At 40.0% G+C, this 139295-nt stretch overlaps 3 protein-coding genes across 13 annotated transcripts in view; all 3 read left to right on the top strand.

The window, feature by feature from the left end:
* Positions 1–20373: 20373 nt before the first annotated feature.
* On the top strand, positions 20374–69098 carry LOC140363199 (zona pellucida sperm-binding protein 3-like). Its single transcript, XM_072449620.1, has 10 exons — positions 20374–20474; positions 20686–20788; positions 21449–21567; positions 21630–21748; positions 21950–22053; positions 22449–22626; positions 23270–23387; positions 23521–23612; positions 23747–23838; positions 68959–69098. The coding sequence occupies exons 2-10, from the start codon at positions 20689–20691 to the stop codon at positions 69096–69098; spliced, it is 1062 nt and encodes a 353-aa protein (XP_072305721.1). The 5' UTR covers positions 20374–20474; positions 20686–20688.
* On the top strand, positions 50028–131730 carry mbnl2 (muscleblind-like splicing regulator 2). Of its 11 annotated transcripts, none has more exons than XM_072442729.1 (10): positions 50028–50103; positions 68959–69652; positions 105639–105803; positions 106647–106847; positions 111341–111589; positions 117332–117385; positions 118171–118321; positions 121117–121152; positions 123320–123372; positions 127378–131730. In XM_072442729.1, the coding sequence occupies exons 2-10, from the start codon at positions 69479–69481 to the stop codon at positions 127390–127392; spliced, it is 1098 nt and encodes a 365-aa protein (XP_072298830.1). In that variant the 5' UTR covers positions 50028–50103; positions 68959–69478; the 3' UTR covers positions 127393–131730. The 11 variants fall into 11 exon arrangements, with proteins under 11 accessions (XP_072298830.1, XP_072298502.1, XP_072298985.1 ...); XM_072442401.1 differs by having other exon boundaries at positions 123275–123372; XM_072442884.1 differs by lacking the exon at positions 121117–121152.
* Positions 131731–136491: 4761 nt separating this feature from the next.
* The window catches only part of LOC140359033 (ras-related protein Rap-2a-like), a 22674-nt gene continuing 19870 nt past the window's right edge, over positions 136492–139295 (top strand). The window contains exon 1 of the mRNA XM_072443940.1: positions 136492–136809. Within this exon, the coding sequence (XP_072300041.1) occupies positions 136496–136809 (314 nt within the window). The 5' untranslated portion in view covers positions 136492–136495. The remainder of the gene's footprint in view (positions 136810–139295) is intronic.

Genomic DNA, 139295 nt, shown 5'->3' with positions numbered 1-139295 from the left:
TCACAGGTAAAAACTTGCTGCTGTTGTGGTTGCCAGATAGTTCATCATTACCCTGTTTGTAAATATAGGCCTGAGATGAATTAAGCATGAATTGTTTTCAGCATTAATATCCCACTCTTTTTAAGGGGTTTTTTTGGCACGTGGACTTCATTAGACAGGATAGTGTTGTGTGAAATGGGGATGAGACTCGGAAAGTACAATACGTTACAGGTCGTTCCATTCAACCACCGAGCTGCACTTTCTGAGCTTTTAGCCATTTTCTAACATTGTGTTCCCTCATCAAAAACATACCCGGAGTTGTATTTAGCTTCACTCACGCTTGTTTAATTAATCCTGCTTAGAAAGTCCTCTCTGCGACTGTCAAAAAACACAATTTGAATCACTCAACTGATGTTTTCTCAATCTGTGACATGGGTCCAAGAATCTTCTTTGTTGTTTTTAAGTCCATAAATCATCGCCAGACTCGTTCTGTGCATTTCTGTCGTCAAATCACAATCATTGCGACTGCACGCTTTGATCAGTGTAAGTGAGCTGCATCTGACCTCAGAACTTTTACAGGACCAGAGCAGGAAACACCAACGGAGTTTGGATCTAGTAATCCAATCTTCTTTAACAAGCACTGCTGCTTTGGAATTTGGAATAAACATTTCCAAAAATAACTACCCGTACTTTCACTTGGAATCTGGACTAAAAGGAACTCTCAATAGTAATTTTCTCTCCTAAGATGAAAGCTAAAATACAACTAAAAGACAATGCTGTTTTATTAAACAATGATCTGATTTAAGACTTTGCCCACATGATGAATTGACTGTGTAGAATTGAAATACAGTCACTATTGTTTGCATTGATTTGTAAATGTCTTGTGGGTGTTTTAATCTGTGTAATTTGGTAATATGGTGAGCGGCACACATTTCATTGGAAAGTTACCAACTGCTGCAGCTGACTGGCAGTCAGTCAGACCCCCGGCAGTTCCATTCAGGTTCTCCAGTCCTAAAGACCCATGACCCCGGTCATGGGTCTAAGCTAACTTTACACACTCCCCCATAAACCCGTTCCCATCAGCGTGGCTGTTGATGCGATTTGTACTGTAACAAACTCAAGCAAAGGACTTTTACAAATTTCATACCGGCCTCATCTGTGGGTCAGTGCAACTGCTTTCCTGTCACCAGAGGAAAGCCTCAGAGCCAAAGAAAATTCAGATGAAGTGACCCTCATCCGACGCTGAGCAGCCTGACTCCAGAGATGACCTTAGTAGTAGTAGTAATGATGCTGGATACTCGGGACCCCATGACTGACCCAGTGCTTCTGGTTGTAGCACACACATGTTTAACAGTTTGGCTGATAAGATCGTCTTAGTATCAACTTTAACTCCAACTCATAACTATACAGTTCATTTTAAATAGTGTAATTCCCTCTGCAGCCAATAGATGGAGATGAAGTTCAGTTTCTTGGGAATTTCCCAGGGCTGTGCCAAAGTGATATTGTTTTTTTTGTTCTAAACCATGACATGTTAAAGGTACTGAAGAGCCCGTTTAAAGCAACAATACAAATGATGCATAATATTTGTCCTTTAAAACTGGAACATAAAACTCTCGGATTGGGATCAATAGATGGATACCGTGAGAATTTAATTTTGGAAGCATAAAAACAGCTATTACACTAGCAATGACTGCACACAAATAAAAATGAGGGTTTGATAAAAAAAATAAAAACACTCTTTTGCAGTTAAACTTGAAAATGGACATAACCAAACATAGATATAAAAGGGACAAACATGCCAAACAACCAGCTACACTATTTTAGTTTTTCTTCTTCCTTCTGTGTTGTTTTTTGTTTTTAAAATAATTTTCAAAAAGGGTAACCATCTTGAACTTCCTCCCCGGACATCTAATGACAATAAATTACCCAAACATGGACTATTAAGCTATGCAAATGATGTTATTGTAAATTCAAACTAGCCTGGCGTCACCACTTAACCCCCCTAACCCATTCAAAGACATTTCCTATACAGTCGAGATGTCTACGGTGGGGGAAAGAAACCAAAATTGCCCCTTACGTCAATCAAAAACCCAATTATCTTCTCCATCAGGAAAGAAGAGCGCGACAAAGGAAGTCTAGAGTACAATACTAGAGTCTAGACCAGAACAATTAGCGTGTAATTAGTTTGTCAGACGCTTCCGGATTGATCCACGCTTTTATTTGCATGAAAAATCAGGTCAGAAGGAACACATAGCTCAGAGGAGATGGGGAATAATGATTACTGTTTTCAAAAGATGTGTTAGAGATGCTGCTTTTACTGCGCAGTCTTCTTTTGGCGCTTTCACTGCGTTGCGATAACTTCACTTGGCCATCTGCTCGTCTCAATAGAGATGTCATTGCGTTGCCCGGGCCACAGTTTGGCAATAAAGTTACCGTTGTTTGCATTACAGGTGTTGCCAAATAATGAACAGGCTGCGGCGTCGCTCGTGGCTGAGTGGATAGCACACATGCCTTCTGTGCGGGGCAGGCCACAGTATCAGGGCTTTGAATCTGGCTCTCATGTCGTTCCCCAGTCTCATCTTCATTTTACACTCTACGTTCCTGTCAAGCCTCAGGGCCAAAAAGAAAAAGGAAAACATGTTGTGAGCAGAGTGGCCTCTCCTCAGATCTGGCCTGTAACCTGGCCCGGTGGACTGTGCAGCTGTTTGTCGCCATGGAGATAGTGAAGTTACTGTGGAACAATAACATCTCCAAGCAAGTAGGACTCCACCGGAAAAGATACATGCACCTGTGTTTGATCATTTGTAATATTTTTTGTGTTATAACCAGTATTCAGTAGTTTTTGGTGACTTGTATTCTATTTTGTCATGGGCAAGATACTTCACCCTTGTAGTGAATGAGGAGCCAATGGCACAGAATGTCAGCCACGCTCTTGTCACTGAGCCTCAGGCAGCTGTGGTTCTGGATGTTCACAGCCGAGTGTGGATGTTAAGATTATTCAGTTAATTGATGATTGTGATTATTCATGTCACAACATAATCATGATAAATAAAGAATGATAATTTGCCTGCGATCAAGTTGATTAGTCAACTTGTCAAACGATTATTTCAATTGAACATTGAGACTTTTTAAATGCATTTTTAACCAATTAAAGATTGAAATGGGACTGAAATCTTCCAGAAAGAGAATATTTATAAATTTAGTGGATTATTGAGGAAATTGTTGCGGAAATTGCATATTATATTTTGACATTTTGATGTAAGAATGCGGCTCTTTATTATTAAAAGGTACTTTTGTATGTGTTTAACAGTCTCAGTCCAAATAACAACCACAGTGATGAAAATACCACTACAATTATAGTTATAAATAGACTAGTCGCAATCAGCCCTAATAAATTGGACAATATTCAAAAGCAATAATTTCTGTTCATTTTATGCTCCAAAAAATAATCTACTGTAAATATAATGTGCTTTTTATTTGTCACATTAACTATTTAATCATTGGGAAAGTTTAACTTCATAAAGCTGTCACAGAGTCGACCGACCCGGTAGTGCAGCTCCCCAGGGGGTGTGAAGCCTTTCTGTGTGGAGTTGCACGTTCTCCCCATGTCTGTGTAGGTTTGACCTACCACTAAAAACATGTACCATAGTTTGCTGGTGTATTAATGAGAATGTGTTGTGAGAATAAAATGTGGGACAATCCAGTGTGTTTACAGCATTAACCTGCACTGTCCCGACAAAAGGAATGAAGAAACAAATCTATTGGACCATGTGAATGACAGTGATAGAAGCGTTTCACAGTTGTTTGGTCATGGGGTCAAGAATCGAGAATAATTTCACCCAAAAAATATTTTTCTTTAACGTAACTAGAATTTGATATTGTGAGGTAATTTAAATGGTCTTTTAGAGGTCATAAATTGTTATTTTATTATTATTGAATAATTATTATTGAAAGTATGGATATGTCACCTTTTAAATATGATTTAGTCTTTGTTTTGTTCTGAATTTGAATTAAAATATATATATATATATATATATATATATATATATATATATATATTCATATGTATTGAACTTTACTGTCAAAATAACATTGTACATTCAAAATGTACAGCCCTTTTTTATTGTTCTTTTTTTATTTCTGTCAGTTCCTTAAAAAACAAAACCTTATTGTTAAATCTTCAGCCGCTAAAGCGCAGTTCTCCCCCAGCCTCCTCCTGTACCTCCTCTCTCCAAAAATAAGTGGGGCGCCAATCAAAGAACCAAGACTAAAAAAAAAGAGGAGAAAAAAAATGGTCCCCCATCTCTATGGCAACTGCTCACCCAAAAAATCAAACGGTTGGAGCTACTACTTGCAATGTCATTTTCAACCTACCTCTCCTCCCCCTCCCTCTGACTGAGTGGCAAAGTAAGAAAATATATATAAAAAAACTACCAAATTACCTGTACTTTCTCCCTTTTGTATCGTTGCAATCATGTCTTTTCAGAAATCTTTTCAAAAACCAGCATGATGCCTCTCCCAGACAAGTCCAAGCCACTTCCAACTCCACCATTTTTATTTTCCCCCCGTGTTTTTTCTTTTAAGGTGCAGAGGAAAGGACAAAATCAAGTCAAGGACTGAATGAGGGCTTCTGTAACTTCAATCTCAAAGGAATCCTGAAGGGATTTTTGTTTTTAAGGTTTTTCAAAAATAGGACTGATGTTTTTGACTAAATTTAAGAAGAAAAAATGGTTTCAAACGCATTGATAAACCATGAAAGGAGATAACTATATGTATTCCTGCTTCTTAAGGTTGTATTTGTTATTATATTATTACATTACATTATATCATATTATATTATATTATATTATGATTGTTATTTTTAAACTGCATTGCAAAGTAATGGACTCAGTGTGATACCTTATTATATCTTGTGTATGGAATGACCATTTAGTTTTCATTGGGGTTTAATCTTGGTCTAGTCCTGATCTAGTTCTTAGTTAATCCGGCTCTTGAGGGGTTCACCCAGTCTGCAGTCCTCAATATCAGAGACGGATTAGACCCGGCTGGTTTAGTTCATGGTTAGACCTGGTTTAATCCTAGGTGAGATCTGTTTTAATACAGGAATTATCCTGGTTTAGTCTTGATTTTAGGGGCTCTCGGCCTCTCGGCTGGCCTGGGAACGCCTCGGGATCCCCTCGGAGGAGATGGAGGAAGTGTCTGGGGAGGAGGAAGTCTGGGAGTCCCTGCTTAGACTGCTGCCCCCGCGACCCGGCCCCGGATAAAGCGGTAGAAGATGGATGGATGGATAGTCTTGATTTAGTCCTAAATTTGTCACAATCTAATTCTAATTTAGTCCCTCAGTCCTTTAGTTTAGACTTGGGTAAGATCTTGTTAAGTCTTGGTCTGGTCCGGGTTAGTCCAGCTCTTGAGGTGGCAGTAAGTCAGTGGTCAGAGCACTCGTCCACCATCAGAGGTCGCTCGGCCGTTGTGTTTATAGGCAACCATTCATGTGCAATTACTGTCGTACTCACATGCAATAATGTCACATTCATGTGCATATAACTGATGAAAATACAGTGTTTATTTTACCATTATTAGGCCCGAGCGCCACAAGCTGGCGAGAGGCCTATTAGTCTCGTAAGGCCGTGCGAAGCACGGCTGCGAAAGTGCGCACGTAGTGCGCACGAAATCGAGCGCAAAGCGCTCGCCCACTTCCAAACACTCACTAACGCACTCCTCCACTCATGCACGCCCCGTGCATACAAATTAGTTGTAGGAAAATGGAACATTACCGTTGTAAACGGGCGAAGCCCGTGCAAAAGTTCGCACTAAACGAGCACTTTGCACTCATTTGCTCTAAGTAGCTCACGAATACGTTCCCCATCTCTTGCATGTTCCATGCATATAAGCATGTAATGCAAAAATTGAACATTATTACTGTATAGAGGGCCAAAAACACAAAGTGGGCGGAGCCCACTCAAAATTAACGAAAGTACCCGTCAGTGACCAGGGACCCACACCATGAGGTAGGAAAGCGCGAGCGCTTTCCGAAAATGTATAGTTTATGATATTTGAAAAATGGGAAACATTGTTTTCGCATCGGAATATTTAGGCCCGAGCCCCAGCAGGGCGGAGGGCCTATTGCTCCCGCAACGCTGCCGAAGGCAGCGTTGCAACTGTCTTACCAAACATGCGGGCACAGCCCGCATGTTTGGTGCCCCGTCGCCCCTGGCAAGTACAGTGAACTAGCCCATGCCAAAGGCATGGATCATGCATACTTACTCCTGCTATGACAGTATGCCATTCACAAATTGTTGACAACAGCAGCGCGAAGCGCTGCATTCCTCCAAAAACCCTCCTGGCATCGTCCCGTACGCGAGAATCCATGCCGCAGGCATGGGCCATGCTTGTTTCTGCTCAAATCAATGGAAGTCTATGGGGAGTGGGCGGGGCATCCCGACGAAATAGGGAGTGACGAGCGCGTAAGCGCTCGTAATGATGATTCCACCCCATGGCGGCATGGGGAAGGCTTAGAGCTTTCAAACGATGTATAATTTGTTGTTATAGAAAAAACGGCTATATTGTTTTTGCTAAAAATATTATTATTTTTATTATTTTTCTTGTTCTTCTTCAGCGCTTTGATCTCTAATTTGACCCCCTGAACATGCTCAAAAACTCACCAAACTTTGCCCAAAATTCAGAATCGGCGAAAAATTTTGTTTTTTCTGGGCCATTTTTTTTTGCGTTAAAAAAGGCGCGACAGCGCCACCGACAAAAGTCAAAATACATTGCGCCTATGGAAGACGCCCCGAGGTCAACTTTGTCGTAGAGCTACGAAATTCGGGACACGCATTCCTCTTGTGAGGACAAAAAAAAAAAAATATTATTGTGGCCACGCCCCCAGACTTACCCTATGGCCACCATCTTCCTTTGAAAATGAAAACACGCTGTGTTAGCCATTTTGTTCACGTCAAACTTTGACGAACTCCTCCTAGGGCGTTTTTCCCACCAACTTCAAAATCGGCGGACGTCCTCTGGACAAGTGGGGCATCTAAAGTTATCAAATTTTTTGAGATACCTTTTACGGTCTGTGTGCGGCGCAGCCGCAAAGTTGGACAACTTATTTTGGGATATTGCAGATCTAAAAATTGTTCCCATTTGATCAAAACAAGTCCGATTAGGACCAAATTTGAATCAGTTGTTCAACTTTCTAGTTTGGACCAGTTTATGATGACAAAATTGAAATGGGCGCGATAGCGCCCCCTACAGAGTGACCTTTAAATTAACATTGAAGGTCAAAAATTAGTTTTACCAAAATGTTCTAAACTTTACCCAAAATTCTATTTTGCCGTCCCGATCACAAAAGCCAATCAGACAAATGCCTTATTTTTTACGGCGTAGTCGTAGCGATGACATAAACCTCCCATGTTATCCCTATGGGAAAACCGCTAAATCTCTCGAATATCCACATTTTTCTGTTTCACACTTTAACGAACTCCTCCTAGTGCGTTTTGCCCACCGACCTCAAAATCGGTGTACGTCCTCTAGACAAGTGGGGCATCTAAAGTTATCAAAATTTTAAGGATAGCTTTTACGGTCTCTGTGCGACGGAGCCGCAAACGTTTCCCAGAATTCTGACTATTTGGCCTTCAGAGTGGCCTATTAACAATAGAGTTTTTCCAAATGACATGATATTTTGAACAAAATTCTAATTTGCCATCCTGATCATAAAAGTATGAGAGCCAAAGTCATATTTTGAACGGCGTAACCGTAGCGATGACAGAAACATCCCATGTTATCCTTATGGGAAAATCTTAGAATCGCTCAAATCACCACATTTTTACGCTTCACACTTTAACGAACTCCTCCTACGGCGATTGTCCGATCAAGTTCATATTTGGAGAAAATCATCTACAAAAGCGGGGCATCAAAACTTATCCATATTTTGATTCTAAGTGCTACGGTCTCTGTGTGGCGGACCCGCAAATATATGTCAGAAATGGGAAAACAGCGAAATCTCTGAAATGTTCACATTTACGCTTCACACTTTAACAAACTCCTCTAAGGGCAATAGCTCGATCAAGCTCATATTTGGGGAAAATCATCTACACAAGCAGAGCATCAAAAGTTATCCATATTTTTATTCCAAGTGTCACGGTCTCTGTGCGGCGGACCCGCACATTTGACCGACATTTGTGTTCATTTGCACTGGATTGGCCATGTCAATTGTGTCGCCGTCTGTCAAGTTCTTTTTTAATTCAACACAATAAGGGCGCCATCTTTATCAAGTCGAAAGCGCAGAGTCGGAAGGCCGGCGGCCCGCGAGGGCCGTTGGATGCCGCTTGCGGCTTTAATCTTCTTCTTCTTCTTCTTCTTCTCGGGACCAACCCCCCTATTTTTCACCCAGTGAACATTGACGAAAAGTCACAAAAATTTGCACACCTCTAAAAATCGTGCCTCTCTACATTCTGGCTATTTCCCTTTTCTAAAATAAAAAAAATTGGCGCGTCAGCGCCCCCAAATGTACCAAAAATGCATTGAGAGATAGGAAATGACCCCAAAAAAATCTGATCGTAGAATCATGAAATTTGGCGCAGAGGTAGATGGTGACAAGAGAAGTAAAAAATATTATTACGGCAACGCCGTCCGCCCAACCAAATGTCGGCCATATTGCTTCAAAAACGTCGTACTTTTACGAACTCCTTCCAGGGCGTTGGCCCTAAAAAGCTGAAATTTGGTGAAAATGCTACTGAGGAGTGGGACATCAAAAGTTATCCAAATTACATTGATACCTCTCACGGTCTCTGTGCGGCGAAGCCACAAACTTTTGCAAGAATTTCAGAAATCTCCCAAATTTAACATTTCTGCCGTTTGCGCAGATAAAGTCCGAATTGCGTCAAATTAGAATCAGTTTTTAAACTCTTTGCCCTAAACCTACTTGAAGTGAAATTAATTAATTTGGCGCCACAGCGCCCCCTACAGATTTTATATGGAGGTTAAATGTTTAGTTTTGCGAAATTATATGAAATTTGAAACAAAACTCAATTTTGGCATCCCCATCAAAAAAGTCAATGAGACCCATGTCATAATTGTTATGGCTTTGCCGTAGCGATGACCAAAACCTCCCTTGTTATTCCAATGGGGAAATCGCCAGAACATGTTTACACTTTAGACTTTCATGAACTCCTCTTAGGGTGTTAGCCCTATTAACCTGAAATTTGGTGAGGCTCATCTTCAGGGGTGGACAAAAGTTATCCACATTTTTATTCAAAGAGTCACGGTGTCTGTGCGGCACATTTTGCCAAGAAGTCAAAATAAAATTGCTTTTTGAATGGTAAAACAAAGGGGAGAAGATGTGACACAGATCAGAAGATGTCACAGATTCAGCAGTAGGCGTAATTAAAGGACAATTGGGGCGCGTTAGCGCCCTCTCCTCTTGCGGCGTGCCGGCGGCGTGGCGAGGGCCGATCATTGCCGCTTGCGGCTATATTTATTATTGTTTCCTGTAGTGGTTGGTATCAGAGATGGTTAGGAACTGGTTTAGGTTTATTAATAGGTTAGACTCGGTTTATCCTGGTCCTTGTTTAAACCTAGTTTGATACCTGGTAAAGTCCCGGTTTTAGTCCTGGTTTAGTCCTGGTTTAGTCCATCTCTTTGTCCACAGTGGTCAGTAGCTATGAAATACTGTACCACAATCACCATAATTCACACTGAGAGACCAATTTAGTCGATTTGAAAAAGATCTTTGTGGGTTCAAGTCCTCCTCGATGATAGTAATTTTGATGTACTTTGCAGATGTCATGTTGTGAGCAGTTGTACCCATCTCACTTTCCTGTCAGATTTTCAGTTGAACAGTTTTAAAGTTAATAATAAGCAAGAAATAACCGTGCATTGATCTACGTTTCTCTGTGTGAAATCATAGTGCTCTGCAATTTGCTCTCAATACTCCAGATTGAAAAGATAACATGCAAAGAGGAGGCAAGGAGGAAATATCTCCAGTTGCATGAGGACAAAACGTGGTCAGTATAGTTGGAGGATTTCTACCTTTGGTGCATGTTTTTGGTTGATGGGGGAAACCAGAGGACCCAGAGGAAACCTGCACAGACATGGGGAGAAACATGAAGTCGAACCACATACCTCGTAGTAAATAACATGTATTCAATGAGTTTTGTTTCATGTCATATGCACCGTTTTGAGGACTTTTTACAATTCAAAAGATTGTGCATTCTTTGGACACCTAAAATGCCCTTACATTATTCATTAACTCAGTACAGTCTGTAAACTTGTTCACATTCAGACTGAGTTCACACCGCTCTGAGACGGGCTCTTCAGTGCGTCTGTGTTGTGCAGTGCTGTGATTATCTGCTCACGACGAGTGCACGACTGCTGATGCTGATGTATGTCGTGTATTCAAAGGGATTTCAGGCGTTCAGAAGTTTGATTTGTAGTGAGTCTTAAAGTCCGAGGGCTGACGGCCTAAAAGTGCAAGCGGCAGTAAACACAGCTCTGAGCTGAAGTGTGCCTCGTCCTCTCCTTGTGTGAGATTTAAGCGCACAATGCCAGTTTGGATTAAAATAATCGTAACATTTTACAAAATTGCGCAGTGTACACCCAGCTTTAGGACACACCAACAATATGCACAAGGTGACGGCGGCAATGGAATTAAACCAACAACTTTCAAATGATAAAACAGCAATATCGCACTTCAGCCAAAGTTTCCCATTGTGTACCCATAGATAATACATCCATGTGTGTACCTCATTGTGTAGAAATGATCTTTACATGGGAAAAATCATGACTGCTTTCTGACATGTTGGTGTTGAGGTTCCATCACCTGCGTGTCTAGATATTGCTTTGCCTTGAATGTTCCACAGAGTCATTAAACATATCTGTTCAGCATTTATTTGATTACTTTTATACTTTTGTTGAAATTCCCTTGAAACACATGCATTCTAACTGCAGCGCCAAGTATTGCTTTAAAAGGGAATTAAACACAAAAACCCTTGTTTGGAAGATTATGCAGCAAATTTCTGTACTTCATTATTATTATAGCTTTCTTACAGTTTATTCGTTTTATTGACCATTATATTTCTGCAAATCTTAAAGAATAAATAATGAAATAAACTAGTCTATACCTTTTTTACCAAGGCAAACCTTGGGTCCTTTAAATGCATGGGGGGATTAAGTAATTAAATCAATTTTCTTAAAGCTAAGTTAGCCTACACCTTTACCTGTTGGCCTATGTAATGATATTCCTATTAGTTTACACAGCCCAGTGGTGGGTTAAATAGACCTTAAATGATTCCGCAGGTCCCAAAGTCCCCGCTGCTTCTCTTGGTACAAAACGCTGGCCGCTCTCCCTAAAATCTAATAAATCCAGCCAATTTACTGCAAGGGTAATCCATCTGCAGGAGGCGATGTTTGTGGCCGAGAAAAGTCCTCTTCTTTTTTTAATTTGAATGTGCTGTTCGGAAGTGTCAAGTGGTCTAAGCAGAGGCACATATGCCAGACTCTCAGTGTCGTGAGTCCAATCTTATGAAGACTACAGGTGAAAAAGGGCAAAAACAGAACTACTTCATTTTATTTTAATACTTTATTGATTATATTAACATGCAACTAGGTCAGGATCATGGCTAAATAATTTGAAATGCAATCCTTTTCTTTCCTTGACTCAGGCCTGGTTCAGTAATGGTTTGTAGTTCAATCCTGATTCAACCTCAGTCACATCTTGTCTGTGGTTCTTCTTCTCACTGCTTTTTATTGCTGTAGTTTTTTCTTGCAGAGAAGGAGGGTCTAAAAACTGAGGATGCTCTGGGACATTTCTCCATTCGCTTATGAATGTTGGTTGATCTGCTTGTCTTTTATTGACCAATGACTGTTTTAGTGTTTTATTTTGTAACATTCTGTTGGAATTGTAAATGAACAGTTTTGTGAAGCCCTGCGAGGCAACTGCTGTGATCCTGAGCCATGCAAAAAGAAATTGACTTGAAATCATGTTCATGTTTACCGTTTACCCACCAACATCTAAAGGTAAGGTAAGGTCACTTTTTTATTTGTACCCGAGGGTAGATTTGGTTGCAGGTAAAAGAGAGTGGGCTGCTTACACACACATAGACAACATTAATGACATTGACAGAAAACGGACAGTGACATAACAGAGACATAGAGACATGGATAACAAGTATACAAACTATATTATTATGTTATTAGTGTCAGAATACAGCGGATAAAATACAGAGTAAAAGCCATCATAGATACAAAACACTAGTCCAGGATGAATAAATAAATAGATTGAGAAGGCTACAGCCTTCTCAATCTATTTAGTATTTTAATAGCTGAGGGAACAAAACTGCCCCTGTAACTCTTAAAACTGCCCCTGTATCTCTTAAAACTGCCCCTGTATCTCTCAAAACTGCCCCTGTAACTCTTAAAACTGCCCCTGTATCTCTCAAAACTGCCCCTGTAACTCTCAAAACTGCCCCTGTAACTCTTAAAACTGCCCCTGTATCTCTCAAAACTGACCCTGTAACTCTTAAAACTGCCCCTGTATCTCTTAAAACTGCCCCTGTATCTCTTAAAACTGCCCCTGTAACTCTTAAAACTGCCCCTGTATCTCTTAAAACTGCCCCTGTATCTCTTAAAACTGCCCCTTTATCTCTCAAAACTGCCCCTGTAACTCTTAAAACTGCCCCTGTATCTCTTAGTTTTGCATAGAGGCATTATGTACCTGCGGCCTGATTGGAGAAGCTGAAATTCACCATTTAGTGGATGGGATCCGTCTTCTAAGATGGACCCAACTCGCCTCTGTAGCTGCCTAGTGAGGAGGGATTCTGGGTTCAGCTGTGGCTCTCCCATCAGCCCAATAGCCCAGCTCACAATTTGGTTGAGGGAGTTCTTATCTTTTTTAGGGGTAGGTCGCTGAACCGAGACACCAGGCTGAAGGAGATGACCCATTCAAGTTGTCGATTCAATTGCCATTTGGACAAAAACATACTGTTGTTGGGCAAGATATTTCATTTGGCCTGTATGAATGTGGTGTGTGTATAAGTGATTGATGGGGCCACATTTGTAAAGCATGTTCAAACAGAAGGTATTATAGCAGCTACTGTCGGGTTCTGTAACATCGTGTGACGCACTTAAAACTAACAAACAACGATGCTGGATCCTTAATGCTTTAAGTTATAATTTAATGGTGACATTCGGTCACAGCGAGAATAAACAAACTGTCTCCTTTAGGTATTATAATCAATACACATTTCTAATTCATCTTCTAGGTTACTTGGGATATTCACTGTTTTTGAAAGAAGATGGAATATTAACATCCATGATACACATATGTTGAAGCTTTTGATCGTTTTTTGTTGACAGAGTTTCATGTGGATAAACCCAGTAATTACAGATCTTGACCATAAACCAGAACAACAAATCTCTTATCTGACCGCTCCGACAGCAAATTCTACCTATAACAATTCCAGAATGGTTCAATGTCACATGAACACAACCAACATAATAAGAGTTGGGATAAGAAGGTATTCTAAAGTTTAGTTTAGTTTGTATTCCTTGTTTCTGTCTGTCTGCTGAGTGTCTCTTCTTTCGGATCGGATTCTGGTCTGTGTCCAATTACCTCCCACATGTTTGAGATCAGGATTACTCTGGTGGACGAGGCTGGACACCTGTCACTGAAATGAATGGACAGATGACACCGAGGGGAATTTATATAACAAAACATTGCATCATATTTTTCCTCCTCATCCAACCAATATCTGTTCTAGTTATTGTAAAACATTATTAGTGGCGCTACCGCTACTCATCCCACTTCCAATCTGTGCCATCAGCCCGTCCAACCGCCATCAATCACACGCTCACACACCACGTCACACAAAGCAAGGCGAGCGTCCAACGATGTAACGACAGCATGGCAAAAACTGAGCTGCCAACCTTGAAAAGGAAATGCTACTTTGATATTTTAAGCACATATGTAACTGTTCCGTGTGGGTCCAGATACCTGCGTGTCTCAGGAGAAGTCATTGAAGCTCCACAGTAAGACACTTATCCCAACATGGGTCAGATCTGTGGAGAGGCAAGCCTGCTCTCTGTGAATGAATGTTTTTTAACAACAGTGAAAACACCTGTACTGTATGGATCGACTGGAGGTTTAATGCATTCCAGACACGTTTTCTCAAGTTAATGACCCAAACACGTCCTGGATCAGGTCTGTTCCACTGCTTCTGACAAACAAACTAACAATGACTTTTGTAACATTTGAAATACATTGCATTTTGTTGTTTCTACTTGATGTTTACTCTATCCCATTTTTGTTCAGCGACCTACTTTACTTCAGTACAACTTGTCACGCACATACAAAACTGCACTGATCTGAATCTTGTCTCGGCTCGTGTTCTTTACAACGCTCCTCCTTCAAAACAACAAAACCAAATGTCCTCCGGGAGCCTGTCTTTTTTATATTGTTTTCTGTTGGTGAAACATCTGTTGGTGTCCAGCCTCATCTCTGACAGGAAGCGACGGAGGAAGTGATGTCGTCAAAACAAGTAGCCAAGAGGGATTGTGGGTAATGAGGATCTCAGGAGGGACGATGTTGCAGTTTGAAGTGAAAGACTTGTCTCGTGATAAAAATGACTCAGGTAAATATAAATGGAGTTGGAGATGTTAATCGATAACTGAGGTTCAGGAGCGGGATCACGCCTCAACCTCTACTCCACTAGTAAACACGCCCCACTCTCTAACCACACCTCTAATTACCCAGAAGCCCTATTTATAAGGCCTATTCAGAGCATATCTTGTCGTCTCAGCTCTCCCACCCTCCCACCCTCCCACCCCATGTCTCTATCATCTTCACCTTAACACATCACCATCTACGGAGGGGGGGGGCGGTTCTGAATCGGCGGGGCTGATTACCCGAGACAGAGCCCCAATCCTGAGTCTCTACCCAGCCAACTCTCGTGCTCGATCGTCGCTGCATCGTCGCTACATCGTCGATCTCCATCGTCGATCTCCATCGTCGAGCTCCATCGTCGAGCTCCATCGTCGAGCTCCATCGTCGATCTCCATCGTCGAGCTCCATCGATCTCCATCGTCGAGCTCCATCGATCTCCATCGTCGAGCTCCATCGTCGAGCTCCATCGTCGAGCTCCATCGTCGAGCTCCATCGTCGATCTCCATCGTCGAGCTCCATCGATCTCCATCGTCGAGCTCCATCGTCAATCTCCATCGTCGATCTCCATCGTCGATCTCCATCGTCGAGCTCCATCGATCTCCATCGTCGAGCTCCATCGTCGAGCTCCATCGTCGAGCTCCATCGTCGAGCTCCATCGTCGATCTCCATCGTCGAGCTCCATCGATCTCCATCGTCGAGCTCCATCGATCTCCATCGTCGAGCTCCATCGTCGAGCTCCATCGTCGAGCTCCATCGTCGAGCTCCATCGTCGATCTCCATCGTCGAGCTCCATCGATCTCCATCGTCGAGCTCCATCGTCAATCTCCATCGTCGATCTCCATCGTCGATCTCCATCGTCGAGCTCCATCGATCTCCATCGTCGAGCTCCATCGTCAATCTCCATCGTCGATCTCCATCGTTGATCTCCATCGTAGAGCTCCATCGTCGATCTCCATTGTCGATCTCCATCGTCGCGCTCCGTCGTCGATCTCCGTCGTCGAGCTCCATCGTCGAGCTCCATCGTCGAGCTCCATCATCGAGCTCCATCGTCGAGCTCCATCGTCGAGCTCCATCGTCGAGCTCCATCGTCGAGCTCCATCGTCGAGCTCCATCGTCGAGCTCCATCGTCGTTATTATCAATAAATATTCTTTCATACTCCGTTGTGGCGTGGTCCCTGCTAGTGAAAGTAAGGAGATTTCATTGGCCCCATCATCTTCTTTTTCTTGCTCACCTCAATTCTTCAATTCTTCACATGTCAGTAGAATGACATATTACATGGCGTCCTAACGAGCTTAGCCAAATGTTACACCACTGAAGATTTTAAGATGCTAAATATGAAACCTAGAGTTCATTTAAAAGTATTCTGGCTCCATTGTGTGACAAATGTATTCACCAGTAATGTTTTTATATATATTTTGCTCATCTCTATTTCAATAATCCTAATTTCTGAGCTCTAGTCACGATTCTTCAGGCCAACACAATATATAAAAGTAAGTAAGTATTTTTGACAATTATTACAAGTATAAAAGTAAGTAAGTAAGTATTTTTGACAATTATTACAAGTCTGGATGCCACGGTTCTCTTATTGTGAGGCTTGTTATGTTTTATTTGATGGTGTAAAATGATATCAAACCAGTATGTGACATTCGTTTCTGCCACAGTCTCATCCCCTAACCTTAACAATTGTCCTAATTTTAATTATTACCCTGTTCCTAAACGTTATCACTTTGAATGACCAGTCTCAGCAGACGGTCACTCCGGACCGAACTTCAGTTGAGCCAATAAAGTGTACTGTATACGTATTACTGTATATGTATTACTGTATATGTATTACTGTATATGTATTACTATAAGCTTTGTGCTTTCAACATCTGGTCCCACAGTGTCACCTACTGACAACTTTTTGAAATATTTAAATGTTCAAACAGTCTTATTTTTGTGTGTGTAAAGCTTTAAAAAGAAAGAAGGAAAGAAAGGCTATTAACTTAGCAATAACAGCAGTAGATGTGCTATTAAAGCTGGAGTTCCTGATTTTGCGCTGTTTTTTTTGTTTATTTCTTATTTCCTGGTTGACAAGACATAAGATTCTTTATTATTAGTTACAGACAGCGTGTTTGTCTCTCCTCCGAGCGTCAAAAACCTTCCATTCTGAATTACCCGTGCACTGCGCTGCATCCACTCAACCACCAGCACCCTTTATTGTTTTCCATATTTTTCTGTTGTCGCCGAGATAAAATGTTTCCAGAAATCGACTCTTCTCTGGCTCTTTCCTCGCCGTCTCTCCCAGTGTAACCTTATTGTCCCGGTGTGTAGCCGCAGCTCTATCTATCACGTCGTATTATGTCGTTTACGATGTAATTGCAGCTCTTTCCAATATGGCCGCCTCCTCCTTTCATCCCAGAGACGTTTTATATGAGAGAGAAACCCACCTCTGCAACTTGGCCAATCAAATTAGAGCAGGCGGGCCATACATCACTGACAGATTGTTTATTAAACAAAGGATAAGGTTCCAGTGGGACCAATGTGGAACAGGGAGGAATGAGAAATTAAGGCTTTTTTATTTAATATTGTTCAACACGTTTAACATTTGAAAAAGTGTTTTGTGTAACATTTATCTTGTATTTTCATCACTCCAAATATCTTTAAAAACATGTGTTCTTGCGGTGAACAGTGTGTTCTCTCTTAGAGCTGACCTCTAACTCAGCCTGGTGGAGTCGCCATGGTCTCCATGGAGAATTATGTACATACAAGAAGTATCTTAAAAAGTATGTTATGCTTTCAGCAGTTATAAAACATGAGATGCCAAAGTACTTAAGACCAATAACAATACAATCAGCATATAATTTCATATTTTGATTAAAGTAAAAGCATGTGACATCCATGCATTTTTTGTGAATTTATTTCTAAAAAGACAGATAAACCAAAAAGACAGATAAACCAAAAAGACAGAACTGGCCTTTCAACCTCAGGCAAAATATCTGTCTAAAGTTGAGTCCCTTCTTAACAATAGCCTGTAAATACCATGGGACAGCCATGGTCTGATAACAGAAGGTCTCTGGAGAGGAAGTGTGGACGTGGTTCAGATCCCAGTCTGGTGGTGTCATCCTGAGGTCAGGGTCTCATTGTTGGACTCTACTCGACTCTGTGGCACCTGTCAATCAAACACCAACCAAACCTTTTGAAACAGACAAAGCCCCATTGACTATAAATATCATCAGTGAAAAGAGAGAGAGAGAGTATGAGGGGACAAAGTTAACTATGAGTGTTTGTGTATATTTATAGTATTAATATATTAATCTTGTTTGCGAGTACTAAATACTAACATGCTCTGTTACAGTTTGCCTCCACACAGATTTGTAACTTGGCTTGGTGGGATTATTGGCTTCTAGCCATGGAGATTGGCAAGTTTAATGCTAACAATGTAATAAAATAAGGGTGGACACACAAAATAATTGATATTATAGCTAACTAAATATAGCACATAAACAGCGAGGTCCTCTTTTTGACAGAAATGTGGCTGATTGATTAGTACAGAAACGTACTTGTTCAAAAAAGAACGTATTACGTTAAAATTAGAAAATGTTCAGAGTAACAAACAGTCAGTGGTTTTCAAATTTCTGCCAAAATTGTCAAATAATAAAAAAATCAAAAATAAAGAAAGTCGTTAAACCGTGAAACTTCTGGTTCTAATTTGAAAATGTTCTCGTTATAAGATGAAAATGATCTAATTTGAATGTAAGTCTGACAGTGACAGTTCTATGTCTCTGTAGATTGGTCTTGGTTTTGGTTTAAGTATTTATTTTGATAGATCTTGACTAATACTTCAAGGCATAAACATATTGTTTTAATATAGCTAATATATGGAATTATTGCATCAAAAAGTATATTCAAATATCACAATGATATTGCTAAAGCAGAGCTAGCCTGATGTAGAAGTCATAGAACATGATTCTCACAGTGGTGCCTGGCGTGTGTGTGGAGATTTATTTCATTCAATTTCAATTCAATTTCACAATGCACATTTGACTTGTCCCCTTTCTATATGCAAAATATTATTTGGCATCTTCATTTTTTGAAGTACATTTATCACATAATTTCGTTCCATGCTGCTAGTGTTTGCATTTTCTTCCTATGTCTGGGTAAAACACGCACTATATACTAATAATAGTCTATTAGTCCTCCTGACCAGGCTCAGATCTGGTCCACTGCTCTTGACAGGTTAAACCCACACACACTGAAGGACGTGGCAAATGTAGAGGACACATTCCATATTTCTTCCTCCATGAATGAATATTGTCACAAATGTGATGTAATCAAAATAGTCCAAATGACAAAAGAATGAAGCTTACACCCAAAGCAGCTGCAGTGTATTTGAATATCTCTAAATCTGGCCTTTAATAGCCTCTCTAGACTGACATTAGGACTCCCCCTGGGGCCACATTAGACCGATTAGTCCGGGTTAGATCCTGGTCAGATCCTGGTCTTCGGAGGTCTGAGACTATAGCTCTGAGACAAAATACATTTAGGGCCTTTTGTTTTGTCAGTGATGAGATAAAAGCCACAGCCACAGACAATAGCGGCGCAGCGTTCAGGGTCCGCAGGGAAATGATGAAAGATAGTGTACTCTGCTAGTCATTTAAAGGGGCACTACATCGCTTTTCCTACGGGGGGCTCGGACTATTTCAATTGCGGTGAATACGAGCGCACCTCTCCACAGATCTGACCTGTAACTCGAACACTAGAACAGTTGCATGGTGCACTTTTCATTTCCACACGTGTTTCATTCATACTCATTACGAGCTCGTCTCATTCTCTGAGTCTCAGAAAACACTCAACAACAGGTGGAAATCCATAAATCGTGACCAGACGTGTTTCTGAGCATTTCCTGCCTTTACATTGCGTTCATTCCTCTCACAACTGCATGTCAGGCCTGTATTTCCCCATTGTAATTCCCTCTGCTGCCAGTAGATTCTACGCTATACCAAATACTGACGAGGTGATCACCAGACTGATGGAAAGTAATGTGTGCTTTTTAATATGTTCATTGTTATAAGTTCTAAAACATGAGAGGCCAAAACAAAGAGCATGTTTAAAGGCCAATCACAATACAAATAATGCAATAATAATGCAATATATTTCATTTAACTCAATGTATAAATGACACAAACCCAAGGAAATGGCTTTATATCGTTGCTTGACTCAATCATTTGACTGACTATATTTGCAAAATCTGAACTCCTAAACTAATCCAAGCATCCCATGAAGTTCAGAGCTTGTTTAGTTTGGTCTAAACTACTAAATTATCAGCACAGAATAAGGAAAAACAAGGATACGTTGCTGAAAGAGCTGTAGACTTTGTGAATCGCTAATTGGGACTGTTCAAATATCTGTTTTGCCCGAGCAGAAATCTTCCAAAATGGCCGCCACAAGCTGGACTCCAATTTGTCATTAAGAAGAAGGTCGAGTTCCTCTTTTCAAACTTCTGCTCTCAAAGTGAAGGACGCGTTGCTGAGTGAGACGATGCTGTCCATAAATGCAGTTTATTATGTAGGGATTGTGCTACTCTTGTCTAAGCAACGGTTTTCTGTTTTGGCGCAAAATTTTACCGATGATATTTTGGAGGAAGAAAATGAGGAAGAGACGACCCTCAAACCGCCTCTGGAACTGCAAATCGAAACCTTGGAGGATTCGCTCAATCAGTCCAAGACGTTCGAAGATGTTGTCCGGCCAAAAAGTTTCACGTTGTTGGACGAGGACGGCGCAGGCAAAGAGGATTCAGACCTGGAAGTGGACGTGTTTGAGTTTCCACAGTTGCAAGTGCACAAAGCCATTCACAAGGTATACAAAGTACTTTCAGGGTATTTGCTGTGGTGATTATTGTGTGAAAGGTATGGATTTTATGGATTCATGTCTTCTCAAATTACAACATTATCCAAAAAAGTTAAATTTAAGATGCAAGAAAATGAATCTTGAAATGCTATGTTATTTTTTGAAGAAGTTATTGATGAATTAAATGGTAAATACTCTCAAAATGTGTTTTGGGTTTCAGGTGATGGTCAAATCTGAGCAGAGCGTGCATGTTCCTGCTGATAGTGTGCAGGTGAAATGTGGAGAGGATGAGATCACAATCGACGTCAAGCAAGACTTTTTTGGTCGGTATAAATGTCTCAAAAGTAAAAAATGTGAGACCTACAAACACGTTTAATTACATCGTGTTGCCTTCTCGTGCAACTAATCAACGTTAATGCTAGCAGCTAATGTTTGTAGCCTGTCAACAGCGGCTTTTTTTTACATATAATGAACTATAGAAGAGCATGTGACTGTCATTGAGTCTTGGGGGTTGGATTTATTTGACATTTTATTAACGCCGCTCTAGAACGTGTGGTGGGGGGGACGCCATGCTTTGTTTTATTGCTGTCAAAATACCTTTCTAAAAACATGCATTCTTACATTACAGTTTAATTCCATGGAGACAATATAATAAAGTAATAGCGGCAGATCCTCCACCAAAAGTTAGTGTAATTTTAAATGAGAAGTAAAGTCAGGCAGGTTTGACTTGCGCATGGAGACGGGTCAAACATGATGAGACAGATGTCTGAAGATGGTTCCACAGAGACATGTATTTAAGCACAGTCCACCCCCACTGTCTCCCTTAAGTCGTCCCCCACAGTTTTGGACACGGTGAATGGTACAGAATGCACAGTTTAAGCTAAAACTGGTAACAAACTGAAAAGCTCTGAAGCGATTGCAAATGTATTTAATCATACAACATAAAATATGAAAGCTAAACATTTTATTTGTTGTTTCTGTAGGAAATGGTCAGCTGATCCATGCTTCTGACCTCCGGTTAGGAGACTGTCCTGCAGTGGCTGCGATTGACACCACTTTACGCTTCAGATCTGCTTTGCAAAGCTGTGGCAGCTCCATGATGGTATCTACTCTGCTTTTTCCAATAGTTTATAGCGTTCATCTGTAAAAATCTGTCTTTGTTAGCTGTCTGAAGAGGCCCTTGTATACAGCTTTCCACTACTGCACGAGCCATCTCCCATTGGAAATACATTCATTTTGAAGACCAGTCCGGCTGAGGTCAGAGTTGAGTGCCACTATCCGAGGTAAACTAATGTCATGTATGTTTAATGTTCATATAAACGACACAAGTCTAGTTTTATTTCAAAGTTAATTGGGTTGTAAAACATTTTCATGTAAACTATGGCTTTGAACCCCTTTAACAAAATGGCAGTAACAGAAGAAGAATAAGATGTGAGTTAATCATTACAATAGTTTAACGGCTTAATTTCTATTCACATTTCCAGGAGGCAGAACGTTAGCAGTAAAGACATCAGCCCCACCTGGTTTCCTGTTGATTCACACTTGTTATCAGAGCAACAGTTCAAATTCTCAATGCAACTCATGACTGGTAAAAATACTGTTTTTTTTTTTATCTTTTTACATTTTTGTTTTTGCTAAGTTAATGCATCACTCCATCAGCGGGAGTCTCTTTACCATACATTGTCTTTAAATGAAAATGTAAACGTCTTCTGTGATTACACATGGCCCCACTTTTATTAAGATTTATGCGTTTACTTGTATAATTTGTTATTATTTGCTTCCAGACCTATCCAAAAGTTGCAATTATAATAGTTTCCCCCCCCAACCACAGCCCTCCAAACTATTAAGTCATCATTCAAAGAGTATTATCCTGAACATAATATAATATCTACCTTTTCATGTAATTGTCGTGTCTAGTTCGAAACCACAGGCAACGTTTAAATCAAATTGTCTTCTCAAATTAACTTTAAAATGTTATTTCAGAGGACTGGAGCTCGCCAAGGCCCTCTAGTGTCTACTCTGTGAACGATGTCCTGCACGTGGAAGTCTCAGTGTTACAGGGACATCATATTCCATTAAGAGTATTTGTGGACAACTGTGTGGCGACTACAGACCAAAGTCCAGATCCTGGGCAAAGATATGAATTTGTGAACAACCACGGGTGAGAAATTAATCTGGGTTCGAAACTTGTTTAGCAAAAGTATAAAGTCCTATTTTAACAGGGATTGGTTTTGGTTTAGAACTTCTTTGGTCTTGGTTTTCCTCATCTTGGAAGTTTCCTACCAGAGCCAATCAGAGCAGCCAGAAAGTGCTAGCCTTAATGGCCAAGTGACGATTCTTAAACTTTAGAAATGGCACAAACAAAACCAACACCTACTTTGTGTAAATGTTTTCACTCACCTGTGTCCTTTACAAGCGGGTTTAATGCACATTTCTCTTCTTTTTTCCATTTTTGTACTAAATAAGAGTGCATGAAAGGCAGCTTGTCCTGTGTTGGTGTGTATTTGTTTTCATCACACCTTCACGTGACACTTGCCCTCTCCTCCCCTTGTCACGAATCTTTGCCAAAACAGTCCAGTTTTGCTGTGGCAGTACAAACAACTAATGAAACATGTTCTCATATCTGATCTTTCTGCTGGTCTTAAAGCCGGCTGCACACTAGAGAACTATAATGGTCTGTAATTTTAAGTGTGAGGGTTTAACCTTGGTTAAAAGTACATGTTTGCTCCTGATTCAGGCCTTTTTTTGGACTTTCTTCAGAACGTTGTCCTAGTTCAAATATGAATCTCTTCTGTTATTTGCAGGTGTTTTATGGACTCTTTGCTGACGGGAGCAAAGTCTTACTTTCTACAGAGAATACAAGAGGACAAACTGCACTTTATACTTCAGACATTTAGGTTCAGACGGCAGCTTGGTCACTCGGTAAGTACTACTACAGTTGTAAAAAAAGAGGAGTCTCTCACACTGTACATTTTTAATTTTCAAACGGATGCATTTGAAATAAAACTGCAGGAGTACAAGGCTTTATTGAACTAAAACCGCTTTTTGCTTTCAGATGTACCTCATCTGTAAACTCAAAGCCACGCCCCTCTCCGTCCCTATTGACCATGAGCACAAGGCGTGTTCCTACTTAAATGAAGCCAGCAGGTACTTTTATACAAATATACGCTACTAAATATTGAAAGTCTATGTAAATTCATAATGTCTTTCTTTTGGATTTTAAATGGTTTTATATTATGTCACCTTGTTTTAGCCGTCACTAATTGTGATTTTTATTTCAGGTGGGTGACTTCAGAGGGGGACAATAAAGTGTGTGCGTGTTGTGAAAACAGTTGTGAAGGAAAGAGAAAGAAAAAAAGTCTTAAACAGGCTGGTAAGAAATCTATACTAATATTCTATTTATTTTGTAACACCCACAATCACAACAGCAGTTGCTTCGTAGGGTGACAGTGGAAAAACACATTAAACATTAAAATATCCCAATATTAGACCCTTCTTCTTGGAGATCCTGCTCCCACGGACACACTTCAATGTGCAGATAGACTCAGTCGGGAGGAGACAGGGTGGTTCATCTAACAAGACAGTTCATCCAGGCGAATTAAGATCCGTTTATCGAGAGTAGAGCGTGTTCCTCCGGGCAGTTGAGGAGAATCTGGATCCACAGGTCAGAATCAGCAGTGTCTAAAACAGTAGCACTCCCTCAAGGCACTGGAATAAGAAGAACAGCAATGAACAGACACTGGGGAAATTAAATATTGTTGATGGTAAAGTAGTCAGAAGCAGAGGATGGTGCTCAAGCTGTCGTACTTCCCCCAGCATAGTTGCTCCTAGGGCAGCGTAGCTGAAACTGTAGGTTTGTATTTCTGTTCAACTGGTCTGACCATAAACTGTTTCAAAGAGGAACGTTTTAAGTCTGTTCTTATATAAAGAGACTGTGTCGGCCTCTTTAACATGGACAGGAGCTGATTCCATTACACAGGAGCTCTACCTCCTGCTGTGCTTTTAGAGACTGTTGGAACCACCAGAAGTCCAACATTTTGAGAGCGAAGAGCTCTGTTTGGATGATATGGTACTGTAGAATGGGGCCATGTCATTTATGGTTTAGTAAATCAATGAGATCAAATGTCAGAAAATGCGTGGCATTGTGGAATATCTTTAATGGTGCTTGGTAACGTTTCTGCTGAAGGCTCCGCCACCTCGTTTCCATATAGATTTTATCTGCGCTCTTCTTTTCTAAAGGACTCATTGTATTACGCCCGGTGCACACTGACTCCTTTCCGGGTGCCGTCCGGGACCCACGCGCGTCCTGCCAGACTTAAAAAGTGCTAAAAAGCAATGTGCACTGTTGCATTCACCGCAAAGCACTGCAGCTGTGGGGCCGCGGAAAGAATCTGCAAGAAGTCCATCTTTGCCGGGGACCGCGCCTGGACAGGAGTCTGTGTACACCGGGTGTTAGGCCTGAGCTGGGGGGAGAGCCCATGAGCCATCAAAGATCAATTATTAGTTTACTAATAATATTTAGATTATTTTGTATTCCCACATCAAGATTTGGTGTTCGTACTGGCATCAGAAAGAATGATCATGGGGTAATTAACGTTCGAGTGCCCGGAGATCACAAATCTGGGAAATTTAAAAATGTTAAGTTAAATTAAGTGCATCTGACTAATTAAATTACACAGGTTGGCCTGTGTTTTTGGACTACTTTTTAAAGTTGCCTGGATGATTTTTGAATGAATATATTTTTAATGTACATTTTGATTTACCCCACAATATTGATTTTAGCTGTACAATGGGAGGAAACCGTCCTGGTTCCAATTATTTTTAAGTCTTTGGAAGATGACATTTTGTACCTTACTACACCTTACGTCACCAAAGCTCGTAAGAACATTGTCCACTTTTAATATTTCACAATGTTTACAATAAATGCAAGCATGTATAAAATGTTTTCCTTATTTCTAGCCCCCTCTGCATCTGTTGGCCGTGCAGTGTGACGGAGGAGTTGTACTTAGTATTCTGGTATTGCTATTGGTAGCAATTTGTCTCCAAAATGCACAAATCCCAACTGTACCATGTATGTGTGTAAAATACTAAATTAAAGATGTATATTTTTGAAGTATTTGTTTTTGCCTGGTCAAATCTGTTGCAGTACTATGTAGATACTATTGACAACTGCGGTTAAAAGAGGTTAAGTTGTATTGACCAACACAGTGGACCTGCTTCTCGCACTGGCAAAGGGTTTATACAAAACCAGTAGCACTTCTGTGCCTTTTACAACTAAAACATCCTCTGGTTGTAGGTAGGACATTTTCTATATTTTTCCCCCCTTACTTTTTGGACTGAAAACAAATGTTATAAATGCAATGTGCCTTTTTAACGTGCAATCATTTTGGGCGTTTAAGTCTATGGGAAATGTACTTTGAAGTGAGCAGCACTGTTGGAGCTCCATTACCTACAATGTCACTTCTAAAATAGCTCAATTCTGCTGCAGTGCCGTTACTTTTGCTACTAAAACTACTACTTTCCATCACTATTATATTACCACTACTACTATCTAGTAGGACACTAAAAATGCTCATTGTCTCATTTATTGCTGCTACTGCTTCTATAAGCGCTGCAATAGGGCTGTAACTACTTGTCATCTATACTTTTTTGTTTCGTTAACTAGCAGTGCATTCTTTTCACATTTCTTTCTCTTAAAGTAGAATATAGTACACCATTGTGTCTGTTCTTACTTTTACGTACAAATGTGCCAGCAGAGTGTGCAATGACTGTAGCTGCTGGTTCACTGAGGAGCAAAGCAGTATAAATAAGGCTAAACATTATGTCTTGAATAGTTAGCATGTGTAGAGAATTTTTCATTCATTTTTTTTCTACCGCTTGTTCCCGTTGGGAGCCAATCCATGAATCTTGAGTATTGAAATTATTAGTCTGGTGAATGGACTTTTAAAAACAGGAGCACTTGATCTACTGAATTACTTGCTGATGTCACAATGTGGAACAGAGGGCAGACTAGTCTACTCAAACGTGTGTGAATTAAACAAACCCAACTCCAGATAAGTGTTGAGTAAAAAAACAAGAACATTGCATTTCTATGAGAAATTGTAAAAGATTTCTGCTACTGACCAATACTGTAAGACCCATAGGCTACATCCTGTTGGCATCAATAGGTTTTCATTGGCCTCTCGTGTGTTTGCCTATTGGATCATCAGCATTTCCTGTCGACATACATTGTACGGTATTCTCAGACAAACCATTGGGTCTCCCCTTCACAAATGACCACAATAAAAGGCTGGTCCATTTTAACGAGCTGTTTAATTAGATGTATCCGTCTTCTTGGCTGCAGAGAGGAGCTAAGATGAGGGTTACTTAGAGGAAATGGACCTACATAAAAACAGTAACGGTTAATAATGTGTGTTATTACTTTATTGCAAGGTTTGCATTTATGACACGAATGGTTCCTTATTTTATTTGAACATATCCTTGTTTTGTTAATTTTTTTGGCAAAACAAAACAGATATTTTTTAAGTGGCCTTTAAAGATGCACTAACTTTGCTTTGCCTGGAATATTTCACTGTAAAGCGTTCAAAACTATGGAACAAGCAATGACACCGCCAGCACCAGCCACGCAGGCGTGAGTGGTCGTCCGTCACCAAAACAGCCCTGGATTTGTATGGATTTTCATTGGAGGCTAACGCTAACGCTCCCATTGAAAGCTAATGTATGTGCAACAGTAGCATTTCTGTTTTTCTGTTTATCAACACTAAAAGGGCCTATTATTTATGTCCATAACAAATGTACATTTTGTAAAATGCAAAATTGTGTCTATACTTATTTATAAACGTATATAAATGTTGTAGAATATTCTGATTCTACCAAACACATGAGCCTTGTGTCTTAATTTGTAATTAACTTCAATGCACTGATAAGAGTCACTAATGAGGAAATTAGTCTTTTTATTCATTTTTATTTTATTTTATCCTTTCTCTATCTTGCTCCAATCTATTTACTGCTCCTTCCCCTTCATCCTCGCTCCTTTCACTCTCTAGCTTTCTTTTCTCTCACTTTCTCTTCCTTTCCAACTCTTCACACTACTCTTTTCTTTCTCTCTTTCTGTCTCTCTCCCTCTCTACCTGTCCTCCATCGCTCCTTTGCCCCTTCCTCCTGTCTCTTTACCCTGTCTCTTGTTACTCTAATCTCCAAACAATTCAGCATTTCTCATCAGGACTCTCGTTAAACCCTGATTACTGCAGTAAAAGATCAAGGTGTCTGGAAAGGGTCGGAGTAGGATTTTCTCGCATACGTGTATAATATATGAAAAGGGCAAATAAGGCGAGACACTGCAGGTAATAGGAAAACAATCTTGAATCAATTATCATTTTGAAGCTGCTTCTGTAGTGTACTTGCATACATGTAAGAGAAAAGTGTGGGTAGATTAAATGAAATATAAAACATCTTTAGGAGCAGATTAGAATTGTTTTTTATATTTTTTCTTATATTGAGGTAGCAAACTGACCCAAAAAAAAAATAATTGAAAAAGGTTTTGCCTGTAGTCTCTCGCTTTAAGTAGTTTGTGTCAAAGCCATTATGGAAAATTATAAACATACAATACAAAACAGGTGATGGATTTTTTTCAATAAAATCAGGACTTAATCATTCTGTAAATGGTGCAGTTGTAAACGGTCGCCAGCTACATTTATCTGTTGACATTTACTATAAAAGTTTCCATTTCACCCACAAAACTCAAAAATACCAGCAAGACACTGTGAAAAATGACTAAACAGAACAAAGACGAGGGTGGTAACGCTTCGGGCACTAAACAGTCGACGCTGACGGACTGTAAGCTCGGAGGAAAGTTGACTCTTTCCCAAGCTAATGATGCTAATGCTAACGCACCCCCACGGGTGGACGTAGGACAGGACATATCTGACCTTCATGTTACGGGAACTGCAGCATGACATGGCGTCATTGAGAGCGGGCCATCTGCTGCCGGTCCCCAGAGGCAAACGTAACCTATGTTTTACATGTATTATTATTTTTGTTTTATATTCTGTTGCTGTGTCCCTATATTATATTTGCATTTTACCATGAAAATATGGAGCCCATTAAGCTAATAAACGGCAAACATAAGTAATAAAATACTTTGGATGTTATAGAAGGGTTTGTACACTTCTTGCACTGTTGTTACTGGCTCTGCCCCCCTCAACCGGTCCCTGAAGAAAACATATTGTGGTTGTACCGGTCCTTGCGAGGAAAAAGGTTGCGGATCGCCGTCCTAGAAAGCACTACATCTGAAACATGAGGAAACAAAAAGGACGGAGCTGTCTGTAAAGTTTTGTGGGTAACCGTAGGTTGTCTTTTGGGTGTGTTCATCATTTGAGTATGTATCCTTTCAAATGGAGCAAAAATAGTCTCCATCCATTCTCTTTAAACACGCCTCCCCAGCACTACCAAGTACTACAAGTTGTCTTGATGATTTTGACGCTTTCTAAATAATGCACAGACCTTGATGGTTTGGTCCTTATTCATGTGGACAATATTTGTGACAGAAACACTAACGAGCTTGATGCTGTCCTTCAAACCTTCAGTCTTACTCAGCATGTGAGAGGCTCCACCCACAGCAGAATGGCCCCACCCACAGCAGAATGGCCCCACCCACAGCAGAGTGGCCCCACCCACAGCAGAGGGCACACTCTAAATCTCATAATTACAAAGGGGGTAAACATTTCAAACATCAATGTGGTCGATGCTGCTCTGTCTGATAATTTCTGTGTCTTCTTTGACCTGCCTGCTTTTCCCAAACCACCGGCTAGTCCTGCAGTTGTTCAGAGGCTGGTCCTGCAGTTGTTCAGAGGAGACATATAAATGATGGCACAGGCGCACTGTTTATGGAAATGATAAACTGAAAATGTCTCATGTTCTAATGTAAATGATTTGTTGAACTGTTACATCTAGTGTTTCAAATGTTCTGGACACTATTGCCCCTATGAAGGGTAAAAATAAGCAGAAGGCGCCGTGGAGAAATGATGATTGGGTCAGGGCACAGAAAAGGGAGTGCCACTTGACCAAGCAGAAATGGCGCAAGCCAAAGCCCCTGGTTCAAAAATAGATTTTCAAATAAAAGTTGTACTTCCTCATTTTATATAGAACTAGGGAAGGATATTTTTCTGAAATAATTTGAAGCTGGAGTAACAACTCACGTGTCCTGTTTGCCACAGTAACAGATTAACAAACCCTCCAGCTCAGCTGCTGTTAGAACTCATTTCCACATCCAAGTGTAATTAATTATTCTTTAATGACAAAGTTCAGGGCATTAAACATGCAAATAATAACCCTAAAACCTAAGACTCACTTTGCACCTGTAACTGACAAAACTGTCCATGAGATCATCACCAGTCTGAGTTCATCTACATGCTGCCTCCATGTGTGACCCTCCAGATTTCTAAAGTCTGTGCTGAACAGTTTGCACCACTCACTCACATAGTTAACATGTCACTTCAATCTGAAACATTCCCAATGTCTTTGAAAACTGCGGTCATAAAGCCTCTCCTAAAGAAGAGCAGGGGTCAGGGGTCAGGGGGAGTGGTCATAAAGCCTAAAGAAGAGCAGTCTTGATGCTGCAGTGCTGAGTCATGACCGGCCCATCTCTGATCTGACATAAGGTTGTTTACAACAGTCACAGGTTTCCTCTTAATAAACAACTCATTTGATGTTTTTCAGTCAGGTTTTAGACCTCATCAAAGCACTGAGACTGCTGTTGTCAAGGTGACAAATGACGTCCGCCTGAACACTGACACGGGCAAAGCCTCAGTCTTAATTCTGTTAGATCTGAGTGCTGCTTTTGACACTGTCGATCACGGGATCCTCTCACAGAGACTAGAGGACTGGGTGGGCATCACTGGCACTGCCCTAAATGAGTTAAGGTTCTATCTGGAAGGTCAAGTATTTTGTTGAAATTGGTAACTGTGTCTCAGACCACATGCCCCTGACCTGTGGGGTTCCCCAAGGGTCAATCCTGGGACCCCTTCTGTTCAACCTCTACATGCTGCCGTTAGGTCAGCTGATACGCATTCAACAGATCAGTGTGTGGATGCAAAACAACTTTTTCCAGCTAAATTCCCGTCTTATGCCCACAGAAACAAAGAGAATGTGTTAACAGTCACCTCCAGGTTTTTTTGGCTCTATTTTGGGTCGCAGGCCGAACATAACGTAAAAAAAAACAACTAAAAGAACGATTAGAAATTAATAGCTTTATATAGCCTAGTAATAGTTCTATGTGGAGACTGTTGCATTAATGTGCAGCAGGTGAAAGACCAGTCCATATTCATGCACCAGCAGCAGGAACAGGAACATGGACTTGTGATATGATTTCTGATAAGAAATGTTGATATCACTGACTTGTTGCTGTTGTAGTGTAAGCTTATCTTAGTGATAAACTCTTCATGTAATGAATCAAATTAATGCATTGTGTTTGTAATCACAGTCACATTAGTGTGGTGGACATAGTCCATAGTCCAGAGCTTACAGCAGTTTCACTCTGTCATGTTCATACTTTATTAAACCTGTAGCTCCTGATCTGTCCAGGATTACACTGTATGGATGTTTTCCTCACAGAACTGATCCAACTTGATTTGTAGGTTTTATTTAGAGTATAAAACCTACAATTGAAATTTAACCGCCACATCAAATCAATAACACTTTTTACCATTTAAAATCTTTGCCAAAATCAAAAGTATAGTGTCTAAAGCAGACTTGGAGAGACTTGTCCATGCATTTGTCTCCAAACGAGCTGTAAAACAGCTGCAGTACATCCAGAACGCTGCTGCTCGGGTCCTGACTAGAACCAGGAAGTACCATCACATTAGTCCTGTTCTCAGGTCTCTGCACTGCCCCCTGTGGCTCAGAGAAGAGACTTTAAAGCAGCTCTGCTGGTGTACAAGTCTCTCCATGGCCTAGCACCAAAGTATATCTACATATAGTTTGTTGTGATATCAATTTTCCTGTCGATATTGTTGCAATACATCATGAAGAACCAATACAGTTATGTTACCTTTTTATATTGATTTCAAAGTAACGCTGTATGTCTCTTCCCCCTCTTTGTGTCCTGTCTATACAAATGTCACACTCACCTTTATTCCATTTGGATATAGACACCTGTCAATCAGATCCAGGAAGTTACTGAGCCTGTGCAGTGACCTTTGAACCGTTATTTGCTTACTCCTCTCGACGGGAGGGCCCATAGGAATATAACAGGAGGGAAACTTTGGCCCCTGACTCTGAGGGCCCCCATATCCTCAAACAAATGTCGTGGCTTGTGATGTCTCCATTGTTGTCTATTATGTCCCATTGTATAGTTTGTAATGCAATGACAGACAGCCCATTGTTTCACTATGACTGTTATTTTACTTTGGTTGCTGATTTATATATATGACATAATTAAATATGTTCTAATGTCTAACATGGTAGTGTGACATCAACAGGAAGACAGGCCTAGCACCAAGTACATCTCGGACATGTTAGAGGCATCTGAACCATCTCGGACTCTGAGGACTTCAGGGACCGGCCTCCTGCTGGTGCCAGAGTCAGGACCAAACATAGACCGGCCTCCTGCTGGTGCCAGAGTCAGGACTAAACATGGACCGGCCTCCTGCTGGTGCCAGAGTCAGGACCAAACATGGACCGGCCTCCTGCTGGTGCCAGAGTCAGGACTAAACATGGACCGGCCTCCTGCTGGTGCCAGAGTCAGGACTAAACATGGACCGGCCTCCTGCTGGTGCCAGAGTCAGGACTAAACATAGACCGGCCTCCTGCTGGTGCCAGAGTCAGGACTAAACATGGACCGGCCTCCTGCTGGTGCCAGAGTCAGGACCAAACATGGACCGGCCTCCTGCTGGTGCCAGAGTCAGGACTAAACATGGACCGGCCTCCTGCTGGTGCCAGAGTCAGGACTAAACATGGGGAATCTGCATTTCAGTTTTATGCAGCTAAAATCTGGAACATTCTTCCTGAAGATGTGAGACAGGTTCTACTCTGACAATGTTCAAAAATAAAAAGTTTGTTTAGCTGTGCATATGAACTGAGCTGTGCATTACTTAAACTATTGGACGGCTAGCCTGAAAATAGCACTTTTAAATGTCTTTAAATTAAAAAAAGAAAAAATATTTGCAATTCTAAACTCCTACTAAAAGTAAACTAAACTAAACCTATTTAGACACAATTACAATTAAACATGTAAATAATTCCACATGACACAATAGCCCATTGTGCCTAGCGCAGCCGCGTTAGAACGCACGCTGGTCAGATTGTCAGTTGTAAGTGTTTGGTATGTTAACATAACATAATTAACAGTTATTCAGATAACTATAGCATAAAGAACATGCTAAAAAGTCTAAAAAAGCATCACCCCAAATCATTAAATCTATAGAATTATTCTTCCTTGGTGTCACTTCAAAGCAACTCTGCAAACTCCAGAGGAAGAGGAAGTGCCGATTCTTCTACTGCGTCGCTTACAGACTAGAGCGCCCTCTTGTGTGAAATGCGGTTGCCAGTGTGAAAATAACTAATAATATCACATTTAAGTCGCTCCAGAGTATATGTCACACCCCGGCCAAAACTATGAAAAAAGGTGCGACTTATAGTCTGGAAAATACGGTAGTTTAGCAAAAGCTAAAACTAGAGCGGGGGCAGACGAGAATGGGTCCATCGTTAAAGATACAAAAGCACCACACATAAGGTGGAGGCGTCAACGAGAGAGTCGTGGTAAAAGATACATACGCTCAGCACAGACATGTGCAGAGGCAGATAGCGCGCTGACGTCTAGGAACAGTCAAACATGGGAAAGAATCAATCTAAAAAGTGATGTGCTCATCCTGGAGACACGTGTCACGCAATATGGGAGTGTCTGGAGTGTCTGCCAGTGTGGTCCAATAGATTTGTTTTTCCATCTGGCGGATCACTAACTATGGACAAAATGTGTGATTCATGTCATCAAAATTGTTAAATTGAATGAATAGAAGGTTTTGTGATTTCTGTCATGTCTTTGTAATTTGAATGCATTTTTTTCCTGTTGTGTGAAACACTTTGAATTGCCTTGTGTACGAATTGTGCTCTACAAATAAACTTGCCGAACATCCCATATCCTCCTTTAAGCTGCTCTATGTCACTTTTGTGGTAGAAGTTATCCCGTGTGCTTCAGTGTAAATTCTTTGTCTGATTGAAATATTTCATCCTAGTTTTTGTCATGGACAATTTTGAAGACTAAATATAAAAACAAAATAAAAATATATTACATATATTTAAAACTTTCATGAATGGATAAATAAATAACAGGAACGTTCCACTTCTTTTTTCTTCTTTTAAAAAAAGGCCTTATTTGGCAGGTCAGTTGTTGTGGTAAATTGGTGTGAAATGGTCAAGACTGGGGCAACACTTATGACAACAATCTTGTCTAAAACTAATGTGTTTGTCACACATAGTAATCATTCATGTATATATATATATTTTTGCAATAAAACTGCTGTAATTAAAAAATGCAAGATGCCCTAATTCCATGCAAAGCAATAGCATCTCCATCAGGACAATCAGACGTCACACAAGGACAATGACATAATGAACATTTAGGGATTCCATTTTCATTACAAATACTTTGAAGTCTACCACCATCTTTTTAGACTCACCATTTTATTTCTTCAAACCCTTGTCATCCTCAGCTGTGCCAACACAGCCCAACCTTGAACCTGTCCAATCCCCTAAAAACCCAAACAAAACTACAGATAAATAAATAAAATAAATGTTGTGAGAGAAGCCCAGATGTCCCATGCTGCACCTCTCTTTGAACGCACCGGGAGCAGAGCCACAACAAAAGACCGCCTGAAATCCGGCAGAACCCTGGGGAGACACTCCACAATGGGTCCAGTATCACCCTGGATTTGAGTTTCATTTGAAGATGTGCTCTTTAAGGGTCTGGTCGTCTCCGGGTGCAAGAGATGGGCCAAAAGGATAAGGAAAATAAGTCCTAAATTATAATAAATGTTCACAGCACTGAAGAGAAAGGATTTCAGTAACATGAAAGTATAGTGGTAAACCCTCTCCTCTGCATCCTCTGCATCCTCTGCATCCTCTGCGTCCTCTGCATCCTCTGCATCTTCTGTATCCTCTGCGTCCTCTGCACCCTCTGCATCGTCTGCTCCTCTGCATCCTCTGCATCCTCTGCATCCTCTGCATCCTCTGCGTCCTCTGCATCCTCTGCATCTTCTGTATCCTCTGCGTCCTCTGCATCCTCTGCATCCTCTGTGTCCTCTGCATCCTCTGCGTCCTCTGCATCCTCTGCGTCCTCTGCGTCCTCTGCATCCTCTGCGTCTTCTGCGTCCTCTGCGTCCTCTGCATCCTCTGCATCTTCTGTATCCTCTGCGTCCTCTGCATCCTCTGCATCCTCTGCATTGTCTGCTCCTCCGCATCCTCTGCGTCCTCTGCATCCTCTGCATCCTCTGTGTCCTCCGCATCCTCTGCATCCTCTGCATCCTCTGTGTCCTCTGCATCCTCTGCATCGTCTGCTCCTCTGCATCCTCTGCATCCTCTGTGTCCTCTGCATCCTCTGCGTCCTCTGCATCCTCTGCGTCCTCTGCGTCCTCTGCATCCTCTGCGTCTTCTGCGTCCTCTGCGTCCTCTGCATCCTCTGCATCTTCTGTATCCTCTGCGTCCTCTGCATCCTCTGCATCCTCTGCATCGTCTGCTCCTCCGCATCCTCTGCGTCCTCTGCATCCTCTGCATCCTCTGTGTCCTCCGCATCCTCTGCATCCTCTGCATCCTCTGTGTCCTCTGCATCCTCTGCATCGTCTGCTCCTCTGCATCCTCTGTGTCCTCTGCGTCCTCTGCATCCTCTGCATCCTCTGCATCCTCTGCATCCTCTGATGCTTTGCTCCGGTTTGTTAAATCATGGTTTAGTCTCTTACAGCCTGGTTTGGGTTTAGTCCTAGTTAAGTTTCTAGTTACGTCCTTTACGTCCTGGGTTTAGTCTTTAAAACAAAAATCCTATTCGTTTCCTGATTTAGTCTTCCTTTAGTTCTGATTCTGAGTCTGGTTTTGTCCTCGTTTCGTTTTCCGCCCTGGTTTCATTTGTTTAGTAAATGTGGTTTATTCTGGGTTTAGAACCTGATTTAGATGTGGTTTAGACCCTCTTTAGTTTAGTTTTTAGTCCGTGATACATTGCCTGGTTAAGTACTTGTTGAGTCGTTTGTAACTCATTCCTTGTTTAGTCTTGCTTTAGTCCTGGTTTGGACCCTCTGCTCTGCATCCGCTCCTCCAACTAGTATAAGGAAAACTCAATCTTATTGTTTCTGCTTCAAAATCCTGTCCTTCATATAATTCCCTGTAGAGTCATGTTCCTCTTTAGTTTGTGATCCGTCTTTTGAACTGCACGCCCTCCATATTGTAGACTCTTCCTGCTTATCATCCCTGCAGAACCATGAAGAACCATGTATCCTTCAACAGATAATAAGAATTTTTGTACATTAAACATAAGCAAAGTGTTTTGAAGGATGTATCGGTCATAAATGCATCCACAGTTTCATCAGTTTTACTTGTTTCAGCTCAACATACGTGAAACTCCATTGACAAAGTTGAAATAGATTTTGATTTTTTTCTTCTTGACAAACTACAAGATTTTAATATAGAGATACATACATATATAGAGACATAATTTACAACCAATGAAAAAAAAGTGTACAATATATTGCATTGCTAATGCGTCAATATTAAACAAATAAAATTTAAATATGGATGTGTTTTACTGAACTTTCCTAAAACAACTTTATCACAAGGCACGAGCCAAAGCAGTTCTTGTGTTTTGCCGCCACCTTGTGTTTCTCAAATGAATAATGGTGAAAATATGATCTCACAATCCATGACTGATAATAATAGAACTACTTCTGATATGCAAATGTCAATCTATTAATACAAATGATTTTTATGAATCAAGATAAGATCAGTTTATTGTCATTTGACATTGGTATTTAGATGGAAAAAAAAGTTGTTTTCTCACCTTCTCAAAATTGCACTAATAAATATGTCATATTTCAAGTCTTATTTAAAATCTAAACTCCTCTTATTACTTTTCCAGTAACACACTCTGTTCTTTGTTTGCTGCTCTACACCATCTGTCCACTAGATGAGGCCGTTTACCCTCTCCTCTGCATCCTTTGCATCCTCTGCATCCTCTGTATCCTCTGCATTCTCTGCTCCTCTGCGTCCTCTGCATCCTCTGCATCCTCTGCATCCTCTGCGTCCTATGTATCCTCTGCATTCTCTGCTCCTCTGCGTCCTCTGTATCCTCTGCATCCTCTGCATCCTCTGCGTCCTCTGCATCCTCTGCATCCTCTGCATCCTCTGCATCCTCTGTATCCTCTGCATCCTCTGCATCCTCTGCGTCCTCTGTATCCTCTGCATCCTCTGCATCCTCTGATGCTTTGCTCCGGTTTGTTAAATCATGGTTTAGTCTCTTACAGCCTGGTTTGGGTTTAGTCCTGGTTAAGTTTCTAGTTACGTCCTGGGTTTAGTCTTTAAAACAAAAATCCTATTCGTTTCCTGATTTAGTCTTCCTTTGGTTCTGATTCAAGTCTGGTTTTGTCCTCGTTTCATTTTCCGCCCTGGTTTCATTTGTTTTCTCACCTTCTCAAAATTGCACTATAAATATGCCATCAAGTCTTATTTAAAAATCTAAACTCCTCTCATTACTTTTCCAGTAACACACTCTGTTCTTTGTTTGCTGCTCTACACCATCTGTCCACTAGATGAGGCTGTTTACCTACTTCTTGAGAGAAGAGCCTTCCAGGGCTTAAGGTCGACCACAGAATGGCACCCTGGTTTTAAAATCAAGTTAATCCAAAATTCTGCAGCATATGTCTCTCATTTTGCGTCTTTGCACTGGCTTTCAGTTTGTTTTAGGGTTGATCTTAAGATTACATTGTTATTTTTAAAGCTTTGATTGGCCTGTCCAGTGTCAGCTCCACATAATTATTTGAACATTTGTGTTTCTTGCACAGATTCTTCATACATGATTTAGTTTTTCAAATTGTTTGTCTCTGATCTTTGAGAATTCTAGATTTTGTGCATTAGTTCATGGTTTGTTCTTCAAGCATAATCATAAATCAGATACTCTTACAATAAGTCGTACTTAAATAGTATTAACTAGTCATTTCTTGGACCACAACTTTATACTTGTACTTGATTTATACGATTAGATTGTTATTTTCAACAACACTAATCTAAATTGCTCATTCATTGTAGTATCCAAAGGTAAACGTCACATTGTACAATATGACTGCTAAATATTCACATTTGTATCTCCTCTTAAACCATCCTCCCACTCAGCTCCATAATTAAATGCACTGCAGTAATCTCCATGGATACAGCTATAGAAAACTTCTATACAAGACTCTGGCGCTGCTTTCAAGGACACTTTGAGCTGCAATGCAATTACAATATGAGAAAAATATATGTTCATGTTCAAGTGGTTTGGAAAAAAGGTTTAAAGTTCTTATGGATTTTTCCATTTTTTTTGTTATCCATCAATCCATCTTCTGCCGCTTTATCCGGGGCTGGGTCGCGGGGGCAGTCAGTCTGTTATAGTATATATAATCTGGGAGGAAGTATTACATACTACTCCTACTACTACCAAGATACCACCACTAACACAACTATCTATAGCCACAGCCTGTAACTTTACTTGAATAAAATATTCCCTCTAATAGCATTTCTTCCACAGTTACTATAACTACTATATATCTGTTTCCCCATCAATATTTCGAATACACATTTTACAAATAAGGCAAGGCAAGTTTATTTGTAGAGCACATTTCATACACAAGGCAATGCTTCACAGCAGGAAAAATGCATTCAAATCACAAAGAAATTACAGAAATACAATCAAATTAACTAAATTAAATATTATCAATCCAACTGATTTTCTAAACTAATAAAATCACAAACAAAAGAGAAGAGTGCAAAGAAAAAATCCTTTCAGTCATATGCGCAGCTAAACAAAACAGTTTTTAGCTTAGATTTGAACATTGTCAGAGTAGAAGACTGTCTCACATCTTCAGGAAGACTGTTCCAGATTTTAGCTGCATAAAACTGAAACATAGATTCCCCATGTTTTGTCCTGACTCTGGGCACCAGCAGGAGGCCGGTCCCTGAGGTCCTCAGAGTCCGAGATGGTTCATATGGCACTAACATATCCAAGATGTACTTTGGTGCTAGGCCATGGAGAGACTTGTACACAAGCAGAGCTGCTTTAAAGTCTATTCTCTGAGCCACAGGAGCCAGTGCAGAGACCTGAGAACAGGACTAATGTGATCAAACTTCCTGGTTCTAGTCAGGACCCGAGCAGCAGCGTTCTGGATGTACTGCAGCTGTTTTACAACTCGTTTGGAGAGGCCAGTGAGCAGGCCGTTACAGTAGTCTAATCTACTGGAGACAAACGCATGGATAAAATAAAATGTTCAACTGGGCCAATTGCAGTCCTACAAATACAGAGGTCACTCCTGCTCTATTTGCTTTTATATATCCCACCAAAATACAGTGCAGCGAGCAAAGTTAGCCATAATTAGCCATCCTTGTGATTCCTAATGCATTATTGAATACCCTGATGCTAATGCTAAAGCTAATGGGCTTAGTGTATGTCAATGCTAAAAGCTACAGATTTATCCATTATGCTCGTCCCTGTTTGAACTCATGAATAATGCACAACACTTTACTGTATATTTAGAAGCTCTTTGTGGGAATGGATCAATTGTTTTTTGGACCACAACATTTCAGGGAAAAGGTCCATGGATATAGATTTATATTGTGGGTTTAGGGGCAGTTTGGAGGAGCAAACAGGGGCAAGGAGTTTGAGGTATGGTTGCTTGTTGCATGTGCTCCCTGTGCCTGGTCCACTGCTCCTGACAGGTTTAACCCACTGAACAGAGCTGAGGTTTTGAATTAGTTTATTATCAGAATCAGAAAAAGTTTGTTGCCATTACCAGTGAACAAAATTCATGGTGATTTGGTGCAACATACAACAATGAACAATAAAGAAGCAAAATATGTCCAATAAGGCATGCATCAGAGAAAAACAATTTAAATTTACAAATAAGTTAAAACTGGAATTAGCATGTACAAAATGTTACAGTTACATTTATAGGAGTAGTTCAGAAAGTGAACAGTGTAATGAGTGTAATGTAAATATTAGTTAAGTGACAGTGTTTAAGAAATGTTCATGAGTCCAACGGCCGAGTGAAAGAAACTGTTCTTAAGATAAGATAAGATAAGATATTCCTTTATTGTCCCACATGGGGAAATTTCATTGATGCAACGCAGGTAGATACAGAGGTAGATACAGAAGAAAAGAACAGATCACTTGTGATGGGAAGTTCTGGTCTGGATGGACCGTAGCCTCTTGTCTGAGGGGAGTGGCCTCCTGTCTGAGGGGAGTGGCCTCCTGCCTGAGGGGAGTGGCCTCCTGTCTGAGGGGAGTGGCCTCCTGTCTGAGGGGAGTGGCCTCCTGTCTGAGGGGAGTGGCCGCCTGCCTGAGGGGAGTGGCCTCCTGTCTGAGGGGAGTGGCCTCCTGTCTGAGGGGAGTGGCCTCCTGTCTGAGGGGAGTGGCCTCCTGTCTGAGGGGAGAGATAAATAACTATTAAAAGATAAGATAATCCTCAATAAAATAGGCTTAAATCTACACTGTACAAGTAGAGCAATGTACGGCAATGTCCACTGTTATGTACGATAAGTGGCAGTGTTTTTACAGTGTAACATGGACAGAATAAATAGCAGGTGAAGGGACTTCAAGTGCATTTGACAGGTTACACATAATGTGTAACCTGTCAAATGTTATCATATCATTGAAATATAGTGAACATGACTAAATACATTTAACATTTTACAAAAAAATAACAAATATTTTGACCAGTTTGACAATTATATTTTATTTATTGACCTTTATTTAACCAGGAAAGTCCCACTTAGATTAGGATTATCTTTGTGAAGTTTATCATTTTTCTTCCTGGTCGATATGAGTTACAACTGTTTCCTCGCCACAATACTGTAAACAAGGGCCAAAGTCCCTATAAACTACACCGTAGTTATGGTTTGACAAATAACAATACATGATAACATTTTGTTGAATAATTGTCTGAACTGTAAAAATGTGTCAGATGTTGTGTCAGTGATTAAATTGTCTTTTGATGGAACAATGACATACTGTAGATCCCTCTGGAATTACTTTTAGAACTCAGCTCTACTTCCTGATTATCAATCTTAATTTTTCTTCACAAACTGCAATTTGACTGATGTAAAACTATGATAGATATTTGCTAATATTCATTATAGTTATATATATAATTAGAAAAATGTATATATTACAATAAGGGGCTCTGGCTATGTTGATTATATCACAGGTAAAGTGACTTGAAGTAGTAGTAGTAGTAGTAGTAGTAGTAGTAGTAGTAGTAGTAGTAGTAGTAGTAGTAGTAGTAGTAGTAGTAGTAGTAGTAGTAGTAGTAGTAGTACTAGTAGTAGTTGCTGCAGTATAGTAGTAGTTGCAGTAGTAACAATATTCACTGTGCAATGGATTTCAAAGTAAGAAATAGGCAAAGATGTTTTATGATTTAGTGGATTAATTGATTGATTGCTATGTCAGTTGACCATATGTTTTATTAGTGACTAATTCATTTATTTGGATTATTTGGATTTATGCAGAAGGAGAAGGTATAACGTTGTTTTAGGAGTGAATGGACAGTTTAATCTGCTTTTTCACTTATGAAGACGATGTTACAAATAGAATCCTAGTTTTCATCCTAGTCATTTTGAGAGCTTGGCTTTTCAATGTCTTTGGTTATAATGTCCCATGCCTGATTGTATTTATTCATTTGAAAAGAGACATTGCATATTAATCAACAGCAAACAATATAAATGTTAGTTAGTTACTAGAATTAGTTAAAAGGCATTCTAAAAGTGAATAAAATTGCGTATTATAAGATAAAGTGCCATTAAATCTGCATTTCTGCGATAGTCCCCTGCCTCACAGTCAGAAGGTTGTAGGTTAAACTCCAGCGTTACTCCTGTTTCCTTGTGATAATCATGAAAAAAAGAAGCAAAAAACTGCCAAAACATTTAATTATAAAAGCTTTTAAGGGAAATACCCACTACAGCCTAATGGAGGTGAGTAAGCCGTTCCACTGATGGAATGTGCATCACCTGATTACATATGCTATTATAATATGATGGATATATTTGTGATTACAGTGACTGCAGAGATCAGAGCTGGAGCATCCGCACTCCAAAAATGTGCATTATAACGATATTCTTCAAACTTAAAATGCATGATCACAGAAAAGTAAAAGTTCAGGTACACGTTAGTTCCTGTGTTTGTCCTCTGCATTTGACCCAATGGAGCAGTGGACTCCACAGTCCTGCGCCCGAGGACCCACCTCCAGATCCTGTGATAGGTCAGGACTGTGGCTGGAGGATGTTTTGGGTGATGGAGGAAACCAGAGTGCTCAGAGGAAACCTACCCCGACACCAAGAGAAACATGTGACCTCCACACAGAAAAGTCTGTCCCGCCAGAGTTGAACCTGGAACCTTCTCGCTGTGAGGCACGAGCGCTAGCCACTAAGTATATTCCACAAAAGTATCATTAATTATGTTCACTATGGGCTGTACACATGTACACTTACTTCTGTTTCTCTACTACTACTACTAAGATAATCCTTTATTGTCCACACATGGGGAAATTTCATTGTTGCAACGCAGGTAGATACAGAGGTAGATACAGAGGAAAAGAACAGATCACTTATAGAAAGTTTGAAAAACACTCTCAGTAGAAGAACTCCTATAAACAAAGACTCCTATAGACAAAACCTCCCATTTCCCAACAAGGGATGGAGGGGAAAAATAATAAAGATAAAATAAATAAATAAATAAATAAATACCATTGCATGTGATCACGACAGTAATTGCACATGAATATGTGTCACTACTACTACTACTACTACTACTACTACTACTACTACTACTACTACATACTACTACTACTACTACTGCTACTACTACTACTACTGCTACTACTACTACTACTACTACTACTACTACTACTACTACTACTGCTACTACTACTACTACTACTACTACTACTACTACTACTACTACTACTACTACTACTCCTCGCCCTATACAGGTTTTTCTGTCGTTATTATGTTGCCTGTACTACTTGCATGGTCATTTTGCCACAACTCGGGCCTATTTGACCCCCTGAACATTGATGAATGTCCCTCATGGGGTCATAGGTCACACATGGGGTCATAGGTCACACATGGGGACATAGGTCACACATGGGGACATAGGTCACACATGGGGACATAGGTCACACATGGGGACATAGGTCACACGCAGACATAGACGTGATCGGCTCGGCCCGAACTCCAATAAAATGGAGGTTGTGAGAACGCCCGTCGCAACAGTGGCAACTAGTTCAAAAAAGAAAAAACGTGAAACGCTTCATTTTTGGCCTAGGCACATGAGACTTGGGACAGTGATAGAATGACCTCTGACCTCTGACCTTTGAGGAGTAAAACGCACCTGGCAGCATCGCTCTATGATAAACAGGAAGTCAGCCATGTTGAATCAAAGTGGCGCCATCACGTTTGACTTTTTTTTCTTCTACATTTTACTTGTCCTAGGTTTTTTGTCCGATCGAGCTCAAAATAACACTTTTTGCATCTAAAGACATTAAAATGTAATATTCAAAAGAATGTTGATATTCTTTACGGTCTCTGCGTAACACGCCCTCAAAAAAGGCTTAATTTCCTGTTTTTTCAAGGACAAGTCACGCCTATTGAAATTGATCTGCGGAGCTCATATTTCACTCACTAATGCGTTTTTATGTCTGATTGGAAATAAATACCATGTAACAAATTGACTCTATAGCGCCCCCTACCCATTGTGTGAAAAACTCAACATTGTCTCATTTGTTTGAAACTCATGGATTATATTCTCCTCGAGACGCCATGAAAAAAGTGCATTGCAGATATTGTGTATTTTCACAATTGGCCAGCAGGGGCGCAATGAATGCTTTCACTTCCTCTTCTTCTTTTATTTTGATGAAACATTTCCTTTCCTGCCGTGGTCTTAGCATTAGCATTAGCATCAGCATTAGTGGCGGGTCTCTGTTGCTAGGTGACGGAGGTACAGGGAGGAGGGGTTTAAAGAATAAAGTCTAAAGAATAAAGTCTAAAGAATAAAGTCCAAAGAATAAAAGTCTTAAAGAATAAAAGTCTAAAGAATAAAGTCTAAAGAATAAAGTCTAAAGAATAAAAGTCTAAAGAATAAAGTCTAAAGAATAAAGTCTAAAGAATAAAAGTCTAAAGAATAAAGTCTAAAGAATAAAGTCTAAAGAATAAAGTCTAAAGAATAAAGTGGAATAAAAGTCTAAAGAATAAAGTCTAAAGAATAAAGTCTAAAGAATAAAGTGGAATAAAAGTCTAAAGAATAAAGTCTAAAGAATAAAGTCTAAAGAATAAAAGTCTAAAGAATAAAGTCTAAAGAATAAAGTCTAAAGAATAAAGTCTAAAGAATAAAAGTGGAATAAAAGTCTAAAGAATAAAGTCTAAAGAATAAAAGTCTAAAGAATAAAAGTCTAAAGAATAAAGTCTAAAGAATAAAGTCTAAAAGAATAAAAGTCTAAAGAATAAAAGTCTAAAGAATAAAAGTCTAAAGAATAAAACTCTAAAGAATAAAAGTCTAAAGAATAAAAGTCTAAAGAATAAAACTCTAAAGAATAAAAGTCTAAAGAATAAAAGTCTAAGAGAATGCAGTGTCGGGGCAATTGCAATCAAAACACGGTCGCGCGGGAAGGTGGTCGCGCGGGAAGGTGGTCGCGCGGGAAGGTGGTCGCGCGGGAAGGTGGTCGCGCGGGAAGGCGCACGGGTGGCGAGAGCCATCATCGCCACTGCCGCGGCTTTATTCATGATTTTATTATTGCCACTTTTATTATTACTTTTTCCTACCAAATAAAAGCATCTTACGAAAAGTATTGCACATTTTATAATCAAAATTAAAAATGTATTACAATTTGTACTTTGAAAAGCTCATGAATTTGTCTCTTTTTCCACATGAGGAACAGGCAGGAAGACAAGAATACGCAGCCATCATCAATCATATTTTTAAATTCCCTCTGCAGGCTGAATAAGATCCAAAGGGAAAGCCATTTTAATATGCATTTTTTCTGCTGACTGCGCTGTAGTCTTATGCCACCATAAATCATCTCATCCTGCTTATTCAACTCTGTTAATGTATAAAAAGATAATCAATATTAAACCATCACAGAGCCCAATGCAAAACAAGTAAAAGCTTTCATTACTTGTAATAATTGTTTAGCAGTTGGATATTGTACGTGACACTGGGAAGTATGGAAGGGTCTTGTGTAATTCTTGCAAGTGCAGCATTTTGTTTTAGAAAATGGATGCAGGTTATTATATGTTATTTTTATTTATTTTTCATATATTTATAGCCTTGATTATATCAATGTACAATTACATAGTTTGAAATGCTGTAAAATACTTCTTGTTGTTTAATATTTACTTCCATGTTCACGTACTTTGCCGTGTGCCTGACTATATTTGATTTTCCAGCGTTGTATTCCTGACCCATGTGATCATATCATGTGATCATATCATGTGGTCATATCATGTGATCATATCATGTGATCATATCATGTGATCATATCATGTGATCATATCATGTGGTCATATCATGTGATCATATCATGTGATCATATCATGTGATCATATCATGTGATCATATCATGTGGTCATATCATGTGATCATATCATGTGATCATATCATGTGATCATATCATGTGATCATATCATGTGGTCATATCATGTGATCATATCATGTGATCATATCATGTGATCATATCATGTGATCATATCATGTGGTCATATCATGTGGTCATATCATGTGATCATATCATGTGATCATATCATGTGATCATATCATGTGGTCATATCATGTGGTCATATCATGTGATCATATCATGTGGTCATATCATGTGATCATATCATGTGGTCATATCATGTGATCATATCATGTGATCATATCATGTGATCATATCATGTGGTCATATCATGTGGTCATATCATGTGATCATATCATGTGATCATATCATGTGATCATATCATGTGGTCATATCATGTGATCATATCATGTGGTCATATCATGTGGTCATATCATGTGATCATATCATGTGGTCATATCATGTGATCATATCATGTGATCATATCATGTGGTCATATCATGTGATCATATCATGTGGTCATATCATGTGATCATATCATGTGATCATATCATGTGATCATATCAGGTGGTCATATCAGGTGGTCATATCATGTGATCATATCATGTGATCATATCATGTGATCATATCATGTGATCATATCATGTGATCATATCAGGTGGTCATATCATGTGGTCATATCAGGTGGTCATATCAGGTGGTCATATCATGTGATCATATCATGTGATCATATCATGTGATCATATCAGGTGGTCATATCATGTGGTCATATCAGGTGGTCATATCAGGTGGTCATATCATGTGATCATATCATGTGATCATATCATGTGATCATATCATGTGATCATATCAGGTGGTCATATCATGTGATCATATCAGGTGGTCATATCAGGTGGTCATATCATGTGATCAGAAAAGGTTTATTTCCAGTCAATGAACAGAATTCACAAACATAGAAACTTGTTTTGGTGCAACATAAAACATTGAACAATGATAATACAACCTGTACAAGTCAAAAAGTAAAACAATTAAAATCTGCTATAGGATAAAAATTAAAATAGGCTAAAAGACAAAAAAATGAAAATTAAAAATAGGCTTACTATAGACACAAATTTACAGTTGAATTCATGCCCTTTAATAAGATCACCCTACGAAGAAGACCTCCGCCCTTCGACAATAATTCACAGGGTTTTTATGACAGTTTAATGTTTCCACATGTCCTTGAGGAGGACCTGATGTTTACTACCAGAACACATTGATGCAGTTGCTCCAGTCTTACTTGCATTAATATTGTAAAGATTAGGATGTGTTCATACTTCACCACATCAAATCTGGAACTAAACTAGGACTAAACCAAGACAATATAAGGATAAAACAATGACTAGAAAAGGACCAAAATAACTCTTTTTTCAGACTAATGAATTGATGACAATGTTTCAGCATGAATAGAGGAAGGAACACTCCACCTGCACGGCTCTTATGCAAATGACAGACGGATGGCTCAGAAGTACGGACAATTCTGAACGAGTCAAAGTGGTGATGTTGGACTTTCATCAGATCTGCTGTAGAACTCATGCAAAATTATCTCTCCCACAGAACTCAGAGTTTTCTACAATGGTTATTCATCTGACAGTAAATGTTTAGAACGCAAACTTCCACAAAGAAGCTGTTTCGGACCTCTTTATTGATGAGTTACCTTTCATTATTAAATACATGCAATGGTATTTATGTATTTATTTATTTTCATCTTTATTATTTTCCCCTCCATCCCTTGTTGGGAAATGGGAGGTTTTGTCTATTGGAGTTTTGTTTATAGGAGATCTTCTACTGAGAGTGTTTTTCAAACTTCCTATAAGTGATCTGTTCTTTTCCTCTGTATCTACCTCTGTATCTTCCTGCGTTGCATCAATGAAATTTCCCCATGTGGGACAATAAAGGATTATCTTATCTTATCTTATCTTATTATAAAAAAAAAGCATCAATGTCAATTTAATGCGGATGACTCGACTGTTTATTATGCTGCAGATTCATGCAATAAAATTACCTCTGTTTCGTCTAGAGAGCTTCAGCGGCTTTACGAGTGGGTTCAAGGAAACAAACTAGTTCTTAATATAAAAAATACTAAAGGTTTGATAATAGGCTCAGAACAAATGTAGGCATGAGGATCTGAACTAAAACTAAACACTGCTGGGGAGAGTGAACAATAGTCAAAGCTAAACTGTTGTGTCTGGTCATGGATAGTAGTCTGTCTTGGAGCGATCACATAAACACAAGTCTTTCACATTATGTCACTTGTCATATTGTTTCGAAGTGTTGTCTTCTGCGTCTCAAAAAGATCGAGTAAAAATACAAACTGCTCAAAGTAAAGCGGCAAGACTTGTTCTTGGTGCCTCGATTAGAACAAGCGGAGAACTGGTATATTCAACTCTGTCGTGGCTTAATTTAGACAAAACATTACATTGGGTACTTTGTTATGCAATAAAAATGCTTGCTTTGATATTGAATCTACTGTGATTCTGTTCATAAGCATAACATTAGGACTGCAGCCAATGGTCTTGATCTTATTCCACCACATCCCAAATCCAACTTTATGAAAAGAACAGTCTTGTACAGAGCAGAATCCATTTGGAGCCGCATTCCCATTCAAAGTTGTCAACTTGAAAATAAGCAATCATTCAAAATCGACCAAAAGAATCATGTGTTACATTTTTTAACACTTGCTATGAATAATGAGTGATTTAAATGAGCAATTTACACTATTATGGACTAAAATTTAACATTAAAGAACTGTTTAATTGTTACTGTAACAAAATATTATGAAATGGCAGGTTTGATGACCATGTTATTGTATTTGAAACTAAATCTTGTAATGGACCCAGGAAGACTAGCTGATTGCACTGCCTTTAGCTAATGGGGTCCTTTAAATCAACAGATAAACACATATTTTTGGATGTGAATGGGCCCAATCTAAAACCAAATTGAGTGACTGAATTGTTTCTCTTCTTTTCATTTCCTAGTGCAATAATAAAGTAAAGATTTTCCAGTTATCTAATCCAGATGTATGGTAATTATTCAAAAAAACATGCATTTTTGACCTAATTTCACCAATCTATAAAGTTTTCAATTCAAAATAGATAAAATACAGTGTCATCCTAATTTTAAAAAATGGACATCATCTCGTGACCCCCAGCTCATGCCCACCCTAACCCCCACTTTGGGACCCTAACCCCCACTTTGGGACCCTAACCGCCACTTTGGGAACCCTGTAATGTTGATAAATACCATTTCAAATTCAAAAGTCCAGTGTCTGTCTTGTTCAACTGCTTCCCCATGATCCTTTGCTGCACAGAGCTCTCTTTATTGGCTCTATGTCCATTGTATTTGCACATGGCGTGGGCAGCAGTCAGTCACTCTTAAACAAGGCCAAACTGTCCCTCGTTCAGAAACATTCTGGACATTTGTGACTGGATGGATGATTGGAAATGCTAATGCTAACAACAGGGCTCTGTGCGTCACCAGCTGCTAAACCGAAACAGATGAATCCAATTAGGAGGTAAATATTAGGCATCTGCCCAAAAATAATGTGTAGCACAAGCGAGGATGTTAACAAAAAGCCAGCTATGTCTTTACAAATAACTACTGAACAACAAGGGTTCTTCTCGATGAGGATTCTCCAGTATCTCTGCTGTAGCACTGCACTTTTCTGTCTGATGTTTTCTCAGGGATCGCCTGTAGCTACTGCCCTGATGACCACGGGCACCTTTCGCCTTCACCCTTTCCGCGCAGGACCCGAGCTTCGAAAACAGGGAAGAGACCACAGAAGGGAATGTTTATTTTGCTTTATATATACAATTAAAATAGGCTAATAACATTTTTTTTCAGTTCATACATATTACCGTGAGGCCATACTAACATTTCGGCTTGTTTTGACACCGTAACCTAATAAAGGCAACACTTTTGTAATAACAATGTACTGGGCTTATTGACTTTCACCCTTATTATTATGACTTACATGAAACTAAGCCAATGAACCATCAGTCGCCTCACCCACCTACACCACATGCTTTGCTTTTTTTATACTTTCTTTTGCCTGAAATAGCCTGCCTACATGTAACACACTAAAACGTGACCTCTCTCTGATTATTTACGTGATTAATAAACCAATATCAACCGTGTCATCTTTTGATTTCATCTCATTTTGACAGAAAGATGGACAGACGCGGACAGACCGCTCCGTAAATCATCTTCCACATTTACTGCTGTTTCCACGGCAACACCTCCCCCTCCCTTTAGCCTTGGTCCTAACGGATCGTACCACCTCGAACACGGGGGGGACAACCGCAACGCACCGGCGACTAAACCTTCCATTTCAAGCAAAAACTCAAAGCTACGCACAGCCAACCGTAATTAAAATCGTGTATTATATCGAAATACACGCGTTGAAAGGGTAAAAATATGATAATCGCACAAATTTGGTGTTAATATTGTTATAAAAAACCCCTGTCATTAATCTTCAGTCAACAATCCCTCGAACTGTCAAAATCGCTTGTTGCTTCCACCTAGCCTTAAAAGTAGTTAGCGACCATTAGCTCGAGGCGGTAATAGCTCACTTTAGTCTCAGAAAATGTGGTGAAAAGTTTGCTTCTAACCAGGATTCGCGACTGTTCCCGTGTTTTAGGAACGCCCGGCGGTGTGTTGGACGGAGGAGGACCGAGCGGGGCGTGCGTTTGCTGGCCGTGCCCGACTCCCGTGAGGCGGACCGCGGACCCCCGGGGGCTCTTTCCGCGGCGCTTTGCAGCTGTATGTGACAGGTAAGCACCGCAGGTATTAGCTTAGCACAACCGCTAGCATTTGGCGTCAACAAAAAAGGACATTTGTTTCATTTCAAGTGTGTGATAAACGGGCCTGCACGTGACGAGGCAGAACGTACGTGTCAATAATGAACGTTACACGCGAAAACAGAAAATCACAGCGTTTAAAAAAGAAAAATTAAAAAAAGAAAAGTAAGTGAAATTGAACAGCATCCATTACGTCATGTTTGTCTGCACCCTCCTGTCTCGGGACGCGCTTTTTTCTTTTTTCTTTATTTTTTACCGCAGTATCTAACTTGCAAATCATAATAACACTACACGATTTGTCTTAAACGTGCGTTGGTTTTGCACGTGCACAAACCACCGGTGCAAGGTCGTAATTCAAAGTGATGACACTTGAGGCGAGCTGCTGCTGTAGTTTACTTACATAAGTGTGAGAATAAATTGTATTACACGTGTTTTATCATGTCATGTTTTCATTGCTAAATACGGCATACGCATTCACGCGTAGAAATGACCAAAATAGCATACATTTGTAACATTTGTAGAGTAAAATGTGTAGAGTCACGTTTAAATTTACACTAGATTTTGGATATCTTATTTGGATAAAGTAAATCTTCCTGAAAACTTGCCTCATTTCTGGATTTAATTTCCAATAAACCAGACTTAGAATTGGATATATAAAATCCTTTGACTGTAATGTGTAATTGTTTTGCACCAGCTAAAGTAAAGAGGACAATGCACATGTATGTTTTGGTTTTGGCTGGTTTGGTGCACCTGACTGGACAAAGTCTTTATTGTGTCTTGCTGAAAGGTCACGTATTGTGGTTGTCATAGTGGATATTGACATCACTTCTAATGATATGCCCCGTAATAAGGAAGCAAACAGGTGATAACCTTGAGAGGCACTCACTGTTTTTATGGAAGCATTGAGGCGATGGTTGGGATATCGTTTTATCTGCATTATTATATAAGCGATATATAATGCAATATATCTTGCTTGTAACATGGAGGCAAGATTATAACCTATTTTATTGTCTCCTTATTGTGCAATTCAAATATGGATATGGCAATTTTAGCAATTTATTACAATGTAATATGTTGTTATCTTCTCAATTTTATTATGGAAAAACAACATTTTTACCTGTGAATATGTTTCTTAAAGTTACAAATGCCAAACCTGAATAAAATATTCTTTACAAAACACAAATAAACATCCATTGAGATTCATTTAAAACACAATATGAGCTGACAAAAATACATCTATGTCTTAACTGTTTTCAAGTTAATTTAAAACAATTAGACAAAAATCACTTTACCTCTGGCTATAAACGTCTTTAGGCCACCACAATCTATACATTTTAGCCAGTATAAGTACTTAAAAATAATAGAATTTGATGCAATCCATATCAAAGGCCTATGTATAATCCTTTTTTCTATTACTTATAGTAATAGTCTCACCCTGAATAAAGTATGCTGACAGAGAAGACTTTAAACTTGATATCAGTTTTTGTGTCATGTGGATAATCCCAGTAATTACAGAGATATTAACCACATGGTTATTACACATTATTACATTTTAAAGACAACCGTAGAATTCTCAGCTGACCTCCAGCTCAATGTAACACTAGACTATTATATGATTGATACTATTACATGATTGACACTTATACCTTAAACACTCAGAGCCTTTATAACAACAGTGCACACTATTTGAAAACAACCTTGAAAATTCCTATCGCAATGATTCAAGAAATAACTGTAGTATCACCAACGTTTTGTACAACTTCATTTCCTGTAATTCAATATCGCGGTAAACATTGGGTTGACATTATAAGCTGGCAGTGCCTTACCAGAAAGCGGATGAAGTACATCCCTTTAACGCTTGATATTTGATTACAGCTAATATTAGCAGAAGGACGCATGCTTTTCTATTGATCTGCCTTCACTGGCCTGGTTTTCAGCTCCTGTTTCTGACATGGCAACTACACCTTAAACTATCTCTACCCACACTCTTCATTTAGGTGTTGGTTTTAGTTGTAAAAAAAAGATAAGAAGAAACACAAATACTTCATGTGTTGATCTTTCATTCACTTAATTTACTCCTGTATATGGTGGTATCATTTTTTTGCCATGTCACTTACCTCGGAGCGTCCCCTCTTTCTCAGCGCTTGTTCATCCTCCTCCTCCAGACTAATATCCTGTTGTTGTTAGCCTAGCGGTGCGTTGTTATGGACTTGCTAATGAACATAACTCGATGGGGTGCGGATCATGAAGCGATGCACCTTTCCAGGCCCTGCGTAAAGGTCACTGTGTCAGATGATGTCACACTGTATGCTCTGCAGGAATAAAAATAGGTTTTGTAGTACTGCAGTTTTAAAAAAGAACATTTGACGTGTTTATGAAGGTGAAAATGGCATTGTGCTTGTCAAGGTAATGATTATAGTTACTTGGTTAATTTCAAATTCAATTCTTTATGAACTACTACTATCTATCATATCAAAATGACTTGCCGTGACCTAGTTCCACCCTATTCATCAGTTCAAACTATGATATTTTTTATTATATTACCTTCAGCTTCTCTCTGTGTCGCAGCACTTAGTTTTTCCTGTGTGTTTTAAAATTAATTTCGATCTTGTCAAAACAGGATTTTTAAGGATGATACAATTTGTGAAGAAACTTATTGTCTTATTTAATGTTTTCTTGCGTGACAAAGGACAACAAAATAGTTCTTATCTGCTTTATTGTTTGGCTGGGTTATATTACGATCATCATTTTGTGATTCAGCGCTTCACTTTTACCCACTCCACTTATTGGTCATTCTCTGTAATGCTCTAAGGGATTGATAGGTCAATTCAACCAATCATAGTGAAGTATCAACTCCAAGACGATGAATATAGTTGTGGTTAGATTTTAAAGCTAACGACAACTATCTTGGTGATACTTGGTGTAGAAGGATTGGGATGAAATAAAAATTGTGATACTCCTTGAAAATGGTGATAGAATCTTTTTGGCCATAATGAACTCTAAACACTCTAGTATTTTTAGTTTTGTATTTACTTTGTCATCATCTTTAGCTTTGCCCTCCTCGGAGACAGTGACTTAGCACTCATTTTCCTACAGGTGTCCGTGACGTCAGTTCTGTCCTTTGCGGACGAGAACGGGCTGGACATGTTTTAAAAGCCGGTGCCTTTAATCCTCCCGTCTCATTTCTCCAAAACAAGAGCTTTTGGCTCATGCCCAAGTCAAGGAGACTCGCTCTTTAAAGATTTTGTTTCATTCACGCTTCTTCACCAGACTCGTTCTGATCATTGCAGAGTTACAGAATAAAAGATTAAAAGATGAGCAGCTGTTGTTTTGATCATTTAAACCACGTATTTTCTAATCATGTTCAAGCTAGGAATACCGGTTATATAGTCAGTGAGAGAACTGAAGTACTACTACTACTAAAAATGGTAAATGGTAAATTCTAATCTTAGGGACTTTAGGGTGGAACAGAGGGAGAAAAAGTGATGGAAATATATTTATATCCAGGGAGTTTCTAGGGAGTTTGAAAGAGACTGAGAAAGTCCTTCATCAAGTCCCAAGTCAGTTAAGTTCTAAGTCCTATGGTTTGAGTTCCAAGTCCTTGCAATGATCTTTTTGTGACTGGTTCTTCTAAAAAGGTTCTGGCGTTTTATTTGTATAAAGCTTTACACACTTCTGTTTGTCCCTGAAAGCCCCCCCAGGCAAGCTTCAGGATTCGTGAACTGGGACACATATTTCCACTTGGAAGTTGTCGTTTTATTCATTTTAACCTTAAGGTGGAAAGTCACGTACGTACGCGGGACATGTTCCCGTTTGCCTCAATAAAGGTAAGGTCACTGTCCAAGTCCAGTCCTGAATTGCAGTCCATTGTGTCAAATCAAGTTATCAAAATAGTGACGAGTCCGAGTCACGACTTATAAGTCCACGTCTCCGGGGGAAAGCGAGGGAGGGAGGAAGAGCTAAGTGAAAGGCATAGAAAAGATCGGGAGAGAGGACAAAATGATATTATAGAGCGAGGAGAGTGAGAAAATGGAGACGGATAGATAAATGGATGGATGTGGTGGAAAAGTCATGAAGCTCTGAGTCATCATTCGGGTGACATCAGCAGACAGGGGGAGGAGAGGAGATGGGAGGAGAGGGGGAGGAGGGGGAAGCGTCTGGGGAGCTGCACTGAGCCAGACAGGGCTAATGACACTGATGCAATGACCATAACAAGGGCGTTCACATGATGGAGAGCGGCTTGGACTTGGCTCATGTAATGTTAAATCAGTAAATCAAGTATTAGGAATGTATCAGCAATTTATTTTGAATCTGGATTAAACTTTTCCAGTGGAAGCTACAAAGCGGTAAATATATAGAAAGATAAGAAGTGCCACATTATTACAAAATATAGTTTCAATATTGAATGGGTATTTGTCACTAATTACGCTTGATTTTGATCCTAGTTTACGCCTAGTTCTGTCGGCCAATCACAATAACACACTTTGAACTGCTGAAATATTGCGATAAACAATAATACTTGTCTTGCCACTGCCACTGACAAAATAACCCTAAAGCAGGATAATCCCATTAAACCCTTCTCAACATGAACCCTATCATAGAAAACATGAGCTGCAATTCACAGTGAAACACATTCAAAAGAGTAATACGTTAATAGTTACTTCTCCCTAAAAGTAATTGCGTTATTGTGTGATGAAAGTAACTAATCACCAGCTAATGTAACTATAGTACAAAATTACAAACCATGAAATGTCAAAAAAGAAAAGAAAACACCAATCTGCTTTTTCAAGTAAAAAAAAAGCTCTATTCAGCCTTATTTTCTTTATTAACAAATGCAGCCAGAACCAGTGTTAGCACACACGTCACCTGTGCAGCCAGCCACAAAAACACAGTCTTTAATCTTCAATCTTTAGCAGCAGACACTGGCTAGACAGCGCATTTACCAAACGCTGATATCAGAACATAACAAACACCTAATGACAGCACTTGCATGTACAAAACTAGAGGTTAAAATGGCTGCACTGCAATGATGTAGAGGAAATAGACAGCTGTATCAACTATTCCCTGACTCACATCTTTTAATCAATCTATAAACTTCCACAACTTCGCAATATTTGTTCATCCATAAAATCTACTTGTATGCTGCATAATTCCATGTGCCTTTTGGAAAACAGCGTACATGATCATGTGTTCTGCTAAACCAATGAAAGTGAAGTCTTGCGTCTTCTGATTGGTCACCTCAACAGTCAATCCCCTTTTTTTAGCCAATCACCGCCTCGAATTCCTCATCTTTCTCGTGTTTACTTTCCGATCAAAGACAAAAACGTTGCAGCTTCTCTGAATGAGACGAGAGAGCGTGTCTGAGCCATCCCTGCTGCTGCGACTCGTAGTAAAATAACAAGCCCCGTTACACTGACAGTAACTATAACGGCGTTAGGTGTAATAAACTCGTAATGATGAAATTATCTTATTTTATGTTAGTAACGCTGTCATACACAGTTTTGGCCAACACCAAGTATCTATATGATATGTTTTTGACCCTCTACAACTCGAACATGAATGTACTACTCTAAAAAAATCAAATAGTTTTTCAAATATACACTGTGAATATTTAGCCCAAAATAAAATCTGTCAATTATTAAAGTGTGCAATTACTGTTCTCAATGGAATGTTTAAACAAATCAGCTAAATTAATCCTGAGTGTGAAAAATAATTGGTATTCTTTATCACACTAAGGATTTTCTTCCACATTTTTGACTGCCCTGCCAGTAAAAAGGACTTCTAGAGAACATTTGGGTTAATGGGTCGATGTATTTTCGGGGCTGTGTTATTCCCATGGGACTCCCTGTTAGATAGAATGGTACAAGGACACATCTGCTCCTTCTTGTAACACGTAGGTCATTCCAACATGGCTGCCCCTGAAACCTCATATAAACTCAATACGGGCCATAAAGTCATATCAGCTGACATTTTGTCAATAGTCTGGTCGATAAAATGGAGGATTGCTTTACAGTATTGTCATCAACCGATTAACCCAAATAAGGCAGGCCTCGGAAATCCAATTCAGCGGACGAGAGACAGAATATATGAGCAGACTAATGATGCTGGAAGAAAGTGCAGTATAATCAAGTGTAATACATGTATCATTGGATTTTCTTCACTTGGCTGTACATATATTATGCATGTAAAATGATTTATCATTTATCAGTACTATCACACTAATGCTACTATTTCTGTTATTACTACTACAACTACTAGTTCAAACAACATCTTTAGATCTTTATTTTTGATAGCATATTTTTGTATCTTGCCCACTATTACTACTACCTCTATTAAGTCCTGGTTTAGTCCTGGTTTAGTCCTGGTTTAGTCCTGGTTTAGTCCTGGTTTAGTGCTGGTTTAGTGCTGGTTTAGTCTTGGTTTAGTCTTGGTTTAGTCCTTGTTTAGTCCTTGTTTAGTCCTTGTTTAGTCCAGGTTTAGTCCTGGTTTTGTACTTGTTTAGTCTTGGTTTAGTCCTGGTTTATTCCTGGTTTAGTCCTGGTTTAGTCCTTTTTTAGTCCTGGTTTAGTCTTGGTTTAGTCCTGGTTTAGTCCTGGTTTAGTCCTGGCTTTGTCCTGGTTTAGTCCTGGTTTAGTCCTGGTTTAGTCCTGGTTTAGTCTTTGTTTAGTCCTGGTTTAGTCCTGGTTTAGTCCTGGTTTAGTCTTTGTTTAGTCCTGGTTTAGTCCTGGCGTAGTCTTTGTTTAGTCCTGGCTTAGTCCTTGTTAAGTCCTGGTTTAATCCTGGTTTAGTCCTAGTTTAGTCTTTGTTTAGTCTTTGTTTAGTCCTGGTTTAGCTCTGGTTAAGTCCTGGTTAAGTCCTGGTTTAGTCCTTGTTTAGTCCTTGTTTAGTCCTGGTTTAGTCCTTGTTTAGACCTGGTTTAGTCCTGGTTTAGCTCTGGTTTAGCTCCGATCTAATCCTGGTCTCTCTTTCCTGTCATTCTCACTCTCGCTCGTTCCAATACGAATCGCTGCCACTCCATGAATCAGACGCCTCTCTCATCCTATTGGCTGTCCTCTCTGCTTGTGGGCTGTTCTAGCCCTTGATTGGCCGTCGTCTCCTTGTGGGCGGGCTGTGTTTATGGGCAGGAAGAGAGGCTGTCTATCTCTCCGTGCATGCTATTCAGAAAGAGAGGAGCAAACAGGAGCAGAGTTACTCACTCTCGCTACTGCAGAAATCCTAGTCTGGGCATGGTCTGATTCTACTTTTTGGATTGTCACCTTTGGGAATGTTTAGGGAAACTGGCACAAGAATATAGAACGCTAAAAAGAGAAAACAGCAGCTCCAGGACATTGAGGTAAGAAGAGGGTTTTCGGATGGTGCATTGCTGCATTGCTGGGTGGGGAGGTTGTGTCTACAGGACAAGACTAAAGCTGGCAGCGTGGGACAGCCAACTGCCTTTAGACCTGGTTTAGTCCTGCTTCAAACCCGGTTTACTCTCAGTCTATTTAGTGAGTTGTTATTTATTTCAGTTTTGGTTAAGTTGATTATGTATGTTCGGATTTGAAAAAGTGCTGTTTTCTGTGCTTTAGTCGGAGTAAGTCCTGGTTTAGTCTCAGTTTAGTCCTGGTTTAAACCTGATTGAATCCAAGTTAAATCCTGGCTAAAGCCTGGTTTTGTCCAGATAAAGTCTAAATCTAATTATTGTTTCTTACATTTTTGTCCCGGTTAAGTTTTTTTTGTATTGTACTTTCAAAAAGAAACTGCAGTGGTATGTACGAGACTTCTTTTAGTCTTGTACTGGTTTAGACCTGGTTTTGTCCTAGTTTAAAGACAGTTTAGTTAACTTAGTGTCAGTTATTTATTTAGATCCCCCCCCTCCATAGAAAGGACAGAAGAGTGTGAAATGGGGGTGAGAGAGAAGGGAGGACATGCAGTAAACTGTCAGAGTTGAGATTTGAACTCGCGGCACTGCGGCCGGCTGCACATGGAGCCTGGCATATAGTTATGTACCATATACTTAACCCCTCCACCACCGGCTGCACAGTTTGAGTTATTTAATTCAATCTTGGTTAAGTGGAATACTTACTAAACACAAAATTCCCAAAAGTAAATCTGCCATTTTTTGTTCCTTGTTTAGATCTAGTTTAGTCCTGGTTTATTTCTCTTGTATGTCCTGGTTTTGGAATTGCTTGACTTTTGATTAATAACTATTACTACAGTTAAGTTCTGGTTTAGTTTTGATTTAGTCGTGGTTTAGTTCTATTTTGCTCGTGGTTTAGTCCTGGTTCTGTTCTCGTTTTTGTTCTATATTAGTTCCAGTTTATTCCAGATTAAGTCCTCCCTAGTTAATCCAAATACAAATGTAGAAATGTGAAATATAGATCTCCCTCTACCTTAAACGGCTGTAGCCCCTACAGCCCCATCCAGGTGATGGAGTTCTTTATTCTTTTAGCAGATTCATTACGACGTATTACACGTCTTCAAATGTCATCTTTCCTTTTTGTCACTTCGGCTCTGTATTTTTCACTCTGTCGAGGAGGAAAGGAAAGTGTTGTGTTATGTGCCATTTTGGTGACTCACTGTGAGGAAAGTGCAAGGAGAATTTAGTTGGAAAAATGTAGTTTTGAGGAGTACGTTTACCCGTCTGGAGTCTGCAGGAGCGCTCAGGCTTGGATCAGGGAGGGCATCTGACATAATCCCGGTTTAGACCTGGGTTTTTGCTGTAAACCTGCCACATCATCATTAACCGTTCAGATATGGCCTGTTTAGAGATACATTTCCTGTGTCGCTCAAATTAGCTGCATTGGAATGTTCCACAGTGTGTTATTTAACGTACTTGAACCTGAAAATGTTCTGTACCTTGGGAAAACTGGTAATCGTGCTGTTTAATACCACACCGCGGAACTTTCTAAGCATATTAATAACATCTTCATGGAAACAATTCTGGTTTAATCTTGGTTTGAGCTTGGTTGAGTATTTATTTCCACTGTTTAAGGCCTAGTGCAGCCTTAGTTTAGATTTGACATAAGCTGCATTTAAGACCGTCAATCATTCATTCACACACAAAAGGGTTTTTAATGGTTCATAATCCTTGTTTAGTTGTGATTTAGCTCTGGTTTGGCTCTGGTTTGGTCTTGGTTCAGCCTTAGTTTCATCTTTGATTTTATCCTGGTTTAGCACTTGTTAAAATCCTGGTTTAGTTCTGGTTTCGTCATGGTTTAGCCCTAGTTTAGCCCTCGTTTAGTCTTTGTTTAGTCTCGATTTACTCATTGTTTATTCCTCCTTCATCTTCAGTTTCTATAGTTCTATATTTAGTTGCGGTCAGTGTGCGGTCACTCTTCCTTCCAGACCAGAAGGGTGGTCTGGGTTTGGTCTTAGTTTAACCATGACCTAATCTTAGTTTAACATTGGCTTAGTCTTAGTTAAGTCCTGGTTTAGCCGTATTGTTTCTCTTTCTTGTGCTCCATATTTAGTAGCGGCCACTTTGCGGTCACTTTTCCCTGCAGCTAAAGGCCAGATCGTGGTGTAATGTCTGGATGTGGATTTTTGGGGAAGTGAGTTGTTTTCTCTATAATGGAACATCAGACCTGCCCTTCCTGTGGTGAAGAATGGGATCAAGTCATCATCCAGTCTGCATTTCCACAGAAAAATATTGTGTTCTATCTTGGAAACTGATTATTTGATTGATTTTGATGATTCATTTTCAGCTTTCTATTCAATTTAGCCGATATTTTTGTAGTTCTAATTTAGTCCCAGCTAATCCTAGTTTGGTCCTGGTTTAGTATTCAATTGTTTCATCTTTAGACCTGATTTATTCCTGCTTTAGGCCTTGTTTAATCCTAATATAATCTCAGTCTAGTCCTGATTTTGCATTATTTAGTTTTTTCCTAAATTAGCTGCATTTTAGTCCAGAATTTTAGTTTTAATTCTAGTTCAGTTCTGCTTTTTTTTGGAACCACGTGGTCGTTTACATTTTTGGAAATTAATGAAGGGGAAAATCAAGTCTGTTTATTTAACTCTGACACACAGAGTTAAATAATCTAATAAAATCACTGTTCAATCATTATGGTGTTACAGTTTTACTATAGTGTTATAATTTGCTTTTTGTTAACTTGGCAACATTTAAACAACAACCTATGGATACTCCCTTAATTCATTCAATGCACTCAATCTAATATCCCAAATCCTATCCAAAGCTTTTAGCACATTACACTGCCTGGACAGTAGAGTATTTAGGTCATGGGGACAGTTCAATATCGTGTGCAGGGGCAACAGTGGCACATTGGCTAAACTGAGGCTAAGCTAATGCTATTATCATAAAGCATTGCTACCTGCTGACAATGGCATTCTTCTATTGTCTTAGCAGCTCACTCAGCCGTGCTAATCGCTAATGCTACCACCTGATGTTATAGTTTAGCTTATGCCCCGCACAATTTAGCACTTTTATATGGAAATGAAGTGCCCCTACACAATTGATTTTACATTTGAATAAGCAGCTTGTTAAATAACACCATCGGTTCATCCTATTTTGTATTTACTAATATAATTTGGAAGTATTAAACCGAGTGTGCAACGTTCACCTTCTCTAGATTAAAGTACTAGCCCAGTCTCGATCACAGATTTGAAATGGGAAACATTGCTACATCGTAATATTACGATGTACAATAATACTGTGACCACTTTACGCCACTGACAGAATAACTCTAAAGCTGCAGAATAAGTTAACACTCACAATAGCTCGAAGAACATGAGATGCAACAAATACAAAACAGAATGAAGTATCTACACTCTCTGTCCCCCCAAAAAAAGTCACATGCTCTGATATTTCTCCAGCTCGTCCCGAACACTCTCACTGGAGCTCAGATCTGTAGTAGATTAGTTTCTGCTTCTCCTTAGATGTTTTCTCTGCTTGATTCCAATGATTTGACCTTTCTAAAACATACTGACATCCTCTCCATGACCACGGGATTTGTCTTTCCACATGTTTGTTTCACTCACTGCATCAGTTGGGTTTAAATACTGTGTTACAGCTGAAGGATCATCACCCATGCAGCAGTTATCCAGAAGGAGGAGAGGACCTGTTCTAGTGTAATCTAGATGGGGATTTTTCTTTTTTTTGGACAGGCAGTCACTTTAAAGTGCACATATTAAGCATATTTGTATGGGTATTATTGCCCTTTAAACATCCACTGGCGGCAGAAGGAAAAAAAAGCCTAAAGCTACCTCGCCAATGTAAGCATGCAGTTGAATTGAACGTGATTTGATGCAGAAATGCGATGATTTACGTACTACAGCACATCCAGAGCTCTTTGTCGATACAAATATACAATATTTCATGGTTAAAAGCTTAAAAAAAAGGCTATCTTGCACAATGTTTCCTTTAAGACTTCAAATGCAACACTTCAGAACGTATTGGTTAATTTTCGATATTTTCAAATATTAACTTACCGTAAGAGATTTTGTCCAGTAGCTGAATGTTTTGGCCCAGTAAAAATGAATATTATTATCGTTATTGCATTTCCGTCATTTACCGTTCTCAGACGGCTCTACCGGTGGAACACATCTATGGAAACTGACTGGCTGAATAGATGAAAGGCTCATTGTAAAAGACCCAGTTTGAAGGCAGTAATGGAAAAAGCTACCTTGCTAATAATGGTAATTTAATCAAAATGCTATTTAAGGAAGTTGGATTTGAAGCTCGGAGGTGACAGACATGAAGTCTGTCAAGTCTGTCACAGACATGAAGTCTGTCACCTCCGAGCTTCAAATCAGGTCTAAACCAGAGAATAAACTAATAGCAAAAAGCTGTGATATTCAAATTTAGCAAACTGTAGGGTTAAAAACACATTGTGCTATTTAATTTGGCCTATTGGACCACAACATCTGGGCTGAACCAGGTCTAACCCGGATCCAGGTCTAAAGCACTGCTTTTGCTGACCACTGCAGTCCAGGAACAAACAGGAGGGACAACAACTAAAGCAGGTCTAAACCAGGTCTAAACCAGGTCTAAACTAGGTCTAAACTAGGTCTAAACCAGGCCTAAACCAGGCCTAAACCAGGCCTAAACCAGGCCTAAACCAGGACTAAACCAGGACCAGGGAGTTGGGTGGTAAACTTAGTTTGAACCTTTATGTCATATGGACATTAGCTCAATTGTTTTCATTGGCTGATTACAATGTTTGCTTTAGCTTGAAGTAAATTTGCTTTTCTGTTTCGACTTTGCCTAAGATAAAATACCATGGCATCTGTGGACTTCTGCTTATCAAGTGTATTTAGGGAAATGCCAACCTAACTGAATGCCAATCAACCAAATTCAGAGTTGGGCAGTAACAAGTTACAAAGTAAGGCTGTAATCAGATTCTAGGGCAGTGTAGGATGAAATCAGGAAAGACATTCAGCAAATTGCTGGAGGCAGGAATCGATCGACAAACACTGAGGCCGGCCGCACAGAACCTGGCATAGTAAGTAATCAGAGTAATCAGATTACATTTACTAGCCCTACTAACTTTTAGTCACTTCTTCCAGGCCAAATGTGAGTAATCCATAGAACTTTGTAAAGCAGATAAAAGATAAACATGTAGCATGTGATCATCTTTTGGTGACGGATTGTATCAGCTGAACCATAAGAGGCACGATCATGTGTTTTAGACAGAACTGTACCAAAAAACAAAACTAAATAGGACTAAGCCCAAAAAGACTGGACTGAGCTCAAATAAACAGTAAAACATGGCACGGAATGAAACCAGAACTGAACCAGAACTAAGTTTGGACTAAGTCATTACTAAACTAGGATTAACACTGTAGTAAATGTGGACTAAACCTGGGCTAAAATTTGCTGTCGGACTAAACCAGGACTCAACCGAGACTCAATCTAGGACAAATCAACAGTATTTTCTATTGTCCATTAGCCCAAACAATCAATACGTTCAACAGCTTGTATGACAACGCCATTGTAGCATTAGATTCTATAGCCCCCACCAGCCCTTATATTAGCAGCAGCTGGTGGGGCATTAGCTTGTCATTTTGAGCTAATTGAACAGGAGTCAGCAGGAAGTGAAAGTCATCACGTTGACCTCTGCATGTGCTGTGTGTTAGCCTATTAGCTAACGTATCGCTAACACTTGATCTTCTGTTTGTTCAGAGCTTGCAATGATAAGATACTGATTTGCCGTTGGTACAAGCAAAAAGATGTGAACCTACTGAATATTCAGTTTGGACCTGGTTTAGATGTGGGTCATAAATGTGTCGTAAAGACAGATGGTGAATGTAGATTAGCCTACCGGTATTTAGTTTTAATTTAGTGCTCAAAGCTATGGTCAACAACAACAAACCAGTATAAAACCAAGACTTAATAACCATGTAGAAACTAAGACTAACTGGGTTTTACCTTGACTAAACCCGGTGTCATTATTATTTTTATATTAATATGTACAGATAATCTTTGGCTATCTATCTTTGCTAGCTAACTATCTAGCTATTTATCTTGATTGATTAATGATTGATTGACCATCACACGGGGTCACCAAACCTCAACCGGGTTTAATATGTAACTTCAGCTACAATAGGTTGGGTTCTTGTGTTATGGCATTAAAGAATTCCTATATCTAGTACAAATCAACTGTATTTTCTATTGTCCATTAGCCAAAACAATCAATACGTTCAACCGCTTGTAACCATGCACAAGCTATAGTTAAAAAATTAGATTAACACAGGTCAGAATTCAATGGTTGAATTTGCTGTTTAACTGTCAGACTGCGGATTTGTTGACCTGGTTTAGGGTTTATATCTCTGTAATTACTGGGTTTATCCTCACAAAACAAAAAAAATAAGAGGATGCACTTGCGCTAGACAAAGTTCAACGTCTTCTCTATCAGAAGACATAAACGAAAAGTTATATTTTTTGCTTTGGCTTCAGAAGATGGTGCCATTAATCAGTCTGTAGACATGATTGTTGTCAACTGAAGAGACGGGAAGCCATAACAATAATATGGCAAGAATGTGGAGCCAATTCCAAACAAATAATTATAAGTTCCAACCTTTCTTTCAAAATCAGTAGAGCTGTTTGTAACTTGCCCACTTGATATAATATTGAATCACTTGATACACTCAATATCAATGTGTCCCTCCTTGCAGCAGTTTGTCATTTATCTTGGCCCTTTAAAGGAAAAGGTTAAGTCTTTATAAAATAACGCTTGACTAGTATAGAACTATGAGACTCTCCTCTAAAATAAAGCAATAATTGTAAAAATGTTAAAACCCGTCAAATGCCCTTTAAAGTCAGAGGTTTTTGTCAAACCCAGTGTAAACCCTGCTGTAGAAGGCATATTTCTTATTTTCAGAAATGGTTGGAAAAACTGACAATTGTCACATCCCTTTAGTCTCTTTCTTAGTCCAACTTTAATCTAGATTAAACCACGACTGAAGTCACTGAACCAGAACTAAGCCAGGCTCAATAAAATGCGAGCCATCATCGAGCATGGCAGTTCACTCTGTAATCTCTCTCTCATATACTGGTGCCTCTTTTAAACATCACCTTGTTTTGAATACCTTCCATGTCTGGAATTGTTGCTCGCTCTCATGACCTTAAACCACCGTTATCTCAAATTTAGTTTTGGCTGCTGCTAAAGTCAAACAAGGATTGCTTTGTGCCAACCTTCAGCTGCACTGGAGGACATGGTTGCAATAGATATAACATAGAAATAGCATGTTTTGGTCATTTAAATGATAAAAAGCGCATTTTGTTTTACAAAAGTTATCTCAAGGACTAACCACGGATAGAGACAGCACTATTGTACATGAGCAGAACTAACCCATGCTATAGCAGAGCTAAACCATGTCTATAATGTCTTTACGAAATTTCCCCATGTGTGGACAATAAAGGAATATCCTATTTTATCTTAATCTGGACTAAATATGGTCTAAACCAGGGGGACTTCACCAGGGCCAAATTAGAAACATCCACTTTTAAATTATGACCAGGAAAACCAGTTGTTAACCTGGGCTTAACCAAGACTAAACCAGGTTTATATAACTGGACTAAATTTGGACTAAACCAGGCTAAGGTCAGGATGTAAACAAAACCAAATTAGATCTAAACTTGGAATAAGTGATGTCAAAACAAGGACTAAACCATGATTAAACCAGAACAAACCTAGGTCTAAAATACTTAACCAACTCTCAATCATATGTAAACTAGAACTGATCCGGATCCAAACCAGATTGACTAGATCTAAACCTGAACTATAGCTGGACGGTTTAAATGTAAGTATTGCAATGACTATATTATTTTACAGTTTCTTGAATTAAGTAGCTTCAAATAACCAACGCACTTTCAATCTCAAGTTTTGGCTGAATTCTCAAAACCTCTTTATTTTTTTTTACAATCATAGCTTTGGGTTGACTCAGTGTTGTGCTCATCTCCACAGTAACATTGAGTTTCCAAGCAACAATTGCAAACAGTGGCTCCTCCAGCTACACATCCAAAATAACCTGTTTTGAACAAGCAACAGTCCAGTCCGCATTAGCTGCACATTTAGGGTTTCAGGCTCCTACTATGAACTGTATTCACTTTTAGTTTTTGTATATTTGCCTTGAAACATAATAGTTTGTTGTATTAAAGGTGCACTATGTATTTAGCCTAACCTTTCTCGTGGAGGATGCGCCACCTGCTCGTCTCAAAATTCGTCTTTAAAGTTCCACTCTATGGCATGGAACCGGCCATAACTACCCCAGCCCCAAGAAAAAAACTGAACAAAATCAGAGATAAGCATGATCTTAACCAGGTCCACATAAAAAACAAAAGCAGGGTTGCTGAATTAGGATCAAACTAGCACTAAACTCGCACTTAACCAGGTTTACTTCTCCTTTAATACGATCTCAAATTGCCATCATTTGTTCTCTCAATTCTTCATTTAATCCTAGATAACTGCCACCATTGTCCCTTTTTTTGCATGTCACAGAATTAGGTTACCTGGCTGACAGCTGGAATATGTTGTCTAAAAATAAGCCGGGATTAATTGAGAAAGGTCGTGTCTGAATCGGTCCTACCTGACAGTCTCCTCTAGTGAGATTTTGTCTATGCCCCGAGAGACGTGTGAAATTAAATCTAGCCTGGAGGAAGAGGGCGGAAGCTGCTTATGGATGTAATATGATTAGAAAGGACAATACAATTAGCACTGGACAATGATGGGCAAGAGTTGCAGTGTAGCTGGATACAAGAGAGGTAAGGGTGAAAAAATATCAGCTAAACCTCCTATTGGTGATCTCAATGTTGATATAATGCCAGATCTGTCACAAATAATCACATTTACCATAGGTTGAAACTCAGGAAACGGGAAACTAAAACTGTTCAACGTCTTCATCTTACCCCAGCTTCAAATGTCCGTCAAAGTACAAAAAGAACACTGACTGTAGAGGCTAAAAACATTATGTGTGGGGAGTGGAAGTAGAATTTATAACTGTGACTTTGACTACTATGTATTAAGTCTAAGTATTTTCGTCTTGCATCAGTTATATTGTCAGTGATATTGTGTGATGTACATCTTCTCTTTTATCGTGATACACATTGTCGACCACACTGCCCTGCCCTATCGGCTCACACAAGAGTCAGAGGAAATGACCTTTAGCTACTGCAGTGGGAGCTGCGCATCTGGAAGTGTTTTACTGTTAACTACACAGGGGGAGAGAGAATGGGAACAAGACACGAAGTAAAATGGACTGTCAAATGTTCCGTTAAAAGATTCACTGCAAAACGGGACAAATGTGGAATTAAAACTTGAATTTCGATTTGAATGATCATCATGCGAGTCATTTTTGATTTGGACTTGATGTGATGTTGGTCTGGTGTTGGGCCTTCATGGAGGTTTTATATCTTTGCCTGGAATATTCCGCAGCATGGCATTAAATGTATCCATCTCACGTTTATTTCCATTGGACATAGGTTGTTGTAGCTCAAAAATAGCATGAAAAACATACATTCTTTCTGTTGGCAGCTTTGCTATTCCACAGATCTGACCTATAAGCTGGGCAGGTGGCCTCACTTGTTTGTCTCCATTGCGTTTTACATACATTACTGTGGAACATTCCAGGCAAAGCAATAACATCATGTAGACAAGCAGGTGGCTGACCCTCCCTGGAAAAATTACACAGAACATGTTTAAGTGTAAATATATACATTGTTTTATTCATTTTCCATTTTTAGCTTGAGGAGCCAAGAAACCATATGCATGAAATCTGTAATAAATAGTTTGTGAAATAAAATACTAAATACATGTTAACAATAATAGCTTAAATCTTCTTTAATTGTCATTAAATAAAATGTTCTGAGGTGTGGTTGTGAAATGAAACTTCATATTCCCATTAAAACTACACCACGTCTTTGCTTTAAAACAATGAACGGGCTGTGACAAGCTTAAGCTGCTTCTGTAGAAATAAGATGATGTTCTTAAATGTTCCACGATCTGCACTTCACACACAAAGCGTCCCCCATAACCGAGCTGAAGTGTGACTCAAGCCTTAACTCTTCCATCTGACACATTTACTCCCATCGTGCGGCTCCCATCGTGCTCCTGTTTGACTGAAGTGATGCTCAAAAGTGTGAGCTTCAGTGGTTTGATATGAACATAGTGTTATGGTAAACTGGGAAGTCCCTATTGGAAGTCCCCTTGTAAACAATGAGACTCTTGTGCGTTCGCTGACTAGATTAAAACAAGATTAAAAAGTCACCGGTTTTTGGAGTCTATATGTTTGGAATTTTCCGTTACTAATAGGATCGCTTACGTTGCTCAACTTCATGGCAAAAGCTTTTTAATTAATTTAATTTTTTAACTATTTTATAATGGATATGTATTGATAGATTTTTATTTCACTTTCGTTTTGATATTTCGAAAAACAATGTTACTTAAGAATATATTAATAGCATTGTTGTGCTCTTAGGCAAGACACTTCACCTTGCCTTGTATGAAGTGTTGGTCATAGTGGCTGATGGCAGATTGGCAGCCTCGCTTTTGTCATTCAACCCCAGGGCAGCTGTGGCTAAAACGCTTTTTTTACCACCACCACTCGCGTCCTTCCACAATATAATCACATTTTCAACCCAAATAATCAGAATCAAAAGAAAGATTTATGAAAACCTAGCAAGCGGAATCACTTTTGATTCATCTGGGTCAAATACATTTCAAATAAAATCTCATATTCTTGGACCATTCGTGATTCAAACAACTAATTGATTCATCGAAAGGTTTTTCAAATAAAAGTGACCGAACATAACGACTGACTCCGCCGTGTCCAGTGCTGATGTCATGTAAGTGCTTTGTCACGTATGCTGTGTGCGGGGTCAGATTGGCCTGGTAATGCTTTTCAGGCTCAGTCATCTGTCTCCATGGCGCAGCTCCTCTCTGTGTTACTGCTGTTTCTGCTGTTTCCATTGGTCCCATAGCTTTACTGCCTCTTCTATTAGATCACTGTCACACACTGAAGCCGTTACCATCCTCCATTCGACCTTTTATACCTCAATATGACGGCTGGGTAAAAGCAGCGTCCAAATGTCCGCACTGTTCCCCACATGAGCCACTGTTTAGGGAGCCGTGGTGTTTTTAGCGCTGTCCGAATGTCCGGCAGGTGAAAAAGAAAGAAGAGAAAGAACATTTACCACAATTAAATTCTTAATAATAATAACGCCTTTTTGTTCTTTTAGTAATCAATCAAATTCCGTTCTAAGTTGCATTTTGAATACTCTTTCTCTTACGCTCACTAAATCTTGTTTGAGCTTGTCACATAAACTTCTAACGCCATTTCACTTCATCCCTAAATAACTCTCCCTTTTTCTCTTCTTCTCTTGTGTCGTTACAGATCGACGGAAAGTGCCTTTTGAGACCGCCTCCTACTTGAAGACAAATCCGACAAAAAAAAAGAACAAAATCAAGGTTTATTGGAATGATTTTCGGACCTATTTCTTCTGCTCCACTCCGCGCTGCTATCAAGGTTTTTGAACAGGCGTGAACAAAGAAAGCCATTTTGTATTGCTGCTTAAAATAGCACCGCATCCAGGTATAATCGCTCATTCCACGGACATTTTGGGGACATTTCGTTAGTTGGTTGCAATTATTTTAAACTCAAACGATGCCACCTCTTATATTCCCATTTTGTCTGGTTTAATTTATAAATTGGCTCATTAACAAACCTACAACTGTCCATGTTTGTTATAAAACCCACACATAATAACGTAATTACAAGGAAAAACCCTTTCTGGACTTTTTAAGTTACATGTTCAGGATTTTTTTTTTAGCATTTTTGCCATTTTTAAAAACAATAAGGAGCTGTCATTGAGGAGGATTGACGGTTGGCGACGGGGACTTTGCTTGCCGACATTATGGCTCTAAACATTGCGTCGATGCGGGACACAAAATGGTTGACGCTGGAGGTGTGTAGACAGTTTCAGAGAGGGACGTGTTCGAGAAGCGACGAGGAATGCAAGTTCGCTCATCCGCCCAAAAGCTGCACTGTGGACAACGGCAGAGTCATCGCATGTTTCGACTCATTAAAGGTAAGAAGAGTAAACTTTATGGTTTCTGTAATGGCCGATCTGACTGTAACACTAACATGACCGAACTAACGCTATTATAATATTACAGTTAGACAATATTGACAAAAAAAAATAATATCTTGATTCTTTTCAGAAATACCTGATGACAATAATCAACAGAAATGTGCCTGTAAATGTGTGTCGAGGGTTAAACATCGGACACAAAGAGAATGTGTACAATTTAAACCTCTCCACAGATTAGAAACAAGATCTGTCTGTTACTTGTGAAATGGATGTACCGTATTTTCCGGAGTATAAGTGGCACCAACAGAAAAATGCATAATAGAGAAGAAAAAAACATATATAAGTCACACTGGAGTATGAAATGCGGTTGCAAGTGTGAAAATAACAAACAATATCACATATAAGTCGCTCCGGAGTATAAGTATATAAGTATATAAGTATGAATATAAGTACAAGTCGCACCCCGGCCAAAACTATGAAAAAAGGTGTAATTTATAGTCCGGAAAATATGGTATTCTGCCCCTGTCACTGTCAGGAGATGGTTCCATTGCCCGAGGATCTCCTTTAACCCAAGCCCTGGTCCAGCCCTGGTCCAGCCCTGGTCCAGTCCTGGTCCAGCCCTGGTCCAGCCCTGGTCCAGCCCAGCCCTAAACAAGGATTAAACCAGGGTTTAATCCTTGTTTAATCTTGATAGGATCTTTGGGTCAGAAAGTCTACACATAGTTTTGTGGCGCCCATATACAGTAACTCCTGCTCGTTATCCCCTCATTAATGATTTAGAGCAGGTTGGACACCTGGGTGGCAGGGTGACGCCTCTTTGGGACCATTTTAGACCCACGATGTAAAATGTTAGCGCTGGGTGTTAGCTGTCAGCTGGAATTAGCATGTGTGCCGCTCCCCTGTGACCTTTGAACTTTAGAGCTGAGGGTTGTGTATGTCCACTGTTGTCATTTCCCTTGAGAAGAGAAAGTAACACATGGGAAATAAATCACTTTCAGGAACATTGTTTGAATTATTATAGACTTAAAACCTTCTAAGTCATTTTTATTATCCTGTGTGTAGATTTTTGGCTGTAACTGTAAAACTATATTCACTAAATACTTTGCAGCCGCACGTTTGCTTTTGTCTTTCTATGGTATTGATATTGCCTATAATAACATTTTATAACCTCTTTTTGCTTCTTGCTGGTTGGTCAATGACATAATGTTATCATAAAGTTTACAGGCGTGAACGAGAATGACAAATCTGTTATCTTGATAACAATATTGCGACAACAATGCATCAGGAATGTGCGCATCTGTCTTTGTGAATGTTTTGGTTGAGGTTCAATTATTGTACACATTATTCTAATTTTGCAAATCTCCAAAACAACAATTGCAATGCTATCCATTTTACACTATACCCCCCACCTCAACAATACGCTTAAAGTAACAAATTACATATATATTCAAATAAATAGTTTATAATGAATACAGTTTTTGTAAAAACAACAACAAAGTGTATATTTCGGTAGTTTCTACATTCACTACATTGATTGTACCCGATTTGAATGTACAACACTTATACTACTACTGCTTTTCAGCATCTTTGCACCTCTGCCAAAGCACGTCAATCATCAAAACTTAGCGAGCAACATCTGATCGCCTTAAGTCATTGCAGTTTCTATTTCGAGACCCTCCTCAGCTGTCGAATGCGTTGTTTATGGTCCGCGGGCCTGTACAGATCCATCATGTTTACAGCACTACGCACCATAAGCACGCAACAACCTGCCACCACGCATTTGTTTACTTAGACTATAGCTCGTCAATAGCTGCGATGTCTTTGGAAATAAGATCTAGATTTTGGTCATGTTTCATTTGAGCGTATTAAAAGTCAGTCCTTGCGCGTTCGTTTTCACTTTCCCCTGTAGAATGTCAAAACAGCACGAAGAAGCTCCCTTATCAATTCCAAGCTGTGCGGGAAAAATAAACAAAATAACAGTGACAATGATAAATGGCCTGAGAAACTGGAGCATGACGCTGGGACTGTGGTGCAGCAGGGCAGTCGTTTTTTAAAGAACAAGCACAATTTCAGGTGCACAGCTTTACGAGACTGAAGTTAGTTGAACTGGAAAAAACTACACTGTATGGGAGTTTTGAATGAGAAAAAATGACGAGGGAAAAATACGTTTAACGCGTTTTTAACCATCTTACAACTGTTTTCTCTCCACTCAATGTATTCTTCTCCATTTTTCCACTGAAAGTTGCATTTAGAGTGATCCGTGCATGTTTGAGTGTCTTTATTCTGCCGCAATCAAGGCATTGCTCTGAAAACTCAGCATTGTGTGGACATGTTGGCACAGGGGACAAAAATCCAGTGCTCTCTATCATGGTCTGCATCTCAGCATGGTCTGGCAGAGCGGCTCTTTGTTGTTATGGCGTTCATGGCGTTCATGGCGATGCAGCGGGGCAGGCGGAAAACAGTGCCATCGTTTTCAACCCGGAAGTCAGCGTATATGTTTATTTTATTGCCTTATGTCGTAGCAGACACAAGCATCATATGTATTCTTAAAATCAGTAACATGTATTAACAATTATGTATGTTTTTGTAGTTCTTGTCTTACTGAGCTATTATTGAAAAAAATGTAGGCATAAAACGACATCATTTTGCAATATTAAAATGAGATGTTTGAAACTCTGCTCAAGTTATAGTGGTAGTTTGCATGTTTTCCCTGTCTGTGCTCTGGTTTCCCCATCGACCTAAAACAAGCGCAGTAGTCTAATCCTCCTGCTCGGTCCTGGTCAAGATCCTGGTTCAGATCTGCTCTAACCCCGAGACACTGAAGGAAGAGTCAAATGCAGAGAACACATTTGACTTAGACTTTGTTCTATATTATTTGCACTACCGTAGGTGAATTGTGTGCTCAAACTGAGACTCGTAGAAAACCATGGACTACAATACTAATGCAGTTTGCAGAAAGCGCGCAGATATGGGAACAAATCAATCTAAAAGTGATGTGTCCATCCCGGAGACACCTGTCAAGCTGCAATGTCAAATAAATATGGGAAGGAGTGTCTGGAACGCCTGCCAATGTGGTCCGATTTTATTTATTTTATTTATTTTATTTATTTTATTTATTTTATTTATTTTATTTATTTTATTTATTTTATTTATTTTATTTATTTTATTTATTTATTTATTTTTTTTATTTATTTATTTTATTTTATTTATTATTATATTTTTTTAATTTAGTTAATTTGATTGTATTTCTGTTTCTGTAATTTCCTTGTGATTTTAATGCATTTTTCCTGCTGTGTGAAGCACTTTGAATTGCCTTGTGTTCTACAAATAAACTTGCCTTGCCTAATAAGAAACACTAAACAATTCAAACATAATCGGTTGTATTTAGCGTCATGATAAATTAGACTTGTCAAAACTCGACATGGCTGGTTGCGTTGAAAAGTATTGAATGCCCCTCCCCCGCTGTCGACTGTAACGAGCGAACAGTCGAGCCCAATTGAGATCGATACATCTGTGCATAACATGATTGGACCGTTTCAAAGTCACACTGGATCATTCGTGCTGCATTCAGGGACCGTCTGTCACTGTGAGAAATCTGGGATGCCCTTCTGGTCATGGGAAAATGTGTACATGACTCTGGTTCTCAAACAGCCCTTTGTTTAGACATGGGTTGGACAGTTTAGTCCTATTTTATGCCTAGTTCAGAACATGTCCCTGTCCCCTTGTCTTAGTACAGCCGGCCACAGTGTCTTGAGTTCGATTCCCCATTCCAACAATTGTCTGCATGTCCTCCCCTCTCTCTCACCCTCCATTTCAAAAACTGTCATCTCCTGTCTAATGAAGCCTACGGTTTGGTTCTAGTTTAGATTAGTTTACAATGAGGACCTGTTTTTTTGTTTTCCAGGCCTATTTTTCAAGTCTTTATTAGTCCTAGTTTGTACTTTGTTTAGTCCTGATTTCGTCAATATTCTGTTTTAGTTTAGTTTGTATAATCAAAATAAACCAAGTGCATTGACATCACTTTTCCCCACTCGCTCCTTATTGGCCAGGCTCTGTCTTTCCTTGTGAGTGATCGGTGAGTTTAACCATTCACTGTGAAGTATGAACCCTCAGGAGAAGCAGATAGATGTGGCAATCTTTGAAAGGAAATTAATCGTCTTAATTTAAAAACATTTTAGTCGATTTTTAGATTTTTTGCACAAACCTACAACTTTTTAATGCAATTTAAAGTATACTTGAATAGTGACTAGATACTCCCTAGTCCGTTTTAGGTACGTTCACTTGTTTTAATGGTTTTCCTGTGATCTTGGTCCAAAAACCTGGTTGGCAGCATATGGCTCGATTAAGAGGAAGACGATACAGGAGTAATGGTGTGGAAACCAGGGGGCCAGAGACCGAGACTTCCTCTGTAAAATAAACTAGGCTCTCGGTTGGACTAAAGGGGTTTTCAAGATGTGATGGGTAATGTTATAGTTTTAAGTAGGGCTCTTATGCTGGATCTCATGTGTTTCAACCTGGTTTAAATCTGGTGTAGCCCTGGTTTCCCACTAGACTAGTTAAAGTTCTGGTCTCAGAATTGGACAGTCCATGTTTAGTTCTGGGTTTGTTTCTCTCGAGACCTGTTTTTTGTGCAAGTTTAGTTCTCATTTTAGCCTTAAAAAAACAAAAGAAAATCAGTTCACCACAAATGATTGAGGTAATTGTTTCCATGGCTCAGACCAAGCAATAATAACATCAAAATGACACAGTGAACTAGTACATTTAGTGTTTTTGATGGAAAAACAATTTAGTCAGTAAGTACATTCCATCAGGATGGCTTCAAGAGCTTTACTTTAGTTTTTTCTTGGTCAGTTTGGTTAAAAATGTCATATTCACTGGCCTTTCACAATCTAAATAACTCAATTAATCAAAAGAATAATTGCTGGATTAATCTATTAGCAACATAATTGTTGTCCTATTTTTTACAATTTGAGCTTGTCTTGATTAAACCTTGTTTTGTATTGGATTGATCATGTTTAGATCATGTTAAGCTAGTCGTAGTAGTAGTAGTGGGAGTGGTTGTGGTAGTAGTAGTAGTAGTAGTAGTAGATCTACTACAATCCCATTGCTTTGCATTTCTGTTGGGTTTTGCATGACAATGATGACGGTGAAACCGCCTCCTCTTTACAGACTCATGTGTTTCTGCTGCTTTAGGCTCTTCTCTTCTATACAGTCCTGTCCAGGGAATTATTTAAGTCCACACAGGCAGAACAAATATTCTTATACATTCATCTTTTTAAAATAGAACCAGCTACTTTATCTGTGTAAGGACAATCATACAGACGGGGATGCATTGAAGCAAAAGAAGACAAGTCAAAAGTCAAAATAAAGATAACAAAATAATGTTTTACTATATGCCAATATTTTATTCATGTTTCATAATGTTATTCAAGTCAATCAAATTTAGTCATAACCATATTTTGGCAATTAAACTGATATTGAATCTGAATACATGTTTATTTTATGTTTTTGTTCATATGGGACTGAGAGGCAGATGGTGAAAGGATCTGGATGCCTCCATTAACCGAAGTCACGCTGGTCATGTGGATCAGACAGACTGCAGTTAGACACTTTAGACATGCGTTCTCTCTGCTGCTCTTCTAACGCAGTATTCAGAGAGCCCTTTGTCGTAAAATACCAAAAACAAATAGGTTCTTAAAAGCTTTTTGTCATCTTAGGTGTGAGTCCATTATTTTAACATGCTTCTGTCACACAGTAGGACAGTCACTCCAAATGTGCTATGTTTATAATAAATCGATCTTAAAGAATCATTTGAACATTATTCAGAATTTAAGTTTTCTTATCAAATACAGCTTCCACAGAAAATAAAAATTTTACACTTAAAATAAAACAAATATAAAAATAGTTTTGACCTTTAGCCTGAACCCATAACCCGGGAGCTCTTCATAGTGCATAAACCAAAGATGAGCTCCTCAGGTTTTGGTGTAACTGTTAAAATATATGATTTGACATAACCATGATCACAACAGTCTTTTTTTGTTTGTGTCGATTTAAATTGGACATGAAACATGAAAAGAATATACGCAACATTATGCCAAAGATAACATCAACAATTATTAGCAAATTATAAAAAAATGATGCTTTTGTCAAACTTGATTGTCCCAAATAAAGCTATATTCTGCACTCTTTTTTGCATTCAATTTGATCTCAGGAATCTTAAGTCTTGTTGTCTAAGATTTGCGCAGGTGAGTGCCACGCCTCAGTCCTCCTCTATAGATCCAGGAGAGGGGGGGGGGGGGGGGGGGGGGGGGGGGGGGGGGGCGTCTGGGCTTGTCACACACACTGGGGCCCCGGCGCAGACACTATAGCTCCACAGATTCGGCGTGGAGGGGATTTACTTCTTGCCCGTGTCCCATGAGAAGACTCACTCCCTTGTGATGGAAACAGCCTTGATTCTCCCTCCTCAGAACATCTTCATCTCAGGCGTGTGGAGGAGACCAGAAAAGTGTGTGTCTTTCTTTGTTGTGGAATGGGAATATGAATTGTGTGGCCATCATGCTCAATCTCGTCACATTTCTGAAGCAAAGCACGGATGGGCCTGGTTAGCACTTGGACGGGTGACCACTGGAATGCCAGGAGCCACAGGGGGGCGGTAGTGGACTCTGTTGTTGTGACCTTGGGCAAGACACGTCACCCACTTTCACCCAGTGTCCATGTATGCTGGTGTATGAAAGAGTGATCGCCGGACAAGTAAAAAAATGTCTGTTTCCTACTTTATGCAAAATGGAATTAGCCATGGATAGGTTTAGAAGATGATGTACCACGATGAACCTAAGATCACTATGTTTATAATGGTATCGTAAAGACTATGTCCTTTATAAATCATAAATGTAACATTGAGCCATCACAAATTCCAAGTACAATTTTAAATACTTACTTTCTATTTCTAATCTATACCAATGTCAGACCTGGTTTACTTTTAGTTCTAGTTTGCGTTTAATCTGAGATCCCTAAAGATCCTCCTTTCCCTCTCTCGCTCTCTCTTTTTCCTCTCTCTTCCCTCTCATCTCTTTTTTTAAACTTTGGGCCGTACCACATTCCTCTCCTTAATCCTCTCAAACTGGGCCACACCTTGGTCCATTACAAACATGTGGCTGTGTTTTCACAGAGGAGCTTTGGATTCACGCTTAACCCCAAAAAGTCCAACACGCGGCGCTTTGATGAGCGCTTCGCCCCAAAACAAACTATCTGACAAGTTATATTTGCTACAACTGAGTTAACAAGAATTTCGGCTGCATAGTATGACTAAAAGTCTTCAAATGTCTGATAGGTTTAAAAGGTTCATTGATTATCCCCGTATCTTCATCAAGTGTGAATAAAAGCTGTTCTTTAAACCTCTACACAAATGTTCTGTAAATAATGGGTGTCTTCTTGTTAGTTTAGCTGTTAACTATTAATGCTCCTGAATGAGTTTAAAATGTAAGTGAACTGAATCTTAATTTTACTAAACAAATCTGGCAATATTTATTAGAAACTTTGCAACTCCACAAACAACATCCATTTGTCTTCTCTGTCTACAAATGGCAAAATTCATGTCTTTGTTTTGCTGCCTCATTCTAAAAATGAATGGGATAGAAGGTTTGTATCAGTACCAGGCTGTGTGCGTAGCAGCTGATCTTAACATGTCGCTCCTGGAAGAGTCTCTATAACAGTGAAACTAGTTCTTTACATATAAGTGAGATTTGTAATAACATGTGGAACAAGCATCATTTTAGCATGTGGCAGTATAGTTGAAAATGCAAGACCCAAATCTGTCAAAAATTTTGTTGATAGTGCGCTGACCTCAGATTAATTTTAGCATCAGAGGAGATGGTGAAAACTTTCTGGTGTTTTTTGACATGATTGATGCCCACGTTCTTAACCAAAACTGAAGGCTCAGTCAAAATAGTATGTCATTTTTTTTTTTTTTAAAGCAAACTGATGGTAACAAATGCAACTTTGACCATATTATGACAACAGGCCACTGCTTTACCATCTACTTTCACAAGATGATAGGTGTGATCTCAAATTAGAACTGGTTTAGTCCCGGTTAAGACCTGGTTTAGACCTGGTTTAGACCTGGTTTAGACCTGGTTTAGACCTGGTTTAAACCTGGTTTAAAGCATCTCTCGTGGTGTCACTGTCTTTTTTAGGTCATTATCACACGTTAGTGGAGCAGCCCTGGCGCGCTCTAGATTTAGTTCTGTTTACTTCACTTTTGGGTCAGTCAGCAGTTCACATGCATTGCTCTTCATTCTCCCCAAACGCAGCACCTTAAGTCACATGAGAGGCATCAGCTAACCAGCTTACTTATTTCCATGACAACAACCGGTGCTGAAAGCAGTGGTTTTTTTATCAAATGCTTTGTGAGAGTGATGCGTGATGGTGGCGGCAGAGACAAAGCTGTCAGCGTCACACAGAAGAACCTTTACCTGCTGCGCCGGGAGAAGTTTTGCTCACGTTCAGGTCGGCCTGAGGTCCACTGATTTCACACCACACTCACCCCGCACATAGGAGAAGACACTCCAAGACCACCTATTCTTTAGTTGGCTCTGCCCTCCAGGCTTGAGCTGGTGTGTTCACACTTTGACAATCGCACCGTTCTCAAAGCAAAACCTCCGTTACGTCGACTAACCTAGTGAAATTTCCCTTATCAGTGGTTATTTAGACATGATATAGTCCTGGTTAAATGATGTTTTAGCCCTAGTTGAAGTCTACGGTTCAGTTCTTGTTTAGTCCTTGTTTAGACTTTGTTTAGTTTTGTCCAGTACAGACCAATCCACCCGTTACCCGTATGAAGCCGGCGGAAGATTAGACGCGGTCTGCAGCATGTGTTTGATCTGGAGCGTCGGTCTCATAGACACATTACAGCATGTGTAATCAGCGGGGGACATCATGGACAAAGGAGCACGCTGATTGGTCATGAGTTTTCAGCAGCCTGACTGGATGGAGGAAAACTGGAGACACAACCTTTTCCCACTCTAAAAGACGTTTTCTGGCGGATTCATGTGTAGTTCAAACACAATGAAGTCTTAACAGATGTAGACTTAAACCTGGTGTAGCCACTTACCATACAGCGGCGTGGAGGTTTGATCATGCCGTGTCATGCGTAAAAGTTACTCTTGGCCGCGTGGTTGTCACACATAGAGCGACAGTGTGTGGCTGTGAGTCCTAGATGTTTGGCAGATTGGAGCGTATTGTGCTTTAGACCTGATCTTTTGAACTACCGTCGCGTATCGAAAAGCGTACAGTTTTTAAAATGGACTGCACATCGTCCACGTGGTTGAATATGACCCACTTACTTTTTTTTATGAGGCTATTTTGATTTATTGTGTTTGCTGATGCTGCGTTCTACCTAGCAACAAGCTCTGAATACGGCATTATTTGTGAAGTTAAAAATACAACCAAGAGAAGAGAAGTGCATGTCCTCCCTGTGTTACTGTGTGTTACTGTGGTTACTGAGTGGTTACACTGTCTCCTCTCAGTAAGGAGGTGGTGGGTCTGACAACCTGAGCTCTCTGAGCGACGTGCGCATTTGTACAAGTTTATATTGATCCAGTTTATCAAACATCCTTAAAACTATTGTGTCATAAACATCATTATGTGTTTTTGCTGTACTGTTGCAGGAAAAGATCAGGGCATCACTTCCTTCAATAATTAATGAATGCAATTTAAAAGGTCAATCTCACAGTAAGCCCCCTGTCTGTCTCCCCACATATTCAGTACTGCTACTGCTACTGCTACTACTACTGCTACTGCTACTGCTACTACTACTATTACTATTACTACTACTATTACTATTACTGCTACTGCTACTGCTACTGCTACTGCTACTGCTACTGCTACTACTACTACTACTACTACTACTATTACTATTACTATTACTATTACTACTACTATTACTGCTACTGCTGCTGCTACTGCTGCTGCTGCTGCTGCTGCTGCTGCTGCTGCTGCTGCTGCTGCTGCTGCTGCTGCTACTGCTACTACAAAAACACAGTGATTGAAACAAGTACCGGTATTAAGGTGTGGCATCAGCCTAAAATGAAGAAAATAAACATATTCAATTAAAGTACGTATCTCACAAAAAAAGACTGTTGAAAATAGAAAGGTACAATCTGCGAGCAACGTTTCCACTCACTGAAACACGTCTGTGCATTGAACGCACTTTTAATGTTAATAATCTTGATTACTCAATGACACCAATTTGTATATGATTGTATTAAAAGCAATAATCATAATAGTAAATAAAATTTGATTCATTGCACAGCCTACTAGTACTAGTACTACTCCTGCTACTACCTTTACCACCGCTCGTTTTACTACCAATACTGTTACTACTACTGCACTTTGAGTACGTTCACATCATTAAACTGGCTGTACAATGCATTGATTTAAGCTGTGGTTTCCTTTGTTTTACACCATTCTTTTAAGTAATACTGTAAAATGGACTGGTGTGTTTTGCAGTGGGCGGGAAGAAAGAGAGATGGAGAAGAGGGAGGAGGGAGAGAGGGAGAGAGAGAGGGTAGATATGATTCAGATGTGTGGGAGGTAAAGGCCAGGTGAAGTGCACAGCCAGATGGACAGACACAAGACCGAGCAAAACAAATGGCACAGGCTAGGCAAAGCTAACACAAAGGACATGGGGTATTGTAAATGTTAAATGAATGACATACTGAACTGTGATTTATTTATTTGGAGATTAAACAAGGTCCAAACTAGATATGATCAATTATTACGATGTATGTACTTTATTTTTTTAAGAAGTACCCCCTATTGTAACTCGGATCAATTCAACCATACTTTGAACACTATTTCACCAGAGTGGCTTTGTCAGTATTAAACCAGACCTAAACTAGGTCTGAACCAAGACTAAATCAGGATGAAACCAGGACAAAATGTAGCCAGAGTAAACCCGGACCAAACCAGTGAGAGCTAGACCAGGGCAAAACCAGTGCTAAACCAGGACTAAGCCAGTACATGTCAAGGGAACAAGGACTAGATTGGCCAAGAATAAACCATGACTAAACCAGGTACAAACCAAAGTCAAACCAGCCTGGGGAAAAGGGAACTAAACTAGGGCTAAACCAGGGCCAATCTTGGACTAAACAAGGATTAAATCAGGTCAGACTGAACCAGAAAAACGGCATTAGACCAGAACAAAACCAGTACTAATCCAGAGCTAACCCCCTTGCCAAACCAGAACTAAATCAGGGATAAATCTGGGCCAAACCAGCCTGGGTAAATTGGAGCTAAACCAGGACAAAACCAGGACTAACCCAGGACTAATCGAGGATGCCCCTTCCTGAGGAACCGAACCAAACCAAGACCGTTACAGTTCATTAATTGTATGTTGACACCAGTGGCGCTACTTTTACATTCTGTTCTTCATCATTTAAATTTTTCAGCTTTTTACTAGTCTTTATTACTTAAAAAACGAACACTCTTTACCCTCCCAAACCTTTGTTCTGCTGAACAAAAACATCTTGACACAGTCCTCTGTCTCCAGGGCACCTTATTTATACCGAGCTATACTTAATTGGCTTGTTCTAATGAGCTCACAAAATCTCTGTAGACCCGTGTCCAACAAAGCACTAAGCTCCATCCCCTGTGGCCAGAAATGATCTATTTATTTACTTATTTTCTATGTTTTATTCTATTCTATATTTTCTATAGAATATATTTGTTCTATATTATGTCCACATTAAAAACTTGACATTCCCTAAGATTAGTCTGACGACCAGTAGTGCTGCCATTAACTATTATTGTAGTAGTCAACTAGTCAAATGATTATTACTATAGGCAGGGCAAGTACACAACAGGAAAATAATTGCATTCAATTCACAAAACGGATAAAGACATAAAAGAGAAGAGTGAGAATAAAATCCTTTCATATGGACGGCTGAACTAAGTTGTTTTAAGCCTTGAACATTGCTAGAGTAGAGGCCTGTTTCACATCTTCCAGATTTTAGCTTCATAAAACTGAAACGCAGATTCCCCATCTTTGGTCCTGATTCTGGCACCAGCAGGAGGCCGGTCCATGTTTAGTCCTGACTCTGGCACCAGCAGGAGGCCGGTCCATGTTTAGTCCTGACTCTGGCACCAGCAGGAGGCCGGTCCATGTTTAGTCCTGACTCTGGCACCAGCAGGAGGCCGGTCCATGTTTAGTCCTGACTCTGGGCACCAGCAGGAGGCCGGTCCATGTTTAGTCCTGACTCTGGCACCAGCAGGAGGCCGGTCCATGTTTAGTCCTGACTCTGGCACCAGCAGGAGGCCGGTCCATGTTTAGTCCTGACTCTGGCACCAGCAGGAGGCCGGTCCATGTTTAGTCCTGACTCTGGCACCAGCAGGAGGCCGGTCCATGTTTAGTCCTGACTCTGGCACCAGCAGGAGGCCGGTCCATGTTTAGTCCTGACTCTGGCACCAGCAGGAGGCCGGTCCATGTTTAGTCCTGACTCTGGCACCAGCAGGAGGCCGGTCCATGTTTAGTCCTGACTCTGGCACCTGCAGGAGGCCGGTCCATGTTTAGTCCTGACTCTGGCACCAGCAGGAGGCCGGTCCATGTTTAGTCCTGACTCTGGCACCAGCAGGAGGCCGGTCCATGTTTAGTCCTGACTCTGGCACCAGCAGGAGGCCGGTCCATGTTTAGTCCTGACTCTGGCACCAGCAGGAGACTGGCAGACTCCGAGATGGTTCATATGGCACTAACATGTCTGAGATGTACTTTGGTGCTAGGCCATGGAGAGACTTGTACACAAGCAGAGCTGCTTTAAAGTCTCTTCTCTGAGCCACAGGGGGCAGTGCAGAGACCTGAGAACAGGACTAATGTGATCATACTTCCTGGTTCTGGTCAGGACCCGAGCAGCAGCGTTCTGGATGTACTGCAGCTGTTTTACAGCTCGTTTGGAGAGACCTGTGAACAGGCCGTTACAGTCTAATCTACTGGAGACAAACACATGGATAAGTCTCTCCTGGTTTAGTCTATATATTTGACTTTGGCAATTTGTTTTAGCTGGTAAAACGCTGCTAATGTCATTGATTTGATGTGGCTGTTCAAGTCTGAGTCCATTATTACCCCATGATTTATATCTTGATTTGTAGATGTTAGAGCAAGAGACTGGAGGTATTTTTTCTGTGGGCTAAAGACAATGATTTCAGTCTTGTCGGACATAAGCTGGAGAAAGTTGTGTTGCATCCACACACTGATCTGTTGGATGCAGTGACAGAGTGAATCCACTGGTCCATATTCACCTGCAACAGTGAAACATAGATCTGAGAGTTGTCTGCATATTTGTTATATATGACACATTTTTGCTGCTTATTAACTGACCTAACGGCAGCATGTATAGTTTGAACTGAAGGGATGGACTCCAGGTCAAGGCCATGTGGTCTGAGACAGAGGGCAGTGCTATTGATACCCACCAAGTCTTTTAGTCTATGTAGGATCTCATTATCGCTAGTGTCAAAAAGAGTTCTCAGATCTAACAGAATTAAGACTGAGGCTTTGCCCGTGTCAGTGTTCAGGCGGATGAGCAGTCTAAGTGCTGTGATGAGCTTTAAAACCTGACTGAAAACATTGAGTGAATTGAGAAGAAGAAAATTAGCTGTTTGTAAACAATATTTTTGACTTTGCCCAAAAATGGCAGATTAGAGATGGCTTTTACTGCAGTCTTTTTGTTTTGTTTTTTATAATTATTATAATAATGTTTTTTTTTTTAGGAAGATCAAACATAGAACACATAACACAGAACAATACAAAACGCAACCAGAGTGCAAAAAGTAAAATAAAAAGAACACAAGTTGCACTAAACATTAAAAGAAACAAAATCACAGCACATTTAAATGGTTAAGAGTCCCACTTGGTCCAAAGTCTGTCAAATTCTTCCATTTCCAAATTAAGTGTTGTCTATTTCTTTGTGATGGCTATTTTTCCTGCTGCCAAAAGTACTTTCCAAAGGTATCCATTTATTGTGTCCATGGCTGGAGTTTTGAGGCCCAAGTCCATACTGTAGTTCTAAAGATGAGCGGGATCACAGTCGCAATGCGCAGTTAATTTCAGACCAATATATTTTTTATATATTTAGTAGAGTAGCTGTCCAGATTATTAATGCATTGATATCATTTAGATATTGTTCCCCTTGAAAGTTCTGATTTAACTACCGTGATAACATTTTCATCAGACTCTCATCCAAAAGTCATTCTCAATCTGCAAATTGAGTCTGGGAACTCAGATATTTATCCTGCTCCCTTCATCAGGAGGTCCCACCCGGTCCTACTCAGATTAGGACACATATCTGAGTTCCCAGACTAGATTCACAAATTGGGAATGACTCTTAGATGAGAGTTGAAACGTTTTGTTCTTCCGTTTCCCATTTATATGAGTAGGTTTTTCTAAAGGTCGAAGGTCGCCAGTAAGAAAGACTTTCAGATTTTTGTACATTTAGTTTGTATCCAGACATTGGACCAATATCATGAAGGAAATGCATCATGATAGGTATGGACATGTCTGGTTTGTTCAAATATTGTAGGACATCATCTGCGTTGAGATGTTTTTAATTAATTTTAACCAAATAACGGCTGAAATATGGTGCCTGAAAACTTCTAGATATTTATGAATAAAGTACCCTAATGATAAATACCTGAAATAAACAGACTGTGGAGATGTGAAAGGATGCATATGCATTAAACATTGACTTTGGTGTTTCATGTTTCAGAACTTAAAACCTCACATGACTCTATATCTGTTATGCGTTCCCTCATCAATATTTGGTGTTAGTACTCCATCAGCTGGCAGCAGATAAAATAAAGAAATGCTAGCTTTCCCCAGTACACTAATGTAAGAACACAGTTAGAATGAAACTTATTTGACAACAGACATTTTCAGAACACGTGTGGTGATGGTTTATGGAGTTTATGGAGTAAAGACAACCTCCAAATGAGTGTGAATGAAGCTAAATACAACTCCAGGTATGTTTTTGGAGAAATAAAGAATGAATTCCAGACAGAGACAGTTTAATGCAGTGGAATATTCCAGGCAAAGAACCTTAATGCCCACAAGAATACAATAATAAATTAATAAATGCGCACTAAGTAATATTTTTACTTAGTGCGCATTTATTAATTTAAACAGTAAGTGGTAATTTTCCTGTTGACAATGTATATGAGGTCCTAAATTATTCTGACTACTATTTCTATTATTAAACACCATGTCTTTGATATTTTATGACCGATTTATAACTTAATATTCGGATAAGAAGCAAAAATAATACAGCCTTAAGATGACAGTGTTATGAAATGTAGGCCTAGGGCTATTTAGTGAAGTTTTTTTTGAGTAAGAATGATGTCCCCTGAGTCTCCATGTCTGCCATACCACTGAGGTTACAAGTTCAGGAGTGAAAGTGAGATGGGCTGGTCTTGGCAGCAGAGATCCTGGTTTATGGTTTAGTTCTTAGTTTAGACCAGTTTAGGCCTGGTTTTATGGGTTTAGGCCTGATATATTCCTGGGACAGTTCCACCAAAGTTGCTCAGTGTTGAAAAATCAACCCAGAACCCAAATGATCCTGTTTAGTCCTGGTTAGGTCTTGGTTTAGTCTAGTCCTTGTTTCTTGTTAAATTAGGTCCAATACAACAATAAACTATGCAAATAAAAATACATTAAACCAGACATTTTTCAACGCTTAAAATTATTATATTTTTTATATTAATTACATTTAGACTGCCTACTTTAGATTTGTATTTATTTTTTGCCATGCTCGGCAGCCAATTGGGTCATTGGCCTCAATAAAACCACCATCATTCATCACATTTAGACAGAGATGATGGATTCAATTTAATTCAATTTATTTTCACGCCCCAAGATCACAACAGCAGTTGCCTCGAAGGGAGACATTGAAATAGAGAAGCAGATTAAACAATGTTCACAGGAATTTAGCAAATGGCTAACTGTCCCAGCATCCCCTGTCCACAGACCCTGTGGGAAAAAGTCGAACTCTCTGAGAGAACCACAGTGAAGGAGAGATCCTCCCACGGACAGACGGGCAGCAGATGTTCATTTGCAGATAAGAGTGGAAGTTGTGTCTTACCCAAGGTTTTATTTTTATTTTTACTTTTGCCTTGGTACTACTTCCTGGTACAGATTTTCAGTTCTTTCATCACCTGTTGGGTCCTCTAGAGTTGTATTCACAGAAGGCTTGGTCCATAGAGATAATTATGAGAACAACCAACAGAACAACAGCAACAACAACAACAACAACAACAACCATCAACCAACCAGCCATGCAATACACCATATACAGCTATTATGTAACTTATTTTGGCTCTCAACCAGGGTCAAGTAGGGCTAAATAAGCCAAGGAAAATTTAAACATAACCAGGACTAAACCAGGGCTAGACCAGGAGAAAACCAAGACAAATCCAGCCAGGACAAATTGGGATTAAACCAGGGCAAAACTAGAGCAAAACTAGGACTAAAGAAACTAGGACTAAATAAGATCTAAATCAGCGAAGACTAAACCAGGGATAAACCAGGACTTACTTTGAACCAAACCATGATGACCTCATTATTTTGGCATACTTAGAACTTAACCTGGACTCAACTAAGAAAAATCAAGGACCAAATGAATGTGACAGTGGCATTCACACTTCACACAGTCAGACATGGGCAACGGAACTGAAACAAAACCCAAAACTAGACCAGGACTAAATCAGGACTAGAACAGGACCAAACCAAGTCTACATTAGGACTAAACTGTGCTCAAACAAAGACCAAATAAGGACAGGTAAGAATGCACCGCACGTCATGAAGTCACCAGGACTAAACAAAGACATTGCATTTCTTATTTACTTATCTTTACTTCATTGGAAATACTTATTTTTACTTAATTGCATTTAGGTTGACTATATGTTAACATTTATGATTCAGATACACGACTTTCCCATGAGCCTTTGGACACAACTAAACTGATACAACAAAGTCATTGTCAGGTGCAGAGAAATGGGAGCTGCTCTTTTAGTTTGGAGACAGTAATTAATCTAAAACCAGTTTGGACATCGAAAACCAGCTTGACTTAAACAAGCTTTGACAAATGATCTTGGGTGTGGCAAGCATTTTCATACTTCATGTAATTAGGGATGTCACAATTTAGAAGTTTGAAAAAAACATCATGATTCAACTATTATACACGGTTACTGAGATCATGACCAAATAAAAAGTAAAAAGTTCTACGTTTATATTGTGACCTGAATAATCACAATTATTGATGAATTGAATAATATTGACATCCCTAAATGTAATATGTATTCATTTAATCCATAAAATAACCATAAACGTTTTAAAAGCTGGTACCTGAAGGAGAAAGTAGGTATTTAAATCTATCCAACTTGTTCCTTTACCACTTGTATTCATGTACATACCGGGTGTATGCTCAGCTTTAGAACAGCTGTTTACATGAAGAATTGATGCAGGTAGGACCAAAGCACTTGCATCGCAAATTGTATTTTATCAACGTATCAGGCTCTGCTTTTCGGGTTTGTGATCTTCAAAATGTTTAAGAATTAGATGCAGACAGCACACAGTGGCCTGGTTTTGACAGAAACGGCTGATTTTACTGTCACATTTGGTGTAAAACAAAATGTACTCATTAAAGTTTGGTATTCCAGCTTCAAAATCATTGGACATTTAGTTATGCATTATTTGTTTGTCTTATATAAATGAAATGCTCCTGACAGTCTAATGCAGACACACTATCTATCCATAAAACAAAACCATCCCAAAAACCATAACATTAGTTTTATGTTACAGATTTGTGCAATTCAAAATTAAGAGTCCATCTCCATAGTAACTTCAGGAGCAGGTTGAAATATTTATTTTTCAGTGCGCAGGTTATGAAAAGAATTGGTCACGACACAATCTTTTAACAGGAAAGCTTTAGTGTAACTGTGCTGTAGAGAAACGCATAGAGGAATTGAAGTTTTGAGAGCCTGCCCACGCTATAACTGCCTCTGGATTAGAGCGAGGGGAGAGAATACCTTTGTCATCACCATTTTCCTTATATTTGTATTATCACACTATTGTTTTCAACATCTCAGTTGTGTTAGTTGTGTTAGTTAACATGCGGCTGCCGACATCCAGAGAAAATAAGTTCGACACTGACTGAAAGCCGTTTTCGGCCGATTCCAGGGAATCGGTAGATTGTTGACTTGTTGGTGGACATTTTACACAAATCAATCTACTTGTTAGCATATTTTAGTGGCAAGACTTTTCCCTCGTTCTCCACTTAAGACCAGAAGTGCGATTACAACAGAAGTGCTGACCTGTGGCAAAAAGAGTGGCAAAAGTGGGCGGAGTAGAATAAGGCGAATAACACAATTTCACCCCTGGATCGCCATAGTTTTAGGGGGGAAGTTAAAAAAAGAAAATTCTGACCTCATAATATGCTAAATTCATATACTCTCTTTCAAGTATGTTTTATTGTTTTTTTCCTTTGTAATCTTTGTTGATCCAATCCAGGAATAAAAAATGCGGTTCTAATCTGATCATTTGAGACCTGCTGAGACGCCACATTATAACCTGCATTTACCCCATCTTTACTCTCTTTCTCCCTCTCCTCTCTTTCTCTTGATCTTTCTATCTGTTTCTCTCTCGCACTCTATTCTCTTACTTATCTCTTTCCCACTCTCTCTCCTCCTCTCCCCCCTTTTCGCTCCTCCTCTCTCCTCTCTAAGTATTTGAGTCAGCCCATCTCTTACCTCCTTCTCGTTCTTTTCTCTCCCTTTTTTCTCTCTCCCTCCACCTTTATCCTTCTTCTCTCTCTCTGCTCCTCTTGCCATCTCTCTGTCTGTCTTTACTGCAGTGTTTTTGCTGCAGAGTAAACATCCTCATGTGATTTTCAGCTGACACCACTTTGCTTCCACCAAACCTTTAGCTTTAACCTCCTGCAACCGAATGCCAAAGAGACGAGTACTTTTAAATGTTCTGTATTCCAACAAACCTAATTTTTTATGATATATTATTACTATATATAAAAGCAAAAACATTGTGTGGAATTTAGGCATCCAAACAAAGAAGAAAGTTTAAAGCACTCGAAGTCCAAAATAAGAGTCCAGTTTCTGTCTAATTTGTTATTTCCAAGTTGGGTCCGTATGTAATTATTTTCCCTTTTCCGAATGTCACTTATGGTGTCGGTCCATTCCTTTATTGATGGCGCAATTTGTTATTTTGCTAGCCACCAGAAGTATATTCCAAAAGTATCCATTTGTGTTGTCCATGGCAGGAATTTTGAGGCCCAAATACATGGATTGCGTGGGAAAGTGGTGTCAAAAACAGTCTGCAGTGCATTGTTCATGTCTGTCCAATATTTCTGTGCAACAGGACAGTCCCAGAACACACGATAATGACGTGACTCCTGGCAACCCTAATTTCTCCAACATTCTTTCCCTCCCACTGAATAAGGAGAACTTTGAAATGGTGTTATTAAAAAAGCGGGTCATATTATTCCAACAGAATTCCGCCCAAACATGAAATCTTGGATACACACATTTTTTCCACTCCTTATCCATCAAAACAACAACAAAGTTACCCTCTTTTTCCCATTTAATTTGAATGCATTTAATAGATTGGCTGTCCAGGTCATGAATGCCTTTATATACTGTAGATATTATTCTCCTTGAAAGTTCTGATTAATATGCTATGATAATTGAGTATTTCAGTCAAATGGTTATAATAATCATTGCTTTGTTTTATTTCTTGATTATAATAACTTATTTGTAAATACCTATATAAGTCTTGATTCTCCCGGCCAAATGATTCGTTCAACATATCAAAGCTTTTTATTTGAGTTTCTTTTACAATCTCGGGTTGGTGTCATTTGGCTTGAAACCATGGTCATCTTAATTTATATGTTTTGTTTAGCTTTACCCAGGGATTTTAAACTTCCTCCAAGTGACTCAGCTGTTTATCACCCTGTACAAGGATCTCTGGCACTGCATTACACTCAATATTTTTCCATTGTGCCTGATTTGAGCTGAAATAAAGATATTTTTCAGACATGGTACGCCCCAACCACCTGTTTCTTTTGGTAGCTGTAGGGTCTTAAATCAGATACAAGGTCTTTTACCATGCCATATAAATCTAGAGATTGTTTTAATCCTCTCATCAAGTCGCCGGTTTGGTATAAGTTAAATGGGTAACACCTTTTAAACAGAACAGTGCACTGCCTGTCGCCATTTCAACTAAGCACATACACCTGGTCCTCTCCTCCTACTGGATAACTGCTGCATAGGTGATGATCTTTCAGCTGCAACATTTGGGTATTCAAACCCAACTGATGCAGTGGGTAGTTTCTCATTTCTGAAACAACCACGTGGAAAGACAAATCCCGTGGTCATGGAAACGATGTCAGTGTGTTTCAGAAAGGTCACAACATTGGCATTAAGCAGAGAAAACATCTAAGGAGAAGCAGACACCTAATCTACTACAGATCTGAGCTCCAGTGAGAGTGTTTGGGATGATGCCATACATTTAATGCCATATGTGGAACATTCCAAACATTTCCATGGAGGTAGTTGATGATGGACCCCCCACCACCTCATTCGACATCATTACAATGCTGCAACATGTTTATATTTGATATTAGATATATATTGGTGGAATGAATTATTCTCCAATATTGCTTTATTGCCAATGCTTGATACAACAATATATCATATTTAAATATTTATTATCATGCCATGTCTACTGGACCCTCTACTGAAGCTTTGAATATAGACATTTGATTAGGAAAGGAATTATTAATCTGCATGGAATACCAAAATTGTGTAATCAATATTTGCTAGTATATTTGTGATTTTTATCTGCCATATTTTTTAATTTTCAAAGCAATTTATTACTCTTTCTTATATAGTTTATGCTTTATACATTTGTATTGTTAACCTGTTTTGAATTATAGAACTTTTTGTCATATTTTAAAGGGGCGTTGCCAAATACAGTTAAATCCTCTATAAATAAACCCAGGGTGTGTCTTAAGTTACACCCAAACATTCAGTTGCACCATTTCTCCACCACAAAAATAATTTTGCGAAGTATTTGTCAGTGTAATTATTTAACTGAACACTAGTAAATACCAGGCCAAACCGTGCAGCTTGCATCTGTCACCATAAGATCCAGTAACAGCCGCAAGCGGACATGAGGGCCTGGAACCCCACCAAGCTGTTGTTTAAAGTATGTGACTACAAAGCTTTATTATGAAAAATACTTCAATTATAGCCAATATAGCTTTGGCTAATCTATATAGATTTGTGAAATAATGAAATAATATAACATGTCTTCAAATACCTGTTACATTTAAAGAATTGCATTAATGATTAACCGTGATTAACTATGATTACTCATATTTCAAATGTGTGATTTAAATCAATTGGCACACTAGTCAATGTTCAACTTCCAACTAAATTTTCTTAACTTAAATAATGAATGTAGGAATTGTGGTGCTTGGTAAAACAAACATACATAGATGTTAACTTGTATGTGAATATCGGTGACAATTGCTATAGCAAATAAACTGGGTTAAACTCCGCTACTCGTGTCTCCACTAACACCAGGCTCTGGTGTTAGTGGAGACTTTTTTGATAAAAAAGACCCTTGGCCTAACCTGGCTAAGGGCAGATTGATATGTGAAGCACTCTGAATTGAGTTCTTCACGTAACTCAATATGGAAAAAGTGTTACAACCGCACAATTAGCAGATAAATCAAAATTGTGTTAAATCCTGAGGAGAGAAAAACACATTCATTATGTGCATGTTTTTGTATGGCCATCGGTGCCGCCATGTTTGTTTTGGTATGGTTGTTTTAACTTCCGCCCAAACTACAATGCTGCGCTGTGATTGGTTTTAGTCTCCTATAATGCATCAGCGGGAGCCACTGACCTAAAAATACGCTGGGATTGGCCCATTAAACCACTGGTGCGGACTGCAAACAAATCAGCGGGAGCCGAAAAATATAGATTCTCAAGAGTTTGTGAACTCACATAAATCACAAGCTGTCATCTTGCCGGCAAGATTACCCTCCACCAGAAATTACATAGTGCACTTTTAAATGAATAGGCTGTATTGTCAAATTTGTATCAAATTGTACTGTTGGGTATTAAAATCACTCTTGAAAGTCTAAAGACTTCCCCACAAAAGTACCATTGCACCACATATAGTTTTCACAGTGGTCTAAATCCTCCTCCTCATATAATCCAGGGTGTGTCGGGATTAACAACAGGATTATGAAACTGCTGAACACTGCTACTCTAGACTAAGTAGCGCAAAGACAGGGGCATTATTGTGGCTAAATTACCTTGTGTGGCTTTAACTGGTGGGAAATGTGTTTGTTGGCTAAAGGAATTGGTTTGGTTAAAATAAACTTTAATGGGCATGTTTTAAACCCGTCTAGGAGCATTAGCATTTGTGAGAACACTGAAAACTGAACGGCTAAACTAATCCAAGAATCCCATGCATTTCAGAACATGTCAGCTGTTTTACACAGAAAAAGAATCCCATGTAGACACAGGGACATTTAGTTGTGAAGAGGACATTATTAACCTGCCTCATATCAGATGAATTCTTGAGATATCTGTTACACAAACTCTTGAGAGTCCATCTAGTCAGGCTCGTGGTGTTGGGTTTGAGCCGTCACATTACATTGTAGTTTGGGCGGTAGTCAAAAGGACAAACCTAAACAAACATGGCGACGCTGACAGACGTACTTTGGCCTATTTTAGCAGATTTATGGACTATTTTATTTTTTAAAACTTGCACACAGAAGTGCTTTGTGTATTTGAGGACGGGGAAGAAGTCTGTGCTTTTCTCTGTTTGGGTTTTACTTCTTAGCTTTTTCCGCTGTTGTGACACTTTGACCAAACAGATTCAAATATTCGTCATGACGTTCTTTTCCCTACTGCGTTTGGCGAGAGCCTGTCTAGATTGATATTATATAGAACTCCTTAACCTTTTCGATATTATATAGAACTCATCACAGAGTGCAACACACATCAATCTGGCGATAGCCAGGTTAGGACATTATAGACCTTTCCTGTAGTGACGTGTTAAGAACAGCTGCGCAAAGCCTGGTACTGTTATAAAGGTTCTCTCCTATTACTTTTAACATGACAGCAACATAAAAACATTTGTAGATCATGTGTTCCATATAACGAGTAATAATAATGACATATTATGTATTTGTTTATTTCACAGCGATAGTATATTTAAACATTGCCACCAAACAGGTGACCGATGTCATGTACATCGGTCACCTGTCAGCTGTCACCTGCCACAGGCTAATGTCCCTGGTTAGGCTTTTAAAGGTTTTCAAGAGGTTAGTATAATATAGCACTACAAAGTAAGAATAAAAAACACAGTCAAGAATACATAGAAACAAGGCATATCTGTTCACTAAGGTAGTTAATGTTCACACTGTTGATTGTCGTTTTGCCAACATTTCAGTTATTGGAAAAAAGTCTGATTATCCAACTGTGACTTAAGCTCCCGCGCCAAAGTGTGGAGCTTTCACCTAGAACGCTGACTGACCCAGTCAAGTCAGACCTGTTCCCAGTGTGTGTTGGACTCCACCAAGGCTGCCCTTTGTCACTGTCATTGTTTTTATGGATAGAATTTCTTGGCGCAGTCAAAGGTCGGAGAGTGTCAGGTTTGGGGACCACAGGATTCCATCTCTGCTGTTTGCAGACGATGTTGTCCTGATGGCTCCATCAAACCAGGACCTGCAACATGCACTGGGATGGTGAGAATCAGCACCTTCAAATCCGAGGCCATGGTTCTCAACCAGAAAAAGGTGGCTTGCCCTCTCCAGGTGGGTGGGGGGTCCTTGCCCTCTCCAGGTGGGTGGGGTGTCCTTGCCCCAAGTGGAGGAGTTCCAGTATCTTGGGGTCTTGTTCACGAGTGAGGGAAGGATGGAGCGTGAGATTGACAGGCGTATTGGTGCAGCGGCTGCAGTGATGCAGTCGCTGCATCGGACTGGTGTGGTGAAGAAGGAGCTGAGGCGAAAGGCAAAGGTCTCGATTTACTGGTCGGTCTACGTTCTGCCCTCATCTATGGTCATGAGCTTTGGTTAATGACCGAAAGGACAAGATCGCAGATACAAGTGGTTGAAATGAGTTTCCTCCGCCGGGTGGCTGGGCGCTCCCTTAGAGATAGAGTGAGGAGCTCAGTCACATGGGAGGAGCTCAGAGTAGAGCCACTGCTCCTCCATGTTGAGAGGAGCCAGCTAAGGTGGCTTGGGCATCTGTTCTGGATGCCTCCTGGATGCCTCCCTGGGGAGGAAGGAGCAAGCTGCTCTTCCTCTTGACATTGGCCCAGAGATAAAAACTACAGCCAAACTCCATTTGGACCAAACAAAGACTGGCTGAAAATATATGTGCAAAATGATCTTATTTAAGTGTCATACACCCAACCCTTCCTACCCTTCTTATCCCTACTTTTCTTTTCTTTTTTTCTATTCTTCTTTTGTGTGTGTCTTATTTGTTGTAAGTTTTCAAAACCCATTTTTGGTTTTTAAACCAATAAAATCATTATTTAATTTCACACTGTGAATCTCTTCGTTTCCTGAGGTCAGAGGCTGTGCCTCGGGGGCAGCGCAGAGGCAAAGCTGATGAGAAGTGTAGGGCTCTGGGCATGTGCACGGTTGGTGTACCTTGAATCCGAGCCGTGAGAGGGTGAGAGGGTGAGAGGGTGAGAGGGTGAGAGGGTGAGAGGATGAGAGGGTGAGAGGATGAGAGGGTGAGAGGGTGAGAGGGTGAGAGGGTGAGAGGATGAGAGGATGAGAGGATGAGAGGATGAGAGGGTGAGAGGGTGAGAGGGTGAGAGGGTGAGAGGGTGAGAGGGTGAGAGGGTGAGAGGGTGAGAGGGTGAGAGGATGAGAGGGTGAGAGGGTGAGAGGATGAGAGGATGAGAGGGTGAGAGGGTGAGAGGGTGAGAGGGTGAGAGGGTGAGAGGATGAGAGGGTGAGAGGGTGATCACTGTCCGAAGCTGCGGCTCTCTGGCTCACCAGGGCTGATGTCCGCCCTGGCTCGCTGTAAAAAGCGCTGCTTCATTCTCTGCTTGGACTAAACTGGTGGCTGCTGTTACGCTGCCTCGTAACAGACAGCGCCATTTGTGTGGATTCATTGTTTACAACATTTGTGAGCAAATAGAGATTTGAGCGTTAATAAAAATGTGTGTAGCCTATATATTCAGACAAAATGACACCACCAGGAAAAGTTACAGGTCAGATCTGTGGAAAGGTAACCCTGGCAATAGAAGGAATAAATACACTTGTAATTGTAGAACTGCAAGAAAGAATAACTTTCATGCTGTATTGTGGAACAAGTTCATGGAGAAGAGCAGGTGGCCTCAACTAGAAAAGTTACGAAGTGCACCTTTAATCTTAGAGTGTAACTTTTATTTTGAACTGTACCCACTAATACAAAATTTTCTTCTTAATAGAATTTCACGTTTTTTCTATGACCTACTGAAAGCTTAGACTTGATCCATTAGCCCAGACCTGGGTCGGTGGACTTTAATCACGCTGAACCGGATTTAAAGGGGTCCTGTCCGAGTGCAACCAAGAGCCGGGCCAGGTTTCTCAGGTCTCAAATTGTGGACTATTTCCTCCAAAGTGGTTCTCCATGAGTTGACTCAACCGTGAGCTGTTAATGCCCTGATAGGATAGACTTTCAAATAGAGGAGTTAAGATAGTTTTGGAAGTGCTTAGATAATGAATGTATTTGAAGACTCAGAAAAACATTGCATTTTTAAAGGAAAAAAATTAAGTTTTTGATCTTTTAGCTAGTTCCATCATCAAAAACATACATAGACTGTTTACTCTGTGGGGACAAACAAGTGGTTGTAGTGTACAAGAGAGTATGCAAGGTTTTCAAACAACATATTATATTTTTGTATTATAATTTGATAATTTCAAGCATTTTTGTAAAACATTGTGCACAATCCAGTAGCAAGAATACAGGCAAAAAGAAGAAATCATGTTTTGGTTAATCTTTTGGTAATTTTGCTTAATGAAAACAAAACATCACCTTCTTTAACTAGTATCCTTTTTGCTTTCATTTGAAGTTATACATGTGAAAAACACAAACATGGCCCAAATCTAATTGGACAGCTAAATGGTTGTGCTGAATTGTCTTCCTTATAATCTCTTGGCCTGATTGCCATTTGGGGATTTTCCTTTGTCAATAATGTCACTCTAGCATTGATGTAGTCATTAGGTTATAGCTGTGTTAGCAATACAGAAGAACGCTAGCAAGAAGAGCTGAGGTAAGACCAGTTTGCCAATTACTTGTGACTTATAAATGTATACAATCAAGTGTACTTTGACACAAAATACACCAACAATCAAGGACTGGACTGACATTATAATGGACATTAGACTGTGGGCAAAGCAGGACACTTGTTTGGGTTCAGTTGTGTGTTAGTTTTTATTGTGGAATGTCTTTTGCATTATGTCTGTCATTCTCTCTCTGGTCTTGTTTTGTTTGCTTTTTCGAGTTTGTATATATTTTTTGTTCAATGTTCCTATAAAGTTGAAAAAAAAGAAAAACTTAATTATAAAAAAAAGAAAAAGAATCAAATGTTCTTCTCCATGTCAATAATGGATAAAGCGTGTTAACCCAGCTCAGACCAGTGCATAATGTTGTTGTTTTCTTGGGCAAGACACTTTCTTCACCCACCTTGTCTACGTGGTGTATGAGTGAGTGATTAGTGGTGGTCAAGGGGGCTGATGATTGGCAGATGCTGTGTGTACACCCCTGGACAGTTGCGCTTTCAGAAGTAGCTTAATACCATTGTGTGTGGAGTGAATGAGCATGGTGCTGAATGAACATGGTGCGTGAGAGGCTTTTGAGCTCAGGATGGAACGTCAAAAAGTGATCGTTATTAGCTAAATCAGCCATTTTTGCAGACGCTTGTGTACCAGTGTAAATAACAGCCATATAGAAGTAAGGTTCTTCCGTTACCAATGGTGGTATCGGCAAAAGCTCCAATACTACACATTGTTTAGGTATCGCCTCTGTTCTGGCTGTAAACTAATGCTGTGACTAACACCAAGACCAGGTAAAATACAGACTGTAGCGACTCAGCAGATGCTAAAAACACTCACATTGACATAAAAGACAATTGTGTTACCTCTTTGAAGCCTTCATTTGGCCTTTTTTGAGTGAAAGCTGAACTCTGCCCTGACAGCAGCGCTAATGCAGTCTTTGTTTACTCTGCATAATAATTAGCCATGTGCTCTGAGGATGAGCATCTTTTTACAGGCCTCATTGTTGTTTTGACCCTAAACACCAGTTGTGGAAAGGGACTAAGTCAAAGTATTGAAATCTGCACAATTCTTCATGAAGATTACCACATTAGTTCTCAAAATGTCTGAAATACAGACTTCATACTTTCATTTCATACTATGATCCAGCCTAGTTATTTTTTTTATTTTTTTTTTATTTTTTTAATCTCTAGTCAAATTGAGACCTTTAGTTTGCGTTTTCAGCCACTGTGACGCAGTATGTGGTATTGAAGTGGTGTCGTATCAGTATCTGCAACAAGGTTAGAAAGAAGTGAACAAAAGAGCGGTAGTACAACCCTTTTAAGCAGTTGGATCACTACTAATAAATACTTTTATCATTGTTCAGTGCCCGAACGAACAATAAGGTTAGCCCGAGCTCTATATTGTCTGTTTGGTGGTCAATTCTTTTGTGGTCATTCTCAGAAAAACACCAAATTCCTCTCTGTCCATCATCAAATGGTCTATCAAAAGGTAGATTTATCCCCTTAACTAACATGCCATTTATTTATCCCAAAATATATAGGCCTTCCAGCTTTTCCTGATTCAAATCTGTTTAGGTTGGGCCATAATACACAAGGCATTTGTCGTCATTTTTACTACCACATTTAAAACTGTCTCTGTGTGCGCCGTTTGCAAACCGCAGCATAAAGACGCCATTGACAACAAAATGCAAATTCTACAGTGGTCTAACCGGGGGCCCACAAATGAGACGCTTTTCTGTCCAAAACAAGGGCTAGATTTTGATGCTAATGCCACCCACAAATACTAATTAAGCAAGCTGGGTGTGCTAACAGAATCCATCCATCCATCCATCTTCTGCCGCTTTATCCGGGGCCGGGTCGCGGGGGCAGCAGTCTGAGCAGGGACTCCCAGACTTCCTTCTCCCCAGACACTTCCTCTAACTCCTCCGGGGGGATCCCGAGGCGTTCCCAGGCCAGCCGAGAGACATAGTCTCTCCAGCGTGTCCTGGGTCTTCCCCGGGGCCTCTTCCCGGTGGGACATGCCTGAAACACCTCCCGAGGGAGGCGCCCAGGAGGCATCCGGAACAGATGCCCGAGCCACCTCAGCTGGCTCCTCTCGACGTGGAGGAGCAGCGGCTCTACTCCGAGCTCCCTCCGTGTGGCCGAGCTCCTCACCTTATCTCTAAGGGAGCGCCTGGCCACACGGCGGAGGAAACTCATTTCGACCGCTTGTATCCGCGATCTTGTTCTTTCGGTCACTACCCAAAGCTCATGACCATAGGTGAGGGTAGGAACGTAGACCGACCGGTAAATCGAGAGCTTTGCCTTTCGGCTCAGCTCCCTCTTCACCACAACGGTCCGATGCAGCGACTGCATCACTGCAGCCGCTGCACCGATCCGCCTGTCGATCTCACGCTCCATCCTTCCCTCACTCGTGAACAAGACCCCGAGATACTTAAACTCCTCCACTTGGGGCAAGGACACCCCACCCACCTCGAGAGGGCAAGCCACCTTTTTCCGGTCGAGAACCATGGCCTCGGATTTGGAGGTGCTGATTTTCATCCCAGCCGCTTCACACTCGGCTGCAAACCGTCCCAGTGCATGTTGCAGGTCCGGGTTTGATGGAGCCATCAGGACAACATCGTCTGCAAACAGCAGAGATGAGACCCTGTGGTCCCCAAACCAGACACCCTCCGACCCCTGACTGCGCCTAGAAATTCTGTCCATAAAAATTATGAACAGAACCGGTGACAAAGGGCAGCCCTGGCGGAGTCCAACATGCACTAGGAACAGGTCTGACTTACTGCCGGCAATGCGAACACAGCTCCTGCTCCGGTCATACAGGGACCGGACAGCCCTGAGCAAAGGGCCCCGGACCCCGTACTCCCGAAGCACCCCCCAAAGGACACCCCGAGGGACACGGTCGAAAGCCTTCTCCAGATCCACAAAGCACATGTAGACTGGTTGGGCAAACTCCCATGAACCCTCGAGCACCCGATGGAGGGTATAGAGCTGGTCCAGTGTTCCACGACCGGGACGAAAACCACTCTGCTCCTCCTGAATCCGAGGTTCGACTATCGGTCGGATTCTCCTCTCCAGTACCTTGGAATAGACCTTACCTGGGAGGCTGAGGAGTGTGATCCCTCTGTAGTTGGAACACACCCTCCGGTCCCCCTTCTTGAACAGAGGGACCACCACCCCGGTCTGCCAGTCCAGAGGCACGGTCCCCGAACGCCACGCGATGTTGCAGAGACGTGTCAACCAAGACAGTCCTACAACATCCAGATACTTTAGGTACTCAGGGCGGATCTCATCCACCCCCGGAGCCCTGCCACCGAGGAGTTTGCGAACAACCTCAGTGACTTCAGCTTGGGTGATGGATGAGCCAGCCTCCGAGTCCCCGGTCTCTACTTCCTCTTCGGAAGACGTGACTGAGGGATTAAGGAGATCCTCAAAGTATTCCTTCCACCGTCCGACGACATCCCCAGTCGAGGTCAGCAGGCCTCCACCCGCACCGTAAACGGTGTTGGTGAGACACTGCTTCCCCCTCCTGAGGCGCCGGACGGTTTGCCAGAATTTCTTTGGTGCCGACCGATAGTCCTCCTCCATGGCCTCCCCGAACTCCTCCCAGGCCCAGGTTTTTGCCTCTGCGACAGCACGAGCCGCGGCTCGCTTGGCCTGCCGATACCCCTCGATGACCTCCGGAGACCTACAAGCCAGAGTGGCCTGATAGGCCTCCTTCTTCAGTCTGACGGCATCCCTTACTTCCGGTGTCCACCACCGGGTTCGGGGGTTGCCGCCACGACAGGCACCGGAGACCTTGCGACCACAGCTCCGCGCAGCCGCATCAACAATGGAGGCGGAGAACATGGTCCACTCGGACTCAATGTCCCCAGCCTCCCCCGGGACATGGGAGAAGCTCTCCCGGAGGTGCGAGTTGAATACCCTACTGACAGAGGGCTCCACTAGACGTTCCCAACAGACCCTCACAATGCGCTTGGGTCTGCCAAGTCTGTCCGGCTTCCTCCTCCGCCAGCGGATCCAACTCACCACCAGGTGGTGATCGGTTGACAACTCTGCCCCTCTCTTCACCCGAGTGTCCAAGACACGCGGCCGGAGGTCTGATGACACGACAACAAAGTCGATCATTGACCTCCGGCCTAGGGTGTCCTGGTGCCATGTGCACTGATGAACACCCTTGTGCTTGAACATGGTGTTCGTTATGGACAATCCGTGGCTAGCACAGAAGTCCAATAACTGAACACCGCTCGGGTTCAGATCGGGGAAGCCGTTCTTCCCGATCACCCCTCTCCAGGTGTCACTGTCATTGCCCACGTGGGCGTTGAAGTCCCCCAGTAGAACAACGGAGTCCCCGGTCGGTGCACTGTCCAGTACCCCTCCCAAGGACTCCAAGAAGGCCGGGTACTCTGCACTGCTGTTCGGCCCGTAGGCCGCCACAACAGTGAGAGACCTGTCCCCCACCCGAAGGCGGAGGGACGCGACCCTCTCGTTCACCGGGGTAAACTCCAACACGTGGCGGCTGAGCTGAGGGGCTATCAGCAAGCCCACACCAGCCCGTCGCCTCTCCCCGCGGGCAACACCAGAGAAGTGGAGCGTCCAGCCCCTCTCGAGGAGATGGGTTCCAGAGCCCAAACTGTGCGTGGAGGTGAGGCCGACTATATCTAGTCGGTATCGCTCAACCTCCCGCACAAGCTCAGGCTCTTTCCCCCCCAGCGAGGTGACATTCCATGTCCCCAGAGTTAGTCTCTGTGTCTGGAGATCTGGTCGCCGAGGCCCCTGCCGTCGACTGCCGCCCAGATCTCTCTGCACCGGCCCCTTATGGATCCTCCTGCGGGTGGTGGGCCCACGGGAGGGCGGCCCCACGTCGCTCTTTCGGGCTGTGCCCGGCCGGGCCCCGTGCTAACAGAATGCTAATGCTAAAAACAGGCTAGAATTTATGTTGTGGTGAACACTTTGGGTGTGTGGTTGTAAATGTCTTAGCTAAAAAAGTGGCAACATTATTGGCCAAATTCTGGGCATTTTGGTTTCTAGGCTGGCGGCATGGCGGCAGAGTGGTTAGCATTCCTGCCCCATAGCTAGTTGTGGTCTGTCTGTGTTGACTTTGCATGTTCTCTCCCAACCTAAAAAATGCACAGTAGTCTAATCTTTCGGCTAGGTCCTGATCCTTTCTCAGATCTGGTCCCCGGCTCCTGACAAGTTTAACTCAGAGACACTGAAGGATTGGTCCAGATTAGGGGTGGGCACTGAGCAGGATTACAAAAACGAACAACAAGATTGTGTTATTCTATTACAGGTGATTTCATTGCTAAAAAAGTCTTTGGAAAAAACATGTATTCTCACTATGAGCGGCTCACCCCTCCACAGACTTTAAATTGGTGGTTTTGGTCAAATGCCTTAAAGCCGCTTCTTTTCGCTGTTGTATTTACTAGTCATTTCCCCATTATATTTAATAGGTCCCTGCAGGTTTAGGCATGCCAATTCTGTATGTTTGACACTTTTACATGCTGAATCTGAATTATACAAGAACATTAACTGTGTCTCCAACCACCGACAGAGAAAGAATTTGTTTACAAAGTACGTAAATCTTCTCCTGAAGTGGAGCTGAACCGTGCTGGCACCATGGTTGGTCTGGCGAAATAATAAAGAGTTTGTTTTTTATATATAAAATCAAATTTACTGTACCATTGTTGTTGTAGAGTGGACCTTAAAAATACATTTTACTCAATTCAGGCCTTAAATGTTGGTTGCTTTTTCATTCTCGATTTGGTCTTTTATTTAGTTTTAGTTCAGATCTTGACATGTTTTGATATAATTGATATTGAGTCAGGTTTGGTCTAGGTTTTTTTTCCATTTAGTCCTAGTAAAGTTTTTGGTCATCGAGTCCTAGTTTAATCCTGGTTCAGTCCATGTCTTCCTATTAGAACAATAGGAGATGACAAATTAATTGTAATCCTAGACCACATACTTATTCTTAAATCCTTGCAAGTTCACCACAACTTGATGCTGTACATTATCTCAAGCAACACATCTCAAAACTACCAATGCAGTGGTGTCCTTCCTCTTGATTTTAGTGACCACTGTCCTATTGCGTGTGTGCGGAACACAAAATGTATTAAATCCAAATCAAGTGTAACTGTTAAAAGGTTAAAATAAGCATTTTAATGAACAAGCATTTCTGTTTGATCTGTTCTATAGTGACATTGGTTTTACCACTAGTATTCCAGAACCTAACTCAGGGTTAGGCTGTTTCATTAATACGTTTAATGATATTACTGATAAACATGATAGATAGAGGGTCAGAGTCAGGGTCACATATAAGAATAATCCCTGGTTCTGTCCAGACATGGCTGCATTATCTCGAGAGCCTGACAAAGCCTGGGCAGAAGCCATGGCAACCAAATCAGCAGCAGATTGGCAGCAGTTTTGTCATAAGCACAATAAATATGTCTACTGTTCGTCAAGCCAAAGCATCTTACTACGTCAATACTTTCACTGAATCACAGGGCAATTCTGCTCAATTTGACCAAACAGTTAAATCCTTATTGCTAAATTCTGCTCCCTCTTTACCAAATGTAATGATAAAAGATCAAATTAGTCTGACAATTAAATCATTTTTGATGATGCTGCTCCATTTGTTGCTGTGTGTCCCAATACACAAGAATAGGACTGATGATAAAGTATTTTCCCTTAACCCCTTTACACAGTATGAGGTTTTAAATATGTTGCTCTCTACAGATCCAAAAAAGTCCCCTGACGCTGACACCCTCAAACCTAGTTTCTATTTACAATTTACATACACTCAATTGGGCATAATCTAAAACACAGGAGCATCCACTTGTATGCAGATGATGTGCTTCTATGTGCAAAGGCACTTTCTCCAGCCCAAGTCATTCGAAATATTCAAGTGGATTTTCATTCCATCCAACAAAATAATGTTCATTTAAGATGGTTAATGAATTAATTAATGTAAAACAAAATGTATGTTGTCCTCCAAAAGACGCGCTAGTGACTACCTTCAATGGTAATATGACTGAACAAGTACTACTACTGCAAATACTTGGGCATCTGGATCGATGATAAACTCTCCTTCAACAAACATACAAGAGCTAACAAATAATCTTAAAAAAATAGTTAATCCAGGTTACATTTCTTTCAGTTCTAGATTTCGGTGATATTATATATATGCATTCTACAGCAACAGCCTTAAAACCTCCGAACTAAGTTTATCAAGGTTCATTACAGGAGAACTCACCACTGTGATTTATACTCTAAAGTAGAATGGCAATCATTGGATGCAAGAAGAGAACAGCACTGCCTTAAAGCTCTCATTGGGAAGTTTGCCTGATTATTTCACAAGTTTGCTGAAGATCAGATCAGGTATTCGCCAATTAAGATCAAAGGGCATTTTTATTTCTCACAGAGTCAATACGGAGCTTGGTAATAAGGCTTTCAGGAACATTTCTCCCGATCTATGAAACGTATCTGTATATCTTGTGTTTGTTTGTATAAGTTTTAATTGTGTAGATGTTTTCATGTGTTAACAGGGTGCTCTTGAAAACAATAGCTTGCTCTCAAGGGCCCTCCCTGTACAATTTGAATCCACTTTAATCTTCAAAATAGCTCCAAAAGATGAGCTGCTGCAGGTTTAGAAAAAAATGAATAAAACTGGCCTCGAACCAGTCACTTAATGTCACAAAGCTATTTTAAAATGCAATGACCTCATTTTGAACAACAGGCTTCATTTTATTTTTAAAGATTTTGTGCCTGTAGGCTTTATTGACAGGAAACTAGTGTGAAATGAGGGATGGGAGGAAAGAACATGCAGTAAATAGTCAGTGTCCGAATACACGTGGCGCAGTAATAATTGTGCTGGTCTATAACATTTCAGAGTCATTTTATCATTTCTACTGTCCAGCCATTTTGTGATCAAATTCAATCCACATTTTTTACACATTATCTTCATATTTTATTTCTTTTTCTCACCCGCCTACACAATATGTCCTATAGAGTTAACACCTGCCCACACATCTCAGCAATGGTCTGAACTGCATGGGAATAATGTATTTTCCTTGTTTTTTTCTTTTTACGCCTTATTTATTGCAGACAAACATTATCCTTTTATTTCACTACACTGACAATGTTTTCACAATAGTTCAAAGGTCTCATATTTGTAGTAAAAAATGTAGATAATGTGTAGTTTATACTTTACATTCAATTTGATTTATTTCGTGTTACATGTCCTAAGAATACATGGTTAAATAGCCCCATTTTTGCTCCAAGTGAACATGAAGTTTAAGATTCACTATGTAACCTTTCTGATAGGAAGTCCGCCACCTGCTTGTATCCATGGAGATGTTCTTGCTTTGCCTGTAATGATCCAAAATATGGCATTAATCTTGCATTTATTCAATTCAGGGCGTTTTCATCGGTCAAAAACCTTGAAAAACAACCATTCTTACTGACAGCGGGCTCCACAGAGCTAACCTGTAACTAGGCCTTGTGACATCACCTGCTTCTCTCCATGGCAGACCCTCCACCAGAAAAGTTACCTAGTGCACCTTTAAATGTTCGAATTGATTGAAAAACCTTATAATGTTATGATAAATACATTGCGGTTATGCGTGTAAGGATGACAAAAGCTCCATTCAAGTATATTTTAAATTGGGAAAACCCCTCAAGATTTAATATCCTTTCCTTCAAGAACAAAATTGAAACCAACAGATTTTTAATATCAATCGCAAAGAGAGAAATAACATGTTTTATTAGTTTTTCTCAGGTATTATTGCTATTTATAAAGAGAACAAAGCTACACCTTGAAGTAAATGGTCCTTTTTTAAAGATTTTTCATTCAACGTGAACCCTGCATGACATTGTATCTATTACTCACTGTGCGCTATCATTTAAGGACACATAATATGCTAAATTGACTTTTTGTATGTAGCTTATTCATGCCTGTTTCATTTATACCGCACAAGGTCCTCTTCCTCTGAGCCTCAGAAATATGTGACATCAAATGTAGAGATCCAGAGGTCGCCTGTGCTGTTTTTAATTCCATAAATCATCACCATACTCGTTCTGAAGATCTTTTGCTGTCAAATCATGTTCATTACAATTGTATGTTTGTATTAGCATGTCAGGTTTAATTCCCACTGTTGCCAGTTGATTGCATGCTAACACCAAATCTAGATGAGGGAATGCAAACTGAAAGTAATGTGTGTTTTGTATACATAGGCATTGTTTTAATTGTAAAGCAAGAGGTTCCAAAGCAAAAACACTCAAAAGCATGTTTTAAGGCCATAATGGTGCAAATAATAATGTGTTCAATAAAGTTAGTCATTTTTCTTACTACAGATTAAAGCATCATGATCTATGTAGTTCCTTGGGCTGCTTTAGTGAATAATAAATAATACACAAAGTCATATACATTAGACTTTAGATATTGCAGTATCACAATATAATGGTAATTATCCCTACATTTAAGAGTCAGGAGCAAATCAAATATAATTTTGGTTTAAGACAATATGACAAGATTCCTGATTAAGGAATATACATAATTGAGACTTGATATGGTTGTTTCTTGGACCGTTAAATCCCTATATTGTATTTATATATATTTTTTCTTCTTTTTTTCTTGTTTAGGGCCGTTGCACGAGAGAAAACTGCAAGTACCTCCACCCTCCAGCTCACCTCAAAACTCAACTGGAAATAAACGGACGGAACAACCTGATCCAGCAGAAGACCGCAGCGGCCATGTTGGCTCAACAGATGCAGTTCATGATCCCAGGAACCACCATGCAGCCCATGGTGAGGGAGAGCAAAGCACTCTGGGAAACAACAAACATTAGAGTAGACTGAGTAGAATGTGGTGTCCCTCGCTCATAGTCTGGATCATTATAAGAATCTTCCTAAGGGAAATCTAGAAATATTTACCTGATCATTTTTTAGGCTTAATATATATTGCATGTACCTTTTGGCTCCAGTAATTGGGAATGTTTTCATATATTTATGTACAATTATAGTCTATATAACATTTGAGTTATTTAAGGTCGTAAATTGTTATTATTGATACCATAACTAACTGTTTTGTTTGCTCTTTTATTATTGCTTTTTTAATTATATGAACAATTTAGAAAAGTGTTTAGTGGAATTATCCAGGTTTAGGATTATTGTTTCAGTAGCATAAGGTAGTTCAATATTATTGTTTGTTGTGAGAACGTTCTGTAGCAATATCAAACTTCAAAATGTGTTATGATGATACACAAACATGTTGCGTGACTTTTTCCTGATACATATATATTGTGTCATACAAGGTGAAAGATCACAGATGTTTAGCTTCAAATACTAAATGTTTTATATTACCCATGGGTTTGTGAGTGATCCATCTTTTGAATAGTGAAAAGTACTCTAAATACCACCTAACGTTATATACAGGAAGTTGAAACCCATGAATGCATACACTTTTAAAATGTAAACAATTGGTGTATACATCAGTTGCCGTCTTTGTACAAATTTAGCTTTTAGTGAATTCTAGAAATGTCAATAAGAAGACTTTTTTTTTGCAGTTAAATGACCAAATGTTAATTGTTATGGTAATACCCTGTTGTAAGAGTAAGTACTGATATTCTTTTCTCCATCTCTCCTCCTCAGACGTTTCCAATGGGACAGACTCTTGGTTCGGGCGGTGGTCTGAGTTACACCCCTTACATCACCCCCATGTCCCACAGTGTGAGCCTGATGCCTTCAGACCTGCTCCCCTCGGCCCCCGTGATGGTCCCAGGCAGCCCCTCGGTCTCTGTGGGGACTGGGAACTCAACCGGACAGAAACTACTACGCACCGACAAACTAGAGGTGATTTAGATGAGCTTTAGTCTCGGTTTAGACCTGGTTTAGTCATGTTAGATTCTGGTTTTGTCAAGGTTTAGACCTGGCTTAATATTGATTTTGTTTAGTCTTCTTTCAGTCCAGTTTAGACTTTTAATCCTAGTTTTGTCCTTGTTCAGTCCTAGTTTAGACCTGTTTTAAGATTTGGTTTTGACTTGATTTAGTTCTGGTTTAAGCCCTATTTCCAAGAGATTAGTTTTACCAAGGAAATTGTAATATTGAAATCACACAGGATTTTTTTTAACAGATTGTATTCCTGCAATAGCCAACTGACCACCACACTGGAATGTGATAATAACCTTTCATTTTATTCATGTTGCGTGTTTTTAGCATTAGTACCTGTGTTTTAGTGTCAAACGTTTGTTCTTTGCTACGTTGTTGCGATCAGAATGCCATCTATGTTTTAGTCCTGGTGTAGTCTTAACCTAATCCATGAAAAATGTATTCATTAACCAAGTGGAAATTACCATACCTCATCCCAAAACATCTTCTAATGTCGTTCACACCGTGCTATAAGGGCCGCTCTTCACTGTAATGAAACCTGCTTCACCATTGACACTTCCATTTATTTTATTTACTGCACAGAACAAGCTTATCTCAAATGACCTCCAGGTAATACAGCTTTTAGTAAAGGTCCTGCAGGTTTAATTAAAGGTGGAAGGGGATTTTTATGGGCAATATAGTGACATCGCACCTTTCTAATTTATTTAGCTAATGTACACAAGACATCTTATTTAGCTAATGTGAACATCAACAGTAGCACTGTAGGAAAAATCTACTCCACTGTATTGGCTTTTAAATATCCCCAATTCAAGGGTTCAGAATGTTCCACAACACAGCATTAAACTTGTCTATCTTCATGAAGACAAGTTTAGTTTAGAATTTATGTTTGTTTTTCTTGGGTTCTTTTGAGCAAGAACACTTGTAATTGAATTCAAGATTCAAGGAAAAATCATTATTGTTCCACGAGAGGAAAGTAGTTTTGCAGCATCACTCAACATAAAAATCAAGACACAAAGCACAATTAGGGAATGTCTCAATGACCCAAAAAAGGTGCCTTTACAAAAACGGATTCAGTGCAAGTGCCATACGTCAATGTTCCAGTGCTATGTGCCATTAAGGTTCTTCACAGCTATAGGAATAAACTAAGTTTCCAGCCTCTTTGTCCTGCACCAGGAGCTCTGTATCACCTCCCTTAGGGCAAAAGTTCAAACTGAGCCTGAGAGGATGGTCCTGAGAGCTAGCTTTTCTCTTTAACTGCCTCCTAATGGCTGAGCCTGCTGTTCCCAGAGATCTTAACACTTTGACCAAATGGCCAAGTAGATTTTGTTTATCAAGGAGAGGGTACCAAACCAAGTTAAAATCGATTCAATAAAAGCTAAAACAAAGCGAAAAAGCGAAAGCCAAGAACCATATCCTTAGTTTTTCTTTTTTACATTTAATTGTAAAAAGGAGGCATCACACACACCACTTCACAAGATCATTGAGGACCGGCACCTTGATCCTGCTCGTCCCCTGACAGAAGACTGACAATGACATGATCTGCATAGAGAATGTACAGGAGCGGAGATAGACAGCAGCCCTGAGGGGCACCCATGGAGGTAACGGCAGCCTCAGATATAGCTGTCATAAAATCAGATCACCAAATTCAAATTAAGATTAAAATCAGAAGTCAGTCTCCCGACAAAAAGGGCTGGATGGTGTTGAAATCACTGCCTAACCTGTATGCAAACTGCAGCAAGACGGCTTCTTTAGTTATTTTATCAAAGCTTTTCTTGACAAATGAGCTTAATGAAACCGGCCAAAAGTCATTCAATGATTTAGAATGTTGCCAAATTTGGGGAACTCACTTTTTGAATGAGGATAAATTGAAAATGTCCTGAAAGAAATGGCACAATTGGTCAGCACATGTCCTTAACAATTGCCCAGTTTTTGTCAGGCACCGGGCTCTTCGATTTTGTGGCCTTTAACATTTGAGCATTTACATCACCCTCATTAAAGACAGTTTTTAATTTAAGCAACAACTCCTTTATGTCCCTGGAGAACAATTGATTGTGGTTTAGGGGTACATAAGATGGTGGGCATGATTGATGGGTGGATTAGCGAATCAGGGACTCGCATATCATCTGTATCAAAACAAACATGGCTGCTTTCGAGGGAAAAAATATCACAGGAATGAAAAACATCACGAATTTCTGTGGAATCAATGAGCAAAGAACAAAACACTGTTCATCTGAAGTGAGAGAAGTTTGAGTTTGTTCTAAATGATAGATGACCAATGAACTGCTCCGTTTCACCAGCGTAACGGAAATAAATGCATCTGATTGCAAGAAATAAGATGGCAAATTGAAACATAAGAAGGGTGACATCAAATCTTTTAAGAATTCATTAGCTGAGACTTCATGAAACAAAATTTTGGTTATTTTTTGTATTTTGATTTAATATAATTGCAATATGTTATTATAGCTGGTGAGCCACTGTATTGCCTTTTAAACTGTTCACATTTTAATTTTATGATATGGGATAATCAACCGTCATAGTGCTTATTTGGGACATACAATACAAAATGTTTAAGTGTTAAATTATATAACATACATCACCGGAGCTGCAGAAATCTTTGGTTGAATCTCCAATGACTCTTTGTCTCTTTGGGGAATTGGACAAAAACAAACATGAGTGGATCAGAGTAGGCAGCTGGTCTATCTCTGTGGACTCTGGGTTGGTTTGAGCGAGCCTGGGTTTGTTGCTAAGTGAGAAAAACACGCCCACACATCACCTCTCGCTCCAGGCTGCATCATTATTATTGTTTATCTGTCTAATGTGCTCAAAACCCCCCCTTTTATCCATTCAATCTTTAATAATTACAGCGCTTTTTTTAATTTAGCACACGAGGTTAGCTTGAGGGCAGCGTTTAAATCAATACAAAGTCAAAGATACAAAGATAATCTTGGTAAATGCGGCAAAGTAAAACCTGATAATAACAACAACAAAATAGGACTTTTCAACTAGGGATGTAACAATTTGCAAATCTCAGAGTACAATATTATTACAATATTAATTTTGCTGTATGAAATTTATTGCAATATATGGGAGAAGCAAACTAAATTGTAGACATTATGCTTTCCTTTTAAAATGCCTTGACAAGCCTTTGGTGTCAATCATTATTGTCATATTACAAATAATTCACATATGCAGTATATAAGAGCTTAATAACAGTCATGTCGTCATGTTTTCTGCACTGAAATGGAGCAAAGGCCCATGGTCTATGTAGTTTCCTCGTTTTTTTACTACAAAACTATACAAAAACTATACTTACTACCCAATAAATTGTACCAATCAACGATAGTATTTTAACGTCACAACTTTCACAATAATAAGATAAGATACTCAAAGCTTTACATTTTATTATGAATTTACAATCATTTAGGTGGTGCTAAGCTTCTGGTGAATAAAGAGCTGAGTTAAAGGGTAAAGCTCTCGATTTACCGGTCGGTCTACGTTCTGCCCTCATCTATGGTCATGAGCTTTGGGTAATGACCGAAAGGACAAGATCGCGGCTACAAACGGTCGAAATGAGTTTCCTCCGCCGGGTGGCTGGGCGCTCCCTTAGAGATAGGGTGAGGAGCTCAGAGTAGAGCCGCTGCTCCTCCAGCTGAGGTGGCTCGGGCATCTGTTCTGGATGCCTCCTGGGCACCTCACACCGGGAAGAGGCCACCGGGAGGGACTCTGTCTCTCGGTTGGGGTGAGGGAAGTCCGGGAGTCCCTGCTTAGACTGCTTGCTGCACCCGCGACCTAGCCCCGGATAAGCGGAAGAAGATGGATGGAAAAATATAACACAGGACTGAGAAGCAGAAGAGTTAATTATTATTATTAGTTTATTTATCAGAAACAGGACAGATGATTGTGCCAGGTTATAGCAAAGTGGCTCATTTTCACCTGCAGTCCCTGGACAGGTTGATGTAGAAAATGGCGTTCATGACAATAAAATACAATAAATGTACAGTTAATATTTCAAGTTCGGTATATTAATTCACTCACTCACCCAGAGGGTGATGGTTCTGTAGGAGGAGGAGGTCTGACCAAAAGAGCTTCTGCATCTTTGAGCAGTGAACACTGCACTCTGCTCTGGGCTCCAAGCAACGAGCAACAAGTGAAGCACTATTTTATGTTTTGTATTTGTATTTATTTGTTAATTTGAACGGGGACAATGCACATGAATAAACATTTGTGTAAATAACTAAACCATGTAAATCTGAGGTCAAATATGTTTTGGTTCTATCATCTAAACATTTGATGGTTGCAAACATAGGCAAGGTAACGTGCTTTGCCCAGTGAAAGAACTGTAATAAACTTTGATCAGAGTTGGAACAAACCATGAACCCTTGAGTAAATTGTCTATAGCTTGATATCTTCGTTTCTTTCCATCCCTTCTCTCCCTCCCCCTCCCACACCCATCTCAGGTCTGTCGTGAGTTCCAGCGTGGTAATTGCGCCCGGGGGGAGACAGATTGCCGGTTCGCCCACCCCTCGGACTCCCCGATGATTGACACCAGTGACAACACGGTCACGGTTTGCATGGACTTCATCAAAAGTCGCTGCTCCAGAGAAAAGTGCAAATACTTCCACCCTCCTGCTCATCTTCAGGCCAAAATCAAGGCAGCGCAGCACCAGGCCAACCAGAGCGCTGTGGCTGCTCAAGCTGCTGCCATGGTGAGGATGTTTAACCACTTTATACAATAAGAATGATAGTGTGCTGATATTAAAGTTATATGTATGTATTAGGGCTGCACTGATTTGGGCAAAATTATTCTTATAGTATAGTAAGAGCAAAAATCCTTGTGGGCCGGTTGCAGCCTAACTTGCACCAGAGGATTTTAGGCCAGATCTGTGGAGAGGCGCTCGCTGCTAGAGTGGATGATGGATACTTGGATGGATCCAGGTAAACCAACAACCTCTCCATGGAGACAAGAAGGTGGAGAACCTTCCAGCAAACGGACATAGTGCACCCTTTGTAGTTAATTAAAATCCACAATATTGATCGATTGATTGATTTAATTGAGTTTTATACAAGTTTTAAACCATTGTTTTCTTATTCCAAAATTAGGTATCATTTCATATTTTTTATTATAAAAATTGCAGTTAGTTGCCACAAAAGTATAGTTAGTATAGTTTTCAATTTGTACATATTTTTATCATTTATTTTGCAGCCCTAATATTAATTCCAGTTCAGAGCTATTATGTATGGAACAATATGGCAGAGGAACATTATTATTGACTAATACAGTGATTCTCCTCTGGTTTGATTTGAATCTGATTATATTGTTTTTTCATAAAACTTGTATATCAGAAAAAGATGAGGAATATCATTAATATTAGTGATTTTGTCCTTGGTCTCAAAAATACACAATGCAATATAATTTGACTTGTTTCATCTTAAGGAAACAATAAAGCTCGATACAATATGATATAATTGAAAACGCTCCTACATTTCAATGGTATTTGGGTCATGAACCACCAGTTGAGAATCACTAAACTACTACTAATATGCTATACATAAACAAATTGAAAGGTACTTGGTTAATATGCACATCCTTATACAAGATACTGAGAAGATACGCAAACAATTTAGGCCAGAGTTCATTCATTTTCTCATCTTGCATTACTAAAATATGAAAGTAAAGTCAAGTAAATATTTTTCCTACTATTCCAATTCAAAGGACAGATATTCTGCAAAATGTACTCTTTTGAGGTTTTAACAACATTCTTACATTGTTCCTTCATCAAAAACATACCTGGAGTAGCAATTAGCTTCACGAACACTAGTTTGATGAACCCTGGTTATAAAAGCCTCCGCCTCCGAGCTTCAAAAAACACTCTCCTCAAAAACTGATGTTTTCTCAATCTGTGACATGGCTCTGAGAATCGTCTTTTACTATCTAATCACCATCAGTACAACTGTGTTCCGAGACCAGGAAGTAGATAAGATAAGATAAGATATTCCTTTATTGTCCCACATGGGGAAATTTCATTGGTGCAACGCAGGTAGATACAGAGGTAGATACAGAAGAACAGATCACTTATAGGAAGTCTGAAAAACACTTTCAGTAGAAGATCTCCTATAGATAAATAAAAACTCCCATAGACAAATAAATAAATAATACCATTGCATGTGATCACGACAGTAATTGCACATGAATATAGTAATAGTAATAGAGTAATCGTAATATAAGTAATAGTAATAGAGTAATCGTAATATAAGTATAATAATAATTATTATTATTATTTATTCATTTTTATTATTATTATTATTATTTTTAACCTAACCTGGAAAGTCCCATTGAGATGACTGATCTGTCATTTCCAAGCACAGATTATTCATAACATTAACACACAGTGAGACAATCACACAAAAAGGCCACAATACAGAATGGGCTCTAATTCTAACTCTATATTTATCATCATCATTACTACTTTGGTTTATAAACAAAAATAAAAAGCACCCATGAATTGATTTATTTTGTTTGATACTAAATGCACTTTTGAATTGGGCTTTTAATCTTCTCTACATTTTATTGAAACTACAAACGCGCAATCATTGATTTTAATTAAATGAAGGAGACTACCACTAAGACTTGGTTTGAAAGTTTGGTTTGAGTTAAGGAGTTAATTTTGACCAACAAGTCAACAATGCACTGAGGGGCCTAAAAAGGGTATTTTATCTTATTTTCTCTGGAGGTCGGCAGTTCTATGTTAATACAATGGGAAGAAGGATCATGTTTTATGGCGGCCCTCGGATCATCAGTGGTGAGGGAGCTGCATCCAGCAAATAATAAGATTGCTATGGCCTGTTACCGGGCTGTTAGGGTAACAAAGAAGATGAGTTTTAGGTGAAGGTGAAAACTGAGGCTGTGTAAACAAAAAATATCTTTACGCAGCTCAGAGTAACATAAAAATCTGAGTTCTGAGACCAGTTCCGCAGATTTAGAATGACTTTCGGATGAAGGTCGAAACGTCTTGATTTTCAAAACTCCAGACTGCACTTGAATCCTTTTCTGCGATACTCCTTTAAATTGATCATTCTTGCTGGCTCCACTGCAATCATAAATAATAGATTGTATAGTAATTATTAACAACAGATACATTTTGTGGATTTATAGTCCTCTTGAAAATGTCAGAAGAACAATTTGCTGTTTTTCTACCATGCTTTATTCTCAAAAGTGCTTGGTTTCCACACAGACAATGCATCGTCTCCCCATGTCAAAGAAGAGCTCTCAAATCACTGCAAATTGAATCAAGAGGAAGACGAGAGGCAATATCCTGGAGGGTGGAGGCTTAACCTCTCTGAGCTGTTTCCTCAAAATGTATTGCAACAATGCACTCTACAAAAACAGAATATCAAGTTAATATTCTAAATTCCAATAATTTGATCACAATTTGAGTAGTTTGTTCAAGTTTTGATTTATTTCGTTGGTCTGGTTTTTGTTTTTCTCAGTTTCTTTGCTTATTTATTTTAATTCCAAGAACTTTTAAGTATATGCGCAGCAGTTGGAGCTCTTGCTTCCTGGGATCGATTCCTGGGATGTGCGGGGCATTTCTGTGTGGAGTTTGCATGTTCTCCCCGTGTCTGCGTAGGTTTCCTCTGGGTGCTCCGGCTTGCCCTATCACTAAAACCATGTACAAACATGAGAGTGTGTTGTGAAAGCGGGGCAACGGGTTTACACTATGTATTTCATGTATGTTCATTAACATGAACTGTTCCAACCAAATAAATGAAAAATTAAATAGGATCTTATTTATATTCAAATCAGTCAGAAATGTATTAAAACAAGTCCAAATAACTAGACCTAATAACTAACTAAACATTATTACCGTTATTTATCCGGCATTTCTTTCATGGGATTGTATGTTTTATTTTTTTAAATACTTTGAAAATACATGCATTCTACTGTGAGCGGGGTCGCCTCTCCACAAGAAAGACCAGTTTGTCTTGGAGCTCTTAGGCGAGGTCTAGGTTAGGTGGTGGTGGCATGTGTCTCCATGTTGAGGGCCTGGTTCCACATCGTGGGGCAGAGGTCTGCTACTTAAGCAGCTAACTTCACTCAAACATAACAATGTTAAATCAAATTGACCTGAATAATACTTTTTTATCAAAAGGAATGTCTATTAATCCTAGGTTTGTTTCATTCTGAGACGTGGCTAAAGCTGCACTAAACACAAAACTACATCATCTTTATTGTCCACTTTTTCTGGGCCTCTACACCACGTTTTAATGTTTCACCATTTAATGCATTGCGTTTGGATAATGTTAGATTCATTGTGCACTGGTAATGAAACATTTTCAGTCTTGACGAGATTACCGTGCGTCAATAAACAGGAAACAGCTGTTGCTAACTTGCGCTAACTTTTTTTTTTTTGGTGAGCCCGTCGGCTCATCACATGCAGAAATCCAGTGATAAATCACAAGAGCCAGGCTTTGATGAGAAATTATGATTTTGTGTATATCTGTTTTTAGCATCTTGTTTTCACCTGAGTCTGCGCTCTCTCTGGTCCAATCACCTCACTGTGGTGTGTTGCTCCCCCTTAGCTAAAGCTGAAGATAGTCCGACCACTTTAGAAGCTACTTCCTCTCAGGGTCCACTTTGGACCCCTTAACGGACCGGTACGGTTCACTTGAGACAGTGGAGACCCTTTCAGACCGCACTAATCGGCTCCACCTTTAACTAATTGTAGTTTTACAGTTTTCACAGTGTAGAATATTAGTGATGGTTATGATTCAGTTTTACGAGGGCTGTTGAAACGCAGCAAAGACTCTTACGTATTTGGAAAGGCCAGCAGTACATTTCCACTGGCAGCTTTTGTGCTAAATGCTAAGTGCTCCTCTGTTGCATTCTTTAATACACAAAGCATTGTCATTGGCTCACTACATCACCAATACATCAGTAGCATTAATAAAATATGAAGGTAAGTTTGATTTAGGCAAGATATCCATCCAGCAGTGTGTATTTTCAAACTCTAAATGTCAATTACTAATGCTATTTTCAACCATTGCGGTCTCTATGGCTCCTGGGCTGTATTTTCATTTATTTTTCATTGAAGATGGCCCCGGTGTTATTAGTTGTGTCTACAAACCAGATTGGATAGGTCCAGATATACATGTTAAAAGTATTTATTGGCGTTAATGATGGGTTGTGTCCAATTTGTTTATTTCAAATTAATATTACAGATCTTCTCTTGTCTTTTCAAACCAAGCAAGAAGAGGTTAAAAAACAACTGCACAATTTGTCTGTAGCAATACAACACAATCCATTTTAACCTGTTGCAAATAACATTACCCATAATTCAACTGGTTTAACCCTAACCAAACAAACCTAAGTGCACTATATTATATTACAAATTACCTATATACACTGGCAAAATTGTATTACATAAATTAGATTATTCCATTGTATAGCTGTACATTTCGCTTGCAATGCCTTGGTCTCCTTCCTTATTGCTTGTTGTAAATCTATCTTTGTAACGAAAGAGTTCAATCTTTTTCATTTCGTAAACAGGACATACCATTAAGAGAAAGCCACATAGACACATTAAAATACAAGAATAATAACTTGTGCATGGAGAATATGGCTATGATCAAATACATGTCATTTTGAATGATATTATCATGGAAATTATCAGGGAAAGCGATATATAAATGCCCTAATTCATCATTTATTTATTTATTTACGGGAGCCATTTTGTTTTAAATGTAGCGATTCAAAACACACTATTAAAAATCAGATATACTACTATGCATAATAAATATCTACTCAAAATTAGTTTCCAGGTTCATTAAAATGCATTATTCCCCCTTTTTCTTTTTCTCTTAAATATCTAAATGAATAAATGTTTAATCCTGGGTTAGACCTGGTTTAGTACAGCTCTCATGGAGTGTTCCCGGCAAGAGCTTCATATTAGAAATCACTATGTTAAGTTAAAAATATATCATTGTTTTGGTCTGGCTAATACAATTTTGACAAAAAAATCCTCACATGGACAATAAAGTTATTCCTACTAAAAACATAACCAGAGTATCTTCATAGTATCTTGCCTATATTGACCAAGTACTGAAATGTAGTTGCTTTACTGCTTATATACTAATTGAAAAATAGCTCATTAAAAAACAACAACAACAACTTACTATTTTTGTTTATGTGCATGCCTATTGTTTGTACGTGGTTTAATACTTGCATTCAGATTATTTTTTGTTTTGTTTTTTTGTTTCTCCCTCCCTTTCTCACCTACCCACAATGCAATGCTGTGCCTCCATGGTCGCCCGCCCCGCCCTGCCCCGCCCCTCTCCTCCTCCGCCCCTCTCCTCCTCCTCCTCCTCCTCCTCTTCCTCTGCTTGCTGTCTGTTAAACGCTTGACAACCCAAACAAACAAACCATCATGCTCGCTGTGCCTGCTTAAAAGACACACTCCGCCGCCAAAGTACTGAAGCGACCCCTCGAGGCAACCGTAGACATGGTACTTTCACCTTTCACCTTTCACCTTTTCTTTTGCTTTTGCACGATAGCTTTACCGTAACGTAGCTGTACTAAGTGTGTGCTAACTGTGCTAGCCGCTCACTCGCGACACCCGATTTTTAAGTTGGCTACATGCTAATGCTAATTTTTGAACGTAGTCTTTGTTCATTGTCTTGTGCTAGTTACGGCTATTTCCATTTGAATGAGTTGTGCTAATGTCATATTTACAATTTACGTAGTGAAGTACATGACAGTTTTGAGCTTTATTATTTTTTGGGGGAAAATACTACATTTATTCATTATTTATGTCATCATTATTTAGCTTTAACATAGAATATCCTATACATCTACTATTTGTCATTAGCATGCATTTTCACCAATAATAGAACAAAACCTTTACATTTACTTGATACAATATGTACATTGTTTTTGTTTTACTTTTAGGCTTTTAGGCTTTTTTCAGCTAAGTGAATTGTAGTTGTTGTATCAAGAAGCCGTAACAGTCAAGTCATAGTTTTAATGCTGACTGAATTAAAGTTGTATTATTTAGTTCAGTATTTCCTCTTGCATTTGTACATAATCAAGCTAATCATCTAAAGGGGTAAATCCATACATTGATCCATACATTTCCACCTGATTGTAAATATGGTATTAACACACCTTCTTCAATTCTGTCTCCATTACCAGTCATTATTGTGCTGTGCTATTAACTCTTATCATGCATTTATTACCACATAATGCAACGGTTACTGACGTCTTTATTATGTGCATTTTTCTGTATTTTAGGCCTTTCCCCACGGTGTTCTCCAGCCTCTACCAAAGAGACAAGCGCTAGACAAAACCAACGGAGCTTCTTCATTGTTCAACCCAAACGTCCTGCACTATCAGCAAGCTCTGGCCAACGCACAGCTGCAGCAGCCCGCCTTCTTCCCCACAGGTAAACAACGTGACCTTATTTAGGGCAATGTCATACCATCTAGCACCACCAGGAACACCACTTAACCCAACTACAGCAGACATACCATCATTAGACCTGGTTTAGATCTGGTTTGAACACAGTTTAGTTGTGGGTGGGTTAGATCTGGTTCAGTCCTGGAGTAGTTTGCGTTCTGTAGGAGTTTATTAAATGTGATTTAGACCTGGTTTAGACCTTGGTTAGACCTGGTTTGGACACAGTTTTGTCCAGCTTTTGTGTGGTGTCCCTGGTCTGCAATGGCCAGTATCTATCAGGTGATTTAGACCTGATTTAGACCTGGTTTAGGCCTTGGTTAGACCTTGTTTAGGCCTTGGTTAGACCTTGTTTAGGCCTTGGTTAGACCTTGGTTAGACCTTGGTTAGACCTTGGTTAGGCCTTGGTTAGGCCTTGGTTAGACCTTGGTTAGACCTTGGTTAGACCTTGTTTAGGCCTTGTTTAGGCCTTGTTTAGGCCTTGGTTAGACCTTGGTTAGACCTTGTTTAGGCCTTGGTTAGACCTTGGTTAGACCTTGGTTAGACCTTGTTTAGGCCTTGGTTAGACCTTGGTTAGACCTTGGTTAGACCTTGTTTAGGCCTTGGTTAGACCTTGGTTAGACCTTGGTTAGACCTTGGTTAGACCTTGGTTAGACCTTGGTTAGACCTTGTTTAGGCCTTGGTTAGACCTTGGTTAGACCTTGGTTAGACCTTGGTTAGACCTTGGTTAGACCTTGGTTAGACCTTGGTTAGACCTTGGTTAGACCTTGGTTAGACGTGACTAAGCTTTAATGTTATCTCTGATTTATACATAGCGAAGGTCAAATTGACCTTTTAGACAGATTATTGAAGTCTTTTCGCTTCCTTTACCCCCCTGTAGCATCACACTGTATCTCCAGTGCATACAGCCATCTTAGCTTGCGTTAGCTCGTCAGCTTGTAGCACATGCTGCCCTTGTCTTTTCTCTGTATTTGTTAACGTTTCGATTGCCTGACCGCTCTTTGCCTCCTCCTGTCTTTGCTCTGTGGATGTCTGAGTTAAAATCCTGCTTGCAAAGAATAATGTTTTACTAACCACTGTTGTTGGACCCTGGGACATCGTCCCTCGCCACCACAGACATTGTCTGACTTCATCGCCACCACAGACATTGTCTGACTCCATCGCCACCACAGACATTGTCTGACTTCATCGCCACCACAGACATTGTTGATTCATTTCTCCCTGTGGCCCTCAGAGGCAACTGTTGTTGTGATTTTGGGCCTTACAAAAATAAATTGATTTGATTTGATTTGATTTGATTTGATTTGATTTGATTTGATTTGATGATTTGTTGTGCATGAGAGCGCTATTATTGTCCACAGATTCAAACTGAAATGGGCTCAAAATAATCAAATAGGGGGAAAAAACTCTTACCACCATGGGTAAATATAACTCATATAAGTATTCATTTTGACAATAGTAATTAAGTTTTAATATGAGCACTTTAATCTTCAGGCTTTCATTGAAATTTTATCTCACATTTCCCTTCTATTCAGTTCAGATTCAGATTTGTATCTCTACAGGGCGGAAAGATTTAAAAAAATATATTAAGCAGTATTGCAATTGTGGTTTGGCAGCATTAAGATGTGAACTGGCAAACTAATCCATGTTTTTACAGGTCTAAACTAGGATTAGCAGCTTTTAGACAGTAGTGAGACAGGATATTCTGTTGTCTGTTACTTTAATTGCAGCCTTTATAGTTTGCTCATTGCAAACATTAAAATTGTAAGTTTGCTCTATGTGGAATATCCAACACAAGCAGGTGGCAGACATTCCTCCAAAAACATTACATAGGATACCTTTATTTATTTATTACTCTTAGTTTTCATTCATATTTTACCCACAAAAATTGGTAGGCAAAATCACATTTCAGAAGTGAATTTTACACTAAGAATAACAACAACTGTTTACATATTATTGCAAAAAATACTAAAACGTTGACTAAAAATGTGTCAAACTTGGGCTGCATGTGTTGCTTCCTTCACAAGTGAAACACGTGTGATGGAGTGATATTGTGAGTGGACTGTGCCTGCTCCTGCCTCTTGTCTGATCACTGTTCAGCCTGATTGAATCTTGTGTGATGTTTAACCTTTTACCCTCCCCCTCTCTCTCCCTCTCCTTCTCTCCTCTCTGTCTCTCTTCATTCTCTCTCTCTCTCTCTCTCTTCTCGCTCTCCATTTCCCTCTCCTCTCTACACACTCATAATTCCTCTTTACACTTTCATCTTTATCTTCCTTTTCGCCTTTCGTTCATTCTCTCTCTGCTTCTAATTCCCTCTCCTCTCTCTCCTCTCTCTCTCTCTCTCTCCTCTCTCTCCTCCCTCTCCTCTCTCTCTCTCTCTCTCCTCTCTTCTCTCTTCTCTCTTCTCTCTTCTCTCTTCTCTCTTCTCTCTTCTCTCTCCTCTCTCCTCTCTCCTCTCTCTCTCTCTCTCTCTCTCTCTCTCTCTCTCCTCTCTTCTCTCTTCTCTCTTCTCTCTCTCTCTCTCTCTCTCTCTCTCTCTCTCTCTCTTCTCTCTTCTCTCTTCTCTCTTCTCTCTTCTCTCTCCTCTCTCCTCTCTCCTCTCTCCTCTCTCCTCTCTCTCTCTCTCTCTCTCTCTCTCTCTCTCCTCTCTTCTCTCTTCTCTCTTCTCTCTCTCTCTCTCTCTCTCTCTCTCTCTCTCTCTTCTCTCTTCTCTCTTCTCTCTTCTCTCTCCTCTCTCCTCTCTCTCCTCTCTCTCTCCCTCTCTCCTTTTGCATGCTCTCACAGGGTCAGTGTTTTGCATGACGCCTGCTAGCAGTCTGGGTAGGTCCACGCCTTCTCTCCTTAACTGTCTGTAACACACTAACATCGGGGTTCCCATAGAAACCATGCACAAAATGGAAGCATATTCATTAGAAGTGCATTGGTTGTAATTCACAAAATCTACTTTTTACACATTAAATCAGTCTTTATTCTTTAATTTAGCCGTGGTTAACCCCTATATTCAACTCTCTTATCCTTGTATTGTTTATTATTACACGTTATTTCATATTTTGCAATGTATAACTTTTTTTACCCTGATTTCTGTGCATATAAAAGCCATTGTGTGCTGAAGCAGCTTAATGTGCGTATGACAGGTTGTGACTTTATTTGGTGATATATACCTGTTGTAAATTGAAATGACATGTTTACACTAATCAAGTGGCAGTTTGTGAAGAAATGTAAAAACATGTGTTGAAAATGACAGAAAGTAGAGCAGAGTTCAAAAACATATTGGTGAAATCACACTACAACAAATACATGTGTAACATTAGAGGTTTTGGTCCAGTGCTGCTGGATATCAGTTGTGGTGTGATGTCATGATTTATAATCAGGAAGTAAAATTATAAACCTAAAAAATTGCTAAACTGGAATATGATTTTTTAGCAAAATCTTCAAAATAATATTGATCTGACTTGCATTTTAATAAAATGAGTAGTCGTACCTGTCATGGCACATGAAACCATAGCTGCATCAGACATAGTTTGTGTGGTACAGAATAGTACTTAGTAGTGCTGGGAGTAGTAATAGTTGTATTCTTTTGATCTTGATCCGTTTGTGACAGTGAGTCTTGTAAACATCTCATTTGTCTTGGTTAAGGTTTGTTTACTCTTTTGAGGGTGTATGCAATTCAAATATACAATATTTACAATAATATTATATATAAATTACCTATACGTATTTGTGTCTAAATAAAATCTAGATAACGAGGTATATTTATTGTCCTGGGAACCCTGACTGTTTCAACCATTTTCTGTTTAAAATCAATTTTGTCCATCCATCTTGGGTGTTCCTTTATTCCTCTTAACCATCTCTGTCTATGATTTAAAATGTATAGTACTAAAATGTTGTATCTTGTAGCGTAACATTAGCTCCTGTCACTGTTGTGTTGTGCCGTGTCATTGGGAAATTTAAAATCTGTTTTCCAGAGAAATTCAAAATGAAGCTTTTGTTTTGGCTAAAAGGGATGGCAACTGTTTGACCAATGATATCGGAGAGATAATATAATTATAAGTGGTTTACAAACAACAAAATATATATATAATATATATATATCATGTATTAGTTCAGGTTATCTATAATTGAATAGCTTTTATATTTGATATGCTAGTTATTTTAATCACAGTGAAGTCCAGGGCTGCAAAGTCTATAGTCGACCATTAAAGTAAAGTGAAGGTACTTTCTGGAGGTGGCATCCAAAATGAAAAAAACAAAACAACCCATACTTTTATTTTAGTCTATTTTTCTTGGCTATAAAGTAATCATAATCGGCTCAAAAAATATGTCAAAAGACCTTTAATAATAAAGAGCATTAGTATATCACATGTAAAACACAATATATAAAATATCTCATTTGCATCAATAATACACCTTATCATGAATTCAATTATAGGTGATTTTATTGCACATATATATATATATATACATACTGCTTGTGTCCATGAAGATGCACACGTTTAATGTCATACTATGGAACACTCTCTGCAAAGCGATAACATCTCCGTGGAGACGCAAAGGTCGTGGAAAAAGCTACCGAGCGGCTCTTTCACCTTTACCAATGCCTCATTTTTTCTCTGAGAAAACCAAAGAAATATTCAGCAAAATTTCCTTAAACCTGTGATTGTAACCTGCATTTTCCTTTTTTTTATTATTCCTCCTCCCTCACTCTTCTCCTTCCTCAAACACAAACACTCTCTGTCTCTCCTCCGCTTTGCATTGTAATTGGTTGCATGCCATCTCTCGACTCCTTTTATATAACTAACGGTTGCTTGCTGGCGTGTTCTTTTCACCATCTCCCAATAAAAAAAAAAAACAAAAAACAAACTCGCCTCCACCGCTGTCACCTCCTCTTGCCCCCTTCTTATTTTACTTTGCCCCCATTTTTTGGCCCATAAAACCTGAAAAGTGCCACTGATGTACAATGCTCCTCCGCCTGCTACTGTCTCGGCAGCATCAGCTCCTGCAGCCAGTGTCCCCTACGCAGCCTCCACAACAGCCAATCAGGTTTGCTCTTTTACGGCTTTCTCTCATCCGCCCGACAGCTCTCAACAAGGACTCGAGGACGGGCCAAAAGACGAAATGAAGTTTGAAATTTAAGATTAAGAAGTGGAGAAATGTAATGTTTGTTGTATGCAACAACTAATTAATGAACAAGAATATGAATTTCATCTACAGAAAGTTCAAACAATGAAACTGTCATTTGTTGATAAAGGACAAGCAGATGAAGCGACATTCAAAATAAGCAGAAATAAGATGGTTGTTTCAGTAAATGAAAAACAATCTGACTCTTTTGATTGATTCTTGTCATTTTATTCCAGTGGTAAAGATAAAAGCCATTATATTTCCTCTATATTCCACCAGTCCTTATTGAGAGCTCCTCATTTGCAGTTGTAGTAGTTTGTGTATGTGTTGCGTCACTTCCTGGTTTTGTTTTTGCATGTATTTTATATTTTGTTTTGATATTTATTTCTATATCTTCTTGTTGTTGTCGTCTTAAGCCTCTCCATTCACAGCAAAGGTCCTCATGTGTTAGCGCTTGTGGCTACGCTAAAAACAACGCACAGCCGAGCTCTCACCGCAGCAGCCGCGTCGCTAACGCTAACATCCTCTTCTTTTAGATTGGAAAAAGGACAGGAAGACACAAAAAAAGGATTCATAACATGTTTTAACTGCAATTTGCATTTCACAATGTTTGTCGAGTACATGTTTTGAAGAACGATGTGCTCAAAAGGGTAATGGGGATTTTGAATACATTTCCGCTGTAGTTAATGTAGGAGTAGGAGCGAATTGACCGTTTGATTGTCAATAGTATTCAACAATTGTGCAAAATTGTCGCGTTTATAGAGGAGTAGACCACAACACGACCAAGTTAAAGATGAAAAAAGTCAAATAAAACATACTGTAGTGTATGCTGCTTTGTGCAATCACGAGTTCGAGGTTTTTCTTGACGACAATCAATGAAAAATACAACAGCAAATGTTAATTACGAAAAATATGAAAAGTAGTTCACAGTTTTACCTATAGACATTTTAATTGTCCATCTCAGTCGAGCCATTGAGGAGGATGGGAGGGCATCAGACTCACTCGTGTTCAGAGACCGAGCTGCGTTTGAGACAGTGACGTAAGTTTGTCCTGGATTGAACTTTAGAAACAGGTCTGCAGCAGATAATGATCTACTACTGACTTCAGGACAATAAATAAAAGAGAGAGCGAGGGTCAGAGGGAGGGAGCCAGTGGTGCAATGTCTGATGGCTCTTTCAAATCACAACCAATGCCAACTTTTCATTTATTCAAATACATGCAGCCATACAAACTCTACCTTTAAATCTACCAAACAGTTCCACGCATTTAGAACTAAGTAACTCTGTAATTGGAAACGCTTCTAATATAAATAGAAGAGATTTTCTAGTTTACTCACAATGTGGGCATATTTGTATTCATTAAATAAGACATCATTTTATTATTATGATAAATTATTATCTTCTATCGAGACAGACACCTGACTTCCTCTTGTAGTCTACTACGTCACAGTGTTTCTTACCTCCTCCTGACCCTGGTTCAGACGCTCCTGAGTCACAGCGCGTCTCATTAGCATTCAGAGCAGCGGCAGGTTAGCGTTAGCACAGTTAGCCATTAGCAGAGGGGGGGTGCTCTTTAAGAATTCATTTGGCATAAAGAGTGACGTCAAGCCTTCAATGTCAGTGAATGCAGTGTTTCCCAATGAGGATGTTTTCAGAGGAGCGTTTTAATACAGAAGAATCCTACATCCTTCAGAATGTGTTGGAAAATGTTGAACAGCAGTATCAATAGTAATAACAGTGACTGACAATATACTACTGTAGTAAATATGTTATAGTGTTTGAATATATTGAGCGACAAGGTTAGATGTGGAACCTTCTGAAAGACTCTCTCTCTTTCACGTTGTAACTGGACTAAAAAGGACCTGGTAATCTACTGTAAACTCCCAAGTAAGGCGACTAAATATGCAAAAATGTGTCTGTAAATGTCTGTGAGGGTTCAAGTCTTCCACCTCCACCACATGTGCAAAAAGATGAAAACGTTTGATTGATGAAGATCCAAACTTCAGAAGGGACGATCCAGGGGACAATTCAATCTTATTTTTACACATAATGTGGCAGTAGTTATGTCTAGTTAAAAATGTAAGGCTTTTGGGTCCGTTTTTGATCCAAAAAAGAAAAAGTAGTGATTCTAGGTTTTATTCGTTGTTGTTTTTTTGTTTGTTTTTCATGTATTTGAACTATTTCCCACTTTCCCAATAACGTCACTAAGTCACGCAACATAAATCAACAGTGCCCTCTACTGTCAGCCGAGTGTATTATGCTGTTATGTATCTCACCTTGTGCAGGAGAGACCATCCTCTCATAAGGTTAATTACTAATTAACCCCATTCATCTTCGCTTATGATTAAACCAAAATTAGACTTTTCTTTTAATGAAGTCATGGCAGCTAATTAACAAATATGGATGGTAGTAGCACTTGGAACAGACCAATTCTAATGTATATGAGTCTGATATTTAGAGTTTAAAATCCAAAATATGGACGACTAATTCATCTTAAAGGACACATATTATGCCAAATAGACTTCTATAGGTTTTAACCATCATCATTGACTTACTCGGGGTCATATTTGGATCGATTCATGCACGTTTGATCATCCTGTGTCGGTCTGCATCGAGGCCTGAGTGCTCAGAAAATGTCGTTTCACCTACCCCCTATCCCCGCCCACATCCCCTGTTCTTAGTTGCGATTATTTGAGCAGCTCAGACACACATGGGGTTCAAAAGTGTATTAGAAACCTCAGACGCTGCCAGGTCTGCGGCTCGGGACAGGAAGTCTCTCATTTCTCCCATTAAGCCGTTTTAGCGTTTTAGATCAATAACGCAATTTACAATGTCAAAATGTAAAATCATTATCATCTACTCGTTTCATAGTTCGATTATGCATAACTGGAAAAGCAGGACGTCTTCTTGAGGTCAGAATAACGTTTTCGCTTCGGTAAAAATGATAACAAAAGTGTATTTATCCGAGATTTACAATCATTTGTTGTCGTGACGTGCAAAAATACTGCTCTTTAATCATGAATTCACTCTATGGTTGTCAACGCAATCGATACTCATATAATAATTGCTTCTAAAACTAGCATCAAAACGAGATAGACGGCCAGTATCGATAATGGACAAAGCTAAATACAAATATAATAGTTGGTTTGTGGTTGTGATGTTGTCTGTATTTCACTCTAGTCTCATTTGATCTTTGTGGAATCTGAATTGTTACCGTGGATCAAGCCTTTTCCTTAGTATAAAGACTCATTCACTAGACACACGCCGTAAGCACCGCCCTGTCACGCACAGTCGAGGAGGGGGGTGAACCACACACTGACACAGAGCTGGGATTGAACCATCAACCTTTTGGCGCCGGTCCGTTCCTCTTGTCCTGGTTCCAATCTGCAGTGCGACTCGTAATGGTTTTGGCTCTGCTGTTTCTGTCCTTTTCTCTCTCTCGTTTCTCCTCTATACCTCCTGTATTCTCTCCAGTTGTTGTTTACAAGGATTTAAAAATGTTTAGATCTTTTCGAGATCTGGGTCATAAAGTATAGTTCCAGTATAGTAATAAGTATAGTAAGTTTTCTCGAGTATCGTCTTGTTTACTAAATGCGTGTAATCATCAGGCCAAAGTTGTACGGATCATATTTCAACATCATTTATATTGACATCATATATTAAAGGTGCACTGCGTAACCTTTCTGCCCGGGTCCCACACCTGCTCGTCTCCATGGAGATGTCATTACTTTGCCTGGAGTGGAATCCCCATCGGAAAAGTGACATAGAACACCTTTCAATAAGCAAATATCCACTCATCGGCTGTACTTTTTGACCCAGGTCTTTAAAAATAGAAAACTGTGACATAACACAAAAACTTTATAATCATCCCATGAAACTGTGCGCTTGTCATTTTCCTCTTTGTTGAATAATATAACATTTCTTTTAGATCATCCTGAAGTGAGCCTGGACCACAAGGACCCCGAGTGCCCCCACGACGCACTCGCGAGCCCCAAACCCCCCCTGTGTAAATACTATCTCTCCTCCGCCATAGAGCTCCAGCAACCTGCATGTTAAAGACTCAACTATACCACACAAAAACACAAAAAATGTACCTGTAACATCCAGAAAAAAAAATCCAAAAAATCTTCTGTGTAGTGAATATAATAGCAGAAAGGCCATTTTAACAAACCAAAACAATACTAGTGCTACTTACTCTGAATGGATCTTAAACTTCTTTTGATTTTACAACACTGAATGTCCAACTGGAGATCTCCAGCCGCCGCCCTCATCGCTCACGACCACGCCTACATATTCAGCATGGAAACGCCACCGACTTGTCAATTGGAAAAAGGCCTGAGTTTGCCATAACCATCGAATTCAACAAATATTAGCGTCAAGATGATTTCACGCGTCAATATCAACGTTGTAAAAAAAAAACGTTTCTTCATCTGATTCATCGCCAATGACGACGAGAAGAAATTCAGCACCGTCGAAATAAAAACAACAAAAAAAACAACAAAAAAATGTCAATTTTTCTTGACGACAAGAAATTCCGCATGGAAACTGTCAAATCATCAAAATCGGAAAAAGCCAGTTTTTGCATCAGATTCAAGAACTATTTAATGTTACGAAAGAAGATTGTGCTCATTTTTTGCATGCGATGAAAGTGTAATAATAGATTTTGAATGGTCTGCCGGCAGACTGGGAGAAAAGAGGTCGGAATACCAAGCTTGAAAATGGATTTAAGTGCTAAAATATGTAAAAAAAAATACAAATAAAAGGTCCGTTTGACAAATAAAAAGATGACTTGAACTTACGAGCAGAGGGCTAGCTTTGTCGTTCGAACTTTACCCCTGTCACCAAAAATCCTTCATGTTAGGAAAAAGACATCTGTAGAAGAAGTGCCTAAAAATGCTCATCGAAAACATTAAAAAAAAAAGTCACATTTATAGAAAACGTCGCTGAAAAGTTGGGGACTTTTTCGGTTCATGGACCTCGTTTGAGAAATGTTCTTAAGTGACTTTAAATAAGAAGTAATAGACAAATCAGATTAGCTGTTTGGTGATGTTCAGAGTGAGATTTTGTTTTTAGGGGTGTCATGATTCAGTCATTCATTCATGGACGAGGGGGAGAAGTGTCTTGCCCCAGGACACAACACTATATGTACTTGTTTTGGCACTGGAATTGGACCTGTTACGCTCCGATTTGAAGAAACACTCCACGGCTTTGATCCGTACAGTTTTATGTCCCATGCAGCAAATATGCCAAGCCATAACTTATAACCATAAAAAGTGTTTTGTGTTCCAAATTTCACGTCATTAAACAGCCATTTTAGGGCTATAATTAACAGCAGTTATCAGGCTTTATCTATTTTTATTTTTTTATTTATTGCATCTTGTCATTTCTTGATAAACAAACAAAATAAAAAGTAAAAACTGTTATACAGAAGGAGCGTGAGTGGCACACGGGCAGGTGAAGTGTCTTGCTCATGGACACAATGACAATATGCGGCGCTATGGGAATTAAATGACCTGCTGTTTCAGTGGGGGAACGTTTCTACTGCTGCACCAAATTCAATGTCATCAAATCAAGATTTTAATATATAGTAAAAAATAAAAGTAAAAAATGGGAATTTTGAATCAAATTTTGGTTCAAAATTGTGACACCCCTAATCACTTTTTTAACCATGTTTTTGAGTAGTTTACACAAGGAATGTGATTGAGAAAATTGTATTGTGAAATTGTAGTGTTTGTTCAAGTGTCTTTTATTTTGAAAAGTTTATAGAAATGTTCTTTAAAAAGATAAAATGTATTGTCTGGTATTTAGGTATGTTTGGACTGATTCACCTCCTTCCGCCCCAAAAATCACTTTTAGCCCTTTAGTTTTCAAACAATTAATTTATTTGTTCACAATGTTTGGATGTAATTTCATGGTGCTTGAATAACATTGACAATCCACATCATTTTAGAGCAAGATATTTACATTTTCTTTTCTTATTGTCCAACATACATTAAAATAGTTATGTGCAATTTTGATTGTGACAGATGGTTTGGAAAAAAGTTAGATTTTGTTGTTTCTTTTGGTCAAATTTTAGTCAAAAGCAATGTTGTATTTTCAGATGAACGTAATTTATTAACCTGTGCTGTATTCTGTGCGACTGGTCATTTTGAAGAGAAAAAGGCTGTTTAAGTTAATTGCATTTACAAAAATGTATACCCTGGATTACTACTAATACTGCTACTACTACTACGGCTACTACTACTACTACTACTACTACTACTACTACGGCTACTACTACTACTACTACTACTACGGCTACTACTACTACTACTACGGCTACTACTACTACTACTACTACTACTGCTACTACTACTACTACTACTACTGCTACTACTACTACGGCTACTACTACTACTACTGCTGCTACTACTACTACGGCTACTACTACTACTACTACTACGGCTACTACTACTACTACTACTACTACCGCTACTGCTACAACCGCTGCTACTACTACTACGGCTACTACTACTACTACTACGGCTACTACTACTACTACTACTGCTACTACTACTACTACTGCTACTACTACTACGGCTACTACTACTACTACCACTACTGCTACTACTGCTACTACTACTGCTACTACTGCTACTGCTACTACTGCTACTGCTACTACTGCTACTGCTACAACTACTGCTACTACTACTACTGCTACTGCTACTACTGCTACTGCTACTACAACTACTACGACTACTGCTACTGCTACTACTACTGAAATTTCTTGCTTACAACTTGACAATTTGATTGACTATCCTCCGATATATACATATATACACACACACACACAGACACATTATTGAAATGTGCAGCCTCTTCTTCCTGTTTCCTGATTGGTTCAAACTGATCACATGTTGCAGTAATGTCGGCACAGTTATAGCATTGTGTTGTTGGAAAAAAATGTTTATTGTATAGAAAACATTTTACCAAAAAAATCTCAAGAAAATTTCAAAAAAGATGTAATTTTCATTCTAGTATGACAATAACATTTGTTGCAATGACTAAAAGTTGCGTATTTTTGTAAATGATAATACGTTTTGTTCAAATGTACCAGGTAGACTGTAAAAAAGCAATTTCACTTACAAATATTTTCTTTATAGCAAAAAAATCTGTACTTGTAACACTAATAGATTTAAAATGGTTGATGTTACATAGTTTATATATATATGGATATTAATATACAGATATATATTAAGACAAAACAATTTATAAATGATATGTTCCCGAGACGAAGGGCCTTTTGGTTCCACTGCTTATTTCACTGTATCACTAAAAAGTTAAGACTTGCACTTTTTGTATCGTAATGGGAGATTTTATGTTTTTTATGGTCTACTCTTATGCTTCTAAGTTTACATGTCGCAACATTGAAAATTAAATGATCAAAATAGAGATCACCCCCAAAATGTATAAATACTACATTATTTTGGTTCATATTCAAAGATTTGAAAACATTACAAACAAGTAACAAATTATAGCTTGTGAATTGTTACCATTTCATATTTTAGACGTGCAAATACAATATAATTTCTCCAGCTTATGCCCAAAGTAGCATATACGTAATTAATGTATGTTTAAAATAATATACTTAATAAGAGCATAATGGTAGACCTTAAAACAACACTACACCTGATATTTTATTCAAAAATATTACAACTCGCTGCATGGATTTCTTTCTTACTTAAATGAATGTTTCTTGGGAAAAAAAAAAAAAATACTCAAGCCTCTTATTTGACCCATTTTGATTTATGAATGACTTTTAATTATGTTTGAAATGGTTGACTGATGGAATAGTTAAAATAGCACTTTTGGAACAACTTTGCCTTATCTCTGAGTGCTTAAAATGGTTTTTAAAAGCTCTTAAGACCAGACTTGAATGAATGCTTGCAACTTCAAATCCAATTTTAAGTTAATTTCAATATATTTTCAGCTAAATTTTGACACCAGTCATTGGTTTATGGTTATATTGTCTCATTGCCTTACGTACAATGGACCTGTAGTTGCAACTCTAGACACCAGAGGGCGCCACAGTCGGCAAAATCAAGACTGCTTGTGCCATTTTTACTTTGGCTTATTCCCCCAAAATTGTTACGGACTAAAATCTCTTAGTTGTAGTTTATCATTTTAATGTGTTTTTGCATATATTTTGTGCTATTTTATGTTATATAGTTGAATGTTTTTTGGTTAAAGCAGGATAGTGTAAAATTTATTGAAAGAGAAAAATAAAGAAAATTAAATAAATGTTTTGTCTCATTTCTTATTTTTCTATTCTATGTCTATAAGTTATTCATTTACATTCACATTTTGAAAAGCTCTTTACGTGAAAAGGCGCACTATGTCACTTTTTTGGTGAAGGGTCCGCCACCAGAAAAGTGACATAGTTTAAATGAAAGCAAAATGAGTTTAGAAATGCATAAGGCTCAAATAAAATTAAAAATAAGCCGAAGGCGCCGTGGAGACATGATGGTTCGATCAGGGCACAGAAAAGGGAGTGTCACCGAACGGAAATGGCGCATGTCAAAGCTCCAGGTTCAAAAAGAGATTTACAGAGAGAAGTTTTACATGTACAACCAAATTTTATGTAGAACTAGGGAAAGATATTTTTCTGAAATAATTGGAAGCTGCAGTAACAACAGTGTCCTGTTTGCCACAGTAAAAATGCATTAAAAATGCTATAAATCCCACAATGCAAAAAATTACCCTAAAACCATCAATACACTTAGAGCTGACTCACTTTGCACCTGTAACTGACAAAACTGTCCATGAGATCATCACCAGTCTGAGTTCATCTACAGCTGCCTCAGTCTTAATTCTGTTGGATCTGAGTGCTGCTTTTGACACTGTCGATCATGGGATCCTCTTACAGAGACTAGAGGACTGGGTGGGCATCGCTGGCACTGCCCTAAATTCTGTCTCAGACCACATGCCCCTGACCTGTGGGGTGCCCCAAGGGTCAATCCTGGGACCCCTTCTGTTCAACCTCTACATGCTGCCGTTATGTCAGTTGATGAGCAGCAAAAAATGTGTCCTATGACAATTATGCAGACGACACTCACACGACAGGTGAATATGGACCAGTGGATTCACTGCATCCAACAGATCAGTTTGTGGATGCAAAACAACTTTCTCCAGCTGAACTCAGACAAGACTGAAATCATCGTTTTTGGCCCAAAGAAACAAAGAGAAAGTGTTAGCGGTCACCTCCAGAGTCTCGCTCTAAAACCTACAAACCAAATTAGAAATCTGGGGGTAATAATGGACTCAGACTTGAATTTCAACAGCCACATCAAATCAATAACATCAGCAGCTTTTCATCATCTAAAAAACATTACCAAAATCAAAAGTTTAGTGTCCAAACCAGATTTAGAGAGACTTATCCATGTGTTTGTCTCCAGTAGATTAGACTGTAACGGCCTGTTCACAGGTCTCTCCAAACGAGCTGTAAAACAGCTGCAGTACATCCAGAACGCTGCTGCTCGGGTCCTGACCAGAACCAGCAAGTACCATCACATTAGTCCTGTTCTCAGGTCCCTGCACTGGCCCCTGTGGCTCAGAGAAGAGACTTTAAAGCAGCTCTGCTTGTGTACAAGTCTCTCCATGGCCTAGCACCAAAGTACATCTCAGACATGTTAGTACCATATGAACCATCTCGGAGTCTGCCAGCCTCCTGTTGGTGCCAGAGTCAGGACTAAACATGGACCGGCCTCCTGTTGGTGCCAGAGTCAGGACTAAACATGGACCGGCCTCCTGCTGGTGCCAGAGTCAGGACTAAACATGGACCGGCCTCCTGCTGGTGCCAGAGTCAGGACTAAACATGGACCGGCCTCCTGCTGGTGCCAGAGTCAGGACTAAACATGGACCGGCCTCCTGCTGGTGCCAGAGTCAGGACTAAACATGGACCGGCCTCCTGCTGGTGCCAGAGTCAGGACTAAACATGGACCGGCCTCCTGCTGGTGCCCAGAGTCAAATCTTCCTGAAGATGTGAGACAGGTTCTACTCTGACAATGTTCAAACACAGCTAAAAACTGTTTTTTTTAGCTGTGTTTGACTGAAATGATTTTCTTTGCACTTTTCTCTTTTAGGCCTTAATCTGTTTTGTGATTTCTGTCATGTCTTTGTGCTTTTAATGCATTTTTCCTGTCGTGTGAAGCACTTTGAATTGCCTTGTGTATGAATTGTGTTCCTTATTTGAAGTGAAACTCATTTGGTATGACACGCCCTCACACAGAGACATTACATTTCATATGGGAGCAAATTATTTAGTTTTTTTAAAATTGTATGAAATTTGGTCCGAAATTACATTTTTGCATCCTGATCAAAAAGTCAATGAGACCCAAGTTATATTTATATTCTGTATATATATATATATATATATATATATATATATATATATATATATATATATATATATATATATACAGGTTTTATCCTGACTCCAGCATCGTCCTGTGGCCCAGCTCCAAGGAGAGGAATGAAACACATGTGATATTTCTGGTGCATTTGTCCCACTTTCATGATCCTCTCCAGGAATTTGAATATAAATACATAAATAATCATCTGTAAACGTGTAAATATTTACTTCTCCCACATTTGGACTTCTCAGCCGCGGTCAGAAGATCTCAACCACAGTAAATTCATCTTTCACCTCTTGTTCCTGTGGGTGACTTTGGGCCTTAGGCGGGGCCCAGCCTGACCAGGGGCCAGTTCAACACAGGGTTGACTTACTCACAGTAAAAGAGTGTCAAATGTGGACACGCCCTTCATCACTTTATTCTCACTTTACTGTGGTAAGTTTAATGAGACTTCTGTTTACGCAGAATCTGCTTTAGCTCAGGCCCCTGTAGAAGCTGGGGCCCCTGCAGAAGCTGAGGCCCCTGTAGAAGCTGAGGCCCCTGTAGAAGCTGAGGCCCCTGTAGAAGCTGAGGACCCTGTAGAAGCCCTGTAGAAGCTGAGGCCCCTGTAGAAGCTGAGGCCCCTGTAGAAGCTGAGGCCCCTGCAGAAGCTGAGGCCCCTGTAGAAGCTGAGGCCCCTGTAGAAGCTGAGGGCCCTGTAGAAGCTGAGGCCCCTGTAGAAGCTGAGGGCTCTGTAGAAGCTGAGGCCCCTGTAGAAGCTGAGGCCCCTGTAGAAGCTGAGGCCCCTGTAGAAGCTGAGGCCCCTGCAGAAGCTGAGGCCCCTGTAGAAGCTGAGGCCCCTGTAGAAGCTGAGGCTCCTGCAGAAGCTGAGGCCCCTGCAGAAGCTGAGGCCCCTGTAGAAGCTGAGGCCCCTGTAGAAGCTGAGGCCCCTGTAGAAGCTGAGGACCCTGTAGAAGCCCTGTAGAAGCTGAGGCCCCTGTAGAAGCTGAGGCCCCTGTAGAAGCTGAGGCCCCTGCAGAAGCTGAGGCCCCTGTAGAAGCTGAGGCCCCTGTAGAAGCTGAGGCCTCTGTAGAAGCTGAGGCCCCTGTAGAAGCTGAGGCCCCTGTAGAAGCTGAGGGCCATAAATGACAGTTGTAGGTTCCACATGGTGTAGTGGATGTTGGTTTCCAGAGGAAACACGCCTCAGAGGGAAAAGTGAAGACAGGAAATGGTGATGTAAACAAACAGTTAGCATGCTAGGCTAGCAGAGCTGTTAGCCAGATGTTAGCTTCACATTCACAGGCTCAAACTGGGACACGAGCAACAAGACCCTAATATTTATTCTTGACTGTTTCCTGTTTGTACAATGGGCTTTACCGTAAGTGCTCATGTAAATGGGCACACAGAATGAATGTTCCACAGTACGGCATTACACTTCTCCTGCGGGAGTGGATTTTTAGAGTAATCGTTGTATTTAAACAGAGTCCAGACGATAAAACGGATTTGTTTTTCCTACAATGGAACACTCCTGGACGAATGAGGATCACACCGCTGTTGTATTTCAAGACTAAATTCAATAAATAGAACAATAATCGACATTTGTTCTGCTTGAATCGATGTGAACAGTCTTTGTGCTTTGCTATTACTGATCAAAATGCAGTCTCCAAAACTAGGACACAACGTCACATTAACAAAGATGTTATCAGAGACGCAATAAGTTCTGCTGCCATCGTGAAGCAGGAACAGCGTCTATGTTTATTATTTAACGTTTCTTTGATATAAAACGTTGTATCCGTGTAATAAACCGTTGCATTTAGCCGAGCCTTTTAATGACATTTGCTTTAGGGACTGATTTGACTGTATATTGTTGTATGTGTGTTGCTCACTGTAAGTATTTTGTGTTTTTTGTGTTTTATTCTGTGTTTTGTGAAGCACTTTGTGACTTCTGCCTGTGGAAGGTGCACTACAAATAAAATATACTTCTTTACTAGAAATCAAATGTTGTTTCTCATGCACTTTTAGTCCAATAACACCTCCAGCCTCTGCATCAGACCCGCTCTTCCCGCCTCATTCACCCCCAATCACACGCACTAATCACCATCCATCCATTTACCACTGTCTTTCCTCCCTCTCTCTCTCTCTCTCTCTCTCTCCCTCACTCTCTCTCTCTCTCTCCCCCTCTCTCCCTCTTTCTCTCTCTCTCTTTTTGTTTTTTCTTTCCCCCTTTTTCCTTTTTTTTGGTTACTTCCAGGAAACACCTCGTCACATCCATCCCAGGCGCGAGGCGGCACGCGCTGGAGTCGAGGCGCGCGCGCTGGAGTCGAGGCGCGCGCGCGGGAGGAGAGGCGTGGAGACCCGTTCGATCCTCCGGAGAAAAAAAAACAACCACCGCCCCGCAGCCTCTTTTTGACTCCAGCGCGCGTCCCTTTCTTTCCCTCCTTCCCTCCCTCCCCCGCACGCGCCTGAGCATTGCGGGATAGGGCCCCGCCGTGCAGCCGCGCGTCTGACAATGGCGAGCTCGTGCGTGAAACGTGTCTAATAATAGCGCATTATGGATGCTCTGCCTCCGAGATAGCGTGGGAATTGTGTCGAGCGGACGCGTGTTTTTTGAGGCGTTTTCCCGCGCCCGCGCCAAAGGGATGCGTGACGGCTGATCCTCCATTGCCGTTGCGGGAGATGCGGGAGTACAAAGTCGTGGTGTTGGGCAGCGGCGGCGTGGGCAAGTCGGCGCTCACGGTGCAGTTCGTCACCGGGACGTTCATCGAGAAGTACGACCCGACGATCGAGGATTTCTACCGGAAGGAGATCGAGGTGGACTCGTCGCCGTCGGTGCTGGAGATCCTGGACACGGCGGGGACCGAGCAGTTCGCGTCCATGCGGGACCTGTACATCCGGAACGGTCAGGGATTCATCCTGGTCTACAGCCTGGTCAACCAGCAGAGCTTCCAGGACATCAAGCCCATGAGGGACCAGATCATCCGCGTGAAGAGGTTTAGTCTTGTTTATTTATTTACAGAAGAAGAAGAAATATGATGATGATGATTATTATTATTATTATTATTTACTGCTTTTAATAATGGACTAAAACTGAGAATACATCCTGACATCTTCCTAATCAACTCAAAGATGTTTAAGGCGTTCTCACACAAAATACATGATTAATAAGGACCAAAAGGAGGGTATGCAATGATAAAATTAGACTAAACCATGTCTAAATCAAGATTAAACCAAACTGGATCTAAACCAGGTCTACAACCTAAAACTCACCAAAACTCACGTCTGAACCTGAACTTTCTTGAGAACTAAAGACTAAACCTAGAGGACTAGATTTTAATTCAATAAATTGGAGACTTAACCATATCTTAACCTGGGTTTACTTACAAAGATGATTAGACCAGTACTAAACCAGGTCTAAAGCTGGATGTAACGGGATCTAAACCAGGACTAAAGTGTTCCATATCATGAATCTAGCCTGATGTTCTCCTGTCTCCTCTCTCAACGACATCTTTCTAATCAACTCAAAGATGTTTAAGGCGTTCTCACACAAAATACATGATTAATAAGGACAAAAAGGAGGGTATGCAATGACAAAATTAGACTAAACCATGTCTAAACCAAGATTAAACCAAACTGGGTCTAAACCAGGTCTAAAAAAACTCACATCTGACCCTGAACTTTCTTGAAAGCTAAGACTAAACCTGAACCAGGACTAAATCTTAATTCAATAAATTGGAGACTAAACCGGGTCAAAACCAGAACATAACATGGTCCAAACCAAAACTAAACCACGTCTTAACCTGGGTTTACTTACAAAGATGATTAGACCAGTACTAAACCAGGTCTAAAGCTGGATGTAACGGGATCTAAACCAGGAATAAAGTATCATGAATCCAGCCTGAAGTTCTGGACAATAGACAACTGTTCCTGTGCTTCTGCTCTCTCTATGAGGAGGTTGTGGGTTCGATTCCCGACACACCACTGGCCTTAACAATCATAACAGTTACATAAGAGTTAGCTCTGATGTTTGGTTCTTGACCAGAAGGTTCCGTCGTAAACACTCTGCTACTACATCTTATTTTAGTCGATATATCACATTTTTCAATTACGGTCGTTGACTAGTTTAATGATGATTTATGATTTATTTACACTTTTTAAATACATTATCAGCCAAACACAGGTTGAACCGTGGGCACTGGAGGCTTATAAAGGGTCAGAGAATATTCCTGAAAAAATCCGGAAATTGTTTATTCTTTTTCTTATTCTTGATCTTTCGTACATAAAGCTTCAGCCATAATCCACATTTGCTCCGTCAGAACTAGATTTCCACCAAGATTTGGCACAAAAATCCCAAACTTCGTCTCGTACTCGTGATTCAACATGTGATTTGCATCATTGGAATGTTTTAATTTGTGCTTGTGTTTTGTATCAGAAATGTTTCTATGTGTGTGTCTCACCTGTTTCTGTGTGAACCCACTTTCTCCTCCTTCTCTCTCCTCCTTCTCTCTCCTCCCCACTCTCCTCCCACTCTCTCCTCCCTCTCTCTCCTCCTTCTCTCTCCTCCCCACTCTCTCCTCCCCTCTCCTCCTCTCTCCTCCCTCTCTCTCCTCCCCACTCTCTCCTCCCCTCTCTCTCTCCTCCTCTCTCTCTCCTCCCCTCTCTCTCCTCCCTCTCTCTTCTCCCCTCTCTCTCCTCCCTCTCTCTCCTCCCCTCTCTCTCCTCCCCTCTCTCTCCTCCCCTCTCTCTCCTCCCCTCTCGCTCCTCCCCTCTCTCTCCTCCCTCTCGCTCCTCCCCTCTCTCTCCTCCCCACTCTCTCCTCCCCTCTCTCTCCTCCCCACTCTCTCCTCCCCTCTCTCTCCTCCTTCTCTCTCCTCCCTCTCTCTCCTCCCTCCCTCTCTCTCCTCCTTCTCTCTCCTCCTTCTCTCTCCTCCCCACTCTCTCCTCCCTCTCTCTCCTCCCCACTCTCTCCTCCCTCTCTCTCCTCCTTCTCTCTCCTCCCCATTCTCTCCTCCCCTCTCCTCCTCTCTCTCTCCTCCCCTCTCTCTCCTCCCTCTCTCTCCTCCCCTCTCTCTCCTCCCCACTCTCTCCTCCCCTCTCTCTCTCCTCCCCTCTCTCTCCTCCCCTCTCTCTCCTCCCTCTCTCTCCTCCCCTCTCTCTCCTCCCTCTCTCTCCTCCCCTCTCTCTCCTCCCTCTCTCTCCTCCCCACTCTCTCCTCCCCTCTCTCTCCTCCCCTCTCTCTCCTCCCCTCTCTCTCCTCCCTCTCTCTCCTCCTTCTCTCTCCTCCCCACTCTCCCCTCTCCTCTCTCTCTCCTCCCCTCTCTCTCCTCCCCTCTCTCTCCTCCCCTCTCTCTCCTCCCTCTCTCTCCTCCCCTCTCTCTCCTCCCTCTCTCTCCTCCCCACTCTCTCCTCCCCTCTCTCTCCTCTCTCTCCTCCCCTCTCTCTCCTCCCCACTCTCTCCTCCCCTCTCTCTCCTACCCTC

The sequence above is a fragment of the Eucyclogobius newberryi genome, unplaced genomic scaffold, assembly GCF_026437365.1.
Source record: "Eucyclogobius newberryi isolate DKJ021-1_F unplaced genomic scaffold, fEucNew1.0.hap1 SCAF_1, whole genome shotgun sequence".
Taxonomy (NCBI): Eukaryota; Metazoa; Chordata; class Actinopteri; order Gobiiformes; family Gobiidae; genus Eucyclogobius; species Eucyclogobius newberryi.
The sequence above is the reverse complement of the archived record's forward strand: the minus strand, read 5'-3'. Positions and strand labels throughout refer to the sequence as shown.

Excerpts from the sequence above, each read along its gene's own strand:
- LOC140363199 (XM_072449620.1), top strand. The coding sequence starts at position 20,689 with ATGGTCAAATCTGAGCAGAGCGTGCATGTTCCTGCTGATAGTGTGCAG. Across the intron at positions 21,568-21,629 it reads GCTGTGGCAGCTCCATGATG|CTGTCTGAAGAGGCCCTTGT; the intron begins GTATCTACTCTG and ends TGTCTTTGTTAG. Across the intron at positions 22,627-23,269 it reads GAATTTGTGAACAACCACGG|GTGTTTTATGGACTCTTTGC; the intron begins GTGAGAAATTAA and ends TGTTATTTGCAG.
- mbnl2 (XM_072442261.1), top strand. The coding sequence starts at position 69,479 with ATGGCTCTAAACATTGCGTCGATGCGGGACACAAAATGGTTGACGCTG. Across the intron at positions 69,653-105,638 it reads CATGTTTCGACTCATTAAAG|GGCCGTTGCACGAGAGAAAA; the intron begins GTAAGAAGAGTA and ends TTTCTTGTTTAG. Across the intron at positions 111,590-117,331 it reads CTGCTCAAGCTGCTGCCATG|ACACACTCCGCCGCCAAAGT; the intron begins GTGAGGATGTTT and ends CCTGCTTAAAAG.